Genomic DNA, 144,179 nt, shown 5'->3' with positions numbered 1-144,179 from the left:
AATGTCAACTCCATGACACCAGTGCATTTGTTTCTACTTTGCCCACTGATTCATCTCAAATATCCCAAACTGTGGCTGGCACATAATAGTCACTGAAAAAAATATTTGTGGGTGATTAAACCTGCTATAATCATCAGCAGTGTCTTTCACCACACTCTATTTTGCTTCTACTTAAGCCTTTCTTCATTTAAAAAAGGAAGAAGAAAAATGGAATTTTTGAATTATAAGATCTTGGAGCTCATTTCATCAACCTCTTTATTTGAAAACAGGGATCCAACTGAGGCCCAGAGAAAGGTTGAGGTTCTCTTGGCAAAAAAAGTTAGTGAATGAAAAAGATTCCACCACATTATGGGATTTCACAACCTTATATGTTCCTTTACATTATGTATGGGATGCTATTCCTTTAACCAAAACATGAGACGCTGAATTTCCATGACACTGCAGTCCTCGAAATAGGCTTGCTCACAGGGCATTCTTTCTTTAGCTACAACTTATTTTTCCTCTCAGGTCTTGTATGTCCTCTCGCATCAAATGAGGAGATCGGAGAAGTCCCTGTTTTCACACTGTTCTCTGTGGAACTGGGTGGTTCTGGGAAGGCTTTGTGGGGTGGCTCTAAGTCCACTTCCCAACCTTTTATTCCATTTGAAATAAAGCACTTCTTTCTTCAAAACTATTTTATATACCCAGATTTTACATAAGATTTGTTTAGAATTAAAAAAAATAAAAACAGTCTCTCTAGATACATAGCAATGTGACTAGAAGGTCTCAAGGCTACCTTCCCTCCAGTCCATTTGGACAGTAGAAAGAGTAAAGTCAATCTGTCCATAAGTCATTGGTTTCTGACTGTGACATTCACCAGCTTCTCCTCCACGAGGGGTAAGAGTCCCAACAAAGAAAGCAAGAGGGAGAGGAGGGCAGGGAGGAAGAAGACAAAAAGAAAGAACAAGAAGTAAGAGGAAGAAAGAACATAGTTCTGTAGTGCTTCCGACTTTCTTGGGTCATGTATTTCTGTACCTGTCATCTCATTCCATCTTCACAAAAATCCTGACACCTAAGCACCAAAGGTATTATTTTCATTTATCTTGAAGGGAAACTGAAACACTAGAAAAAATAAGATAACCAGTCACCTCACTAAGGTTGCTTCCTTAAGGCAGCTTTGTCTTCACATATTTAGAAAACAAGAATGATCCAATGGCTTATGTCTTTGAAGTCTCAAAATACAGTCAGTACTCCTTTCCCACAGATCACGACATGTGTCTGGAGTAGCCATCTATCTTCACAGAACTCTGTCACTGTGACCAATACCATGTGCATTTTTCCCCTCAGGGTCTGGGTAGTGAGGGCTCTGTTGCAGATATACTAGCTAGTCATGAGGCCAATAAACAGTTAATGTAGCAAGAGAGATCATACTTCACTCCTTTTGTGGCATGCAAATGAAGATAATTAGATATTCTGCAATTGCAAGACATGCCAAGTGTTTAGAGCACCGAGGTTCCTATTTCTGGTTTTGTGACATTCTAGGATTCTACCCCACTCCTACCCCCACCTTCCCCTAAGACCTCAAGATCTTTCCTAAAATTCTTAAAATGTCTTCAAATGCAAATGGTTTCAATTCACATTTCACATATATCTACATATATGTTAGTGTAAATGTAAATATTGATTTTACACATATGTCCATGTATGTCTATTTTTAAAGACATCTACCGAGGTCACATACCTCAGTCCTGTATAAAAACCAAATTCAGAGAGCCACCTGGGACATGGTGGGGAAGTTTTGGGGTCTCCCTAACTTCCCCCTCTTCTAATATAGTGCTCCCTCATTAATTATGGCTTATCCAGCCTCTCCCACCCTCAGCCCTAAGATGTGACGCTCCCCCCTTTTTTCTCCCCCAATTGATAGAAATAGTAGTAACACCTACACATTACCTGCCATGTATTAGGTACCATGTTGGGTATTTTATAGGCATTATCTCTTATAATCCTACCAAAAGTGAAAGGGTTACTACTATCTGCCTTTTATAAGGAGAAATTAAAGTTTAGAGGCTAAATAAATGTCTAAGGGCGCAGAAATACCAAGGGAGAGGATTGGTATTCAAACCTAGTTTTCCCCTAAAGCCCAGAATATTAACCACTGAAATGTGTGTCCTGTGTCCTGCTGTCTCAGGATCTTCCCACAGATGAATGTAATCTTAATTCATTTAACCAGTGTTTATTGAATGCCTCTTCTCTGTCAGACACACAGTCCAGCAGTGGATGAAACTGACAAAAGTCCCTGTGTTCACAGTCTAAGACCAACAATAAAGAAGATGAACAATCTGACACATCAATTCTTCATTCATAGATGAATATTGTCGAACCTATTACTGACCAGGAGATACTTGCTTTCCCACATAGCTCTCCTAAAAGTCCTCTGCCTGGTTAAAGAGAATGGCTTATAAATCGAGGAGGGAGGTAAGGTACTTTGGCAGACAAGCTGGAGGCTTCCAAGGGAGCTCTGGAAATCCAACTTCCCAGCAACCAGCTTCTTGCACAATTCCTGCCAAAAGTAGTGTTGCTACTTCAAAAGTTCAGAAATCACTCTTGAGTACTCAAGTCCAAGGAGTCCCAAGGGCTCAATGTTGAATGAGAACTTGGAAGTATTTGGGGGTGCACAGTTTTGATTAGGATAAAGATTATATAAATGGGGCATTGATGAATATCATCAAGACTTTCATGAGGAAAACAAGTGTGTGCAGATGAGACCAGCAGGAGGTAAAATCCAGTTACCACTAAGACCTGGGCACCTCCCAGGCTCTTCCCAAAAGTATGCAAAAGACCTGGGATGCAATGGAAATGCCTGACATTTTTGCCTTTGAGACACATTAAGACCATGGACACACCAAGCTTTTTAATTAAAATAAAATAAATAAAATAAAATAAAATACAAGATGAAATTTACTTTACCCCATCCCTTTCACTACTAATAGATGCTTTAAAAAATAAATTTATTTAAGGTTTGGGCGCCTGGGTGGCTCAGTTGGTTAAGCGACTGCCTTCGGCTCAGGTCATGATCCTGGAGTCGCGGGATCAAGTCCCACGTCGGGCTCCCTGCTCAGCAGGGAGTCTGCTTCTCTCTCTGACCCTCCCCCCTCTCATGCTCTCTCTCTATCTCATTCTCTCTCTCAAATAAATAAATAAAATCTTTAAAAAAAATTTATTTAAGGTTTTATGCTTTGATACTTATTTTAACATAATAAAGCAGATTCAAAAAGAGCGCTGTTCAGGTTCACCTGGGCAGTTATTTACCAAACACAGATATGAGGGCCCACCAGGATATACTCAACCAGTCGGGCACAGAGCATGCGTATTTTGTACCACCGATGGTGAACTGCTAGCATTCTCGTATATCGTAACACTTAATATTCCTTATGCGGTTCAAGATAAGAAAATACTTAATTTCTTATCCCAATAATATCTTCTAGTAAAGTGGGAGAAAAAATAAACTTCACATCTTGACCATATTCTTATTAAAATTCATATTCTTGATTCTGATTTCAATTGATAAAATATAATTCACCACAAGATATTAGTGCAAAAAGAAAGATGACAAAGAGCTACTTTATATATCTGTAAACACACCAATTCTTTCAGCCCCAATCCACTCCTATCCCAAGTGGAGTTTTAGGAGCCTCCTAGGCTGTGGTAGCAATTAGTGTCATTAACCAAATAACGCCCAGGTCTCTGCCGTCGGGAACACGTAGGCTTTCACTTCCCGGCCTACTGGGAAGTAAACTGTGGCCATGTGACTGACTTTGACCAATGAAATGGAAGTAGAAATGCTACTTCCAGGTAGAAGCTTTAAGAACTGGTATGATTCACCACCTTCCCAGCCTTGTGCTTCAGTGGTCCCGGAAGTAAATGTAGAGAAGGCACCTGATTCTCCAACTGACCACAATGAGCACTTCCCCACTGCTGGTCCAAGGCAGGCAACGTTAGATAAGTGAGACAGAATCATCGGATGGGTTAAGACACAATGTGAGCCGTTACCACGGCTCACCCTAGCCCATCCTGAGGAATTCAGCTCAGAAGTGCCACATACCCTCCAAGTCCAAGAGCCAACACATAAGAACACTTCTGACTTCTGATAAGATCAGTGCCAGCTCTATTCCTCCACTGTAGAGGTCGTTCAGGGTGGGAGATGGCACATAGACTCTGCGGCCCTCACAGTATTGATTCAGAAAGCTTGTTTTATGTCTTGCATTAATTCACCAGCTATGTGCTCCCGAACCCCACCTCATCCCTCTACCCATGAAACATCAATATTGTGGCAATTCACATTTGAGCATTTCTTTCTACATCACACAGTAACCAAATAATTATAATAGAGTTAATCTTGCATGCTGCCTCCTCCCCTTCTGATTATGGCAGAGAAATGGGAAAATGCAAGCAGAAGAAAAATGTAGGCAGCTGAGACTTTCTGTGAAGCTGAGCAAGTTGGCTTTAAAATCCATGGGTTTTAGGAACATAATTCCTGAACATAAATGTAAGCCTTCATTTCCACTGTTTATATATAGCTCAATAAAATTGAAGTGTGTCTTAGAGTTCACATTTAGCTCTCTTGTAACGGAAATACACAAAATATTAATCTACTGCCTGCCCCTTTCCTGCTTCTGGCTGAGAATTTCCCTGGGTGTTGCTTGTGATGAGCCTGCTGGCCATATCTATCAGACTCCGGAGAAGCAGCAGGTGGCTGAGCACTGACTTGAGAAAAGGAAATGTGCAACATGATATTAAATGGGACTTTTCTTGTGATCCTGGCTGAGACCCCAAAGGAAAGGACAGTATGGAAAGAATTGCCTCCTTTATTCTCAAGAGCAGCCAAACCATCTGTTTTAGTTTTTTATTCTTGTTGTAATAGATCACCACGAATTTAGCAGTTTGAAACAACACAGATTAATATCTCGTTGCTTTTTCATTCATAAGTCCAGGAAAGTTTGATGGGTTCTCTGCTTAGGGTTTCACAGGGTAAAATGAAGATGTCTGCAGAACTGGGTTTTTATCTGGAGGCTATGGGGGAGAATCTGCTCTCAGGTCATTGAGATGCAGAATTTAGTCCTTGCACTTGTTGAACAGAGGTCCCCATTTCTTTGCTGGCTGCCAGCTAAGGGTCATTCTGACTTCTAGAAGCCATCTTCATTCCCTGGCTTCTGGCTCCTTTTGTCTTCAAAATCAGCAGCAATTGGTTGAATTCTTCTTACACTTTGAATCTCTGTTGACCTCTTCTTCTACCTCATCTCTCCTGCCTTCTCTTCTTTTAAGGGGTGCATGTGACTAGATGGAACACACTGGAATAATCCAGGATTATGTCCTTTTCTTAAGGGACATAACCTTAATTACATCTACAAAGTCCTTTTAGATATCTACCATATATATTCACAGCTTCCAGGAATTAGGCCATGGACATCTTTGCTGGGCCATTCCATCACACAATCTGTCTTTGTTTGGGCTGGTATAACAAAGTACCATAGACCAAGTAGCTTATAAACAACAGAAACTTATTTATGACAGTTCTGGAGGCTGAAATCAGGGTGTTGGTATGGTTGGGATCTGGTAAAAGCCATCTTCCAGGTTGCAAATTGCTTACTTCACCTTGTATGCTTACCTGGGGGAAAGAAAGCCAGTGAGCTGTCTGGCCAATTTTTTTTAAGATATTAATCCCGTTCATGAGGGCTCTACCCTCATGAACTAATTACCTCCCAAAGGCCATACCTCCAGATACTATTCCATAAGGGATTAGATTTCAACACGTGAATTTGGGGGAGACACAAACATTTACCCCATAACACTATGTCTCACTAAGCTAAAGGGTGGTCAAACCCCAATTCTGTGGTCTCTTTACCAATCACCATCCATCAGCCTATAGATGGAAAGACTAGAAGCTTTTGGGGGAAGGTGGGGTTGGAGAGGGAGGGGGGGTTTACCTGAAGACATACAGGCTGGCACATGTCTCTAGAGAAGAGAAGCATTTTATTGTGTCAGGGAATGATATAGAGGGATGCTTACACTCACCCCAAGTCAAGAGAAGGGGCTTTGTGGCCTGGGGAATGATGAGAATCACTGGGAAAAATTAACCTGTGTTCCTAGAGCTTGAGGAAGCCAGAGACCATACCCCTGGGAACATCTGAAGGCAAGGGGCTACCAATGACCATGGAGCCATGAAGACAGGCTGTAGTGGGAGAGCTTGCACTCTTCATGTTGGGCAAATCATGGATGGTTTTCCAAGACCTTCCAGGCAAGCCTCCTCAGCAAAAAGAGGCTATCAGCCAGAGGGCAAGATGGGGTGTCATAAGGATGTAAGGAAGAAAACACAGTGGCCAAGCTGGTCGACAGTAGTGTGAAGGTTAATTTATGTATATCCCCTTGACTGGCTCCTAGAGTGCACAGATTAAGGTTTAATTTCGGTGTGTTTGTGAGGGTGTTTCTGGAAGAGATTAGAATTTGAATCAGTAGACTGAATGAAGTGCTTTGTTCTCCCCACTATGGGTGGGCATCATCGAATCCACTGAGGAAAAATGAACAGAGGAGGTATGAACTCTCTCTGATTCCTTATCCTGGGTCAGGGAAGGGAATCCACCATAAGTTGTTTGAAGTAGTGGTGAAAAATCATGAAGTTGTTCCCAGCTTGCTTACCAAGTCTACTCCGTTTGATAAACCATTTACATTTTATTTTCTTTATGAAATATGGAAACATGAAAATTCATATAAATATATTTAATCTTGTATTTGAACTTTAATTGGCATATAGTATGTTTATTTTATGGGCCAGACCTCTGGAAAATGAGGTACCAGAACACTTGAGTAATTCTAAGAAATTCTGGCATACTTCCCTACTTGCTACCTTATATGCTCACATATCAGAGTCTTTGCTTGACTCCAAGATTGAACTCTTGAAAAATATTGGCTGAAAGACATCTAGTATTCAGAAATGTTAGGATGTGTTCGAGACAGGAGCTCTAACTTATGCCTTCATTGGTTACCACCATCGAGTTTATTTTTATTTATCTTTTTGAAGATACTGAGAAAGGCAGCAATATTTGTGGAACTGTGAATTCTCTAAGTAGTACCTAATCTCTCTCATCCTTAACTTTATTTTTTAATCAATAAAATAGAGACATTAATGCTGAGCTTACAGGAACACTGTTAGTATTAAATGAAATAAATAACATCCATAAAGGTTTGAGCATAGTGCATGGTGAGTGCTCAAGAAATAACAGTTATTAACATATACAATTCTCTGCTTGGAAATAGATGTAGATATTTTTAGTGCTATAGTTGCAACGCAGGCAAATTGAAAGCTAATTCATTCCATAGACTTTTATTGAGCATCTAAATACCGGGAATACAAGGTTGAGGAGATATAGACTCTACCTCAGGACATAGAGATACCTAAATTTTTCTGAAGAAATAGGCATAGAATATATTTAATTCACTAGGGGAGACACATGTAAACTGGCAATCCAATGCAGTGTGACAGTTATCTTGCACAAATGTACAAACTACTCAGACCCATAGATAAGCAAATGACTATGCTGTGTGGGGCACTGGAAAGGCAGTAAAGAGGTTAAAAAACAACAACAACAACAACAACAACAAAGTATCCCAGAAGGAAAGTTCCACAGAGTCATGAACAATACTGATCAGGTGGTCACATGGGAGCCAAACAAACATCTGTGTTGTGACAGAGACAGTCACCATCCAAAAGGCTATAGTAGCATGTGGGGAATTGAAGGGGTGGACACGATCACATTTCTTCTTTTTTTTTTTTTTAAGATTTATTTATTTGAGAGAGAGGGGGGGGAGGGGGCAGGCGGGGGGGGGGTGCGGGGGCAGCCTCCATCTCACCAACCATGAGATCATGACCTGAATTGAAACCAAGAGTTGGAAGCTTAACCAACTGAGCCACCCAGGTGCCCCAGAATCAAACTTCTCTAAGTTTGAACTCTTGACCAAGCTAGAGAAAAATTTCTGATTAGATTAAGTTTGGATATCAAATCCCTACTTCTTTTTTCTCAAATCCCTACTTTAAATAGACTGAACACATTGAATCCCCCAAAAATGTTACTTAGACATGCTAAAACAACTCCTGCTACAGACACAGTGAATGTGTTGATCCTCCATATTTCCTCAGTGAGTAATCCCCTATGTTGTTTAATAGTAACCCATTAGGAATTAGCTCTTTGTGCAAAGTTGTTTTCCCTCCTTTAATTTCAGCTGCTAAATGGGAGAGATATTCATTTGAGGTGTTCCACCAGCAAAGGAGTCATTGACCTTTCATCTTCCCCAGAATTGGATGGCTTGTCCTTTGTCCCAAGGACTATTTGCTAATTGTACAGAGACTGGAAGAGAATCCTTTGTCCCCTTAGCTTAGTTTGTCATGTTTCCATTCAGCCAGAAACTATTCAAAATTCATCTACCATCACAGTCTTCTGCAATGCACTGGAGTCTTTCTGAAATGGGAATGATGCAGAAGAAGGGGAACAAACCCCAGTTTCAATAGCATGTGTTTTGTCTATAATATTTCAAAGAACCTCTTTGCATTATTTTTAAATTTTATCAGAAGGATAAAGATGCTATGTTACTTCCACTTAGGTGTATGCAACCCCCTTTAGAAGTGTAGTAATCTCCTTTTCAGAGATAATTATCCCTAAGGTAAGAATCCACTGTTCAGACAGTGGGACTGTTATTGTTTTAATCCTGTCTCACCTACCAGGTCCTAAGGGCACATGTTCAAGAACACGGAGCTATTAAAACACCCAACTACAAACTGAAAAATATTGGGGCGCCTGGGTGGCTCAGTCGTTAAGCATCTGCCTTCGGCTCAGGTCATGATCCCAGGGTCCTGGGATCGAGCCCCGCATCGGGCTCCCTGCTAGGCGGGAAGCCTGCTTCTCCCTCTCCCACTCCCCCTGCTAGTGTTCCCTCTCTCACTCTGTCTCTCTCTGTCAAATAAATAAATAGAATCTTAAAAAAAAAAAAACTGAAAAATATTATATACATTTCTGAATAAAGTTTTTGAAAGGAATTTAGTTTATCCATATATCTAGAATGTATCTCTGTAATCATATTTCTGTAACATAATATTTTTTCAAGTTTATGAAATTTTTTAAAAGATTTTATTTATTTATTTCACAGAGAGAGCAAGCCCATGCAGGGGGAGCAGCAGGCAGAGGGAGAGGGAGACAAGCAAACTCCTTGCTGAGCAGGGACCCTGATCATGACCTGAGCCGAAGGCAGACGCTTAACTAACTGAGCCACCCAGGTGCCCGTCAAGTTTATGAAATTTAAATTATAATTATAATTGCTTATATAACATCTATTCAATTAGAATTTGAAGAATTACAAAGACTTAGACATTTCTGTTGGTCTTTTTCCCCCTCGTAAAAATACTTTATTACTTATCCTTTAGGCTGGGGGCAGAATGTTTATGACTTTAGAAACATAGCTATGTGTCCACCAAGAAGAATGGAACTCCCAGTTTGCTCATGAGAGATAGACGGATAGCTGTATAGACAATCTTTCATCTATGTCCAATTTGAATTGATGCCTTACTTGAAAATTTCCAATCAGTTGGCCAGAGGTTACATGAAATTATTTTTATTTATTTAGTTCTATAATTTAGAATTTTCTTTCTTTCAATTTCCTTTCAGTTCTTTTGCAGTTTGAAATGGAAATGAACCATAATTTATTCCTTTATGTATCCAAGAGTCTTCATTAGTATCTATATGAGACATCCCATTAAACAAATCCTGACTGCCACTTAGTAGCACAAAGGTGTGATCTTGATCAATTTGCTTAACTCATTTGCTTCTCTTATCAGTAATATGGGACTAATCGCAGCTCCCCTGTGAGATGGTGATGACAAGTAATAAAAGGAATCCCATGTAAAGCACTTAGCCCAGCACCCAGCACACCATAAATAAAAATTAGCTTTTATTATGATCATTGTGGTGGTTTGATTGTTGTTGCTATTTTTATTGGTATTTATTCCTAATAATTATCCCTAATATGTTTCAAAGAGAAAGCCAGTTGTGGAAAGTGTGGAGAAGAGACACACTTCACTCTTAGCCAGGGTAAATTCATCCTTGGGCAACAGAATAGTATCCAGGAGTGTCTAATGTGTACACTCTAGATGTTCTCCTATTCATTTTTCCATTTACAGATGAAGACACTAAGCCTGAGGGAGGCAAGGAATATTGCTTAAGTCAACAAAATATTGAATGGAGGAGCAATAATTTGAACCACTGCCTCCAAAATCCCAACCTCTTTTCCATTAGAAGCAAATTCTGGTCAAGCTTTTACTTAAAAAAAATACAATAAAGAGTGGTTCAATTAAGTATGAGATTTTTAAAGTCTAGTTTGTGATGTAGCCAACATTTTCATGGTTGTAAATTGAAAGGAGGGACAGAGAAAAGGAATAACATGAAAGAGCAGGTTTTTATTGTATGTGTCCTACAATATCATATAAAATTAGGAAACAATATTATAGAAAAATGGAATATTGCCATAAAAATAAGTATAACACTAATGTTTATCCTTGTGCTAAAAGATAAAAATTAAGAAATATTTCTTCAGAATTCTGAAACCAACCATTTTTAAAATCATTTAAAATTACTACTAACATTCAGTCTATTTATAGTTTTTCAGTGGAAAATGGAACTGTGTTCTTGAAGCCTTTTAGCACTATTAGTTGCATGAATGGCTAACTATTCTCTTCTAGCCTCTTCATCAACGTGTAATGTCCCAAAAGAGTAAAATAAAAACAGACAAACTTATTTACATACAGGCAGTGGCATCAAAAGCAAAAAGAATAATGTCCAAATAACAGGAATAAAAATAAATAATGAATGTCAAACTAGCAAAAACAGAACCCAAACAGGAACTTCTAGGTGAGAATCATTGAGAAGATTATGAAGCAGCATATCTACACTTCTCCACTCTGACTGTGTGGGTTTTGCCACAAATTTTCAAGGCTGCCCATCCATCTGTTGCTCCAAACCATTCTTTCCCACTCCTCTCAGCTAAATATCCTCTAGGTGCCAGGAACATCTACAAATATTCAGTGCATATAGTCCCATCACTTTGTGCTAAGACCAAAGTGGGGGAATACTTTCAAGCCATCTCTTCCTTTTCTAAAAGACAGAGAGGATGGCAATTGAATTTGGTCTTGATGGACTGATGGTAGAGGGAAGAAATAATCTACCTTCTTATAGGAATTCCCTGATAATCTGTATGCCTTTGTTACTAAAATATAAAGAGATCTGTGACCATGGAAGGTTTGTGCTGTTGAGGCTGATGTTTTTTAAAGAGTTTCAAAGGATCCTTGGGTTGAGGGAAAGGAACTTTTAGTGGTTCAACTGCATAATTTGAGGTGTTCAGAGTTACAGACATTCTTCATTATGTGCCAAGGCACTGAGCCTAAGGACATGGCTGGAGACAGCTCTATACCCCTGGTTTTAGGATTTTATTGCTGAGACCTCCTAGACTGGACTGTTTAACCTCAGAATGTTTTTACTTGCCCTTCTCGATGTCCTAAATTGTGCCTCCACAAAAATCATCTATTGAAGTCCTTACCCCATAATGCAGAATTTGACTTTATGTGGACATAGTGCCTGTAAAAACATAATTAAATTAAAATGAGGTCATGGAGGGGTCCTAATCCAAGATAACAGACATCCTTATGAGAAGAGATGATTAAGACACAGATACAAACAGAAGAATCGCCATGGGAAGACACTGAGGAAAGATGACCATCCATAAGCCAAGGGAAGAGGCCTCAGAAGAAACCAACCTCCTACACCTTGACTCAGACTCCTAGCCTCCAGGACTATGAGAAAACACATTTCTATTATTTAAGCCATCCAGTCTGTGGTAGTTTGTAATGCCAATCCTCACAAACTAATACACTGGGCTTTTTTTAGCATTTCCAATAAAAGAATATTTTCTTAACCAAAACTGCTAAAGTTAACTTTATTGAATACTTACTATGTGATAAAAGCATCACACCGGTATCTCTGTACCTGTGTTGACATCTATAAAACAGAGATTTCAATCATACCTGCCTTGCTTCGGTGAGGATTGAATTCAATAATCTATTTTACCTCCTGGGCTGTCATCATCTTTAAATCTTCATAGTAGTCCTGCCGGAAATTTGTATCCCCATTTTACTACCCCATTTAGATATAATTCCAAGACCCAAATCCTACTGACACAACCAATGGGCAAACCAAAACTCGTACTTTCCCAAGAATTTAAATAATTAAGCAGCACCTCTGATAAAGAGGAGGGCACTGAGGCCTAGAGGCAGCCTGGGAACTGGGACATGAAGAGGTTAACGACATGCTCAGGGTTGCAGATGACTCAGCACATGGCTGGATGGGTAGCAGACAGAAGTTCTTACTCCAGAGGTCCTGCACCTAACAGTTACAGCTCACTGCTCCTTCCACTGTGCATGGAACCATCACCTCTGGTGAGCCTCAGCTATCAAGGAACCATCAGTGACACACAGGGCATGTTTTTAACATGAGTTTAAAACTTGAGCCTGGATTTCAACTCCTTGATTTAAGCCATTCCTATTTTTTGTAGTAGTGCTACTTGTCCTCTAATTTTCTTCCTAGTTACATATTTATCTACCGAATGGAGGAGTTTGACCTTCTCACTTTAGCCTCACATATTTCAAAATTTATTATCGCTGTAGCTAGCTGTTCTACCCCCATTTAACATGTGAGTTTGCGCATACTGGAATTAGAAAATGAGACAACACCTTCACTCCAGGAAAGCGCCGTTACGTTTCTATCTGCCATGAGACTGGAGGAGAGTCCTTCTTGATAGGCAGAGGAAATGATAGGCAGAGGAAGTCTCCTCTCTAACATTCAGTCCCTGCCCAGTTTAGAAGCTAAGCCCGTCCACAGAATGGTCTTTAAAAAAAAAAAGAAGAAGAAGAATTGTCCCAAAGAATAGTCAAACAAGGTGCAGGCCCCCAGGCTCTGAGTCACTCTGCCAGGCACAGGAGCACTCACCTCCACCTGTATGACCTTGGACACCAGTCTGACCCCATAAACTGTGCCCCAGTTCCTGTAGTGACAGTCTATCTCCTCCTGGTATTTGCCTTTGGGGGAGGGGGTGTATCTGGAAATACATATTTCCTCTCTCGCTTCTGTATTGCTTTACATTTTCCAGAACCAGTTATTTTAAAGTCATATTCAGTTAAGAAGCAGGACTAAAGAACACGCCTCCAGGGGCACCTGGGTGGCTCAGTCAGTTAAGCAGCTGCCTTCAGCTCAGGTCATGATTCCAGGGTCCTGGGATCGAGCTCCACATCGGGCTCCCTGCTCAGCAGGGAGACTGCTTCTCCCTCTGCCTGCTGCTCCCCCTGCTTGTGCCCTCTCTCTCTCTCTGTCAAATAAATAAATAAAATCTTTAAAAAAATTTTTTAAATATAAAGAACATGCCTCTGATCCATTTATTGAACACTGAGTTCTAGACTCCCTGAGGCAAAGCCTCTGAAGGGTACTATCAATGTTTCAGGAACTGGCATGAAGGTTTAGTTAGTTCACTAGTCCCCTGAATGGTAACACCATCGTGAAGTCAGGTATGAGCAGCCTGGGTCCTCTGGAATGTTCGACTGACATTAGCTCTAACCTCAAATTTGGTTCACGTCAGATGCAAGCAACATAAACGACAAAGCCAGTTTTTAATTCGTTGGGATAGAGTTTGACAGCTGAAATGAACTGAGAATCACAATGATAAGTGAAAAAATGTAAGTATCTATCTTAGTACATCAGGTTAAAAATAATTTTTCCATATTCCCCCTTAAAAATTAAAACCAAAGTGAACTTGGTCACGAATCTTTTAACTAATGAACTACTTTGCTAGCATAAAGTTTAGCCAGAAAGTGACAGACGACTCTTGTTTTTGTTTTTGTTTTTTAATTTTTGAGGGGATCTTATCTCCATGAAAAAAGAAAAAAAGCCCTTACTCTGAAGAGAAATGTTTTAATTGTGATAAAATCATACCTGGTTTGCTCTAAACTCGATACAACCTTGGCTGCGTAGTTAGTATTTTAAACAGGTTTTCTCCACAATTTTCTTGCCACAATAAAATATTAATTTCTTCCCTCAAACATTATTCCAATCAGCTTGGTTAATGTGATGAGGCGTGTATGGTCGGGTAACGCGCTCTATGTTATTAGCCACCAAATGCTCCACACGATGCAACACAGTCTTTCAGAAGCAAAGGGCACATTGAAATAAAATCACACTAAAAGTGTTCTTATATGTTTATACCTCACAATGGCAATCACTGCTACAGTGCAGGGCATTTCTTAGCAAGTACTGACTAGCTGAGGTTAATTGCCCAGAGTACAGTTGAAGGCCATGGATTCTTCCCAGCTACTCATTAATCCCCAGGAAATCTCCTGAACCCTGGTGGTTATTGTTCAATCCTTTATAGATGATTTTTTTTTTTAGTATTTGGAGTACTTGTTCTCTCTTGGAACACCTACAGCCGGCCAGATCGTGTTTGTATAAAGAAATATTCTTTTTCTTGAAAGTGGATTGAATTTCAGCTTTCCCATAAAGACCCCTTAAAGGCCAGTAGCTCAGAAAAAAGGCCACTTTAATTGCATTTTGGCTTCTCTCTTTTTCTAAGGGGGCAAGAGAATGGAGAAGCTGAGGAAAAGTAGGGGAGGGAAGGAGAATATGAGGAGGCAGAGGATCTCAGCCACCCCATGTCTTCCTTGCTCCCAGGAATCACCCTGTAAGGGGCATGCGAGAAGTGGGGCCACTGGTAAGCAAGGGGAAGGCCCAGTGGGAATGTGCACCCACTGCAAGGGGTGGTCAGCGCCATGAAGCAGGCAGAGTACCTGCAGTCAGATGCCCAGGCACCCCCCTCCCACAGCTACACAACCAGAGCTGGGGCTCAACTCTGGGTCCTGGCCACCTAGGGACAGGCTCACCTCAGCAAACAGATGGCAACTCTAATGATCTACTTCTGCCAAACTGAGTGACTTGAATCAACACAGTCCCGTGCATGCAGTTTTAATACTGTAAAATTTGAAGGGTAGAGACTACTTTGTCAATTTAGGGCATGAAATAAAATTGGAATTTGTGTCCTCTTTGCCTAGGAAAGATTTTATATTTCACCTCAGCATTTACTATCTTTCAAATCAGGTTCTGACAGTAAGAAGCTATGTAAATAACAGATTATTCTAAAACCACAAATTAATTATACTGGTCCAGTGTTAACTAAACATATTAGTAAGTGTGTGTGTGTGTGTGTGTGTGTGTGTGTGTGTGTGACAAAGAGAGAAAGGAGAAAAGAGAAAGAAAGAACCTTCTTTTGAAGTCAAAGTGATCTTTTTATTCTACATGTTACTATTCCTTTTTCCAAAATCATTTCTCTACCACTTATTTGTACCCCATAAGAAAAAAAATTGTCAAATTAAAATAGAGGATCTTCTGAATATAATATTGTTTAAAATAAGTGTATCACTATTCTGACTTAAAACTATTAGATTCTCTTTCTAGTCATTTAAAGTCAAAGATAAAAGACAGGCTACAGAGAAAAAACACACATTTTTGTTTACAAATTGGAAAAACCCCAACAATTAAAAGGCCGTGCCAAAGCACCAATAAACCTTCTGAAGTCTCTTTATAGAAAAATCTCCACTGCTTCTTCCTTTGAGTAGTCTCATAATCAAATATATGTCAATTGCATTATATCCATATACAGAAGATCCCTTACGTCTTGGGCTTCCCAGTATGGATTAATGAAACATTATTTTAAATCAGTCCAATGCAAGTCAATAAGCAGTGAATAAGCATCTGACAGGAACAGAGTCTGGCCCCTGTTTCTATGAGGAGCTTAAGGTATATTGTGACATGGTTTATGCAAAGGGAATGAGGGGAGTTGCCTATTTAAATGAGGTAGAGTCTACGGAAATTTCTATTAAACATTTTCTAATTTGACAATATCTACACAAGCAAAATTATAGTATTGGGCAAAGAAATTTCCATTATTCCTATACTTGGGCATTGACATAAACACTAATGATCTACTTCTGCCAAACAGAGTGACTTGAATCAACAGAGTCCCATGCATGCAGTTTTAATATTGTAAAATTTTGTTGCAACTTAGCAACTCGTTAAAATAGAAGTCATGTTGGGTCCAGCCTTTCAAGTGACTTGATAGTAGCATGACTTACGTCATAAAATGCTTCAAATAATTCCCAGAGCCGAAAAGGTGGGTTGAGGGGGCTCTTCTTGTACCATCAGCCTTTAAGACTTCTAATTCAGAAAGAAGCAAGTCGTTCAACTCATTTGCACTTCTCTTCCTCAAAAAGATTCTGGATCCCTAAGGGTGAAGAAAAAAGCCTGCTTGAGCAGGCTTTGAGCCTTGGGCACAGCCACCTTCTCCGTGAAAGCTACCGAGCTACTGGTACAGCAGAGCCTGTGGAAACCTGCAGAGTTGACCGGGACTCCCACAATAATTGTTTGGATAGTGGGTACATAGTTAATTATTAGATTTTTCTTCACCCTTTCAGAATTCATAAACTCTGCCTCAAGGTCAGGCATGGTTTTCAACAGGTCACTTATTCCTTCTTTTTTTTTTCCAGAGGGAGAGAAATAGCTATGTAGTTCTAGGGAAAAACCAACAGCCTGGTTTGAAGATCTGGTAAATGGCAAAAATGTTTGTTTTTCTTAAATATTTCATTCTTTTTTTTTTTTACCCTCTTTTTTCTAAAGCTGCATTCCGGGATTATTATAATATGCCAGGTATTCTACTAAACCTTACATATGTTATTTTTCTTTAATGTTTACAATAACCACATGAAGAAGACATTTCAATACCATTCTCATTTGACATCCTAGAAGTCAGAAAATTTCAAAACTTTTGCAGGGATCATGGAATTATTTAGACACAGAACTGAGATTTGAATTCAGGTCTGTCTTAACTCCAGACGTCTATCTAAATTGTTGTGTAATTTTGCACCTGAATGGTATTTTTGAGGTGGATTGACTCAGATAAAATGAGATTTGCATTTCCTTCCTTACTATCATGTTCAGTCGAAGGATGATTTTAAAAAACACTCTATCACCTTACACCTGTCAGAATGGCGATTATCAAGAAGACAAAAAATAGCAGGCATTGGCAAGGATGTGGAGAAAAGGGAACCCTTGTGCACTGTTAGTGGGAATGTAAATTGGTGCAGCCACTGTGGAAAATAGTATGGAGATTCCTCAAAAAATTAAAAATAAAACTACCACACAAATCCAGCAATTCCACTTCTAGGTATTTATCTGAAGAAAATGAACCCAGGATTGAGTCCCACATCGGGCTCCCTGCTCGGCAGGGAGTCTGCTTCTCCCTCTGCCCCTCACCCCACTTGTGTTCTCTCTCTTTCTTTCTCTCAAATAAATAAATAAAACACATCTTTTTTAAAAAAGAAAGAAAACACTAATTCAAAAAGACATACATACACACCCCTATGTTTATTGCAGCATTATTTACAACAGCCAAGATATGGAAGCAGCCCAAGTGCCCATCGATGGATGAATGAATAAAGAAAATGGGGGGGGAATATTATTCAGCCATAAAAAAGGATGAGATCTTGCCATTTGCAAGAACATGGAGGGAACTAAAGGGTATGCTAAATAACTCAGATAGAGAAAGACAAATACCATATGATTTCATTTACATGTAGAATCTAAAAAAAAACCCAAACAAGTGAACAAACAAATAGAAACAGACTCGTAAATATAGAGAATAAACTGGTGCTTTGTGGTTGCCAGCAGGGATGGGGATGGGGGGGATAGAGGAAATAGGTGAAGGGGATTAAGAGGTAACAATCTTCCAGTTATAAAATAAATAACACACAGGGATGTAAAGTACAGCATAGGGAATATAGGCAATAATACTACACCAACTCTATATGGTTAACTAGATTTATTGTGGTAGACTATTGTAACCATTTCCTAATGTATATATATCAAACCACTATGCCGTACACCTGAAACTAAAAATAAATAAATATTTTAAATAAATAAATAAGTCAACAACACTATACTAGATATTTCTTGCCTTGTCATTTTCTTTACTTTTGCCAAGAGTCTCATGAAATAAGAAGTTATATTTCAAAAGACACAACCAAAAACCTCAAATGACTATTTCTATCCCAATTCCATTTCACCTCAAGGGAATCCTGCATGATTAAGGAAGAAGGTGGCTACCCCCATTTTCACCCAGAGCTCTTCTAAACCACTAGAGCTTTGGAGTGACATGTTGATATTATGATGGCTTTCTGCTTACGCTGGTGTGGTACTAACATTTTTAACTAGAAAATTCACACGATCAATGTGGAAATGCCATAAAATAAGTAAATCCAACCCTTTAGGTCCTGTACACGTTCAACTGTCTACATCTTCGTAAATGAAGCCTTTGTCTCTTCTCTTCCCCAGGACCCCTCCAAAAAATTGTACAGATATCCTCACTGCCCTGCTTCCACCATACAAACATACAAACGCACACACAACTATCTCATTCTTAGGGGGAGAAATAATGAATAGGGTATTTGAATAAGCAGCTAATTAAATGCACTTAGCCTACATTGCTATCAGCTTTCTGTTCAACTTAATGTATATTCTTTTACATATGTAATCAGGGAGTACACCTCAGGCTGGCAACACCTCAGCCCAATAACCAAAGCAGCTCCTGGTTAATAAAGAAACAATATGCAAAATACATCTATATCCTGATGAATTTATATATAGATAGAAGTTCTTAGATAGTCTTTCTGTGGATTTCTGATTCAGTCACCATTCCCTCCACAAAAAAAGTAAAATATGCATGAATAGTTTCTTATACCAGATTATGCCATTTACTTAGAATCCAAACACTTACATTAATAAAATTTTATGTAATTTTTTTAAATGTTCATAAGAAAATGTAACAAAGCAGCATATATAAAAGAATAAAAAAATTCTTTTAAAAGGGTATCTTTAAAAAGTTCAAATATTACCATTAGAATGGCTGTTTCAGCCATCTGAATGTTTTCACAAGGAAAAAAGTAAAACCCTTTTTGTTTTACAGACATATTTCACATTGGTTACCAGATCACTATCAATCTGAACACAATTGTTGTTTTACCAACTTTCAATAAATATGAAATGATCCTTGAGGAATAAATGCATAATAAAAATCAAATTGGAGTTGCCTTATTTCCGAAATGCAAACTTATTAACCTGTGACCCATTTATATCACCACAATCTGAAGGGGAATTAGGTCATGAATGGATGTGGCTGAGAGAAGGAAGTTGGAGAAAAAGGATATGACATTTCTCAACTATGCCCAAGGTATTATGAAAATACATAATGCTGTGTGAGTTCTTTCCTAATAAAAGAGTGACCGGTACAAGTTAAATATATACACCAGTGTCAGTTTTAGAGGCCAGGCAAAATAGTCAGGGGGAAATTACCTTCTTAGATAAACAACACATCGCAGATTTATATTTATGTATTTTCGCTGGAGTTGATAAGCTAAGGTACATTACAAACATTCAGGGTACATGTAAAATCCTTTTAACATAGCATGCTGTGTGCCCAGGAAATAACAATGATGTGAAAGTCAAACTAAGGAAAAGGTATTGATATTTTTAAAGATTTATTTATTTTATTTTAGAGGTGGGGGATGGGCAGAGGGAGAGAGAAGGAATCCCAAGCAAACTCCAATCGAGTCAGATGCTTAACCAACTGAGCCACCCAGGTGCCCCAGGAAAAGGTATTGATATTGAAAAAAGTTTAAAAGTTCATAAACTTTCAGGGTGCCTGGGTGGCTCAGTCAGTTGAGTGTCTGCCTTGGGCTCAGGTCATGATCCCAGGGTCCTGGGATTAAGCCCCATGTGGGCTCCCTGCTCAGCGAGGAGTCTGCTTCTCCCTCTCCCTCTGCCCCTCCCCTAGCACTTGTGCTCTATCTCTCACACTCTCACTCTCTCTTTCTCAAATAAATAAGTAAAATCTTCTTTAAAAAGCTCATAAACTTTCTTTTATTTTATACTAGTGTAGTACTAATATTATAACTAAAAAATTGAAATTATGAATGTAGAAATGCTATAGTATAACAAAATCATCCCTTGCAGTTTTAAAGTGATCCAATATTTCTCTTAGCAACATAGCATTTAAAAAGTGCCAAGATTTATTGCTTTGGGACAAATATAACAGACCATAAATCAAGCTACCATAACAACTATAAAAACTTCTCTCGCAATTCTCCACCTCTAGGCTCACCTCTGCACAAGGAAGATCTGGTAAGCTTTCTCTTCAATAGACTATGTTTTGAAATATTTATCACACTTTGTGATAAGGTGGCTTAACCATCACAGTACAGTGTCTGGAGACTCCATTTGTCTTAATGTATAGTTAGGAGAACAAAGGAAACTTCGATTCACTAGGTTGGGATGAAATGTATCCATATCATAGCAATATCAGGATCTTTTAATTGTCTTTCCATAAGAAAAGATTAAAATGCCTTAGTTATGTGAGATTAAATGCTCATTCAGTAATTGCAGTGGACAGTATGCTTCCAGAGTGGGTGAATTAAATTAAAAGAAAGACAACTCTGGAAAATGTACTAGTGGTAGAATTAGAGAATGTTTCATCAGAACCCGGTGTCTCCACAGTAATGAATCTGCCAAAAGATAATAATATTTTAGTGAAAGGTGTGATTGGATAAGTCACATTATTTATTAACTGTTACCCTAAAATATCACTTTTGTCTTATTATTAAGAATGGTGAGAGGGCAGCAGGGATGCCTGACACAAGGCATTAAGAATGGATTGTGTCTATCAGGGCCGCTGGAGCACTGGGCGCTGTGCTCTGTGCTTGCTGGTGGCACTTGCTAACACCCCATGGCCGGGGCACTCACAGCAGGATGAATGGTCTCAGTCAGGTCCCTGAGAGCAGCCAGTCATTTACCTGGTCCTTTCCAATGGCCCTAAACAAGAGCGGATCTCTAATTTCTAAACTGGCTTTTCGGAAAATTTCAAACAGATCCACGTATTTGAGAAGACACCTGGTGCCCAGGAAGCTTGAGATTATAAAAAGCCATCTTTGGAGGTTATTGGCATTCTCTTGAGAAGGAAACTTTTTGTAGTCTGCTTAGTTAAACAACATGGATTCCCAAAAAGTGTGTGAGGTGAAGACTATGACGGTGAAAACAGACACCCCCAAAGAGCAAAGAATCGGCAACAGGCAGCTTGGAGCGAAGAAGGTCTGGAGGCTAGGGAAACCAACAGGCTATTGGTAGCTCGGATTTCTGAGGGCCTGGAATGAATGCCCCGAACATATTAATATAAAGTATAAACCATGCTGGCAAATAAATAGGCATTTAGATGGTCATCCAAAAAAAGGAGGAGGAGAAGCAGCAGGAGGAGGAGCAAGAAGAGGAGGAGGAAGAAGAAAGAAAAGCATGACATGGACTAGAAAAGAAAACTGAGCACCCCAGGATTCCCTTCCACGAAGTACTGGTAGATAGTCCTCCAAGGTGACTTCTTTCTCCAAGTCTCAGTGACGATGATGTTGATTGGGGAGAGATAGGTCCTCCTGTATGAGAAATGATCCAAAGTCTCAGTACATTTCTGTTTGTAGTCTTTATGAATCATGGAATCTCTGAAGTAAAAGAGATAGTAAGGGTCACCAGGCTTTGCCGTGGGGGCTTATAAATAAGGAACCGCTTCTCCAGGTACACAGCTCAGAAGCAGAAGCAGAGCTATCTTCCTCTGCTGGTGCCCATGATGGGCACAGATCACTTGCACACTCAGAATTTCCTCACTTCTCATCCAAAGACCTTGCAATGCAGCTCCAGCCCTTTTGGGTGAATCGACTGTATTTATTAATAGTATCTCAGCATTTTGGTTTTATTTTCATTACAGATCACAATTTACAAGACTCTCCCATAGCTCTGGTCATTAAATCCCTGCATATAGAAAATGCCAAATTCCATTACATAGAACTTTATTCTCATCAGACTGTGTTCATAGGATGTCACCGCTATGTCCAACATAGTGAAAAATTTAGTAAATTAACTGGTTACGGCATGTAAAACAAATCAAAGGATAGTCACCCTTCTTTCTAAAATATCCACACAATGACTTGGCCTTTTGTTGAGTTGCCTGATTTAGCTGTTTTGGAACACATCCTGAGTCAGTATCAAGGATTTGTAATATTTTCTGCATCAAAGATGCCATCTATTACATTAGCCATGTAATAAAATATATCAGACTCAATACATTACCCATATATAACACATCTTTCCTTAGAGTTTGTCTAGCAAAATTCCTTTACTAAGAAAGAATTTTTCCCCCAATTTTGTTTTTTAAAAGAGCAGCAATTTCAAGTGCTACAAAACAGTTAAAAGCAATAGGGACAAAAACAGCTATAATCAGCTACATAATATGGAGGGCCCAGTTCCAAATGAAATTGTGGGGCCCTCTTTCAAAATCAGAAAACAAGCTTCTCTTCTCTTCCACCATGTCTCCATTGAGCTGTCATGGTATTTTTTGATTGTTATTTAATGTTGTGATGCCTCTGGTATGATTATACTCCCCAGATGATGTGGGCAACTCTGGGTGAAGCTGGTGAACATAGGCTGGGTGTAGCAGAAGGCAAATTAGCACCTTCTGGCAAGGCAGGTGGCAAGTAGCAGTTACATACCTCATAGTCCCAGCAGACTTCACTTACAAAACCCAAACTCAAAGACAAAATATTAAGAAATTCGAGGCAGTGCTCACAGAGCATTAAACCCCTTCTCAGCTCTGTAGCCAGCCTTCACTGAGTATTAACCTTACTCATTTATTGACATGATTGTCATTGCAGTTAGTCTGATGGCCTACTTTGGGATAAATGCATACTATTAAACAGACTTTTGAAATATTGAAAGTAGTTAGTAGGAAATTCTATTTTACATTTCCTTGCTGTTCTAGAGTAATACTGTTCAACATAGTAGCCATTAGTCAAATGAGGCTATTTGGAGTCCTTGCAATGTGGTTAATCTGAATTGAGATGTTCTAAAAATATAGAAAACACACAGATTACTAAAAAATGCAAAATATCTCAAATCATTTTTTAAAATATTGATTAAATATTGAAATGATCTTGAGATATGGGTTAAATAAAACATATTATTAAAGTCAACTCCTTCTGTTTCTTTCTATTTTTTAAGTGGTTACTGAAAAATGTAAAGCCACATATATATGGCTCACATTGTATTTATTTATTTATTGCAGAGCAGACACATATCCTGGCATTATTGTCCCCAATTCACATCCCTGAAAATAGTACAATCTGTCCTCTCCTATGTCATTCTTTATTTTCCTTTGATTGTCTATGATTTTGTTCTTTGTTCCTGAAGGACTAAGTAAACATGTTTTGGAAATAATAGAAAGAAAATTAGACAGAAATCAGGGGCTCTGGAGTACTGCACTGAGATGAGCTTGCCTCCTCTTCTGTTGAAAGAAAGAAAGAAAGAAAGAAAGAAAGAAAGAAAGAAAGAAAGAAAGAAAGAAAGAAAGAAAGAAAGAAAGAAAGGAAGGAAGGAAGGAAGGAAGGAAGGAAGGAAAAAAGGAAGGAAGGAAGGAAGGAAGGAAGGAAGGAAGGAAGGAAGGAAGGAAAAGAAAAATGGAATCAAACCAGATCATCACCTGGGTCCCTTTCAGTCTTAACTCCCCAGTGTCATTACTACATGTAGCAAAGGGCATTTCTGTAATTGGGGAAGTTATGTAAAATTTTTACTAGAAGAATCTCCCCTATACATCACTCCCCAAGTGTTTTTAAAACTCTGAATTAGAATATGAATCAATATCACCTCTTCAATTAGCCATTAATTAGAAAGGGAGAAGTGTGGTTTTATAATGGAGAGATGGAGCAATCTGGGCAAGAGGTCAAGCCTGGTGGGCATTGTCAATCCTGAGGCAGCCTGACGTCATGAGGTCATGAGCATCCTGCATCTGCATACTGATGTGGTGCAGTAAATGCTTCCCAGAAGTACATGTATGGTGGTCTCTAATAATGATGAAAGAGTTAGATGGATCCAAAATGTGGGATGCCCTACAGGACATTTTAAAGCCTTCCATGTATTGAAGAACACAGAGTGGGGGGTAGGGATATGTTCTAGATGGGGAAGAATCAATACCACAATGAGATACCACCTCACACCAGTCAGAATGGCTAAAATTAACAAGTCAGGATATGACAGATGTTGGCGGGGATGCAGAGAAAGGGGAACCCTCCTACATGCTGGTGGGAATGCAAGCTGGTGCAGCCACTCTGGAAAACAGTATGGAGGTTCCTCAAAAAGTTGAAAACAGAGCTACCCTACAACCCAGCAATTGCACTACTGGGTATTTACCCCAAAGATACAAAAGTAAGGATCCGAAAGGGTACGTGCACCCCAATGTTTATAGCAGCAATGTCCACAATAGCCAAACTATGGAAAGAGCCAAGATGTCCATCGACAGATGAATGGATAAAGAAGATGTGGTATATATATACAATGGAATATTTTTTTTTTAAAGATTTTATTTGATTTATTTGACAGAGAGAGAGAGACAGCTAGAGAGGGAACACAAGCAGGGGGAGTGGGAGAGGGAGAAGCAGGCTCCTGGCCGAGCAGGGAGCCCGATGCGGGGCTCGATCCCAGGACCCTGGGATCATGACCTGAGCCGAATGCAGACGCTTAACAACTGAGCCACCCAGGTGCCCCTATACGATGGAATATTATGCAGCCATCAAGAGGAATGAGATCTTGCCATTTGCAACGACATGGATGGAACTGGAGGGTATTATGCTGAGCGAAATAAGTCAATCAGAGAAAGACATGTATCATACGACCTCACTGATATGAGGAATTCTTGATCTCAGGAAACAAACTGAGGGTTGCTGGAGTGGGGGATGGGGTGGGAGGGATGGGGTGGCTGGGTGATAGACATTGGGGAGGGTATGTGCTCTGGTAAGCACTGTGAATTATGCAAGACTGTTGAATCACAGATCTGTACCTCTGAAACAAATAATGCAATATATGTTAAGAAAAAAAAAAAGAAGAAGAAGAAGATAGCAGGAGGGGAAGAATGAAGGGAGGGAAATCGGAGGGGTAGACGAACCATGAAAGACAATGGACTCTGAAAAACAAACTGAGTGTTCTAGAGGGGAGGGGGGTGGGAGGATGGGTTAGCCTGGTGATGGGTATTGAGGAGGGCACATTCTGCATGGAGCACTGGGTGTTATGCACAAACAATGAATCATGGAACACTACATCAAAAACTAATGATGTAATGTATGGTGATTAACATAACAATAAAAATTTTTTTAAAAAGATTAAAGTGGTTGTTTCTTAAACTTATATTTATTTTAAATAGACAACATTCCTCTTAGGCACATTTGCCAAATGTTTGTCTTCAGGAATTTATCAAATATATCTTTTAGAGGTCAATTTGCCATAGGCAATTATTTTTTATTTTTGGCTTTGTATTTATTATCTCTACCCCTTGTTCCCCACCTTTTGTGCTCAGCTCACACTGTTTTGTCCCTCCTGAGACACCTTCTCATCCTGTGAGGTCCAGTTCAAATGACATATTCTCCATGAACTTCCTTCTTTTCCAAGCAGGCTGTGTTTTGCCTCCTTTTTTCCTACACACTATCTAGTTGAGTGCTGTCTTTTTTGTAGTAATCACCACATCTGCTTTACTTTCCATATTTTCTCACTTATATCAAGTCAGAGACCAAAATTTATCTATCTTCCTAAACACACATAAAACTACACACAGTAGTTGCTATTAACTATTTGCACTGAAATGTGTAAGATGCTTATAACATTATTAACTCTTCCTCAAAAAAATTTTTTTAAGCTTTTGAAAAATACATCAAGGTTCCCGCAACACCTATAGGAAAGGAGGCTTCTGGGGTGCCTGGGTGGCTCAGTTGGTTAAGCATCTGCCTTCAACTCAGGTCGTGATCCCAGGGTCCTGGGATTGAGCCCTGCATTGGGCTCCCTGCTCAGTGGGGAGTCTGCTTCTCTCTCTGCCCCACTCCCTCCACTCACGTTCTCTCTCTCTCTCAAATAAAAAATCTTAAAAAAAAAAAAGGAGGCTTCTGCTGTATAGAAACAATAAATGATTATTAGCTGGTAAAAACAACAACAACAACACGGGTAATAATACATCAAACCCATGGCCCCAAGAAGTTCCATCAGAGCACTAATTTATCAAATTGGGAAGTCTTAAACTTAGTTCCCCATTTGTTGGGGCATCTGAGCTGGCCCTCACCAATGCCTAAAAACCAACCACCCTGTCAGAGTGCCCTTACACTTGAGACTCTATCATGAACATGGACTTGGGGGGGGGGGTCCCTCCCTCCCTGCAGCTATAAAAAAGGAGGCCCCAACACCTCATGCACACTGAGTTCTCTGAAAGCAGACACCAAGATGGGGTTAGACTTGCAAGACATGTGCTGGGGAGAAAACACATGAGATAGAAATGCAGAAGGAGCAGGAGGAGGCTGGGTCACTAGCCGACCATATGTAGGTTTGACCATGCAGGAGAGCGAAGTGGGGAAGACAAGGAGGGAGGGCTTAGACTGCAGAGTGGCTAAGAAGGTTCAGCTAGCTCAGTGGGAATCCTTGAGCCAAAGTCAGTCATGAGAGGAGACCTGCATCTGATAAAGAGTATTTTTGCCATGTGTGGTCATTGGCGGGAGTCATGGCCCACACGATTTGGGCGCTGGGTGTCTGCCCCTGGTGCCCAGCTTGAGCTGGCCCACCTCAGGGAACCACCCTTTCCAAAGGCCTAGGTTGTAAGTGGCATTCTTCTCTTTAGCCTCCAGGAACACTAGCATCAGCTCTGTGAGGTGAACAGCACCAAATCCTGTGGGATTCAGATTCTCTCTGAAATACTGAAAACTCCCTTGGGGCTTGGTTCAAACCTCCTAAAGTTTACTACTGCTTTATGACAGTTTTAAAAATAAAATTTTGTATGTGGAACAGAAACTATCCTCTAAAGGGCTCAAAGCAATGGAAATTCCAAATAAGGAAGGCATAGGTCTCCTCTGTTTGTTGTTCCAGCTACCTCTGTATCTGTACATTAGTCAGAATTCAGAGAAACAGAACCAACAGTGTATGTGTATGTGTCTGTCTGTTTCTTTCTCTCTCCTCTCTCTCTTCCTGTCTCTGTCTCTCTCTCTGTCTCTCTCTCCATATATATGTTTGTATATCTTGAGGCGTTAGCTCACAGAATTGTGGAGGTTCAAGTCCAAAATCTGCAGGGTATCCTATCAGGCTAAAGACCCAGGGAGACTTGCAGTCCCAGTCCAAAGGCTGTCAGCTGTCAGAATTCTTTCTTGCAAAAGGAGGTCAGTCTTTGTCTTATTCAGGCCCACCCACATTATGGAGAATAATCTGCTTACTCAAAGCCCACCAATTTATATTTTTTTAAGATTTATTTATTTATTTGAGGGGGGGGTGGCTAGAGGGAGAGGGAGAGAGTCTTAAGCAGACTCTCTGCTGAGCTCGGAGCCTGATGGAGGGCTTGATCTCACAATCATGAGGTCATGACCTGAGTTGAAATCAAGAGTCAGACGTTTAACCAACTAAGCTTCCCAGGTGCTCCGAAATCCCACCAATTTAAATGTTAATCTCATTAAAAAAAAAAAAATCTTTCACAGAAACAACCAGAATATTTGACCAAATATCTGAACATGGTGGCTTAGCCAAGTTGACACATAAAATTAGCCTTTACAACCTCCAAATGGACTCATCACTTGAGACCCAGTTACTGAATACCCAGGCATAAGACAACATCCTTTTCAGAGAAAAGATAAAAGAGATTAAATAAACCTACAGATAAAAATGACTCCTCTAAGTCCCCAGGCCTGAAGAAGAGAAAGAAGTTGTTGTGGGATCATTCAGGAAAAATGATTTCTTCACATAATAAAAAATCATTTCAACATTTCAACTTTTCTCAAATTGGGCCTTGTGGATGACTAGATGAGAAAAACGAAAGATTTATAAACAAAATATTAAATAGACCCATGTATAATTGTGTAACATTGTGCACTGGTTAATTTTATGTGTCAACTTAATTACACAATAGCATCCAGCTGTTTGGTCAAACACCCGTCTAGATGATGCCGCAAAGGTACTTTTAGATATGATTGAAACTTAAATCAGTAGACTTTGAGTAAAGCACATCACCCTAAATAATGTGGAGTGCCCTCCTTGTGTAATCAGTTGAAGGTCTTCAGGAAAGACCGAGGTCTCCTTGGTAGCAGGAATCTGCCACCAGACTGCGAACTCAAGGCCACAGCACTGACTCCTCTGGGATTTGCAGTCTGCTGCCTGCCCTACACAGCTCAGACTTAGCAGTCCCCACAATCGCGTGAGCTGCTTCTGTTTCTCCAAAGGACCCCAATACAGTGAGGGAGGGGTTTGTGGCACAAATAGGCCCAGTATCTAAAATACTTCTCTTCCAGGCACCTGGGTGGCTCAGTCGGTTAAGCATCTGCCTTCAGCTCAGGTCATGATCCCACGGTCCTGGGATTGGGTCTCGCATCCCGCTCCCTGCTCAGTGGGGAGCCTGCTTCTCCTTCTGCCTCTGCCTCTCTGTCTCTCATGAATAAATAAATAAAATCTTTAAAAAAAAATACTTCTCTTCCAAAATAGGGGTGCTGATCTTTAAGCAATCCTTCTATGTGTTTTTTTAATGTGTACATGAATGCTTATTTAATTTTGTGTTATATAAGACATACTGACGCATCAAACTCACAATTGGCCGGTACAAAACTCTGGAAGGAGAAAGCTGTAAGAATGCCAGAGACTTGTTTACTGATGCACATAGTAGGCACGTTCTCAGTGACTAAAGCTTGCCAATTTATCATATATTCTCCTGCATCACAAGGAGATTGTTTTGTTGTCTCTACAATAGAACCAGAACTCCGTGAGTGATATGAAGAGGTTTCTATACTCTTCAATGCATCCAACAGGATGTGAGCTCTGCTTAAGAACAAAATGGTAGATGGACAATATTCCTTAGCTGATAACCAAAAAAGGAAAGACGTGTGATTGGCTTTCACCAACCACCCCACCCATGTCTCATACCCAGAAAGTTTTAAAGATTTTCAGAAAACCAATTTTACTAACTTCCTCGGTAACTAAATCTGGAATACGTAATAAAGAAACCCACCTGCATGCTAGAAATGATGTTCGCTTGATAGCACAGAATATTAAAGTGAATTTCTAACTCAGTTAACAATATGGTAAAACCAAATATATGCACATGCAAAATTATTAAAGATTTGTTTACATGGGACTCTGATATTTGCCATGAAAATTCCTACAATTAAAATTTGACTTAAAAAAAATAGGAGTTTTTTTCCCCCTTTCAAAATCAGTTTCAAGAAACCCCTGATAGAATCAGCTAATTAATTCTTGGCCTCTTTAACTAACACCACATTTGAAGTCACGTGCTATAAATCAGTTTCAGGTGAGATATTAAAATCAGATTATAACAGAAAAGCCTTGTAAATATTTGCCTCCAAATGAGTTTAAGAATAAATATATATTCAGTAATTCATCCATATTTAGCAGATATTAATAAGACAAAGCATAGTTTTAAATTCACTTATCATTTAATACAAAGGAGGAAATAGGAAAGGGCCTGATTAGCTTGTTTATTCTTGGGCTTGGTAATACCTTATTAAAATTTGAAGTTCAAAACTGATATAATCAGTCAAATGTCAGCAGAAATATTTATTCTGTAAATGAAGCTTTAGTTAATAGAACTTTAATTTGAAGTATTTTACATTTTCTTCTCCTCCATAAGGAAAAAGGAAAGTGGGGGTGGGGGAAAGTCTTGATAGGAATGTGAAATTAACGTGGAGGATTGAATTTTCCTTCTAGATCTGTGCTGACACTAGAGGTCAGCAACCTTCCAGAAATCATATATCAAATCATCATTTACTCACTGTAATTTACAATTTTGTGTGTGTGACAGAAGAACCACAAAATTTTAGGTTAGGAAGTGGTCTTACAATTGACCTAATTCGCTGTCTTTTCAGAGGTAAAGGGAGTGAGGTCTGGTGGGGTCCAGGGACTTGGCTGGTCTCAAGTTACACGGAGGTAGGACTGAACTCAGGACTCAGGACACTTTGAGCCCATCAATAGCACTCAGGGTTGGGGCAGCTGGTAGCCACCAAAACCCAGAGAAATTAGGTGCTGTGTCCTATAATTGTGGATAATTTTGTGAACTGATAATGTTGCAAGTCCCAGGGGAAAGAGAGAGGATAAGTTAGGCTTAGAGGAACCATGGTTCCTGGAGAAAAGACCAGGAAGAAAAAGCTAAGAAGTATGCAAACAGCTTAGGATGCCAATTTCAAAGGCTCAACTAGGTTTTTCTTGACCTACTCTCCACATGGGTCTTGGGCTTTGACACTTGCTTCATTTCTTGCCAAATTCCAGTGAAAATTCTCACAGAGAAAGCTGCTCAGATTTCTAATTAATCCAGGTCTTCAATGGGTTCACAGCACTCAAAACTACCTCTTGAGCCACCCTTGGCCTTGGGGCCTTCATGGCTTTGGGCCAAATAACTGTGACCCTCCGTCCCCTTCCTTGTGCTTCCCATTAGAAATTAACCTCAACGGGAGGAAGTGTGAAGGAGCGGCTAAGTGCTGGGCCTTTGGAGCGCAAGAGCCTTTTGGAATCCCCACCCTGGCAGTAGCTATGTAACTTGAGGCAAGTTACTTAGCTTCACTAAACCTTAATTTTCTCATCTTTAAAATAGATATTATGTTAGTACTGGCCTCACAGGTTTTTAAATGCACTGAGTAAAATACGCATATGGGCTTGTTTATAAGTGAGGGATATTTGACCTAAGCTATCTTATTAAAATAAAAATAAATGGGACAAGGATGGGAAGGAAATCTCTGAGCACGTAGCTGCCAAGTCCAGGGTCTGCCCCTCTCACTGCAGTGGGCCAGTCTCACCATGTCCCCCTACTGAGTCTAGGAGAGGAGAGTGTCTGTGCCTCAGCATCCCCGGATCAAGTCGTGAGGACTCCTCCAATCTGCCCTTCTTACTGCAGTCCCCTTCTCCCAGTCAGCAATGAGGGGAAGAGGTGAACGTCCTGACTGGTGCAGTTCTGTGCTTGGTACGTGGTCAAAAGCTCAATAAATGTCACCTATCCTTATTGTTGCTGTCATTGTTATTGTAAGTCACACTCATCTCTATCTTGCTTACTCACATGTGGGCTTTTTATTGACAAAAGATTGGAGGTTCATAGAAGTTAAGAAATCTGCCCCCATGACTTGGACTGAGGAGGATTCATCCTTATGCCATTCTCATTTTTCCCATTATCACCAGGCCCCACATCCTGGTTTATCAATATATAGGACACATCAGGAATGGCTCAAAAGGCTCCTCTGTGCTGGGAATGCAGGTGAACCTCAAGAAACCAAAATTAGTTATGACATTCAGACTGATGCTAGGTCAGCATAAAACCAAAATAATTGGTTGATAATTTGTTTAAGTATGGAAAGAAAAAAAAATTTTTTTTTTCCCCAAATGACCCCATTGTCTACAACACATCAAAGAACAGATTTGGATTTTATTAATAAATCCACACAATTTTGGTATTTTAGTACCATATGGGCATGACTTTAGTACAATGATTTCGAAGAAAATTTAACCTCCAAATCTATTCCAGTTCAGGTTCCTAAATATTTACTTATTCTAAAATAGGAAATGTTGAACTTCAGCCATAGGATGCATTCAAAGCTTCCCCTCCATCAGGTCTGGCAGACATATTACATTAGTGAGACAAAGACCCCTTGGTTTTGCTTACCTGGGAGAGGCTCAAACAGCTGTTCTGTTTGTTTTGCTTTGTTTTCTCCCTCTCCTGACCCTGTGTCTTTTGAAAATACAGAAGAAAGACTTAAGTTATGAGTCCTGAAATGTCAATTAGAAAATCAGATTAAGTGAATATCTAAAACAATCTAAATACTATAATATCAAAATTAAATATTCAGTGATGATTTTTTTTTAAGATTTTAATTATTTATTTGACAGAGAGATAGAGAGAGCGCACAAGTAGGCAGAGTGGCAGGCAGAGGGAGAGGGAGAAGCAGGCTCCCCACTGAGCAGGGAGCCCTATGTAGGACTCGATCCTAGGACCCTGGGATCATGACCTGAGCCGAAGGCAGCCGCTCAACCGACTGAGCCACGCAGGCGCCCCAGTGATGACGATTTTTGAAAGAAAAATAATTAATCACTGTCATAATAAATAAGTACAAGTGAGGAAACATAAGTACAAATTACTTTTGAATTTGAAAAGTAGATGAACTACAAGCTGGGAAACTCAAGTAATGAACTTCCACCCAAAATGATCCATTCACAATTCACATGTTTCAGTATAGAAATGGACTACTGTCATTCTCTGTCTCTCTCTTTTTTTAAGATTTTTTTTTTTATTTTAGAGAGAGAGAGAGAGAGCAGGGGGAGGGGCAGAGGGAGAGCGAGAGAAAGAATCCTCAAGCAGACTCCCCAATGAATGCAGAGGCCCACATTGGGCTCAATCCCAGGACCCTGAGGTCATGACCTGAGCCAAAATCAAGAGTCAGACGCTTGGAATATTATGCAGCCATCAAAAAGAATGAAATCTTGCCATTTGCAACAATGTGGATGGAACTGGAGGGTATTATGTTGAGTGAAATAAGTCAATCAGAGAAAGACATGTATCATATGATCTCACTGATATGAGGAATTCTTAATCTTAGGAAACAAACTGAGGGTTGCTGGAGTGGTGGGGGGTGGGAGGGATGGGGTGGCTGGGTGATAGACACTGGGGAGGGTATGTGCGATGGTGAGCGCTGTGAATTGTGTAAGACTGTTGAATCACAGATCTGTACCTCTGAAACAAATAATACATTATATGTTAAAAAAAAAAAGAAGAAGAAGAAGATAGCAGGAGGGGAAGAATGAAGGGGGGGAAATCGGAGGGGGAGATGAACTATGAGAGACTATGGACTCTGAAAAACAAACTGAGAGTTCTAGAGGGGAGGGGGGCGGGGGGATGGGTTAGCCTGGTGATGGGTATTAAAGAGGGCACGTTCTGCATGGAGCACTGGGTGTTATACACAAACAATGAATCATGGAACACTACATCAAAAACTAATGAGGTAATGTATGGTGATCAACATAACATAATAAAAAATAAATAAATAAATAAATAAATAAATAAATGAAGAGTCAGACGCTTAACCGACTGAGTCATCCAGGTGCCCCAGGCACTGTCTCTTATGTATCTTTCCATTTTTCTCTGAGACACACACCAGACCATAAGAAGATAAGCTTATTCAAATGAGATTGTTAGTCTTACTATGTATTACTCCTTCTCAACCAAAAATGTACAAATTGACTTCCATTTTGCTAAATTAATATACATTTCTCAGAGGTAAAATGTTTCTACAGATAGAAATTTTTTAAAATGGTTTTTATATCATAAACTCATCAACATTTATTTTTAATTTTTATTCTTTTTTCAGTAATACTGTCATTTACATTTTCTTAAATCTAAAGAAAAATTGTTTTAATAAAAACAACGTATTTGTTTGCTTTTGTAGTATTATTAATGAGAAAAACAAGAATTATTGTGAAGCAAATCTATTGTATCTTACAAATAAAGATAACTAACTCTTAAGTCCCATCATCTCTAAGTATTATATTAATATTAGTATCAGGTATTATTCTACCCCTCTATATCTGCGTCTGCACAAGTATGACAATTATTAATATCCACCAGTTTTTCTTTTCTTCAATTTGATTCAACAAACATTTTAAGAATGCCTATACCACAAAAAAATATGCTAGGTAATTCCATTAAGTTGATGACAAAGAGAAGTTGACGAGATTTTTGTTTTTAATATTTGTACTACTTTTTTGAAAATGTGCACATGCAAGTTCTTGATAAGACATTAATATCACAGTAAGGATAATGGGATAAAACCCATTTCATATCACTTTGAAGACTGGTGTTTGACCTATTAATAAGATTACAACTTCAGTTTTCAATATAGCTGTCTCTGATATTCACAAAACTTATCAAATTATTATGCTGAGTGGTCCTACATGAAGCAAGTGAGATCACACAATGTCACAGTGGAGTAAAGTGGATTGAAAGAGGGCATTATGGTGATCTTCAATGTGTGTCAGTGAGGAAAGTTCTCAGGGGATGGAAGAGAGTCAAACTTAGTGACACCTTGTCTCTTATATCACTAAATCCAACCAGTCATTTAAGATCTCACATTTGGGGGCACCTGGGTGGTTCAGTCGTTGAGCATCGGCCTTCGGCTCAGGTCATGGTCCCAGGGTCCTGGGATCGAGCACCGCATCGGGCTCCCTGCTCAGTGGGAAGCCTGCTTCTCCCTCTCCCACTCCCCCTGCTTGTGTTCCTGCTCTCGCTATGTCTCTCTCTGTCAAATAAATAAATAAAATCTTTAAAAAAAAAAAATCTCACATTTGATGTTTCTTGTATTACTCTTGCCCCACTGAACTTTCCTTCTCGAAATTCAAATAACACTCTTCCCCCTACCACTTGTCTTTAAATGTAATGCTACATGGAATTATATTTTCATTTGTATCTAGGGCAAAAGGGGGAGACATTTATCTTCTCCTGTCCTTGGACCGGGATTTACACCATCAGCTGCCTGGTTCTCTGTCTTTGAACTTGGACTAGAATTACACTACAAACTTTTATAGGTCTCCAGCTCACAGAAGGCAGATCATGGAACTTCTCAGCCTCTAAAACTGCATGAGTCAATTCCTTATACTAAATCTATCTATCATCTATCTATCTATCTATCCCTATCCTTATATCTCCTATTGGTTCTATTTCTCTAGCAAACCCTGGCTAATTCACTAGTCATCTTTTTTTCTTTTTTTTTTCCCCAACTTAATAAGAATGTTAGGTACATGTATTAGTCTGCTCAGGCGGCCATAACAAAATACCACAGACTGGGTGGCTTAACCAACAGACATTCATTTTCTCACTGTTCTAAAGCTAGCAGTCTATGATCAAAGTGCCGGCAAATTCAGTGTGGGGAGGGCCCTCCTCTCTTACTGTGTCCTCACGTGGCCTTCCCTCTGTGTGCATGTGGAGGGGCAAAGTTCTGATCTCTCTTCTTTTTCTTATACGGACACCACTCTTATTGGATTAAGGCCCCACTGTTATGACCTCATTAAACCTTAATTACCTTCCTAAAGGTTTCTCATACCATCACATTAGGGTTAGGGCTTCAACATATGAATTTGGGGGTAGGGAAGATACAATTCAGACCCTAAAAATACATGCCTGTTTCGTATGAAGACTCCATTTCCCAACCTCCTTTGAAACTAGGTTACTGAGTTCTCTTCAAAGAGATGGAAGTGTCATGAGAAAATTTCTGGGAACCAATTTAAGAAACAGTCCTTTGTTCCAGCTTCCTTATCCCTTCCTCCATCTCGAGCCTAGAACAGAGACTATGGGGACAAGGGTCACACCTTGGGAATGGCTGGAAAGAACGAGGGTCCCTGAAGGCGTTGTGGAGTGGAGTTTCTAACTCTGCCTAGTCTATCCCTGACTTTGGAAGTGTGAGAAATAAATGTCATTGAAGTCATTACTCTTTGCAGTGTTTCTGCTACTTGCAGCCAAATGTAATCCTAACTAATACACCATATTTACATAGATGGAGTTAAGTAGAGATGTCAGGTAACTATCAAATGCCTAGAATTTATACTTTAAAGTGGAAAGAAACTTTACAGTTTATTTAACGTAGGGGTTTCCAAACTATGTGTCCATTTGCTAAAACCAACATAGCGTTAACGATGAATTTTAACTCTCTTAAGAGCTACATGTCTCCAGCTTGCCTCAGGCTCAAGCCCCCCATCATTAACACCAAGCTTGCTTTACACATTTCATTACCTGCCTGGCTTCTTACATATTTGAAATTGCAATGACTGATTTATTCTAATCCAAATCCTTTATTTTACATATGAAGAAGCAGAGACCAAGAAAAGCAAAGTAACCAGAGATTACAGAAAAAGAAATATTAGCGTTCCAGGCTGCTGACTCCAGCCCAGGCCTCTTTCCATTGTTTGAGCACAAATAATCAATCCCGTTCGAATCTCCCTGGGAAGAAATGCCCATTGGGGGACCATTCTCTCTGCGTCCCAGCAGCTTCCCTGTGGGCCTAGTTCCTTCCCACCAGATCAGTTCCAGCAGGTGGGTCAGGGACAGGACACCTGGCCCTTCGGTAGGATTCCAAGAGGGTAGCTGAAGGCATATGCATGCCCGACCACCTGCAGCTTCCCTCCACGTACAGGCATTACTGGAGAGGCTTCATGTCTTTTTTTTTTTTTTTTTTGGTAGCTTTTTCAGCACTCAGTTTTTTTCACACAGATTGAGGGACCAGTGTATTACATTCTCAACTCTCTGTCATCTCCTATCACATTAATGTGATATCATTTTTGTCTATTAGAGTGCCATAACAAAAAAAAAAAAAAAAAAAGAGGTGTTAGAGCATGACAGCACTTGTCAGAGGGTTGCAAATACTCATCTGAAATATTGGATTAAACCAGTTTCGTGTGACATTAGTGGTGGCAACTTGTCCCTGTAGAGTAAGTTCATTTATTTGTACTATGTAAATGAAGGTGTCGCATGCAGGCTATCATTAAAGAAAATGTCCCGTCACAGAGTTATGGAATCAAACAATCAAAGCATTGAGAAGAGCTTAGAGGGCATGCTACAGCATTCCTCTGCTTGGGTGGCTTGCTAGCTCCTCCTTTTTCAGTGTTGACTTCACCAGTCACCTTGTCCATGAACACTTGCTAAGCTTCTCCAGCCAACTGGGTGAACACTGATATTACTTTGGTTACCTTTAGATAGAGCTTTAGAAATATCATCTAGCTGCATGTGTATTTCTAACATTTCCTTGACAATGGACTCCTTGAAAGAATAGGGATGATCTTGCCTGCATCCTCTTCAACATAGCATCCAGGATCAGGCTTTCCTCATACCAAAATCATAGTTCTTATTCACTGATGATCTAGTTCAATCTTTTTTTTTTTTTTTTTTAAACTGAAACCAGTCAGTGAAAAAAGAATTATTCAATGGGGACAAATTATTTTGTCACATTCTTCAAAGTACACACGTCTTTACTGTACAGAATAACAGTCTCATTCATGATTTATGAGGATATATGCAGACTCTAAATTAAAAAATTTTAAATTAGGCCTTCAAAATCTAAAAATGGGATGTGAAGTTATCAATCTGGAATTTGTAGACTTTAGCTTACAGCCACATGATATTACCAGGTGGTTGAACGCATAATGTTTACTTTCTTATGTCCCAACTATGATCTAAATCAGTGATGAAATGCTGGGAAGTATCTGCTCTTGCACCTAGTACTGGTGATCACCATGGTGGGGATGCTGCCAAGGCAACACCAGCCACAGGAAGGCACTAGGGCCTAAGTCACTTTCAAAGTGGACTGGGCCCTCAGTAGAATTACAACCAGCTTCTAATGTCGATAACTCTGCCAGCCTCTTTTCCTGGTCTCCATTTTCTCTAACGTGGGATGTGAAAAGTGTAAAAGAAGGAAATTTGAGGTCAGCTCCATGCTCTGGGGTTCAGTGAACAAAAATGACAAATTTAATAAATTCAAACAAATGTCATACAGTCTGATAAAGAAATAGAAACATTGCATTTCTTCAGAAGCTCCATTCTTCCCCCATCAAAGGAGACCACTACCCCAACTTGCATGGAAATCACGTCTTTTCACATGCACACCATGTGAGTGTGCATATTCCTAAATACTCAGTTCAGTTTCACCTGCTCTGGAACTTCTTTTGCTCAGCATTATGTTCGTGAAGTTCATCCATGTTTTGTTTTCAGCTGCAAGTTTGTTCATTTTCAATGATGTATATTAGGCCACTATGTGAATATACACTGGTTATCCATTTTACTGATGGTGGCAATGTAGGTTATTTTACTGTTCAATATTCATAATGCTGTTAAAAAACATTCTTGTATATACATATATAAGAATAGCAATTGTAAAATAGAACAATAAATTTCCACAAAAAATAAGTTGACTTTTATCACAATTGCTTGGCATCCTAGACCAGTTTGGAAACAGTGACATATTTATGAAATTGGGCCTTACAATTCACAAGCTTGATCTAGCCCTTCATTCATTTAGGTCTTCTTTGATGGCTTTTCATAAGATTTTATAGCTTTTTTTGTGTAGAGGTCTTGGACATCTCTCATTAGATGTATTTTTTGGGTATAATCATTATATTTTAATTTTCTCATGATCTGTTGTTGGCAAATAAAATTGCAATTTATTTATGAATATTTTGTATATTATATAAATACACTGTATATTCATATATTTGTATGTTTTATTTTTTTTATTTTATTTATTTATTTGAGAGAAAATGAGAGAGGGAATGAGCACAAGTGGAGGGGGGAAGAGGGGGAAGAGCAGAGGGACAAGTGGATCCCTTCCCACTGAGCATGGAGCCTGACACGGGGCTGGATCCCAGGACCCTGAAATCATGATCCGTGCTGAAGGCCGACGCTTAACTGCCTGAGCTACCCAGGCGCCCCTATTTGTATGTTTTATAGACTAAATGTTTATGTTCCCCTCAAATTCATGTGTTGAAGCCCTAACCTCCAATGTGTTGGTATTTGGAGGTGAAAACTTTGGGAGATAATTAGATTTAGACGAAGTCACGAGGGTGGGACCTTCGTGATGAGGTTAGTGCCCTTATAAGAAGAGCACTAAGAGGACTAGATTTCTCTCTCCCTTTCCCTCCTTCTCTCCTTCCTCTCTTTCTCTCTCTCTGTCTCTCAGTCTCTGTTCCTCTGTCTCTGTCTCTGTGTCTCTGTGTCTCTGTGAGCTCTCTCTATTTCTATGTCTCTGTCTCTCTTTCTCTGTATCTTTCTGTCTCTCCCTGTCTCCCTGTCTCTCTCTCTCTCTCTCTCTCTCTCTCTCTGTCTCTCTCTCTCTCATTCTGTCTCTCTGAGCTCACACACCAAAGAAAGAAAGGCCATGTGAACACAGGCAGAAGGTGGCTGTATACAAGTCAGGAAGAGAGCCCTTGCCAAGAACCAAGTCTCCTGGCACTTTGATCTTGAACGTCCCAGCCTCTAGAACTGTGAGAAATAAATGTCTGTTGTTTAATACCACCCTGTGGTATTTTGTTATAGCAGCTAGATTGACTCAGTTACACTGGTCAGGCTTCTTGGTGAACTTATTAAGTATAATTTATCTACAGATTCTTCTAAATTCCCTACATATGTAATCATACTTATTTCATATCATTGTGGCTTTTTTTAATGATTCCTTTCCAATTATTAGACTTATTTATTTTTCTTACGTGATTCTACTATTTGAGTACATCAAGTAAAAACTGAATGGAAATAGTGACAGCAAAACTCTTTTATTTTCTGATCTCAAAGAGAAAGCTTTCACATTTCATCCTAAATATGGTGTTTGCTGTAGGCTTTTTATAGATCCTTTTCAAGTTAAGGAAGTTTTATTCTATTGCCAGTTTGCTGAGTTTTCCTAAAATTATAAATGCATGTCAAATTTTATTTTAAAATGTCTGCATCTCTGCAGATGATCATATGATTTTTCTCCTTTATGCTGTTAATATGATGAATTACATTGATTGATTTTCAAATAGTAAATCAACTTCACATTCCTGTAATATACCCAATTTGTCATAATGTATTATCTCTTTTATAATTTGCAGGATTAGATTTGATATTATTCTGTTTAGAAGTTTTACATCTCTGAGTAAGAAAGACCTGTAATTTTCTTTTTTCATAGTGTCCTTGCCAAGTTTGATATCAAGGTTACATTGGCATCTTGAAATTAGCCCTGGAGTGTTCTCTCTTTTTTCCTCTATTCTCTGTAAGAATGTGTGAAATATTGGTAATATTTATTTCTCAAATGCTTGGTAAAATGCGCTTTTTTTTTTTTAAGTAGGCTCCACACCCACCCAGTGCACCCTGAAATCAAGACCAGAGCTGATGACAAGAGTCTGATGCTTAACCAACTGAGTCATCCAGGCACCACAGTAAAATGCATTCTTAAGCCATTTGGACCTGGAGTTTTATTTATGTGAAGGTTTATAATTACTCTTCAAATTCTTTTAAAGTGAAAGAATTATTAGGGTTTTAAATTTCTGCTTTAGTCATTTTGGTAACTTGTGCTTTCCTACAAATTTAACCACTTCATAAAAACTTTCAAATTTATTGAAAAAAATTTTTTTATGATATTCTGCTCTGATATTTTTAATGATAATAGGATTTTTACTGGAGGATCCTTTGGCATTCCTGTGTTTGTTAATTGTGACTTGCCACTTTGTTTCTAGATCTGCTTCACAGATATTTTTAAAGTTCTAAACGCTTTTCAATTAACTATTATTATATATTACTACTTCAATTAATTATGAATTATCCTATTTTTGCTTTCTTCTTTATATTTTCAGCTTGTTTCTTTCTCCCACTTTGAGTTTAATTTGTTATTCTTTTTCAAATGTTTGGCTTCAAAGTTTAGTTTGTATATTTTTCAACTTTCTTCTTCTCTAACTGCTATAAATTTCAAAGTGTGGCTTTAGTTATATCCCACAAGCTTGATACATAACAGTAATTCTCTCACTCATTACCTAATTTTAATTGTGATTCCTTTGCTTTGATACACAGATTATTTTGGTTTTTTACTTCCAACTTAGGAGAAGTTTGTGGGGCGTTTAATTGTTGTTGCTTTCTAGCTTAATGGTTGTGTGGTCAAAAATATATGCTGTATGAATTTCAATCCCTTTAAATCTCTGAGCTTTGCTATGGAAACTGAATTGTTGTTTAGAACATGTACTGCTCCTTCCTCTGATGCTCCTCTCTGCAGTAAAATTACCCACCTGCTCCAACTGATATCAGTTTGAAGCCATATAACCTGATCTGTCCAACTATATGTAAGTGGAAGTGATGGGAGATACTTCTGAGATCTCTTTCTCCTCTGCCAAGATAGACAGAGACAGCTGTGTCAGCCTGAGTCATATAATGAAGACATGGAGAAGAGCCAGAGGCATCTTCAATGATGTTTGGGGCCATTTGTGACTATAGCATAATCTAGAGTGGTAGGCCATGTGAGGAGAGCTTTCTATGACCTCTGCCTCCTGGAATGCATGCTCTTGTGTAATGCCTCACCTTGATAATTTAAGGACTTGTTTCCTGTAAACAGAATGCAGTAAAGGTGATGGGATGTCACTTCTGAGATTAGGTTACAAAAAAACAGTGGCCTCCGCCTTAGCTACCTTCTCCTATCCTCTGGTTCTCTCTCTGTCTCTTTCTGTCTCTCTTTTTATCTCTTTCCTTCTTACTCTCTATCATTAGCTGCTGCCATATAATGAGGACACCCAGGCAGCCTATGCAGAGATCCGCAAGGCAAAGAGCTGAGGCCTGCCAGCAACTCCATAAGTGAGTCTGGAAGCAGATCTGAGGTAGGCACACAAGTGAGCTAGGAAGTGGATTCTCTCTCTAGCCCCAGCTGAGACTTGAGATGATTGCAGCTCCAGGAAGTATCTTGACTACAGCCTCCTAAGATTCTCTGAGCCAGAACCATCCGCTTAGCTCTCCCTGAATCCCTGACCCACAGAAAATATGAAATAATAAATGTTTATTGATTTAAGACACTAAGTTTTGGGGTAATGTGTTATGTAGCAATAGCTAAATAATACATATTTTGGTATCTGGAAATGGGATGCTTCCATAAAAAAAAATACGTTAAAATGTGGGAATAGCTTTGGAACCAGACAGTTGGTGGAAGCTGGAAGGATTTTTAGGAACATGTTAGAGAAGCATAAATTTCCTTGAACAGACTGTTGGTAGCACCCTAGATTTTGAGGACACCATGAGTGAGGACTTACAAGGAAATATGACAAACATATTTTTAGAAACTGGAGGAAGGGAGATCCTAGTTATATAGTGGTGGAAAGGTTTGCAACATTATCACCTGCAGTAACATGGAAAGTAGAACATATGTCAAATGAACTAAGGAGATTTCCAAGCAAGTTGTTGAAGGTACCAAATGGCTTCTTTTTGCTGTTTGAATTCAAAAGGAGAGAGATAAATTGTGGGAAGGACTGTTAATCACAAAGGAGCCAGGATTTGAAATTTCTCAGATCTTTAAGATGGCAAGTGATGCTAGAGTTAAGAAATGGCTTGCGAGTAAAGTTCAAATCCAGGGCACTGTTGGCAAAATATTGTCTAGAGATGAAGCTGAGTGTGGTATCATAAAATCTTCTGGTAAGACCTCAGAAAGATCAAAGTTAATGCCCCAGGGTACTATTTGGTCACACAAAAGGCCTTTTAAAAAGATTTAAGGGGTACCTCATAGATCCTCTCAACTGAACAACAGAACCTCTAAAAAGCTTAAGGTCTTATCTGAAAGGGATTTGGAGGTGTGGTTTTTGTTTAACGGAGTGACCCACGAAGAGATTCTAAGGGGGCCCACAAAGTTTTTGAGAGATGTATGTTAGGGAGAAATGTGATTGGCTTGGATCATACAGTAGAGTCAGAGATGGTACAGAATAAAAAGACATTGCTCCCCACCCCCCAAATTCTATTGGCAGGAAGAAGGCTGAGAAACTACTCAGATGCAAACAAGTGCTACCATTCATGAAAAAGAAAAATGATTTCAAGGATGGAATCAAGAGCCATGAAGAATTTTTTCCAGGTTTGAGGCCTAATCAAGACACTTCCAATATTTTTCCCATCTAGATTTCAAAACTGCTATGGACCAACGATTTCTTTACAGCCTCAATTTTCCCCACTTTTAAACAAGAATATCTGTAGCAATTATCCTCTGCCTGTCTCACTACTGCATGTTTACTATATGGGAGGACAGATAACTTTTATGTGTGGTTTCATAGATTTGCAAATAGGGAGGAGCTCAACTTGAGGAGTTGTACATAAAGAACTAAATCTGAGGCACCTCACCTCACCACACCTGGACCTGATTCAGATAATGGCATTCTGAATTTTAAGCTGAGGTTATAACAGGGCAAGACTTTTGTGGGCTTGAGAGGGTGGGGATGTATTTAATAGGTTAGAGGGACAACGATAATTGGGGGCCAGAGGGAAGATATATTAGACATCCTATAAGACCTCCACTTCCTGGTAAGCATGCCCTTGTGTAATCCCTTCCCCTTGAGTGTGGGCTGGATTTAGTGACTTGCTCCCATTGCATAGAATGTGACAGAGCTGATGAGATGTCACTTCTGAAAGTACATTTCAGAAAAGATGGTGGCTTCTGTCTCGAGCATGCTCTCTCATTCTCTTGGTTGCTTGTTATGAGGATATGGGCTGCCATATATGAGATGTCCTATGGAGAGGCCCATATAGTAAAGTATTTCTATCTAACCAAAAGCGAGAGAAGACCTGAGGCCCACCAATAGCCAATGAGTGATGAAGTGGATCCTCCCCCAGTAAAGTCTTGATATGATTGCAGCCCTGGCTGATACCTTGCTTGCAACCTTATAAGAGACCTTGAGCCAAAAACCCCCAGCTAAGCTATTCCCTGATTCTTGACCCACAGAAACCATATAGTAATAAGTATTTATTATTTTAAGCCATTAAGTTTTAGTGCAATTTGTTATAGAACAGTAGATAACTAATACACCTAGGTCTATCTCAAGTTAAGTGATAATATTGTTTTATGACCTAGAGTATAGTCATTTTCATTAATGTTACATGCATGCTTAAAGCACACACAGACACACACACACACACACATATTGCAGTTATTGAATGGCTTTTGAATTGGTAAAAAAAAAAAAAAAAAACCTCTCAGTCATCCCTTTAAATTTTGCTCTGACCCATTTCCTCTTCCCTTTCCTATGGGATTCCAAATCCAACATTTATTAAAACTTCACAGTATAAACTCTGTCTCTTACCCTCCAATTTTTCTAAAATTTGTCTTTCTGTGGTTGGATCTGCATGATTTCCTGTAAGTTATGACCCAGTTCATTTCTTCTCTCTTTAGCTGTTGTCTAATCCCTTCATAAAACCATCCACCAAGTTTTAAATTTCTGTTATTTTATTCTTTAATTCCAGAATGCCCACTGGTCACTGACAACTCCAATATCCTGACCCCTGAATAGTCTGTTTTTTTTCCTTGGTTTCATATTCAGGTTGTCTTATATCTCCAAGTCTCAATCAGATAAATTAATCAAATTTTTACTATTTCCTGGGTATTGTAGCTGCAAAATTACATATAGAAAGAAGTGTAGGCTTTCATAGATGTTTCATGTTTGCTTTTTCCAGATACCTGGGATTCTTTCCAGTTTCAGTGGTTGGGATGCTGTCCTCATAAGGATATTTCCCCTCAATTATAACAATAGAGGGTCCAAACCCAAAGCTGAGGTAGTTCATTAGAGTGCTCCCTCTTCTAGCAGGTCCTGGATACCAATCTTGTTGTCTTAGTCCTAAGAGGTTGTCAAAAGCAATGCTCAGTCTCTCCTGATTTCAGCCTCCGCCTTATGAATCTTTACTTGTTCTTTGGAAAAAAGATGGCCAAAAGCCAATGTCAACGTTTTGGACCTCTTTCCTCCCTTTAATCCCAAATCACAATATAAATGAATACATCATTACCAAAACTAATAGGAAGCTCATTTGAATCACAGAGGCAAGGGGAAAGGAACTAACATTTGTGATAAATTACTAGATGCCTCATGTTCATTTTATGACATCTCATTTATTTATCACTTTTTAAAGTGACCTGTAAGGTAATCCTTTATCCCTATTTTTACATATGAAAAGCTGAGATTCATAGTGATAAATGAGTGGCCTAGGATTAGAGTCAGCCAATGGCAGAAACTAAATTTGTATACCAAGTTTGTCTGACTTAAAAGACCCAGTTTCTACTATGCTGTGATATTGTGAGTTATAAGAAATATATATTTGGTCTGGGGAGCCTGGGTGGCTCAGTCCATTAAGCGTTTGCCTTTGGCTCAGGTCATGGTCCTGTGGTCCCGGGGTCAAGCCCCTCATCAGGCTTCCTGCTAAGAGGGGAGTCTGCTTGTCTCTATCCCTCTGCCCTCCCCCCACCCGCCTCATGTTCTCTCTCTCTAATAGATAATCAGAACCTCTATTAAAAAAAGAAATATATATTTGGGTCATTCCGATGACCAAAATATATCTCATATATTTGGTCTTTGTCCATGGTTCCTGGCTCACAACCAAAACCCTTAGAATTTCCTGGGAGGTAAGAGTCCTAGGAGCATCTTTTGTTAGAATAATTAGTCTCTTGTCCTCAGTTCCTGAAATTGTTTCAGAGCCATAAAAGTGAAATGGGTGGGGGCGCCAGGGTGGCTCAGTTGGTTAAGCGACTGGGATCCAGCCCCACATCGGGCTCCTTGTTGAGCAGGGAGCCTGCTTCTCCCCTGCCTGCCACTCTCCCTGTTTGTGCTTGCTCTCCCCCTCTCTCTCCCTCTCTCTGTGTCAAATAAATAAAATCTTTAAAAAAAAAAAAGTGAAATGGGTGCCTTGTTATTCGTAACAAGCCCCTTTCTACCGTAACTGAGTTTATGTTAATAATGCCTTGGTAAGCACCAGAAGGATGGGGGCTGACCACCAGGGGAACCAACCATGAAGAGAGGTTGGACCTTTCAGTCCCACCCCCTAATTTCCGGGGAGTAGGAGGCACTGGAGGTTAATCGCTCACCAGTGGCAAATGATTTAATCAATCATACCAATGTAATGAAATCTCCATAAAAATCTCAAAGGAGGGGGCTTGGAGAGCTTCTGGGTTAGGGAGACAGAAAACTCCCTATCCCCTGTCACCTGCTACCCCAGGGGATGTTCCCCCTGCCGCTTCTGGTCAAATCAGCTTCCTGTCCAGATAGCCGCTGGAGAAGCCAGCCTCCATGGGTATCAGGCTTCCCCAGGGCAGGCGTGCCAGGGGGCTCCACGCACAGGCTCCTAGGGCTCTTGTCACCATGCTGGGCCTCAGAGTCCATGAGGACAAAAGCTCCTTTGCTTGGGACCTCACCCTATGCATCTTTTCATCTAACTGTTGACTTGCATCCTTTAATATTCTTTGCAATAAACCAGTGATCTCGTGAGTAAACCTGTTTGCTGAGTTCTGCGAGCTGCTCTAGCAAATTAATCAAACCCAAGAAGAGGGTCCGATTTATAACCAGTTGGTCGGAGTACAGGGGTGACAACCTGGACTTGACATTGGTATCTGAACTGGGGGGCAGTCTTATGGGACTGAACGCTTAGCCTGTGGAATCTGATGCTATCTCCAGGCAGAGAGTGTTAGAATTGAGGTGAGCTGTAGGACACCCAGCTGAAGTCCAGAGAATTGTTTGTTGGTGTGAAAACAACCACCCCCACACACATGTTGGAACTGGGTGCCGAACCTCTATACGTTCTTTATGCTGACCTCTCATTAGGCTTCCATTAGTGTTAGAAAGGAGAGATATTTTTAATATTTTAGATGCAAAGAACACAATAAGCCACAATCCATTCTGCTGGGACATACACTACTTACGTGTCTTAAAGTTTGCAACTTTAAAAATCATTTATTTCATAGCTCTACATCATATACTGTGCGAGTTATGCAGAGCCTCCAACAAGCTGAGACTTCTGCTTCTTAAGGCATATGATTTCATCATAAAGAGAAAGGCAAAGCCATAATTGTGGAATCTGGCCAAGAATAATCTCTGCTTGTGTTACTCAAAGACTGGTCTGCAGACAGCCTGGGCTGCTAGTTGTCTCCGGTCCCCTCTCTCTTTGAGCAGGGTCTACACTCATCTGGCAGATGCTGAGCTCATGCACTGAGTCACCTGTGGCACCATACATACTAGCCTGGCTCAGTAGGACACAGCAGGACAGGAGTCCATGAACCACGGGACATTTTTAGAAAGTGTCTTTCATAGGAAATAATTCGAGAAGTGCTGATCGTTTGCTAGTAGCACCAGCTCATTATGTGCTACTCCAGGTCGGTGCCCCTGCCTTCCTCTCTGACTAGAGTCACCCTAGCAGTGGCTGAGTCTTGGACTGGTTATTCCTGCTGCAAGCCTAGAGCCCTAGGAGCCTGTGCGTGGAGCCCCCTGGCACGCCTGCCCTGGGGAAGCCTGATACCCATGGAGGCTGGCTTCTCCAGCGGCTATCTGGACAGGAAGCTGATTTGACCAGAAGCGGCAGGGGGAACATCCCCTGGGGTAGCAGTAATAAATTGGAGATGAGAGACTAGAGAGAGCTGGGAGATAAATTTCTTTGCCTTCATCTCCCCAGGCAAGAAGCTGAGATTGTTACAAAATGAGGACCAGCTCATCAGTAAGTAGCACACATCCTCTGGTCTGTTTGCCCTCAGTCCCTCCTTTGTGTTTCTTTTTTCCCCTCACACCAGCTTCCCAGGGACCGCATACCCCAGTAAAGTATTAGCATGTAATTTTTTGTCTCAGGCTCTGTTTCTCCAGAAACTGGGCCAAGACATATATACTATGTAAAATAAACTCAAGAAACGCTTTTCTAATGCTTTATGATAATGGTTCTCAAAGTGTGGGCCTCAGACCAGCACCATTTGTGAAATTGTTAGAAATGCAAATTCTTGGGTCCCACATCAGAACGAATAAGTCAGAAACATTGGGGATGGGGCCCACCGATCTGTTTTAGCAAGCCTTACAGATGATTCTCATGCATGCAAGTTTAAGAACCACTGTTTCAAACCGGCACTTAGAACTGGAAAAAGTTTCTTCCTTTTTAAAGTGTAACAGTATGCTAGAAGCTTAGCTCAAGGATAGATCATTTCTTAGGTGATATTCATGATGTTAATTTGACAATATCATAATGCCATATAATCTAGTAACTAAAATGCAACATTTCTGTCATAGCACCAGCTCAATGGAAAAAAGAAATTCTGCCTATCAAATTTGTCACGACTTCTATTTTTTTTAATTCCCACTTTCTTTTATGTTGTCTCTTCACTTCATAACTTAGACCAGCACAAAGAAAACTCAGCCCTCTAGATCAATGCTCCTGCATTTTTAGAACAGGACCTCCCTTCAGTTGTGCAATTTAGTATACCTTCCATTGCATCATTCATTCCTTCTTGCTCTCCCCTCTGAGATAGCGATCTACTATAAGAACAACTTTGTTTTAAATAAAGCATATTAAAACTAATTTTTAGACTTTTGCAACATTCCTGGAGATCCATAGAGCCCCCTGGGCTGTTGACAACATAGAGAACCCCTGCTGTGGGAACAGGGTAGAATCACCTGGGGACTTTATAAACTTACTTGTGCATTGATCCCAGACCAAAGAAACTGATTTAATTGGTCTAGGGGTGGGACCTAGGTATTGTCTATTTCAAAAGCCCCGAGGGGGTATTCTAATATAAAAAAAGCTTTGAGGCCAATTCTTCTAACTTACAGTATACTTGCTTTTTGCTTCTTGACCCCATAAGCCCTGGGGCAAACACACTATTTTATGTGTTTCTTTCTGCCTTTCAAAGGCAGTTTAAGAGGACAGCCCCCCACTACCAATACGGCATAATCATCAGGAGGAGTTCTAGTAAAATTACATACTGGAAGTTGACGTCAATGGACAAATCAGAGTCCATTTAAAATTACTCTCAAACTGCACCTCCCACAGATAGAGGGTTTTGTTTAAAAAAAAAATCTTGTGGAATTTTTACTGCCCTGCTCCATGGTGGTGTCAGAGGAAACCTGTTCTCAAGAACCCCAACCCAGGGCCTGCAGCCTGGTGCTCTCCAAGGTAAACAGATGGCAGTGTGGGAGGGGTCTGCATGCTTGCCCTGAACAGGGTGTAGTCCAAGCCATAAAACTCCGGGTTCAGTCTCAGAGAGCTGGGGGCTAGCTCCTGGGAAGGTTTTGCAGACACAGGCACCCCTGAGCCGACACCCCATATTCCACACCCCAGCCTTCAGGCTTCTCCTGCCAGTGGGTTTGTGCTGAAATGTTTGTGTTTGATTCTCACCTTCTATTCCCTTAGTGAAAATCCTATTATCTCTAACATCTGTGTGTCAAGAAAAGACATGAATTTTGTGTAACAACAGAAGGATACCATACTTGTTTTTCCAGGTAGCCTTAGGCAAAACCATTTCATCTCGCTTTCTTCGTTTATAATATAAAGACTTAAACTTGGTGCAGAAAGAGGGTAGATACTTTCAGGTGGGAAACTTTTGAAAGAAGATCTAAATCCCTATAGCACAGAAGGAAGCTTATAATGATATATTTAAAAAACAAAAACAAAAAACAGCATGGGGTGGAAAAAAGGTACAAATTTGCCACTAAAATATTATTTGCAATTTATCATTTGTAGATAAATTCATAAAGTGAAAGAAAACCAGGAAGGTGACATACACTGCTTGTGTAAACCTTGAAATTGATTTCAGAGGCATCAGCGCTCACTACAAAAGAACTTCACAGTTTAATTAGGATGGCTCAAATCCAGCGTCTATATTTAGGATAAGCTGGAAATTACAGTGTAGAAATAAGAATCATCCAGCAACAGTCTAAATGGGGGGAGAAATCTATGGAAAAACCAACACAGCTTTTCTCAGTTAACCATAAATTTCTTAACTTTTGTTTTTCATTGGACACAAATTGAATAATCTATAAGGATTTTACCTGTTCAGCTGAGGAACGCATTTTTACTAAAATTCTCTAAATATGAACTTTTAAATCTGCACCTGCACATATTACCCCAATTCTCTTTAATACCTGTATGATCTGCTTAAGTACAGATAAATTTGGCATTTAACGTGTAACATATCAAAGGCATCTCATTAAAATTCTGAATGTATATAAACATATTTTATACCATTAATATTTTGGCTTCTTTTTTAAAGTGGTTGGCAGAGTTCTCATGGCACTATATCATTAATTCCTTAAATATTCCTGTTTTCTTCTCATCATTGGTATATCAGCAAATAAATTAGTTCAAACTCAAAATGTGACAGAAAGAACCATATGATTGATTTTTTTTATTATTATTATTATTTTTTTTTTACTTCAGGAAATGTTTGAACTGATTTTGTACAAGTTATATTGACTTAACATCCAATGATTTATTAGAGGAGCACATGATTATTTATAACCATAATTATGGTTTTTGGATGTCGAACAGGGCGTTTTTCTTCTTTTTCTTTCTCTTCTTTACAGTGACCTGGGTCTGGGTTTAAATACGCTCGTCAGTAATTTCACTAAAAGCAATTTAAATGCTCTGAATAATATACTCAAAATTGTTAAGAAAATAAATCGCTGTAGTGAGCTGACCTCATCAACAAGGATGCTCTAATGCACAATGACTATATAGCCAGGAAGATGCAGAAAGAAATTAGAATCACAGGAATAGAGTCTGAAATTCTTTCAAATTAAAGTTACGTGCCTTGGCTGAAGGTTTAATTTTAAATTACAAGGAAGAAAATACTCCAGGTAAAATAGCTCTTACTCGGGCGCCTGGGTGGCTCAGTTGGTTGGGCGACTGCCTTCGGCTCAGGTCATGATCCTGGAGTCCCGGGATCGAGTCCCACATCGGGCTCCCTGCTTGGCAGGGAGTCTGCTTCTCCCTCTGACCCTCCTCCCTCTCATGCTCTCTGTCTCTCATTCTCTCTCTCTCTCAAATAAATAAAAAAAATCTTTAAAAAAAAAAAATAGCTCTTACTCAATTGTAACTAAATAAATTGCAGATAGCTGGTTTAGAGCTTGAGTGTGTACTAGTCACATATTAGTGAATTACTTTCTCCTCATTTATTAATTTTGCAATAGTTCAAACACTGCCCTACTCTCATTCCAATGTCAGGCGTCTTATTCAATACAATCACTCAAATTTAAAAATGGCCTGAACCTCACCAAACTGCAACTCTGAAGACCCAGGGTAATGAAGTTGAGTTTGCTTGCTTTTATGTTATTATGAATTGATGGCAACTATTTGACAGGTACACCAATTAACTCATTTAATCCACAGTGTCACTTAGGGATAGTTGTTCACATTCTCCGGATGAATAAACTGAGGTTAAATATGATTCAGCAATTTGGTGCCAAAGCCTTCATGTTGAACTCACATCGAGGTCAACATTATTATCTCCTGTCCTGTGCCTGTCGCTGTTCTAGGACTCTGATGAAGCAATTCTGGAAAGAGATAGCTGATTGATCCAGGAGTTACCTGCTATTAGGATGAAAAAATGGGCACTTATTTCCCTGAAACTCTCTTAGTAATTGAAGGTGAAACCAACAAAGCTGATTGTCCTCATTTGTGAGGAAAGCAGAAAGGGGAGCTGGATAAGGGGGATCATGGCTGAAATAAACATCTTGGGCTGCCATGATTTTCTATCAAATTAGCTGAAATATCCTGAATGTTTCATTGCTTATTTTAACTCAAACTGAGAACCTTCAGCCTCCAACCAAAAAACTTCTCTATTAGACTTTTTAACTAACTTTGGAGGAGAGATGGTGATTTCTATGACACGGCAGGAAAACCAGACTGGTCAGATCTTGCCGGCCATCCTGACTGCAGGCACCGAGCTGACCCCAGGGACAGGGGCAGAGGACAAGATGAGCAGCCAGCTGGCTGGAAGCTATTCATTTTCATGTGTACATGCTGCTGTGGCTGGCTGGCATCAGGAAAATGCAAAGAACTCAAGGTAGAGGAGGGGCAAGGTCAGTGAAAACGTGGAGACTCACCGAGAAGGAAATGGGATGTCTAACACTGCCACCAGGTGGTCTTTCCTGGGAGAGGCTTATTACAATAAAAACAAAAACCTCGGAGGTTTTCTTGCTAATGACCAGAATCTAATCAAGTCTCAGATCTAACATCAGTTTTCATGTCAAATGGCACTGGGGGATTCAATCGGCCAAAACCAGAATGCATGAATCTTTAGGACAAATAACCCATTTTCTTGAACAAATTAATGGGAAGGAAAAAAAGAGGGAAAGGGAGGTCCTGGGAAGGCAGGAAGAGAGGGAAAACTACTGCAAAAGATACTGAAGAGATACACCAATAAAATGCACTCAGTGTGTGCATCTCATTTGGATCCTGATTCAAACAAATCAACTGTACATTTTTTTGAGTCAGGTGAAAAGATGTGGACATAGTCTGGATATCAGGTGATATTAAGGAATTAGTGTTAATTTTGCTGTTACTAGTATTGAGGTTTATTTTTAAAAGAGGGGTGTATTAGGCAATAGATAGTATCCATTGGTGAAATAATACAGTATCGAGATTGTTTAAAATATTTCCAAAAAAAAAAAAGTTGGGGCTGGGAACAGATGAAAGGAAATTGGAGGAATGTTGATTATCTGTGGAATCCAGGGAACAGACACGTGGGGGGTTGTTATATTGTTCTTTATACTTGTGTGTTTGAAATTATCTTTAATAAAAAGGGTTTTTCTCCCGGGGCGCCTGGGTGGCTCAGATGGTTAAGCGTCTGCCTTCGGCTCGGGTCATGATCCCGGGGTCCTGGGATCGAGTCCCGCATCGGGCTCCCTGCTAGGCGGGGAGCCTGCTTCTCCCTCTGCCTCTGCCTCTCTCTCTCTCTCTGACTCTCATGAATAAATAAATTTAAAAAAACATTATAAAAAAAAGGGGGTTTTCTCCCAAAATATGCTAATTTACAGAGAAAATTATTGATCATTCTAAATTAAATATAATGCCATATAAAAATATACAGTATTTTCATTCATACTGTGGCAAATTTTCTTGAGCTTATCACCATTCCCTTCACACACACATACACTAATGTTTCCCATGTTAGTTGCTACTCCATGTCACGCGTGTTGTTGTTAAATATTATACATCCAATCCTACAAAAGAAAGTTAGCTTTTGAATCAACAACTTAGGCAAAGCTTCCACAATTCCACTTTACAAATCTAACAGTATTGGGAGTCCATTTTGTCTTTTCTAGCCAAAGGCTTTTCTCAGTGAAACACTTTCAACTGCATAAGGTATATACTCCCCTCTTCACTCATGTCTGTGACATGAAAAGATAGAAAACAAGCAAACGAGATGTCCATTTCTCTTTTTAAAATTCTCATTCCTTGAACACATCTTCATATACTTCTGGAGGACTTGGGGAAAAGCACCTGTCTTTGGGGCGCCTGGGTGGCTCAGTCGGTAAAGCGTCTGCCTTGGGCTCAGGTCATGGTCCCAGGGTCCTGGGATCGAGCCCCACTTCGGGATCCCTGCTCGGCGGGAAGCCTGCTTCTCCCTCTCCCACTCCCCCTGCTTGTGTTTCCTCTCTTGCTGTGTCTCTCTCTCTCTGTCAAATAAATAAATAAAATCTTAAAAAAAAAAAAAAAGAAAAGCAACTGTCTTTGATAACAATAAAAGAGTATCTGAACTCTGAAAGTGAAATTAACATTTTGTAATTCACACTTTATTTTCTATTCAACTTTTTTGTTACACCCTTACAATAAACCCTTATTTACATGTCAGGAAATGAAACAAACCAAAGCATTCTCACCAGATTGGGTACTAGTTCTGGTTTGAATTTCATAAGAAAGAGAACTACAACCATAGTGCAATCACTGATTTACAAAAGACTGTAAATATGAAGGACAAAGAGAATTTTCCAAACAGAGGTAAAAAGGTATTTTTTTACACTGAACTTTTAAAATTCTACTAAAAAAAAAAAAAATACCTGCAAAAATTATTCTCTCCCTGCTTTATTTTGGGGGGGGGGGGGGGGGGGGAGGGGATCCATGCAATAGTAAGCCTCCTTGTTAAGAATGTTTCTAAACCAAAAAGACCACTTCAGGCAGTTAAAGGGTGATAAGAAATCATTGGTTATATTTCAGTGTTCCCCAAATTGCCATTTCCCTCAAACCAAGAGAGGGCTTGTTCCTGCATCCCAGCTGTCAGGAAGTCTTCTCTGATCACAGACTTATGCAGAGGGACTTGCCAGCCCCTCTCTCTGTCTCTCCTTGAAGTGTGAAGCTGATCTATTCTCGCCCAGAGGGCCAGGGCTCCGCACCACAGCCTGGGTGCAAACCCCAGCTTGGTCATCTACTAACTCGGTGAGCAGAGAAATTTCTTTTGTCTCCCCTTTCCTGCTGCTCTAAAATGGACATAAATCATACCACTGTTGTGAGGATCCAGGCGACTCCATACCGCTAAAGTGCTCAAGGAAAATAACAGCACGGACAGCTCAACCTGCCCACCCAGGGCCGGCCCTGCCAAGCGCATGCGCACAAAGCAGTGACTGTCAGGCTCTGCCTGGCGGCCATGCGCCTTCTACCTGCCCTGTTCCCACCGCGCCTTCTAGTCCCTCTGCGTAGAAAACTTCTGCCCGCTCTGTTTCTTTTCCTGGCTTCACCATCGGCCCCTGGGAAGCTTCCCCTCCTCCCCACTCCCCCACCTAGAATTAACCCCTGCTCCTGAGAAGGTGAAGTCGCCTTCAACATCTGACAATTCTTGAATTTTCGATTATGTATTGGCGGATGAGAATAGTTGATTGAAAACTAAACACCATGCAGGATTGACTGTAAGTTTCAGCAGGGAAGGAAACTGTCTGCCCTGTTTCACTGCCACACTAGCGTGCTTGGCACACAGTAGGTCCTGAATAAACATGTATAATAGGAATGTGCAGTCTCTGGAGAATATACCCAGTTTTACAGAAATCTACTGGGAGGAAGTGCCTTCTTTGATATTAGCAGCCAGTTGTAGATACTCACAGAGATGCAGAAAGATAAGGACAATACTGACTGCAATTTATTGACTGCTTATGATGTAGTTTGGTCATCTTAGGCTGCTTTTTCTAATCCTTAAAGCAACACCAAAGAATTAGGAATTAACAATTATTCCCAGTTTACAGATGAGACCATTGAAATACAGGGAAGTTAAATGAAGCTCCAAGGTCACACTGCTAGTGAGCAATGGAGCCAGTCATGGACAAACTTGGGCAAATCGGGGACAGCTCTCCTTACCATGATGCCTGGCTGCCCATCCAGTACCTACAACAATCTCCATCTACACCTCCATCTAGAGACATAAATCACAAGAGTCACATGGAGAAAAAGTTCACGTCTCCCAAACTATAACATAAGCACTTACTTTTGGGGGGTAATTCTTTCAGCTTGTAGAACAGGACTATATGTTAATAGGTCCTCGATAAAAAATTGTTAAATGATCAAATAGAAGGCTCTTACCTAACATGCTGCCGAACGGGTTCCTAAAATATCACTGCCAGATTTATATAATTACTAGGAAAGAGTTCATTAGTAAGCATGCTTATAGGAGTACTCTTTTAAGAATTCTCATGATTCCTTTAAGAATACTTATAAAAATTAGAGCTGTGCAACTTTGGGCAAGTTACTTCATTTCTCTGTGCCTCAGTTTCTGCCACTGAGAAATGGGATTAATAAGACTACCTGCTTTGTGTGGTTGTTGTGAAGGTTAAGTGAGAAAATCCATTAAATACATATGACCCTGAACAGCCATCACTCAATTCTGTACCATCATCTCTCGCACACTAATACTATATTGAACACTAGTATTCATACACTAGTCGCTCAGGGACTGGGATACTGACTGCAAGGGATGAAGAGGAAGAACCCTCTGGATTTCCTAATGAGCCCAGTCTTTGAATGTCACCTTTCAGAGCCATATTTTTTCTGCTCCCAGAACACAGGCAATTTTCCCACCCTGGTCCACCTATTGCTGCTTTCTTCCTCAGGAAAGAGGGGCTGTGTTCCATCAAGTGATCAGACCTGTTGTAGCCAAGAAAAACTGGAGGGGTCTCCGAAGAAGAGAAACAAAGCAGCATGAATGATGTACCTGTTAGACTGGAAAGCCTTCTAGTGACTGGACCTTAGGTAAGTGCCAGGGGAGTGGGGACCCCTCTCTTTCCCATCAGCTTCCACTCTCTTCCCCATCAGCTTCTGCACAGCCCCCCATCTCCCACCCCACTGCCATGGCCAAACTTTGCCCTGCAAGACCAGTGCAGAGATCCTCAGCCTGAGATGTCAGTCAGTAGCATGCAAGGCAGGCCCACGCAGAAGACAGCCAGGAGGAAGAAAAGACATTTGGCCCAAGGCACTGGCCTGGCTCCAGCATTGAGTGACTGTCCCATCTCCCAGTTAGGAGGGCCTGGTAAGCAAATCAGGCCTCCCGCCTGGTTGGAATCAGCTATCGACAGGCTCCTGGAATCTGTATGCAAATGTACCCATAATGCAACCTTAGTTATTTTCCAAAGCCATAATTTTGTTTTAAAAAAAAAAACCTCATGCAGGGATAGAAATATCTGAGACAAGGTGGCCTCTGCTGACCACCAGGTCACCATAGAGGTTCCTGGTCACAAACCACTATCCATTAATCACCCTGACAGGAGCAATTACAAAGCAGACGTTCTGCAAAGGGAATGTCGCATTTCCCTGCTACAAGTGAACTGATGAGGGAATGGATAATTGGAAGCATTTCTGGAAAAACAAATACTATAATCCCCTGTTCCCTTTAATTATAAATATAAGCAGGTATGTATTTTTTCCATTCATTCAATAAATATTTATAAGACATGGTATAGTAGGGGAGAAACATTTAAACAATAAGCACTTAGGAATAAGAGTAGCAGAGAAACATTTAAGCATAAGCATTTCAGAGAAAAACATTAAAAACAAACTCAAGACTTGGGTTCTGCTTCCAAGTGGCTTGCAGCTAATTGGGAAGACGCATTACATGCAAGCGAAAAGATAAATGGCCATCCAAACCCATATGTGATGAATGTTCAGTGAATGGTTTATACCAGCCGTGGTCTAAGAGCGTGGAGGAACGGGAGGTCCCTGAAGACCAGAGGAGTTTCAGGAAGGGGCCGGGACATCAGGGCTTTGCAAGGCTTGAGTGACAGAGAGAAGAGGAAATTCCATGTAGAAAGGAGTGAAATTTATTAGGAGAGTTGCCTGGTTTTAGAGGAGAAATTTCTCAGGGAATTGTGAGAAGTAACGTGAATTAGGTCGGTTGGAACTATATCACGAACAGACTGAATCTCCAACACTGTATCAGATTACGCTCTGTCATTTGCTAACAAGAGAGATTGATTCTGAGTGACTTGAATAAAAAGGAAAAGCAGACTATTTATTGGGGGATGTCAGGATTTCTTATGATGGAGTAGACATGCGTAGTCAAGGCTCAGGATGGGTACAACCAGGCTGCCTGGCAACCTCAGCATCGAGACTTTTTATCCTTTATGGGACTCAGTTTTCATACATCTGAACTCAAAGTCTCTCCATTTCAGATTTCAGATTCTTTGGAAATAAGATCTGTCTGCACACATTGGATCAGAAGCCCACATTCTTGTGCCAACAGCTGTGACCAAGGGGCAGTGCCAGTGACCCTTTTATATATCAGGACTGTCGAAGAAGGGGGCCAGGTCATGCTCCCGGCAACCAGCTAGAAGTGTTGATTGTAAGCGTGTACTAGATACCAGACACTTTGTTACGTAAGGTCATCATCTAATTATGAAACTCAGACCATTTTCTATGAAATGGGAAATCATGAAGATGTGCAGCAGAGAAGGAACAAAATACAAATATGGCTTTAAGAAGAGCATTCTATCAGGGAAGTGCACTTTGGATTTAAAGATAGAACTGACTTGAGGTCTGAGATGTGTGAGTGATTCCCAGCACACTCTGGAGTATATGTTGAAGCCCTGTCATCCTGGGCCCCACACTCTGTAATTCTGATGGCATGGATCAAGGATGGGGCCATTTGTGTTTGGAGGGAAGTTCATGAGCATACTCGGGAGCCAGGGGGGGAGGAAACTGGGCTAGTAATCCTGCCCACAAGCAATGGGAAAGCAGCAGGTGGAGGAGACGGGGTAGCATTCAAAAACGGCATTGCAGCTTCAGGAATCTATCAGGATCTGGCAGATGGTGACGAAGGAGAAGTTGAGGTGAACCCAAAAATTCAAAACTCAGGGAAAAGGACAGTACCATCAAACAGAATTTTAAAAGCAGAAAGGGGCCATGTAGATAATGATTCTGCATTCACGTCCTAGCAGGATATCTGAGCAGACAAAGTCGGGAGACATTGGGGCCCAAATGAGATAAGTGGGTTATCTTTCTGGAGGTTATAACTCATACATGGGTAATAACGTATGAATGGAATCTATTCAAAATGAAATTAAAATATTAAGATAATAACGAATTCTAAACAGCATTTCAATGACGCATCTGGATTCATATTTAACTAACCGTACTAGGTGTTTTCATGAATATTATTTTATTTAACCTTCACAATTACCCTGTCATGGTACTGAGCCTCAGAGCTCTAAATTATGTAAATTGTTTGAGGTAACATACTGTGGGGATGGAGAAGTGAGAATCTGGACACCGATTTTTGGGTTCCTGAGTTCTTTCCATGACATCAAGTTACACCTCCCCCCAGTGAAGAAACAAACAAAATTACCTATCCAGACAACCAGCAGATAGGACAAAAATTGATGTTATTGGCACTGTGAAATGTAGATATCTATCTTTTTAATATCCACATGGATAACTGTTCTGCTTCTTAAAACTTGAAAATCCATGTGAACTACAAAGCTCAGAGACAACAGTCCAGAAATAGTCATGGTGCTGCTGTCAGTGGGGGGGGGAGTGTTTTTAATCCCTCTGTCTTTGCTTTGTGGCCTGTGTGTGATTTCGGTTCAAAGCCTTTTTTTTTTTAAGTATTCTTTTTTCTTAACGGAAGGATAGTGGACATATAATATAATGTTAGTTTTGGGTGTACCGCATAGTCATTCGACAATTATATGCTTTACAAAAGGCTCACCAGGATAAGTATAGTTAGCATCTGTTGGTTCAAGGTCTTTTACTTGAGGCTCAGCTCACTGAAATGCAGTTCCTTGCCTTTTTCCTATTTTAATAATTCCACAGTGACACCTGCTGGGGAGAAAGAACTGCTCAACCCCGGGTCTCCCCACAGGAGAGCTCTGTGGGGCTGCGGAGGGTGCTGTGCACGGTGTGGAGCAATGGGCTGCTGGTTCTCCCCGCCTGTCCTTCTCCGCAGAGCTGGTTGTGTCCCACATGAGAGTGCAGCTCTTCCAAGATTAATACCCAGATTCTGGCTCCCCTCCAGCTGAGCCGGAGTTCTAGCCAGGTGCCCAAGCACCAAGACCGCCAAGGGACTGGCAAGTGAAGGGGACATCCTATATTCTATTCTAGCTCCTCTTCCTGCCTCTGCTTGTAGCCCTGAGATCCACCCCAGCACCCGGTCCTCGCCACTACTGTTTGTTTCTCTGTGGATCTCCGTGATACTGTTACTTAATAACAAAGCAAAATTGAAAAAAAGTCCCCTGGCATAACTGAGGAGACGCCTTCCCCAGAAAGTGCCAAAATGTTTTAGAAATAGAGGCAGACAACAGAATCGTCGCGTATTTTGCTAGGCAGGATAGTAATTTATGTAATGTATTTTTAACTGTGAGAAGTGATGGGGGAAACCACTTAAATATAATGTGAACTGAAGATTTGTCAGTTATGTAGTTCATGCGGTGGCAGATCTGGAAAATGTTATAAAAATTGAAGGATTACCAACAGCGAATGCCTAAAATCGGAGCTCTTATTTGAGTTCTGACTCCCCCTATCGCTGGGAATTTTCTGCTTTCTGGGAATATTTTGCTTTCTGTGAAAGGAATTGCAGTTATATGCTGTCTGTCAAATGTTCTTTTTTTAAATCGCCTTTCTTCATTCTTGTTTTTATCCCTCAGCTGTCTCGGCCTGTCTGTGATACTTAGATGGCCTGACCCTAGCTCAGTGCCCTGTTATCTCCGAGTCGCAACGTCACTGACCTGACCCCCACATACTCCCATATTTACTCTGGGTCCTGCCCTGTTTTGGGTGGGTGGGGCCTTTGGAACTCAATGGGGCATTCATCCTAATCTGGATCCTCTGCACAGAAGAGTTAATTGGAATAAATAGTCTTTCATTTCTCCTCGAAATATGTGCCCTATGTATTAAGACCACAACAATCAGCAAAATACACCCATCTTAAGCTGGGGTGAGCTCACACTTAGGCACACACCTCCTCCCAAAGTTATCCAAAGATACAATTCTATCTCATGGCAATCACCCCGAGTCCCCCAACCTTGAGATGTGCTCAAAAAAGCCCTTTGGATAGTTCTTGGCTTTTCAACACAGACTTCTTTATAGACGAAATGAGCCCTCTAGTGGCGATTTTTCAAGTTCCAGCCTCTCTTTTTAGGACTCTGAGGGTGCTGTTTCAGAATGTTTCTTCTTCTTTCGAAAGATGCACCAGAGCCAGTTCTCACGATGAACTGATGTAAATCTTGCTCCTTGTTACTGCGTTTCCCCCAACACAACTCTACATTCCTTTCCCCAGTTTGTACATCCCTGAGAATCTTTCTTTTATCTATTACAGTCTGGGCAGTTCTGGTCACTGACGGGCTGCCAGAGGATCAGTCTCACTAAAGCTTGTTAAATTGTGGCCACGAGGACCCTCCTTCCCACGTTCCTGTGGTAGAATTGCTGGCTTCAGAAGTTGTGTGCTGAGAATAATAGCGTCACACTGGCAATCTGTCCATGGGCGCACGAACACCTGTCTCTGAACAGAAATGTACTCAGACATGGGCCTTGACTTCACAGAGGATGTGAGTCACAGTTTGGCCACAAACTATAGCTACATTGCATTTGAGTTTCGTGGTGTTTCGGTATTTCTAAAAGTCATATAGGCTGCCATGTCGGTCACATCTAACACCCCCATTTCTGCCTTTATGGTGCTCCAAACAAACTGGAAAGACACATTTTGACAGTTTAGGACAGGGTGCTAGCAAGTGGTGAAGCCCTTCACGAGGGGTACGATGTGAAGTTGCTAAACGCAGAGAAATCAAAAATCAGCGCTAACTCAGATGTGCGCCGCAGTGGTTGTAAATTGCTCTGTCTCCTTCCAGTCTAAGTGTTTAAATCAACAGAGAAAATCCACATAGCCTTTTAAACAGCTTTGATGTTCTCTTGAAATCCTAATCAGTCAGAAAATGGTATGTATTTAGCACCCGCTGTCTACGCCCTATGAAACAAACACAGTGACAAGAGCAAAAAGAAGAATATCCTAGTGACCAAAGTATTCATGGTCAAGTGAGAAAGAGAGCAAAGCAAACAGATGAACATCGACTGAGAACCTGTTTACCAGAAACATAAAAACACAAGCACAATTACTACTGGTTACTCGATGCTGCGTGGGGTATTACTAATCATGAATGCCTGGGATGCCTGGGTGGCTCAGTCAGTTAAGCCTCTGCCTTCGGCTTGGGTCATGATCCCAGGGTGCTGGGATCGAGCCCCAAGTCGGGCTCCCTGCTCAGCCGGGAGTCTGCTTCTCCCTCTGCCTGGCTCTCTCTCTCTCTCTGACAAATAAATAAATTAAAACTTAAAAACAAAAACACTAATAATGAATGCCTGTTGTACTACCTTTGAGAAAAGAGTGGGTCCTTACCAGCTCTTGACTTTTCCCTTCCCTCCATTGTTTGCATCCACAGTGTATCTCAAATTCATCCTCTCACAGCCCTTCCTCTACCCATGGCTGGTTGCGGTCTCGTGGTCTCCGAACAGCTGCGAGACCTCCGTGGGCTGGGATCCCTTACAGTCATGTTGCCCAGGTGCGATCATCCACAAAGCCCCAGAAGGGCTTCTAAAATGTGCATCTGCCTCATCCCTGCTTTAAAAGTCATCACTGACTACCTGGTGACCTCTTCCACAGTTTCCAAAGTGTTTTCAGGATTTTGGTTCCTTGAGATGTTACTACTGACAAACGAGAAGGGGTTATCTACTTGGGGAATGGCAAATGTGCGCTGTGCATTACCAAGTGGGGCAGAGTGACAGTACGTGGGAGTTTCTACCCTGGAGTCCTCTGGAAAGGCTTCTTTTAATTCACCTGCAACTGAATGAAGCCCACCCCCCCCGCATATCCCAAACATGTCAGACATACTTACCACATGGCATAACAGTAATGTAGTTATGTGATTTTATACCTTGTTAAATGGCATAACACTAATGTAGTTATGTGATTTTATACCTTGTCTCTCTCAGGAGCCCCTGAGAGAAAGAATCAGGTCCAATCACGGTTGTCATCCACTGCGCCAGGCAGTGGAACTAAGAACAATAAATAAATAAATAAATAAATAAATAAATAACACCTTTCTTGAATCAAGAAAGTTAAACCCTAAGTTCACACTGCAGCTGTCAAAAGTGGTAACTGAGCTTCATAGATGTACAAAACCCAAATCATACTTGGGAAATGTAAACACAATGGCCATCTATGGAGGCAGATTGGATAATTAGGTTTATCAAGTCAAAATGTGTAAAAGGTGACTTGAAAATATTAATTAGTATTTCGTATTAATATTAATTTCACTGTGAAGTGAAATGTAGCCCACGAGCCCATGAAATTCTACTAGGAATTTTTTCCTACTGAAATATAAAGAGCCAGAACAATGCATTTTGTTCATTTTCACTTAATTTTACCCTGATAAAATGAAGGTGTAGGTTAAGACAGAGGACTGTCTCCTACCTTATACAGATTTGGTACAAAAGTGAGAGAGAGGATAACACTGGGGACAGGGTCAGCTTTATGGGCGAGTAGCAGTTGCAATCAGACCTGGCCCCACACTTGGACTGTGCTTGGATTAGTGCTCTGCTCTTGAAATTCTTAATAATTTTTCAACAAGGAGCTCCTCTTTTCCTTTTGCCCTGGGCCCCGCAGATTATGCATCCAACCCTGAGTGGGGAGCTCTCAGAAGCCACCTGTTGCCTCCTTCAACTGGCAACTTCCCTGGAAGCCCCCTGCCCAGAGAGACTATAATCAGCCAGCATCCTTGGGTTTCTAGAAAGCATGAGAGTGCAGCTAGAACCACATCCACAGGAGACACGAATAGGCAGCCCATCAGCCCCTTTTCTGTTACCCAGTGAAGTGTGCAGCTAACCAGCTGCTCTGCCACAGCTCATCACGGGTCTTTTGCTTCGGCCTCTGCCACAGCCTTAGAAACCACCTCCCACAGCGGGGACTGGTGGTCCATCAAGGTGGCATTACAGCGGCTCCAGAGTCCAACATGGCCATCTCACAGTATCACTACAGAAAAAAATTCTACAAGGCCTGCACTGGCTGTCAGTGGTAAGAGTCCTCGCATTTTCAAGAGCAGAATCTCCACCTTATTCACAGCAGCAAATCATTCCCCATCCAGAAGTTAGTCAACGCTTCACTATTTGCATTTTTCTGTTCTCTAATTCCAGTTAAGAACAAATCATTTCTCCTATTTGTCTTAATGAGCAACTTTATAATTCTTGACATTTTTGGAATTACAATTACAAAAAAAGAAATCCACAAACTTCACCTTCTTATGCCGAACATTTGCTTTTAAAACTGAATTGGGTTGGAACTAATGTTCTAAGAATCCTCAATTTTGTATGAAAAAATTAGAAACACCACAGGGTATCATAGAACTGGGAATGGAAAGTCCCTACGAAGACAATTAACAGTGGAGGTAAGTAGGGCAATAGCAGAGAGCTCTCCTCTGTGGTTGGCATTCGTGCACAGGGTAGGCAACATATTTCAACTAGATAGCAAGGCAATGCTAGGTTTATGTGTTGCACTCAAGAGAGGTCCTCTGTCTTTAATCTGAGCATGAAATTAAGTACATTTATAATAAGCACTGGATCTGAGAAGCTTGGAATAGCCATAATCCATCAGGATTCCTCAGTATAAAGCCAAGGACTGCACACCTTCTATCAGAGGCCAAACCTGACATGATTGACAGCTGAGTTATGTGTGAGGCAGAGGACCAGGCTGATAGAGCTGGGGTTCTCTTCCTGCATCTTACTCTAAATGGCCGTGACTTCCAGCGAGTCATTTCGCAGGTCTGGAACGAAGGTCCTCCTCTGTAAGGAGGGGGTGAACATGAGACCAGGGCTGTCACAGGAACACAGCCTCACATTGTGAGGGAGTGCCTCTGAACCCTTGGCTTTGTCCTTGTTATATACGGGACCTTAGGCAAGTTATGTAACCTCTCTAAATTTCCCTTTACTTCTCTGTAAAATAGAAAGACAAAAATCATAGCACTTACCTCATCAGATTTTGTAAAGATTAAATAGGATCATTATAGTGCTTAGCCCAGTGTCTGACACATAGTAAGCACACAACTTTCAGCATAAAGAGATACCGCTGTGCACATATTAGAATGGCCCACACCCAGAAAACTGACACCACCAAATTCCAGGGAGGATTAGAGAAACAGGAACTCTCATTCATTGCTGGTGGTACAGCAATGCGGAAAACAGTACAGCTGCTGTGGAAGACAGTTGGGACAGTTTGGAGAAGTTTCTTACAAAACTGAACATACTTTTACCATCTAATCCAGCAATCGTGCTCCTTGGTATTTACCCAAAGGAGCTGAAAATTTATGTCCACGCAAAAACTTGCACCCAGAAGTTTATAGCAGCTTTATTCATAATTGCCAAAACTTGGACCCAACAAAGGTGTCCTTCAGTAGGTGAATGGATAAAACAAACTGGGACACATCCACACAAGAGAATAATATTCAGTGCTAAAAAGAAACAAGCTATCAAGTCGTGAGAAGACATGAAGGAACCTCACATGCATGTGACTAAGTGAAAGTAGCCAATCTGAAAAGGCTACATATTGTATGGTTCTGCTTTAACTATTTTTATTATTATTATTTATTTATTTATTTATTTATTTGACAGAGAGAGACACACAGGGAGAGAGGGAACACAAGAAGGGGGAGTAGGAGAGGGAGAAGCAGGCTCCCCGCTGAGCAGAGAGCCTGATGCAGGGCTCGATCCCAGGACCCCGGGATCATGACCTGAGCCCAAGGCAGTTGCTTAACCCACTGAGCCACCCAGGCGCCACTGCTTTAATTTTTTAAAGATTTATTTATTTATTTGAGAGAGAGAGAGAAAGCATGTCCAAGCGGGGGGAGGGGCAAAGGGCAAGGGAGAGAGAATCTTCAAGCAGCCTCCCCGCTGAGTGCAGAGCCCACCACGGGGCTTGATCCCAAGACTCCGAGATCATGACCTGAGCCGAAATCAAGAGTTGGAGGACGCTTAACGGACTGAGCCACCTAGGCGCCGCTCACAATATGACATGCTGGAAAAGGCAAAACTATGGAGACAGTAAAAAGATTAGTAGTTGCCAAGGATAAAGAGGGAAGAAGCAATGCATAGGTGGAGCACAGAGGAATTTTAGGACAGTGAACTATTTTGTATGATACTGTAGGGTGGATACATATTATATATTTGTCCAAATCCACTGAATGTGTAATAGTAAGAGTGAACCCTAATGTAAACCATGGACCCTGGGTGATAATGACATGTCAGTGGAGGTTCATCAACTGCAACAAATGTACCACGCAGGTGGGGGATGCTGATAAGGGACAGGCTGTGTGTGTGTGTGTGTGTGTGTGTGTGTGTGTGTGTGGTGGGTGGGAAAACAGGGGGTATATGGGAAATCTCTGTATCTCCAGCTTAATATTACTGTGAACTTAAACTGCTCTAAAAAAAAATAAAATCTATTAAAAAATGTTTAGCTGGGGCTATTTTTATCAATGATCCTTTCTAACTTCAGATTCTGATGGTATATGTAGCCAATACATATTTGTTGAATAAAGCTAATGTTTACCCAGCATTTTGTTATCCTGGCCTCTGGTGGTGAATTTGCAGAGATGTCATAATTCTCACTATTGCATTTAGCATTTCCATAGCACTTTTCCCGGATTTTGGTTTTCCCTGAGCTGTTGTAATTATTGAGCCTTTCCCATCCCCCACCCTCCACAACTGCTTTGTGTGCAGCTGATTACTATTATTATCCTGGATTTCCAAAGAAGGAAACAGGCACAATGGGTCCTTATCTAGGAAGTGTTATTTGGACATAAATAACACTTCAGTGAAACAGGTGAGGCACAATTTGCATCTTGGCATTAAATTAGAAATTGACCCCAGGAATATTTTATTCCTGAAATAACCACCACCAAGTGGAAAAGCCAGAGTGATTAACTAATGTCCCTTGGCTTTTATAATAACTTGGTAATACATTCAGAGTTCGAGGCACCTGCTCATAGACTGGACTTCTCTGGACCTGCCAGGGCCCTAAGCCTCTTTTGCTGGGTGAACTGAGTATCAAGGCAGCTCAGGGTACTGAACTTCGGAGAACCCGGATCCTCTAAATCTGTATTGCTGTAACCATATAAAGCAAGTCTTTGAGCCTTCATCAGGGTTTTCTTTTGGCGGCGGGGGGTGTTTTTTAATTTATGGAGTAGTCTGACTTTTCTACCTCCCAGGACTAAGGAGAAAAAAAAGATATATGTGGCATATGTAGATAAAAAAGACAACTCTTAAGATGGTGACTGGATCAGCGCTTTCTTTGTCATGCATAAAGCTCATAAATGGATAATCCGTCAGCCTTAGAGTTGGGGCCTAGGCAAAGTGGGGTCAGGAGTAGACTCACAGACAGCTACAAACAGCCACAGTACTACCAGAGATGCATTTAGACCTATATTTAGACCATGATGATCACAACTCATAGGGCAAGAAAACTAAAAATGCAAGCCCCATCAAGGATTCGAAGCACTGAAATCTTGCTCAGTGCACATGCATACCATTCCAACTACATGTCTATTAAATTGTTAGCATAAGGCTGGCTAGGTTCCTTTGCCAACTCAGGCCCTGTTCACAAAAATGGAATAAGTTATATGTCATTGGCTTAGCAGACCCCACTTTCATTAAGGTTATCCTCACCGGTAATGGGGCAGATTAATATCCTGTGTCTCAATGATGCTCTGAGAAGGGTACAACATCTCTGTTCTTTCCCCAAATCCATAGCTCCAATCTGACAAAACATGAGACAAAACCAAAATGAGAGACACCTGACAAGGTGCTTGACCGGTACTCTTCAAAAGTGCCAAGGTCATGAAAGACAAGGAAATACTGAGGAAAGGTCACAGACTAGAGGAGACTAAGGAGACAGTGCAACCAAATTCAACTAATAGTCCTGGTTCAGACCCAGGACAGAAAAATACTGGCAGAGGGAAGACTGGCAATATCCAAAAAAGGTACATAGTTTTAGTTAGTGGTATCGTACCAAGGTTGACCTCTTAAAAGTTGTACTGTGGTTTCATGAGATGTTAACATTGGAGGAAGCTGGTGAAGGTGTGTGTGGGAGTTCTCTATCTTCCCAACTGCTCTGTAAGTTTAAATTTATTTCAGATTAAAACTTTTTTTTTAAAGCATGGTGCTTGTTTGTCCAGTTCCCGTGCACAATTCCAGGGAGATGCCCAAGCCAGGACTGGATGTAGTGAGGAAGAGAAATGATAGCTAAGCTGTTTAAATTGATGCAAGGTGTCAAAACTAAGATGGCTTATTTCTACAAAAAGTATGCCCGTAACTGATTTATACTAGACTGTGAATGAATAACAGAATTAGTTTGATGAGCTCCTACCAGCACTCTCTGATCCTTAGCCCACCACTGTTCCTCCAACCTTCCACCTGCCTAAGAAAGAGGAGCTCCTTTGTGAAAGCATCCCATGTTCCAATTCAACCACTGCAAAGGCACCAGCCTTTTTCTTCTTACATTGTTCTCTTGAAGTGTGCCATTAGGGGCTCAGAATAATAAAGACCGCTGTCATAATTAAGCTCTGGGATGTATTTCAAAGACTCAGACATTTGAAACGAGAAGGACCCAGCAGGTCATCCAAGCCCGTCTTCCTGCCAGTGCAGGATGGCTGTGTGCAATTTGGCAGATCTGTTATCAGGCTATACAAATTCTAAACTATTCAAAAAATTACCACATCGTATAAATTATGATAAAAAGTTTACCTTATTCCTGGGGGATTCTTGAGGGTAGGGGGGAGAAAAGTAAGTCATGAATAGCTCCCTAAAAACAATTACTGCTCTATTTAGAAAATACTTTCCAAGGTGAAAATGTGGTTATTTTCTGTTCAGTGTGACAGCCTATGCTTATTGTTATGCAAGAGTAGCCTCTCTGCATCTGACAATTCAGAATTTAGCACTGACCCCAGCTGTCCCTCAAATGATATTATAAATGTGGTGTGCAATAGTTCCAACTTCTGGCTTATATTTAAGTGCTAGACTTGAACACAGTTGTATATGATCATGTCTTTGGTTCTGACCTCCTTGTCCCAATGTCTACATTCCTTGAGAATGAATTCTAGAAAGAAACCCTCTAAAGACCTTCTGCACCTCATCAAGTTGGGTGAGGCCTTTTCCAATCAGAATCATGAATTGACCCGGTGATGCACGTTCTGACTTATAAATCCAGGAGAAAAAAGGCAACAAAAACTAAAATAATTATAAAAGAAGGAAGTATTTTCAATGCATGGAACTTGGAAGATTGAGGAGAATCATTCAAATGGAAGTGTTAATTCATAGCCCAGAAATACATCCTCAATATATGTTTTGATTATGTACAAAGTGGAAACTTGCCAGAATAAAGATGTAGGCAGATACAGTCCAGTGAAAAATGTGACCGCTGTATCTATCAAGACCAGATATTTGTCTGTCATTCTTCCATGTGGGGCATAGGGAAATTGGGGCATGCCAACATGAAATATGTCAACATTTTCCATTTTTCTTGAGTTTTCTCTACTTGGTATACACAATTCACCTTTGTATAATACATAAGAAAATGTAGTTCTGTGTCCTATGAGATAAAAGGAGCATTGTATCAAAAACTTTGCCTAGCCCTTCTTTATAAGCACCATATTGTTTGGGCACATCATGTCTATAAGTCATGGCAGAAACTTATGTTTAGAAGAATATCCAAAGAACCAGAAGTTCTACATTCGAAACCCTTCTTCACTTCTCCTTTTAACATGACTGCATAGAAAATGTATGCAGATAGGATCCTGTTGATAAGTGATTTGTGTTCCAAAAATTCATTTGTTGATTGGTTAAAACTTAGAATGCACTTTCCCAAAGCTCTAGTGTTGTAAACAATAGCTTACTTCACAGGGCAGCTCACAAAAGATCTTGAACTCATTATTAGAGCTGGTATCCTGGCCTTGACCACCTCTATGTACAGAAATGCTTAAAACTTAAGTGCTAAAAGCCCCATTAGTTTACACAGCATCGAGGCTTAATGCCAGCAATCCAGCGCTTTTGAATCTGGAGTTCCTAGGCTATAGGGTACGATTGGTCATTTGTATGAAATGGTTGTCAAAAAATTGATTGTTCATTAAGTCTGAGGATTGTGATGTTGAAAATAATGGGTAGAGGATCAGACACATGAAATTAGCAATAGCCATAAGACACCTACATCACTAATACAATGGGGGGGGCAGATTAGAAATCAAATATTCTATGAGATATAAACACTTAGATGGAACTGAGTAAATAGCAAACCCTCAGCTGCTACAGCTTTCTTGATTCCCTCAGTGGTAAACAAGCAATCAGTGGTAGACGAGCAATATGAACATAATTCCTGTTACCCTTCAACTGTTACTCTTACAAGTAAAATGGACATTGACCTACAGGATGAGAAAAATGTCTCTAAGTTTTCCTTTCCTGTTTTTGTTGGCTCTCTGGGTCACTGGAATAGGGGCACTCTCAGTCTAGTTTAAGTGGAGGAGGGGAGTGCTCAAGCAAAATGCATGGTGCAAGAAAGGAAAGTCTTACCAAAACAGCCAAGAACAGGACACATAACAAGCTAGGCTGCCTGGAGCCTAGAGCCTGGAGCAGGAAGGCAGGAGGCTCAGAGGGCCACAGCAGTAAAAGCCTCTAGATCTCATGGAAACCATCTGGTACTTTTTTTTTTAAGATTTTATTTACTCATTTGAGAGAAAGAGCATAAGCAGAGGGAGAGGGAGAAGCAGACTCCCCACTGAGCAGGGAGCCCAAGATGGGGCTCAATCTCAGGACCCCAAGATCATGACCCGAGCCGAAGGCAGACGCTTTACCATCTGAGCCACCCAGGCACCCTGGAAACCATCTGGTATTAATGAAACTCCTCTATGCTCTCCATGTGGATGACTTTCTGATCTGCTGGCAAAAATCTTCATATGCTTTCTAATGGTCTCTGTCCCCCTAAGCCTTCTGACTGAGTATGGCCCATCACTGTCTCCACTATTCCCATTAACAACTATTCAGGGGTGCCTGGGTGGCTCAGTCAGTGTCTGCCTTTGGCTCAGGTCATGATCCCAGGGTCCTGGGATCAAGTCCCGCATCAGGCTCCCTGCTCAGCGTGGAGTCTGCTTCTCCCTCTACCCTTCCCCCCCTGCTCGTGATCTCTCTCTCTCTCTCAAATAAATAAAATCTTAAACAAAACAAAACAACTGTTCATGTATCCTCCAGGCTTCTGCCTCTACCTCTTCTAAACACCTTTTGATATGTCCCAGTATAAAATTACTGGGAAGGCAACAGTTGGGAGATTAGAGAAAAGGGAAGAGGGAAGGGAGAGAAAGAAGAATCGAACTGACCAACTTTTTGCCCTGGGCTACAAGTCATTAGTCATGAGCAGATGGATAGGCTCTGGACTGGCTGTCCTTGGGCCAGGAGCCCCACCTTGACACAATTAGCTGTTCTGGTCCTGTGGCATAAACCAGGGACCTGCTTCCTAGAAAGTATAAGAGGAGCCAGCTCTGTGACCTTATTAGCACCTTTTTTATGAAGTGTGTTTCAACAAAGTGCTCCAAATAAATAAGAAATTCTTAATCCAGTGATGCTCAGTGTAGGTGAAGGAACTAGCACTACCTGGTGAGAAACTTCAGCTACCCCATAACCTCAGCCCTGCACTTCAACTTCTCCTGCTGGGAACTGAAGGAATAACCTGCTAATTAGTATACATTAAAAGAGTAAGACAGAACCCAGTATGTTTGTTAACTTCTGCTCTGTCCTAACTCTTTAAAGGAATGACTTTTATTTTTCTAAAGGACCATAAATGGGCCACAAAATATTTGCTTAATATAAATATTTACATGCTGCTTCAGTTTCACCTAAGTGATCAGTAAAAGTGACCTTGCTCTGGCCAAAATTTCACAACAGCTTGATCCATTCATTCACTTAGCCATTCAGCCATTGTTTATTGTTTATTGTTTATTGAGTACTGTGGACACTCTGTCAGGGAGGAGTTAGCAACATTCCTTACCTTGGTGATCACTCCCAGAATTAACTACCATGACCAACAGGTCACCTTGAGCCAGAACCAGGAGGGATGTCAAAATCATGACCAGTCTTCCTGATGGCTTTCTATTGCAAAGATAATATGTGACAATCTGAGAAATGAGCCGGCTGCCTTGTTTTTCCAGCTCTCTCAATGACTATTTATATTTCGCAGATAGAATAAAGAAGTAACACCTTTCCTAAGATTATGACATGTATCAGTCATGAGTAGAAGCAGTGTCCTCATCCCCAATTTCCCACAAACACTAGCAATCCTATTGGTTTGCTCCACCAAGGATAACTCTAGTCCATGTGACCTGAGACAAATGTGACCCTCTCTGATCATTCCTAGGGTAGGCATTTTGATTTCTCTGGTTAACAGCTGTACAGAGCCTTATCTCTTAACCAAGTCACATTCCAAAACATTTTTATTTTTCTAATCCTAAAACCACAAGTCACTGTTATCCAGTGTATGTACTAGTCAAATCATTTTGGAAGTTGCTTGTTTGTCTTTCTTGAATATTATGTGAAATATAAATGTTGTATGATAATGAAGGTGAAGCTTGAATCTGCTCTTCTAATACTGAACACTCAGCCAAACTTCCAAATCTTATCTGAGGCTGCTTAGGCAGGGACAAAATGGTTTCTTTTCACGAAACAATCTTCCAAGATCAATGATGCACAAAGTACTTCGGTTCGAAAAGAAAAGAGAGGAAAGCAAAGAAAAAGGCAGCTCAGGCTAGAGGGCCTTGAAGCTGGGGAATTTTTTGAAGTTGTTCACAAATGCGGTATCTACCCTTGACAGGTCATTTCATTCCAATTAGCACTTTGTATTCTCCACGTTTAGAAGCTCTTAGGCAAATGTAGAAGGGAGGAAAAGCTCACATATCTGATAATACAGTATATCAGACTGACAACCTAACTGATTTTCCCCCGTGGTGCAAGTAAGACACCGTTCCAAAAAGAAGTAACGCAAAAGAAAGAAAAAATGATCCTAGAGATCACGCCTTCACATTTAATTTCAGAGAAGAAGACCTGAAGTTGATTTCTGTTTAGATCAGTTGTGTACCAGTTGGAACATGGGTGCCTAGCACTGCAGTGCAGTAATATGATCTGTGCTTTAAATAGCTGCCAAATAGCCATGTGGTGGCTGGCAGCATGCTACGTGTTGCAAGGAGAGCGATCTGTTTCAAAGTGAAGCCACGTAACAAGGGCACAAGTAAAGCCGATGTGCAGGAGAGCCGTTTTTCATTATCTTTCTGTGTTTTCCTTTTATAGATATTTAAATGTATTCCCCATTTTAAAGGGGCACTAATTCAATTTGGACTTTTTTGGGGGAGTGTGGGTGGAGAGAGGTTGGCCAACCACATATGGAAACCCACCCAAGTGATTTCTGAGCTAACTTCTCTTCTCTGATGGTCTGTTTTCTCTAAAGGGAACATATTATTACAATTGTCACCCCTTCCCCCAAGTTTTTCTGGCTCTCATCACACTCCTGGGAAATCTTATACAAGGAGAGGCAGTGGGAAGGAAGATGTTCATAAGATGAATATATAGGAATAAGGTGGGGGGAAGGGTCCTGGAAAAATTGTATCCACTGACCCTTGAAAAGTGAAGCTAAGAAATCCTGGATCAGAAATTAGAGAAACATGGTAACTCAAAACTATGATAACAACAACACTATCAAGAGTAGATAACATTTATTTAGCACCTACTCTGGTTCAGGCACTGTTCTAAACACCTTACACAAACATTTTACTGTCCTTACTTTGTGGGTAAGGAGACTGAGGCATAGAGAAGTCTATAATTGCTCAAGATCATGCTACTCAGAGTGGAACTCGGATTCCAGCCCTGGCCATCTTTCTCTGTCTCTCCAGAGACTTCTTGCTCACCTGGAAGGCCTCCATCCCTGCTCCCCTAATTGGCGTTGAGTGGGAACTCTGTTAAAATTCCAGCTGCAGACTGGACATTGCCCTGGGGGCTTTGCCCAATTATATTGTTTGGAGAAAAGTAAAGAGGCTCAGTAACTTGCCTGAGGGTACACAGGTAGGTTTTAGACTCAGAATTCCATGGTCTTTCCTCTATCACATAGCTGGGTGTTTTCTCCAACACTGTGAGTGATAGCTTTCAGTAATAAAACCAGGAAGCCATTTCTGCAAGGCAGTATCAGCTTTCCACATAGCGGTCTTTCTATTTTGCCCCCAGAATGTCATAAGCCATTAAAGTGGCTTCAGACTCCTATTGCCTCATACCAGATTGTAGGTCACTGAGGTCATCGAGCATGTCACAGGGACCCTGACATACTGTAACCATCCCATTTAATGCTTGAAGCCCAAGGACTACAACAAAGTGAGTGGTCAGTGGAGGATTTTAAAGTAGCTCACTTTGTGCGATTTGGTTTATCATTCATGCAACTAATCCAACACATACCCATTCACAGAAATCTTTCTGTTTTTATTCAAATATGTTCAAAAACATTTTCCAACTGCTATTAGGGAGAAGCCAATTGGTATTACAGAAAGAACATGGAGATTCAAACACCTAAAAACACATCTCCGGCCCTTCCTAGCTGTGGAGCGTTGGGCAAGTTGCATACCCTTTCTGTTACCATTCCTTCAACTCCCCAGGGGAATGACATCACAGACAACGTACAAAAAGCTACTGGCACATAAGAAATGCTCAAAAATCAGAGTAATCATCATTGTTAATCTTGTCTTGATTTTCATTCAGTGGAAATTTAGAGAGCACTCGTTATTTTCCTAATATGATTTTCAATTGTCCACAATTATTTAACTCATGATAACCCAGGTGGATGGTCCCTACTATTCTTCCTTTTTTAAACTGTGTCCACATAGACAACAAGCAAAGTGACTCCAAAAACACTGACTGGGTTGGCATGATTTTGAGTTGCACTGGCTTGGCTGTAATTGAAAGAGTGTAGTAATCTTTGAAATATTTAAAGACACAAACATGTTCAAGCTATAGTATTAAGTAAAAAACTAAGTTTACAGAACTTTATTCTGTATGACCCTCTTCTGGCTACCTATTATAACCATATATACCACTTGACTCTTCTGGTGGAATTATGGGTGAAATTTGTGTCTTTCTTTCTGCTTATTTACACTTTCTGAATTACCTAATGAATATGTATTACTTTTGTAAAGGAAAACAGCTTGGAGAATTAAAGGATTTCTTTAACGACTTTTTTTTCCTGTCCTATTGTGTCTGAATAGGCAGTAACAGACCTCGGAAACTGTTTTTCTGAAAGCTTGATAGGTGGTGAAAATGTAGGCTTTGGGGTTCACCGTTTTATGATTCAGATGACATTATAAAACAACCAGATTCGTTTGGAAAATCTTGCTATCTATAAAAAATAATGTGGACAGATAAAAGTACTGGAAATCATGAACTATATTGATATTACTGTTGATCAATCAAAAACAACATCTACTAGCGTAAGATGGAGCCCCTCTTCCTGGGTGCTTGAGATGTTTTAGTGCTTGTACTAGTGGTCAGTGAGGCCAATTACAAAAGAGTAGAAACTCTTCTATACTCTCCTTTCCTCTAATTTTACTACCAATGAATTAAGGAACGCAAGAATTTCTTAGAATCCAAACGGAGTCAATTTTAAAAATCTTCATTCTGAACATTTTATCAACCTTCCTTCATATACCATACTTTTCCTTTTTATCTTAGAGTATTGTCCCAGATCAGAAATGGACAACCTAAAACAAATAATGTGGAATCCAGATCCAGGGTTCTAATGCAATATCCAGTATGTGTGTTGATTATTCTTAAAGCAGGAGGCTGAGGATTTCCCATCGTGCCAGCAGACGGCTTTCTGACAGTCACCAGGGTTTTTCTGGATTGGAATAAAACTAAGGCCATCAGATATAAACAAGAAATCTCCTTCTCAAATACTTATCTAGGGAAGCAAGTCAGGAAGCACCTAACTTCACTAGCGTGATGAAATCTTCTGGATAGGCAGCAACATCCTGACATACTGATTCTGCTGTCATTTTCTATTCCTACTCAAAATATTAACAGATCTATCTTTCAACTGTGTTGACTCCCTCAGGTCTTATTCATATGCTTGGCTGATAAGCAATGAAGAGTATTACATTTGACCTATACAAGGTGATTTGCTCAACTTTCTGTAACCCTGACACCTAACATTGGGACTAGTACATGGTAAACGTACAGTCGGACTTTTGTTTGTGTTTGTGGGGGTTTTTTGCCAAGTGTAATGGAGTGAGTGCATTCTCCATCCTGGGTGTCTTCAAATACATGACCTCCTTTAAAGGGAGGCAGGTACACTGTCCCCCCACACATACATCAGCATGCCTCATGACCCCACTCTCATCATGGTCCTTTCCCACATCATCACCCTCTACGTTGGACAGAATGATTTGCAAAATAGCCAAACTGGCTCTCATTTTCCCAGGTCTTAAGAATGCTTCCTCTGGACCTCACACTCCCTTCTCCCCAAGTTCATAACCCTTTGCTCTCCTTCAGGACAGTCTTCTAGAAGTTGCCCAGCATGTGTTCACATTCTCACCTCCCATCAGCTCCTCACACCAATCAGATCCAGCTTCTGTCCCCACCACTATGCCAAGACTTCTGTCATCATTGTCAAAAACAACCTCCAAGCTTCCATAGCCAGAGGTCCCCTTTCTTTCCCTGTCTCAGCCATCTTCTCAGCGGTGTTGGTAAAGTTCAAAACTCAGTCCCTTCTCAAAACATTCTCCCCCCACCAGGTATTCCCCCACCACATTTCCTATTAATGCTTCCATGTCTCTTTCTGGCCTCTCTTCAGGCTCCACCTTCTCTTCACCCTATAAATGTTGGGTTCTCCAGTGCAAAGAGTTCTTTCTCTTGCTCGGCATCTGCCCTCGTCTCCTCATCTTTCCCCTGGCTTTAAATGTGGTGACTCCCAAATGTGAGGCTCCAGCTCAGATTGCTCCTCTGAGCTCCTGACTGCCATATACTAGTGTTTCAACTTGGATATTTCACAGACACCTCAAACATTACATCGTCAAAATGGCCCATGGGTTCTATTCCTTTCTCCTTCATACATATTCCCCCCTGACTTTCCTGTTCCAGACTTCTCCATCTACCCATTGCCTTAGGTCAGAAATCAGAGTGATTTCTGGCTTGTCCCTCTCTTCATCCCATATCCACTCCACCAGCAAGTTCTTTCAATTTTCTGCTTCAAAATATACTATAACAGCCACAGGGGGAGTAAATGATTGGGACTTTACTTCTCCAACTTCATAACGGAACTCTCCCCTGCAATGTCCAGCCACACGAGCCAGCTTGCTGTTCTTAGAACACGTCAAGCTCTTTCCACGCTCAGACCTTATGCCACTAGTCCCCCTCCCTGAAAACTTCTCAGGCCACCATTCACCCAGACGGCCCCTTCCTATCTTAGATGTATCGGAATACTCGGTGTTCTCTCCAATTCAGAATTCTCTTCTGACAAAGAACCTCCCTGACTACAATCATGGTTTTATGTCATTATGTCCTATGTATTTTTCATTAGAGGACTTATCACAATTTATAAATCATAGTGGGTTATTTTTTGTTCATTTGCTTGTTGTCTATATTGTTTCCTTGAATCCTAGCTTGAAGAATGAAAATACCACATCTGTCTTGTTTAGTAATATACACCCAATATTCAGCACCATTTGTGACACGTAGTATGCACACAATTATTATTTGCTGAGTAAACTAGTAAATATTTTAGATGAATATACAGAGCCAAAGTAAGGTGGAATAACTTGTCAAATTTTAAGTTTAAAATCCAGGGATTGGATTGCAGGTCTTCAGATGTAGATTTAAAAACCTTTCCCACCACACCAGAGGATCCTCCCTATAAGTGACCCAAATAAGGCATTCATGAGGAATCCAGTTGGCTTAATCTTCTGCAGGAGGATTCAAAAAATTCAACCAAGGCATGCTGCTTTAGAAAGGAATTCTTTTATCTGGCAAAATTTATTACTATTAAGTAAATATTAATTAACAACTAGATATCAGTTGTTAGAAGGTGTTCAAAGACAGGGTCATTGCCATTAGGCATGCATAGGGTCAGACACAACCAATCCACGTGCATCATCACATATGCCCCGGATCCAAGGAAGAGAGGCTGTGATAGCATTCACTGAGTCTTCCCTGGATTCCTCACTCACCACTGGGATAGGCTTGCAATAGCATAAAGACAAAATATGTCCTCCCCTTCAGCAAGCCTTAAGAGCTCAGGAATGCCTGAGACAGACAGATATTTGTGATATGCACATACAATATAAAATAAATATAGGTATTTATTATATATAAACATATATATTATATATACAAAATATTTTTATAAACACACATGTATTATATACATATATGTGTGTGTGTGTGTGCATACTCAGGCCTGTCTATTGACAAATATATGTGCATTGTTATCCAAATCCATATATACACATGCATACATGCCACACACATACATAAACATAAACATACATAGGTCTGTGGGTAGTACAACACACACAGAGGTTAATCCAACTTTCTGTCTGACATTTCTCCAAGCATTTACACATACCCATAAAATTCTTGAGAAAAAAAGTCTTGTATTTTGGGAGAGTAAAGACGATATATCAATACTGCAGATAGTGTCTATATAAAGCACACCAAAATATGGGGCAACAAGCATTATTTTTTATATATCATTCTTCTCAAAGCTGTATTGACCAAATACCTATTTGTTTAGCTAGTTTTCAATGACAATCCAATCTGTAAGCACTGGTAAATTTTTTAACAGTGGCAGTTCCTGTTTAGAATAAATGGAAAAAGAAATGCTAAGAAAAATAAAGCCAATTGCCACATAAAGGGGGAACTATTTACATTTTTAGTCAATTATGTCACAATAACTTCTTGACTCCCAGAAGAATGGGAATATTAAAATTTTTGTGGCCTGTGTACTTATTTTATCCCAGTGAGACTTCTCTCCCCTAAATTATCTACATAATACTCAGCATCAGTACAGGATGCCAATTACTCCAACCACACTTATTTCATAAAGCCAATTTAGACTATCTCTGTCATTTGTGTAAACCAGAAAAATCATTACTTGAATTCAAAATCATTCTAATTTATTTGCTTATAGAGGCCTTACAAATAGAACAGAATGGTTAGACATAGCATATGATTCTCTATATCCAAAGGCATTTCATTTTATAAAGCTCAACCAGCCAATTGCCCTTTCAATTGTTTGCAATCACAGCAACACACTAGCGGGAAACACGACCCTTCAGAAGCCAGAGTGGGACCCTTAGTACTCCCCCACTGTCATTTCATACTTGTTCTCTCCAGTACCTCCCACCCCTACAGACTGGTCCAGGCTGATTTTAATGTTCCTGGAGACAGAGGTCCTAGCACTTGCCTCAGAAACTCTGAGCTCTAGTTGGATGTTTGTTCTTTCTTTCCTCTTACCCTGCTAACCAGGTTAGATGTTCCTGTGCTTGCTTTATGCTCATTATAATATATATGATGTTTAATATTTCCCCACCCTCCTTGGCTTTTAACATCTAATATACCATCTTCCTAAGTTTTTGCTGGAATTTTTGTACCTACACTCGGTCATCACTGAGGAAATGTCTCTATGTATTTAATGCTTTCAGACAATCAGCAAAAATGTAGTTTCTATTTCATCTCTGCTGTATGAGCCCCCCCTCATTCCTGGTGGCATCCCACCAAAATCAAATTGGGGACTCATCCTCTAAATATATTTCTTTCCATATAATCCCAGCACTATGGGTCTTTCCCCACAATGCCACCCCCATGAAGATGTATGTACAGCCTATTTTTACCAGCATCCCCTATCTGTCTAATCCTTAATGACATTCTAAGCCTCTTTGTAAGCCTAATTTGGTTTCTTTCATGAAAATATAAGTCAAATTATGTGTTGAACTGAATTGACCATCATCAATTGAGTAAAACAGTTAAAGTAGTACTCAGGGACATAAGCTCTATTACTGTCCCCTGAAACTGATTTTTTAATTTTTGTTTATCTCTTTATCTCTTTCTATCCAAATTTATAATCATGAGTAGACACACACATACACACACACACACACGTACATATGTACATATGAGTTGATGATAGATACATAGACAAGAACCAAATACTGACACCTCATCCATCATATGCCTTTATAGGTGGATTTAATATTCAAATTCAATAAATACATTTCATACATTAGTCATAAAAGTGACTAAATGGCCAGTAATAGCATACTAGTAGAATTTTTTTTTTTTTTTAGAAATTTTTTTTTAAGTCCTACCTTCAACTCCTAAATTGAACACTATTATTCAGCTTCTCTGTATGGTTTTTCCAGCTAGTCCCAGTGTAATGTTACCTGCTGCCCAACTGACTGAACCCCTAAACAAATACAGTATGGAAAGATCACAGCTTTCCCCAAAGTCCAAGGGCATGACTCACCGCCCTTTTCACTCTTTCCAGAATATCACCAAAAAGGTATCTTATTTGTTACATTGAAACTTTATGATGCAAAATCAACACTCTTAAAAAAGGTTTTAACACAGTATTTGGAAGCGTCTGAAAATTAGTCAATACATAGAATAGAGACACACATACTATCCTAAATCAGACATAAGGCTGTTACAAGAATATACTGCATATTTCTGCTATTTTCAAGTATATTACTTATTGACACAGCACATACAACTCACCTTCCTTCCTTCCACGGATTGCTGGTAAGTAGATCAGGAAATGCATCTGAATTAATGTGATTGATGCATTACAACTATGAAATACTTCCAAAGTATGTATCTGTGTAAAAGTGTCATACACATCAGATATTCAGCCAATTGCCTTATGATAAATATATGGTAGCCGCATAAGTGTATTAGAAAATGAGGATAACCATCTGAAATTTATAAATATTCAAACCTTTACTGAAAGCAGCTTGTATGTGAAATTTAAATGACATATAATACACCAGAAAAAAGGCTCCATTCCAAAGTTCTACAAAAAGGAATTGTATTTACAGATGACATGAACTAATCAAATACAGCTAGCATCGTCTGGAAAACTTAATGGCATGCCATAACTTAATATCACAGTAAATATGCATAACAGAACCCATAATTATTTTTCTAATAATCAAGCCAAAAGCAAAGAAGTAAATGGAGCAATATAAAAATGAAAACAGAAAAAGACAAAGGCAAGTACCACAAAAAACATTTATAACTCAGATGGCTTGAGAAACCAGTTAAACCCCTGAAGCTTTTGTTTTTTTGTCTTATATTTTTGTGTTTTGTTTTTATCACATGCTAGTCCTCTCTGTCCCTAGACACTAAAATGCCCTCATGATTCTGCAGAAACCTCAGAGCATGGCCATTCCTCCAGAAATCCCTCCCACTGAAAAAGGTTAATGGAAAGTACAGATGTGTGGAGAAGACAGGCAATCTCTCCATCAGGGGAATGGCTGAATGGAAAGCAATAGCCCCTCTGTCCCCCAGCATCTCTTAATTTGCCTCTGAGTCCTGCCTTAGGTAATCACAACAGCTGCAGAGCAAAACACTGTGCCCAGAACAAAGCTCGCATACCATGAGGGCTCTCTGTTCCCTCACCAACACCAAACTGCTCCTTGGTGGAGGTTTCCAAAATGCAAATGCAACGTGGGCTTCTCAGATGGATTTGATTTCAATCAAAATTAGTGCCAAACAAACATCTTTGATATGCAAAATGTCTGCATGTCTACACTAGCAAATAAGAAAGAATTATCCACCAACCAGCACCAAGTTTTCTTCCAAGACGTTAAAGTAATTAGCATATCTGTAAATGTTAAAATACCTGTTGTAAAGATGAAGAAACTGAGAGTCAATAATTAAGGGAATCAAATGATCAAAAGAACTACAACCCATAAAACCTTGGGAAAAGTTAATATTTCATAGTCTTTAATAAAGCAAGGCTATTATTTCATATGGAAATATTTTGAAAGTTTATAGCTAGTGCATATTAAAAGCACATTTCATCAACAAATTTTCACATGCTGAACATATTAGCATATAATTTTAAGGAGGAATTTTAAAATATCAAACAGAACTAAGTACTAAGCTAAGGTACCTGGTTTTTACATATTTTCAACCATATTACATATAATTAATCCACTGAGCTCCTAAAAATCCAGTCTGCATTATATGTAATTTGGTGTACAGATTTGCCACTTTTAAATATAGTTTAAGGTTATGTAAGATGCACAATTAAGGGAATAGAATTAAGTGACCAAACTCCTGTTGGTAAGAGAGTGGAGTAAGTACGCGTCCTCAGTCAGGTTGTGGTCCATTTGAACTGATGGGTTTGCCTGGCTCTTGCCACAAGCACACTGTTATTTATTTTTAAGTCATAAATAATTATCTTACAGGAGTCAGTAATGTGTATGTGGAGATGCACGTGTGTGGAGAAGAAATGGGGTAAGTTCTCTGACAACATTTGTTTTCTGTTTAATTATTCTCCAAAGATTTTTTTTTTTTTAATAGCAGCAGAAGTGAATGCCAAGAAGGAAGTTTAAATCAAAGCTTCACTATCAGGCCTTTGTAACCTACGTGAGCTCTAACAGTTGCAATGAGAGGGAAGCCCATGTTACTGCTCCTTAGAGACCTAGGTTCTTGATAGCACCTACAGAGGATGGAAACGTGGATGTCTGGAAAGATTCTAAGACCTTCCTACTAGCAGAAATCACAAGTAAAATGTAAAAGCAAAATTCAAATACTAACTAAAAAGCTCATCTAATAATTCTACACTGGGATCACCAAAACAAAATGAAAAAAAAAAAAATCCTGTTTTAAAACCTCTCAAGAAAACGCTGGTGGCAACCGTTTGATTAGTGACGTATCTGTATATGCCGCCCAATAACTAGAAACAGTAATCCAGCTAATAAAGAAAAAAATATCCCCGCCGGGGCCAGGAAAAATGACCAGCCATACAGAACAGAAGGGGTGAACTCCAAGCAGTCTCTCATTTTCATGTTTTTGTAGCCTTCCATGTCAGCCACTGCCTGGACCCAGATGACATACAGCATCACCACCAGGGAAAACAGGATGCCTGAGAAGAACAAAACAAAAGACCTTTAGTCTTTCTGAAGATGTTTTCCCAAGAACACTAACCAATCATTTGCCTGATGATATGTCTCTAAAAATACCATTCTAGCCAAATCACCTACTTTGTGTCGTACCCTTTATTATATGTTTTATATGCATACTGCTTATCTTTAATTTTCAAAGCATTGAAATGGCAACATAAGAACAATGGCAACAGCTGACATGCATTTATTGAGTACTTACTGTATGCCAGGCTCTGTATTAGGTGTTTATGTACATAAGAGCCAAAGATCCTGCCTAGTGGAATTTCTCCTAACATTTCCCATCTGTACTATATGCCTGGTTTGGGGTGAGCACTGTAATACATTATTTATTTCAATCTGTACAATGAATTGATAAAATAGGTACTATTGACCCTCGGTTTTAAGTATATGCAAACACAACCAGTAGCTTTCAGAGCCGCTTTTTAGCTCAGGTCTTTCCAACTATTATTATATTATTATAATACAGCTAACTAATGCTGTGGGTAATTTTGTCAATGAAAACAGAAGCCAAAGTAAGTATCAGACAAAAACAGAGATGAAAGCACTGAACTAATGTAAAGAACAGACATGATTCTTTCAAATTGAAATACAGATGCTGAAGATTGATTATAGCATAAAGGTAACATTGCCTGGAAAGAATGAGAAAAAAATTAATGAAAAAATTCTGTGGAATGTAAAACCACAGGTCTAAGACCAAGAGCCTTATTAGACAAGAGAAAGGAACAGAAGTAGAATGGAGGGATGCAGGGAGGGAGCAATATGACCGAAGAGCTTCACGAATGCTAAAACTTGAGAATACTGCAAAGCATATACTTTTCCACGTGGCTGTCACTGAAATAACAGAAGGGAGCAGCCCCACTGTGCTGAGCTGCAAACCCAGGAGAGTCAGCCAAGCTGATACACGGGTGAGTGAGTGACAAGTCCCACACACAAACCACACAGCCTGAGGGATTCAAATTTGTCCCTGAGCAAAATATACTTGAGGTCATTTGCTAGTTGTCCAAAAGTTCAATCCAAACATGTCAAGGACCTATTATAGTCTTTGAATTAATGAACGAAACCATCAGGCATAAAATCTCCATATTCTAATTGCGAGCCAGTCTGAAAGGTAAACATAACCCTGTGACTAGGAGCAGAGATGGAGGCATATTGGCAGGACAGAGTAGCTTTTAAGAGCCTAGCCATTAATCACCCTTCTCCAGTTAATTGTGCTCCTACAGTATTTAGGATGTCTTCTCTCTCTTGGGCCATCCATTTCGTAAAGAATCCTGAGAAGTACACACAAAAGAAGACGGGCTTATAAATATGCCAAGGTGAGTCTTAAACTTTCTCATAATTGTGATACAAACACAGAGCAATGAAGAATCAACGTAGATGCTTCACTAATAAGAAACATCCTTCACACTGTGGTCTGTAATGTAAATGCAAATACTGGAGCACAGAAGAGTGCAATTTAACCACTGAACAACAGCTATGTCAGAGAGAAATAGTAAAGTCATAGCCGGCAAGCAAACTCCTTGCAAAGCCGTACCTCAGATGCTGACAACAATATGGCAATGCCATGTGTTGTTGAGCAACTCTGTGCATTTCAATACATTTTTCTGCAAATATATAGACACTGCTCTCCCCTAATGTAAAGTTTTGGCTTAGTTATTTGCATACTATTTGCCTTATGCAAACAGACTGCAAACCTTTGTTATTATTTGTTGATATGCTTCTTATCTCTCTTGCATCATGTGACTCTCTTGTGCTTTCCGATAGTTTTATAAAAACAGAAAATTGCCTTTGTGAAAAACCAGTAGCCTTATGCATATTTTCTCTCAAAAGTTGCAAAATCCATTACTGAATTTAGAGTATTTAAAAAAAAAAATGTATTGCGGGGCACCTGGGTGGCTCAGTCCTTAAGCGTCTGCCTTCGGCTCAGGTCATGATCCCAGGATCCTGGGATCGAGCCCCGCATCGGGCTCCCTGCTCGGCAGGAAGCCTGCTTCTCGCTCTCCCACTCCCCCTGCTTGTGTTCCTGCTCTCGCTATCTCTCTCTCTCTGTCAAATAAATAAATAAAATCTTTAAAAAAAAAAATGTATTGCAAGTAACCATATGGATGATTCTTAATAAGGAAGAATTAACTTATATTTTAAAATTGCCGTTATTTAGGGGCGCCTGGCTGGCTCAGTCTTTAAGCGTCTGCCCTTGGCTCAGGTCATGATCCCAGGGTCCTTGGATCAAGCCCCACATCAGGCTCCTTGCTCCCTGACTGCTTCTCCCTCTCCCACTCCCCCTGCTTGTGTTCCTTCTCTCGCTGTGTCTCTCTCTGTCAAATAAATAAATAAAATCTTTAAGAAAATAAATAAATAAAATAAAATAAAATTGCCATTATTTGAAGAGCATTTACATCCTGAAAGCAATAAAAATAGGCGTTTCTATCACTACAATCTTTAACTTGTTCACTAATTGAAGATACTGTCATTTAATTCATATCATACCAGTTTATAATTACATCTTCCCATGGGGTAAAAGAGTGTTTCCCTACCTATTAAATTGCCAGTGTTTTATACCAGTGTGTATATGTGTGCATGTGCGCACTCACATGCAAAGAGACAAACAGAAAGTAAATGGACTAAGACATTGGTAAGTATTTACACCAAAGGCCAATGGTTTAGCTGACATGGCAGCAAGAATTTATGATGGGGGGTTTACATAATGCATCTGGCCAACAGAAGAGTCAGGAGACTATTACATAGAGGTAGACTGATCAAACAAATAAATATATTGAGGTTAACTGGAGTCATGTTCTTCACTGCCTGAAAAGGGAGTTACAAATTTGAAAAGGGGGAAAGCTAAAACAAAGTCTATGGTGTTTGTTTGGAATTAAATGTATCAGTGTGAATTTATGGTTCTAGATAGACAGATAGATAGATATAGAAGTAAAAGTGTGTGTGTGTGTTAAGATACACCCGTGTGTATACACCTACATATATTTCCTGGCTCTGTGTCCTGGGAGGATCTGGGAGCAATAACACCCCAGTAGCATGGAGCACACCAAGTGTCCAGATCTTGGCTTCTAAATATCAGGAACCAGGCATCTCAAAGAAATAGGTGAATCCAGGCTGGGACAGAAAGTACAAGATAAGCCTGGAATGTCAGATATGCTCTCAGAATGGTGGGAGTGTTTCAGAAGCTAGCTCGAGAGGTTCCCCCTAGCCAGCTCTGAGGCAATCAGACTATCAGACCAATAATGGTAATGGCACATGATACCTCACCGAATAAAAGAGAAATCCATGAGCCCACAGTGATATAAATAAATGAATGAATACATTAGGCAGGGAGAAGGGAAAGCTTTTCCTTAGAGAATGCTAACTTATAAATGTAGAAGGAATAGTTCAATTAGAAATCACCATTTGGCAATCATTGAAGTAATAATTCAGGCAAGGAAAAAAAATGGATGCTAAAACTAGTAAATGAAATTTAGATGAGAAATAAATATTTACACAGGCTCAAAGTCTCTTCCCACAAAACACTTACCAATTGTAAAGGGGAAAACAGTCATTTCATACTGAAGAAACCTGGCAAATAGCACCTTACTCAAATGATCAGAGTGCATATCACCGGTGGCATGGCATACTGATATCACTAACCACCTTGTAAGATACAATGAGAACAACACAGCATCACTGCTATGATAGCCAAAAATGAAGAGCCTAAATCCAATCAGAAGGAAACAGCAGACACACCAACTCAGGAACATTCTAGAAAATCACAGGCCTCGACTCTTGTAGAGTCGAGGTCATGAAGGTCTAAGTAGGACTTATTCTGGTCTGACGGAGATTCAGATAACATTACTACTAAATGCAAAGCCTGTTCCAGGACTGGAGCCTTTTGCTAGAAAAGACATTGAGACAGTTAGTGAAAGGTGAATGGAGTCTCTGGGTGAAGGGATTTTTCAACTTCTATATAAATATGAAAATATTTCAAAACAAAAGACAAAATGAATGAATTAAAAAACACAAAAAAGCATGGTGGGAATCTGTGGTTATGTGCACTAGAAAGGACATATGCTGGCGGGCATGGGAGGACAGTATGTGTGTTCATACACCCAGAAAGACACATTTTCTTTTGGTGGGCAATTGTGATGATTAATGAACAGTAATATTGCTGGTTTGGTTCACCTACCGAGTGGAGAGTATCATTTGGGGGAACACTGATGGAAAAATACTATGTTAAAATCTTAATTATTATCCCTTGATTTCTTAAAGGACTCTCATTCATGAAAACATAAGTAATAACTGTCCTTGAGTAACAAGTGAGTTACATGTCAAACCCACTTGCCACTGTGATTTTAGCAGGAATAGAAAATATTGCTAATATTCAGGTAATAATTTATTTTTAAATTAAGTTATATTTAAATATGGTCATATTTTGAAAGCATAATTTATTTCCAATTAAATTTAAAATACCTAATTGAAGACCAAAAAAATCCATAAAACAGCTCACTGGAGGCATAAAGTAAGGTAGCAAATCCCAAGAAGATTTGTGATAATAAAACCATGGACAAATAATTAAGTCACAAGAAGAATGCATTGGTTCTCTTACTAATTAGCAGTGTGGGGAAGAGCCACTCATGATTTTACAACTCTTACGAAGTTGACAACTTTTCCTTCTAAATATCATGAATTCAATTTGGAAAGCATTTTCTCTGAAACAAAGGTCACGTAGTCACAAAGGGCCATTAGGAATGCAATTGCTAATGATAAACAATATGGAAATGTTCACAATGTGGAAAAAAAATACAAAAGAATTTCACCAACACCAAGTCACAGACTGAAAGTAAAACTGCATGTCCTCAATATTTTATGGAAGCAAGTATGGAAAAATAAACCAGATTTAAAAACACATTCCTAATAAAATAAAATAAATAAAAAACACATTCCTAGAGAAAAGTTAGCCACAGAAATGGAAACTCTTCAAAAAGGCAAATGTCAAACGTCTATATTCTTGCCTAGAAATACATATACCTGTATTAAAAAACAAAAGCCTTTTGGAGTTACTGAAAAACTATAAACTTGATATTTAACTGCTTAGATATAACTGAACTGCCTTTGAAATGTGTTTTAACAACTTCAATCATGGGCAGCTATTGGTTACTTGGGGAAGAATCATAAATCCAAGATGATTCCATTGGCCTCTTTTAGTCAGGCTTGCACACAAATTCAGTGACAACTCATTTCAGCTTTCTACAGGCACAGGAAAGGCCACGAATTCCATAGTCAAAAAAATGCATTATGAATGAAGTTAAAGTGAACAGTGAACAGTGAATTAGAATCAGAAAAATATTGCCTTTTCTCTAACTGGAGGCTGCATGTACTCTAGAGACAGGGCAATATTCAGCAAGAGCATCTAGAGAAACAGAGCTAGAATGTCAGCTTCATAAAATCTTAGGGATGATAGCATCAGCTTACTCCTTCTGTCTATTTTCAGAGGATGAAATGAGGTCTGCAGTCACAAGGTCAAAGTAGCCTGTGGCATAACTCAAACGGACACCCTGATAGCAGATATAACACATTAGGATGAAGACATTCACAGACACCCTACAGTGGGGAAAAATTCCAAGGAGGTGGTAGGCAGTGAGATTACTTTTCCAGGTGGAGCTCCCAGGAAGGTACAGAGAGGGTTCATGCTAACTATAGAAATGAAAAAACCTGGAGTGTGGGTAAGGGTACAAAGGACAGCCGCGTTAATGGAATGGTGAACCTGGATCTGACATGCCCAGAAAAAAAAAAACAAAAAGGAAACTTGATAAGCTATGTATTTACTATCATTTTCTAAAAGGAAACATAGCAATTCATCAAGAAATACATAATGAATGCCTTCTCAGACCTGCAGAGGAGCACCGAGCAGCATAAGTGACCATGTCCCCACAAGGGGCTTTGGCAGAAGATCTGTAAACAGTCTTCATATAAACATTTCTGAAATTAGTCCATACTAATATTTGAAGGTATTATATTAAGCTCCAATAGTTTGAAGGTTGTTCTAATGGGTAAAAAGCATTACAGATTCATTGTTTCTCTTTCTCATTTTTTTTTAAAAGGTTTTATTTATTTATTTATTTGACAGAGAGAGACACAGGGAGAGAGGGAACACAAGCAGGGGGAGTGGGAAAGGGAGAAGCAGGCTTCCCACAGAGCAGGGAGCCCGATGCGGGGCTCGATCCCAGGACCCTGGGACCATGACCTGAGCTGAAGGCAGACACTTATTGACTGAGCCACCCAGGCGCCCCTCTCATTTTTTTAACTGAGGTATAATTTACATACAGCAAAATGTATGAGTTTTAAGTGTATGGTTTGATGAGTTTTGATAAATGTAAACATCAGTGTATCCACAATCCATTAAAAATAGAAAATATCCATCCCTGTCACTCCAGAGAGGTTCTTCAGGCCTCCTCACACCCCTCCCCCAAAGCATCTATCACTATAGCAGAGCTTTGCCCTTAGAACCTTGTAGAAATGAAATCATGACCGTGTGCAGTCTTTTGTCTCTGGCTGTTCATACTCAACATGATGACAGAGAATTCACCCAGGTTGTTCATGTGTTAGTAGTCCCTCTTTTTTACTGCTGAGCACTATTCCCATTGTATGAACAGACCACAATTTGTTCATCCACTTATCTCTTGATGATCATCTGGGTTCTTTCTAGGTTTTGGCTATAATGAATTAAGCCACAATGAATATTTTGGTTTGTGATGTTCTAACTCAAACATAGAGTCTTGAAATGACCGATACATTTCCTTAGACAAATGGTTTTAAAAAAGGAAATAGGCAACAGTATCTCTTTTTAAAATTTTATTTTATTATGTTAATCACCATACATTACATCATTAGTTTTTGATGTAGTGTTCCATGATTCATTGTTTGTGTATAACACCCAGTGCTCCATTCAGTACCTGCCCTCTTTAATACCCACCACCAGGCTAACCCATCCCCCCGCCCCCCTCCCCTCCAGAACCCTCAGTTTGTTTCTCAGAGTCCATAGTCTCTCATGGTTCATCTCCCCCTCCAATTCCTCCCCTTCATTTTTGCCTTCCTACTATCTTCTTTTTTTCTTTTTTAACATATAATGTATTATTTGTTTCAGAGGTACAGATCTGTGATTCAACAGTCTTGAACAATTCACAGCGCTCACCATAGCACATACACTCCCCAGTGTCTATCACCCAGCCACCCCATCCCTCCCACCCCCCACCACTCCAGCAACCCTAGTTTGTTTCCTGAGATTAAGAATTCCTCATATCAGTGAGATGAGATACATGTCTTTCTCTGATTGACTTATTTCACTTAGCATAATACCCTCTAGTTCTATCCACGTCATTGCAAATGGCAAGATTTCGTTTTTTGATGGCTGCATAATATTCCAGTGTGTGTGTGTGTGTGTGTGTGTGTGTGTGTACCGCATCTTCTTTATCCATTCATCTGTTGATGGACATCTTGGCTCTTTCCATAGTTTGGCTATTGTGGACATTGCTGCTATAAACACTGGGGTGCACATATGCTCTCGGATCACTCCATTTGTATCTTTGGGGTAAATACCCAGTAGTGCAATTGCTGGGTCATAGGGTAGCTTTATTTTCAATTTTTTGAGGAATCTCCATACTGTTTTCCAGAGTGGCTGCACCAGCTTGCATTCCCACCAACAGTGTAGGAGGGTTCCCTCTTCTCCGCATCCCCGCCAACATCTGTCATTTCCTGGGACTTGTTAATTTTAGCCATTCTGACTGGTGTGAGGAGGTATCTCATTGAGGTTTTGATTTGGATTTCCCTGATGCCAAGCGATGTTGAACACTTTTTCATGTGTCGCATCAGTATCTTTTTATGAAACACGATCTTATGCCAAACTGCTAAAAGAGATGCTGGGCTTCCAGATGCTGTGGCAGTGACCTGCAGTGCACCTGCTCAGACTCTCCCCCACCCCCCTTAAGAATACAGTCTTCCTTTCTCTTCCTCAAGCATCAGTTTTGTCAACAAAACTTTTGACAGCTCTTCAATTGTGTTCACTGTGCAATTAAACTCTCCAAATGCTTGGAGCACAGGGATGTTTTGTGACTGGTTTCTGAGTCAGAGTTTTGTTTTTTGTTTTAAACTGCATTTATGTATCATTTGAAATACACAAAATATGATGTATAAATGAATGTTATGAAGCTTCATTATAAAATGAACCCCTGTGAACTGGTCCCCAAAGTAGGAATCAGAATGCCACCCTGCATCTTTGTTTTCTGAGACTTCTTTGGAAAGACAGTTGTCCCTCAGGTATGTAGGTAGCATCTCTAGCCTTTAATTTAGAGGATATAAAAGCACAACCAAGGAGAAAGAGCTAGACCCTTTCTGAGAATGGGCAAGGGTTTAACCTCTTGGGATAGAATAACAGTGCTCCTTCATGATAAGCAGTATGCGTTTGAGGCCCAAATCCATAAAAGATTTTGGATAATGTCTGCAAATGACTTTATATATAGGGTCATTACATTTATGTATGTGTTTTAAAAACATAGAGTATTAACTTTTAAAATGTAAGCTCTTAGTGCCACAGTATTTGCAAATGAGTTTGGCATGTGTTAACTTTTAATACAGTAGGAATCTTAAAAATTGCAGTGTTTGAGACCTTTCTCAAATTTTAAGAAACCTTATGTGTCAGGCTAAAGGAGGAAACATGGCCATCAGTGTAGGCTATTCTCACAGATCCACTCCAGAATCCAAAATGCATACTTATTTTTCTAAACATTACGTGGGGAAAGGAAAATTTGCTAATTCTACATTTTCTCAAAAGTAAGACTTACTGCACCATAACATACCTTCAAAGTAGTTATGTATCTGTTAGTTCATTCACTAAAAAGTTAGTTTTTTTGGGAAATACACTAGAAGTTCTTAAAAATAATTGTACTTTTGTAATAGTCCTTCTTTACATTAAAATGCTATTCCTTTCTCCTTCAGTTACATTATGCTCATTTTTACATGTCATTTTCAGAAATTTTAAAACTGCTAATGCATAATGATCAACCATAAACAATTTTCACTCTTCATTTTCTCAGACTCACTTTCCACTGATTTTTCTCCAATTTCCTGAGATAGCCCGAATATCTTATATAGTTATAATTTCATGCCTGTATCTTTTCATTACATCTATCTGATTTCCAAATATTCATAACTGCCCACACTTCACCACACTACTGTCCAAATATATTAACTGCTTCTTCCCTTTCATTTTCTGGCCTCATGTTTTTATTTAGTCAACCAAACCTATATAATGTCTATTGGATTTCTCAAATATTTATTACTTTCTTAGGTTGGCATAATCTTGGTAGGCATTAAACATCCTGCCTATCCCATACCTGTACTCCCTTGAGAAACAGTTATTGACAGAGAATGATCATGAGGGTTTATCCATCTGTACAAGTCATTAGGGACTGCATCTGGAAAGCGGATTTTCATTTAACACCAAGGAAGTGTTTACTCACAGTAGATGAGTTTCACGAAGCAGGAGGTGGTTGAAGCACACAGGCCTGGCTTCTGACTGCCCTGGTTTAAATCTTACCTCAAAGGTGTACTGGCTGGAAGGCTTTACACTTGACTAGCTGAGTAACCTTGAACAAGTTCTGTACTTCTCTGTGTCTCAGCATCTTTGTTGGTAAAATAGAGGTCATGCAGGTGCCTACTGCAGAGAGCAGTCATAAGGAATTAATGGGGATAACGCACTTAACAAGGTTCCTGGAACAGGGCAAGCACATAATAAGCATCGGCTAGTTTTGTTATTATCATTATTTTTATTGAGCTTTGGCATGAACTACTGCTAATGGCTAGCGAATATTATTCTCTGAAATCTTTTAAAGCATCAGAGCTTCTCATATGACTAGGCTATTTTAGGGCTAGTCAAGAGGCAAGGGGAGAAACCGCTACAGTGCCTTCCAGTTCCGAGATTCCATGAGAAGTGAGGGAGATTGTCTGCCCATGTCTTACTAGAATCTTCCACCAGGTGGCACCAGTCACTCCACAGGCCCATCGCTGAACATTTCAGAAACGGTAACAGGTGAATCCAGACTTGTGCTCACTTATATATATTATGGACATTTTCTGTCTTAAGTGTCCAGTGAGCAAACTACCTGTCCTTCCCCCAACAACCTTTTAGTTACAGGAAGTAAAAATTCTTTCTGGGACAGACTTAGCATATGTCAATCTGGTCATTCAGGGGAGTCTATTACTAATGTGTTTCTCTTTTGTACAAGTAAGTATAATGGGTGGGGGGAAAAGCCTCAGAAAATGCATAAAAATTTCAGTTAAAAAAGCAGTATGCCTTATTCATTCACTACTAGTTATTTCTGAGCAAATTGACTATTTGGGGGAAGGGTGTGAAATAAAACAGAATATTTGCAAAGAAATTAAATGCCTTCTGGAACTAAGTTAATAGTAGATGTTAATGATACACATACTTTAAAGAAGGAGAGTGAAGCAGATGGAAATTCATTCTGCCTTTCCACCATACTAAAACCTAACCCCAAACCAGAGATGCCATTTATAAAGTGGAAAGAATCTTGTCACCCTACACATATGAAAACTCCCTTTCAGTGTGGAGGTTAATTATATCCCATAATAAAATATCATGCGAGTAAAAGCATTAATTTGCCAGGACCTATAGATCTAGTTCTCAGAAGAACCACACAGATACATTTGTAAAAGGGGGTGGGGGCCATTTATTCACGTTTCCAGTTCAAGGTTTTCTAGAAAGCCCCACTAAAGCTATTACTGAGCTGACCTCTCATAACCTAGATTCATCCGGGCAGGGGCTGGACCATCACCCAGAATGTTTCCAATGAGAACACATATGCACACCAAGCCCAGGTAGGGGTAGAGACTCAGGAGCACAACAGCTCTCTCCAGAGAAACCACTCTGTGTCTCTTCACCTGGCTGGGGTGTTGGAGGCTCACAGGACTGGGTCTCACTTGTCCCTTCTGAATTCTTCCTCTGGGGACCTTTCTCTTCACCGGAGCATCATACATCTATCATACTGGTGCCCCATTCCACACTGAGTGGGGATAAGTCTGATCCTAACAGCCTGTTATGCACATTCTAACTGATAAGCAATGTGGGGAAAAATACTTTGAAGAACTGAGAAAGAAAAGTTATAGGCTTTAAAGTATTTTTGTAAATAAAAATTCTTCAGAGCTCTTTCCTCTTTAATATTGACCAATGTTGACTGATTCTAGCACTTGACATTTTGATGAAATGACATATGGAGGAAACTAAAATTCCACATCAGAATTTGAAGAGAGGCCTTCGACATTATTATAGTATCAATATCCAAAACAATACTTTTCCTGAACAAATTCCCAAATATGACAACTGAAGGCACAAAGCCAGGGTACAAAGCAAGTACTTCTAGAAACATAAGGGTGACTGGTTCTTCCAGAACTACTCAGAAAGCAGATCTAGTGTACAAAGCTTCTGGACTGAGCAAAAGAGAAATCCAAACTGCTGTTTTGTGTTTCATAAAAATCAGAGACAGTCACTACATCAAAAACTAATGATGTAATGTATGGTGATTAACATAACATAATAAAATTTAAAAACAAAAATCAGAGACAGGAATTCTACTACAACAAGCACATCTGGCTAATGTATCAGTAACCTACAGTTCTCATGAGTCACCCTTTTGTTTCCATGCATACCTCCAACAGAACAGACCTGTGAATAAAAATGTGAAGTCCTAGACTTTGGTGAAATATTCTGTTCCCCACTAGGAGGTCATGCTTGTGATTTTCTCCTGAAAGCCTCCTTCTGGTGCACTAAGAAAGACACAGAAGCTTTAGAAAAGCCATTCTGGCAAGAATTCACTGGCCTTCCAGGCCTGTTCTGCTAACACAGAGGACCCTTTGCTTGTCCAGGGTAAGTGGCTGTTTATAGTCTGGATCTCTCACGATATAGACATGGAGACAGCAGGTGCAAGCAGGGAGATGCATGTGCCTGTAAGTTTAGAATGCCTGCCTCTAGGCTGTCAGCAATTCTTCCCTAATCCCTTCCTGCTCATGGTCTTCTGTTTCCTCCACATACTCTTCTCTCGCTTTGCTTTATCTGGAGGAAGACATAAGGAGCAAGGTATGACACTGAGTGCTTCCTGGAAGCCACGTGTTCAGTCTCAGCCAAAAAAAAAAAAAAAAAAGGAACATCTGAAATATGTCCCTTGGCTTTTGTGACTGATTTTTTCTAGGATTTAGGGGAAAAAGTATCTTGCAGTTTGGCATCCATCACATCTACCTTATTTCATATAGAAATAAATGTGGTTTGCTGATGAGCTACTACAAATTCTTGCTCTTTTGAAAGAAAAAGGAAAACAAACCACAAGTCCAATTTAATTCTGATTCAGTAGTTTATATATTTTGTACTCAGAATTTTATATTCCCTTCATATCCTCTCACCTTTCCTATGTCACTTTTTAAAGAAGGTTCACATCACTACGCTTCTAGAAAGCATTGTCCTCCAGATCCAAAGGGAACAGGGATGAGCTGTGGAAGGATGTGCTTCCAGCAGTTTGTCCCACATGGCAGAGGATTTATAAAATTCATCCCAACTCACTCAGCTTATATCCCTGGTTACCAGTAATGGCTTGAGCAACAGCTGTCTGGGCAAGGAGCATCCTCTGTGGTCACAGAATGGGCAGGAGTCAAATCACTACTTTGCCCCCAAAGGACTAATTGTTCCAAAGGACCAATTACACTGCAAAGGTACCCTTGGCTCCCATTAATACCTCCTGGGTCTAGAATAAAGGCTGCTATATTCCTCTATCTTACAAGATGTCCATGTAGTCTCACCAATGTGAGGGTCCCACAAAGCATTTAGCTGAGATCCAGAAACTTTTCAGGCACCTCTACACAAGAGGGACTCTGTCGAGCTCTACATTCAGCAGAAAAATGTAAACCCATTTTGTCACTCAGGAAAAAATGATTTCATTTACAAAAGAAAAACCTTTGTACCATAATATCCTGGTAAAATACCAATTTTAAGTTTTATGGCTTATTACCCAGTGATGTCAGTATCCCAGAATTTCCAGATCACGTCATTATTCTTTCCTGTACGTTTAGAAGTCTTACTCATGCACAGCAATTCCTGTCTTGACGTCGCTTTGCCCAGGTACTAGGAAGTTTCAGCTATATAATAATTTCCTCCATATACTTTAAATGTTTTGTAATGCTATGCCTACCCATTTTAACTTCTGCATCTTTCCTGTCATCTTTAATATCGCAGGGATAGGAGAAGACAAGCGTCAGCCCCTTTGGATCTGAAAGTTCTCTGGAAGTCCACATTAAAACGAATTTCAGCATTTGTTTAGGCTTTGTAGAGTGTGTGACAAGAACTCATTGCAACAGGGTCGGCGTTATAACATTCTGACAATTACCATACTCATGTATGTACTGTACGAGTACATACCAAATGCTTGTTCCAGAACTGAACCTCCTCAGGGAACACGCGGCCTAGCCTGCCTGAAAAGGAATTTGCCCAGCTGTGAGGAGTGGCAACATACGCCCTCCACACTTTGCTCTGAGCCTGTTGACAGAGCAAGAGGAATACCATGGGCCCCGCCCCTTACTCACAGGGACAACTGTGACATCAGCATGACTCAGCCATGCATGGAATGCTCAAAAACAGTCTTCCTGCTAATGCCAAAGAGTCTTTGTGCGTGCACATACCCAGCACTGGCCATTTGGAATTTGGCTATTCCCCGTTCTAAGGCCATCTGTCCAAAGAAAGAGAGAGGGTACAATCTTGTTTGTGGCATTGATAAAGCTGCCACAGCAACCCCAGGCCCAAGCTGCACCTGTTCCTAGCCAACCGGCAGAGCACAGAGCGTTGGCACAGGGCAGCACGGGAGGCTCGGTGAGGCAGGGAACGACGAGGCAAGCCGTAAGAAACAAAGAGATTCTAGAACACTAGGCCCATAGAATGAGATCTCCTCATTTTGAAAATATAAAATCTAACCAAAGAAAGCATTATAAATTCAATTCAGTTTAACTCATAGAGGACTATATGTGTGGTTCCATATTAAATGTGGCACACAAAAATTTGGCTGGCCGAAAAACCTAGTGTTTGCTACATATTTGCCAAGTGTTCATACAGCATAGCATGTAAGTTTCCACCTTCGACTCTGAGAGGCTAAGTTGCCTATTAACATTACCTGAGAATTTTGGTAATAAACATTGAAGAGATTTTAAAAATTCTATCGAGAAGTACTGAAGATGAAGGATGATTTATTGGCCCTATAACTGCCTTACAGAATTGTGTTTCACTGTGGAAATTGACACTAGACTGTAAACTTCAGTTATTCCTGAGAACATCACTTTTTCTGCCCAAGCTAATTTTGTCTCATCCAACAGAATCTCTCTCTGTGTTCTGCGGGAACAAATGGTCCTACACAAACAATAAAGAATTCTGCCATGAAGGAAATTAAAAGTCAAGTTTGAAAGGAAGTGTCCTCGTAATTGTCCAGTTTGGTTGTTTGCAGAATGGGTCCCAGAATACCATGGACACCGCTCAGTTCCCAGGGGACTTTAATCTGAGCAAGGGGAACCCCAGCCCCATTCCCACACACAGCAAAGATTCATCACAAAAAGAAAACCCACTGGTCACCGGCATATGAGTACATACCAAATGCTTTTACCCTCCTACAGAGTTCTCAGCCAAATGTAATTCTTTGGATATACTACCTTCTTGCACAATTTAAAAATGACCAACTTTTTTTTTTTTTTCAAAAGCACGAGACATACACACAGACACACAATTCTTTGATCAGACTAAACCAAGGATCAGAGCGTTTCTGAGTTTAAAACAACCATGCTGTCCATATGTGTACTAAACTCATGCTATTACAGTTGACACTTGAACACTGTGGGGTTAGGAGTGCTGACCTTTGTGCAATTGAAAATCTGCCTATAAATTTTAACTCCCCCAAAACTGAACCGCAGTTGAAAATTTGCCTATAACTTTTTTTTTGCCTGTAACTTTTGACACCACAAAAACTTAACTGTAGTTGAAAATTTGCCTGTAGCTTTGACTCCCCTAAGATTTCATGACAGCCTACTGTTGACCAGAAAAGTCTTTCTGAAAACATAATCAATTAACATATACTTTGTATATGTATTATACACTGTATTCTTACAATAAAGTAAGCTAAGAAAAGAAACATAAGAAAAACATAAAGAAAAAATAGATTTACAGGACTGTACTGTAAATTTACAGGACGGTACTATAAAAACATAAAAAAGAAAAAACGGATTTACAGGACTGTACTGTATTTATCAAAAAAAAAAAAAAAGTCCATGTATAAATAAATGGACCCACACAGTTCAAACCCATATTGTTCCAGGGTTAACTATACATATTTCCTTTATTGGAAAAGACTTAAAAAGAAAGGTAAGCAATGAGAAGAAACAAATATTTATATGCTCTAGTAGACAGCTGTTATTTCTGGGAAGACCATGGAAAAATATGCACCTTCACAAGACCTTGGAACAAAGCAAAGGTAGAATGTGGTTTGGAGAAGGTAAAAACATTCGGCTCAGAAAATGCTCAGTTTTATGGCATATAAGGGATTTGGTCTTATGGAATTATGAATTAAAGAAGAGAGATTATAAATTGAGATTAAAGTGAAAGAAGCCTGACACAAAAGGCCACACACTGTGTGAATCCACTGATAAGAAATATCCAAAATAGGCAAACCCACAGAGATAGAAAGTAGACGAGTGTTAACTCAGGGTCAGGGGGAGGGAAGGAGGGGAGACAATAAGGTCTCTTTGTGAGGTGATAAAAATATTCTGGAATTAGGGGCGCCTGGGTGGCTCAGTCAATTAAGTGTCTGCCTTTGGCTCGGGTCATGATCCCAGGATCCGGGGATGGAGCCCACGTGGGGCTCCCTGCTCAGTGGGGAGCCTGCTTCTCCCTCTCCCTCTGCCTGTCGCTCACTCTGCTTGGGCTCTCTCTCTCTCTCAAATAATTAAATAAAATCTTTAAAAAAAATATTCTGGAATCAGAGAGTGGTAATATTTGCACAACTCTGGAAATGTACTAAAAAGAACTGCACTGCGTGTTATACACAAACAATGAATCACGGAACGCTACATCAAAAAATAATGATGTAATGTACAGTGATTAACATAACATAATAAACAAAATCTTTAAAAAAAAAAACCACTGCATTATATACTTTAAAATGGTGAATTTTGTAGGTAAATCCAGGCCCTTGAAAACAAGGTCCTTGAAAAAACCAGTGAGGAAAGAATTGAATAAAAGACAAAAGAATGACAGAATAGGTTAAACAGGACTCTTATTCACAGGATGGGTTTTGGTTTTGGTGGGTTGTTTCTTTTTCTTTTTTCTTTTTTGAACTCTTCGAACGGAGGATCCATATCTGATTATTCTTTTTATTCCCTCTACAGAATTAAGCACAATATTATGTAATAAGTGTGCTTAAAGGAACTGTTAATTGGTCATTGATTAAATGATGATGGACAACATCAGGAGCTGTCTCTGCAATGATTTAGAGATGACAAAACTATCCATTCTGTTTCTTTACTATCACTACCATTTCATACAGAAACACTTTGTCCTTCTGATTTGATGTTACGATATAGCATATAGCCATGTACAATTTGGTCTTGGTCATAGTGATGTTTGTCTCATTTTCTAGAACTGTTATCTTTACAAATCACCTGTGCTTACATGTTTTCAGATTAATGTTCTGGATTTTATTTTCCAATTAAATGAAAAACACTTGATATTCCTAAGACACACCTAGTCAATTATTTTTCTATTTATACTAAGATCACTGTAAAGGCATTAAAAAGACTAGTTGGAAAGCTGACTAAAACAAACGCAGGTTTCGCCAAAGAGAGAATGTGTTTCTATAACGCAAATGAACCACAATTAAGAAAAGTGAGTGGTGACATTGTAGAAAGAGATGTTTTTTACCTGTGATAAATAAAACACGCCAGTTTGTAATATCATCTTGAGGCTATGTCTTTAAGAGTGCACAGAAAAGTTCACCCATATCCTGATGTTACAGAGAGACATGCTATGAACCCATTTTACAGATAGAAAATAAATAGGTTAAAAGAGGCTAAAGAACAGAGCTTTCCCTTCTAGTGCCTTCTTCATACAACGTGGATACAGTGAGCAAATGCTGTGGAGCACGTGGAAAACGCAAAGTCCCTGGAGAAGGGTCTGCGTATAATGGGCACTCAAGCAAAACTGCATATGAATATCATTATATTACTACTACTAGAGGCCTGAAACCTGAAACTAGAAAAGGAAAATATGAGGCTGTCGAGAAAAACCATGACTGGAAATCACACCCTTTGCCTTGCACATACCTCCAGCAATGTACCCGCCTCCACCAGCTTTATAGAGAACGTGGCTCGCGAAGGGGGCTGCACAGATGATCAGAAAGCTCGCAGTCACCACGGCGACGACCCCCAGAAGCATCAGGACTGCCCAGAAACCACGGTAAACTGGGGACCCCACGGGGAAAAGGAGAAAAGAAAACCACATTTAGATTGTGAATCCCACTTAGATTGTACCACACAGTCAGTTTCTTTCCTCTTTATTGTTCTGATTTCAGTCATGGCACAGCTAGGCAGAGTCCCAAGCCATGGGTCCTGAATGACAATCCAAAGGAAACCTTACTAGATAATTTTGTACTTAGTGATGTCAACCTTCAACTAACTCACGCTTGTTATTTGCACCACACACATGCTCAGTACACTCTCGGAGCTCATTTTCCTGACTGTGTTTTCCATTTTAGAAGTGGGGATGTTCTAGTTTTGGAAAGCGTTCCCTTGAGTAAGTACCTAGTTGGGTCACAGCTAGGTGTTTCATACCAAACATACAAAGACATGAAAAGGCATTCACATTTACAAACATTGCTTCTTACTATCACTGTCATCCCCTAGAAGCTAATAATCACCCCAATCCCCTAACAAAAAAGTATACTTCTATTTAGATTGCGACTCTATTGGAAAATAGTCTTCAGGTAAGAAAAATGGCAAACAAAACCAAAATTAAAGGTTTGTATAGACTGAGATTTTAAATCAGATATATTTAAGGCATACTACTTTCTACCAATATTTTTCTTAGAAAGACTCGAAATGAGAAGTTAGAGTAGTCTCTTATGCATAGACCAGCATAGCTGAATTAATGGATGCAGCTGGTGATAAATGGATTGTGGGTTTGGTGATACATAGTAATCAAATAAAGAGGAATTCTAATGATCATTTTTGAGCGGGATAATTACTGATCTATTAAACAAATTCATCATTTCCCAAGGGCTAAAACACTAACATAAGTTCCTTTTGGTATAAATGAAGGAAAGCCCCATAAAACACATTAGTCAAATTACATTTTTTAATGAAAACATAGAACTTTATATAAGAAAGCAAAAAAAATGATTTTTTTCCACAAGCCCACCTGGCAAAGAAAAAACTGTGTCCATCAGCTGGAATCTTAGAGCAAGGATTATAGGAAGGTGGAAATTTGTGAGGAGGAGGCATTGCATTTAAATTGGAAATGAAGGCTGGAAAATGTGTGGACACATGTAAAAGACAGGAGTAAAAGGCCAGCTTGTACCCCACATCCCATGCTGTTCGCCTGACAGTGGTTTCCAGGTTTGGGGTGTTAGGAATATTCTGTGGCTGCATTCAGGCTCCACAGGGAGCCAAGCAGTGGAGAAGTACTGACCATTTTTGAGTGTGGGAAGAGTAGCAAACAGTGAGCCAAACACATGCCATCCAGGTCATACAAGAATTTGCTGGAGAATTGGCAAGCTTCACATTTTACATTTTCATTCACACACACACACAAAGATTTCCTTCACATTGGTGAGCCTCACATTTTACACTTGCATTCCCTTCATTCACTTGTCTATCATGTGGTAGGTTCTGTGGCAAGTACTAGGGGTGAAAACATGATTAAGATGCAGTCCACAGAAAAAGGAGCCCATTCTGTGGCTCCCCTCACTTCAACTAAAACGTGGACACGCTTGGCAAACAACTATCTGAGGAGTCTGAAAAGTAAATAGCAAGTGCATTAAGGAGAGAAGTCAAACCCCAAGGAAAGATAAAACTGGCTACAAAGAGTTTTCTGAGTTTTGCCTTTTTTTCTCCTCCTAGATTTGGCCTGAAGGCAAGCCAAATTGGGAATTTTATAAAAGGTACAAACAGCAAAACAAAAAAACAACAAAAACCAAAACAAAAAACCCAGAGTTAAGATCATCATTCTGGACAGATCAGCAGGAAAAGTTGTCCCTCTAAGCCAGAGTCTAGGCAAAGTCCCCCTGATGAATTTTCTCTTTTTATTCTCCCAGTCCTGCCTCAAGGCCTCAAAAGTAGATCTGCACTGCTACCCCAGGGGAGGCATGGACACCTAAGATCCCAAAAGACAATTCAACCTTTTGGCTATTTGAAGCAGAAAAATGGGGTGCCTGGGTGGTTCAATGGATTGAGTGACCGACTCTTGGTTTTGGCTCAGGTCCTGGGATGGAGCCCCACATCGAGCCCCCCTGCATTAGGCTCTGTGCTCAGCAGGGAATCTGCTTGAAGATTCTCTTCCTCTGCCTCCCCTCCTACCCACGTTTTTTCTCTCTCTCTCTCTCTCTCTCTCTCTCAAATAAAAAAATAAATCTTTAAAAAAAAATAGAAGCAGAAAAAGGGACACCCAGTTTGCAAAGAGTCAAGGAACCACTGCTCTGGGGGTTTTCCTCTTCTTTCACTGCTTTGTACTGTGGTACAATTGCATGAAACTGGGCCATGGCCCAGGAGGCCCACGCTGAGAAACTAATCTTTCCAGCCAGACAAACTGGAAAAGTGGGCCCTGGAAGCCTGAGGATGTGGAAAAAACCCCACAGATGAGCAAGAACCAGAGAAGAGAATCTCTAATTCTGTGTTTGAAACTACACAAGTGATGAGCTCACCCCCCAAGTTGTACATGCACAGAAAATGCCCAAAGAAGTACAACAAAGGCTTTGAGAACTGAATTACAGTATAAATATCACCCAAGTACCAGAGCAAGCCCTGAGTGATATACATGCCCCAGCAGACCCAAACAGCATCTCAAAGGCTTTGAAAACTGAACTAACCTTGAAGGACATATCATGCAGGTGGATTGCTTGTTCAAAGAACAAATCAATATTCTCCACAGAAGTTTCACAGTGTGCAAGGTCTAACGACGTAATATTCAAAATGTCCAGGCTATAATCCAAAATTACATGATATACTAACAACCATGAAAATCTGACCAATTCTCAAAGGAATGAGCAATCAGCAGTTGCCAAGACGGTTCAAATGTGTGAATTATCACACAGACTTTAAAGCAGACACTAGAACCATTTTCTATGAACTAAGGTGAACACTCTTGAAATGAAAGACAGAAATTATTGAAAGAGAAATAGAGTCTATAAAAAAAAGAACTAAATTGCAGTGAAAAATATAACATCTGAAACTTAAAATCCATAAAATGAGCTCAATAGCAGAATGGAGATGAGAAAGAGCAAGTGAACTTGAGGAGAGAGCAGTAGAAATTATCCAGTCTGGGGCACCTGGGTGGCTCCAGTCGGTTAAGCATCTGCCTTCAGCTCAGGTCATGTTCACAGGGTCCTGGGATCAAGTCCCGCATCGGGCTCCCTGCTCCGCAAGAGGCCTGCTTCTCCCTCTCCCACTCCCCCTGCTTGTGTTCCCTCTCTTGCTGTGTCTCTCTCTGTCAAATAAGTAAATCTTAAAAAAAAAAAAAATTATCCAATCTGAACAGAAAGAAAAGAAATTGAAATAAAAAATGACTAGAGTCAGGGGTGCCTGGGTGGCTCAGTCGGTTAAGCGTCTGCCTTTGGCTTAGGTCATGATCCTAGGGTCCTGGGATCGAGTCCCGCATAGGGCTCCCTGCTCAGTGGGGAGTCTGCTTCTCCCTCGCCTCTGCCTCTCCCTTTGCTTATGCACTCTCTCTCTCTTTCTTTCACTCACTCTCTCTCTCAAATAAATAACTAAAATGTTTTAAAAAATGGCTAGAGTCTCAGAGACTTGAGAGAAAACATCAAAAGATGTCACAATTGTGTCACTGGAGTCCCTAAGGCAGAGGCAGACCATATTGGTGCCGAATGAACATTCATAGAAATAATGCCTGAAAAATTCCCAGATTTGGTGAAAGATAAATTTATAGATACAAGAAACTCGACAAACTCCAAAGAACAAAAACTGGAAAAAAAAATCAGCCTAGACACATAATAATAAAATTACTGAAAACCTTAGATAAAGTTTTGAAAGTAGTCACAGGCAGGTAAGGGGGAAAACATATTGAATACAGGGGAACAACAATCCCAAGGACCACATTTTCTCATCAGATATGATGGAGGCCAGGAGAGAGTAGAATAACATCTTTAAGGCAATGAAAGAAAAGAACTATCAATCTCAAATTCTTCTTCTAGTGAAAATATCTCTGAGGAATAAAGATGGAAAAAAAAGCCATTTCTCAAGGAGCAAGAAAGAATTTATCAAAGCAGATTTGTTCAATAAAGACATAGGAAAAGGAATTTCTTTAGGTTGAAAGAAATGACACCAGGGTTCACTTGAAACTTGAGGAATAAAGGAAGAGAAACGGAAAAGGTGAATATCTGCATAAATATTACCTAGTATTTTTCTCATCCTAATTTCTTTAAAATATTCTTGACCGTTGAAATACAAAAATATATTGTCAGCACAATACGGTATAGACATGCAGATTTTAGAATCAGAGTAACCTCAGTTATTTACCGCTTACATGTGATGTTACCTTGGACCAGTTACTTAAGCTTCCCGAACATCTATCTCTTCTGTAAAATACAGATGTTTGTATCCATCCTTTAGAGTTATTGGAAGAATTATTAATAATGTATGTGAAGTGTGTGACATAAAATAAAAAATCAATGAATGGCATTTATTTTGTGGTTGCTTTTATCTACATTATTATTTAAATTGCATGAACACTACACAGCAGGTGGTACTGTGTTCAGTAATAGAAAAGTGAATTACTTCCCTCAGAGAGCCTTGCCTGCTGCTTTTATGTACCATTGACGTTTGGAAATTCCTTTAGATTCCTGCACACAGTGCAGTAGAGAAGTTGTGTTTGACATACTGTCTTCCATGGGAAGTTTCCTTGTCCACTAACCTCTAAGAAAGTGTTGGCCATGTTTTAGAACATGTGACTCTACTCCTAAATACCCAAAATACAAACAAATGGGCTCAGACACCTAACACAAAGACAGCTCTAACACGGTGACCTCTGATCCATGTCTTATGACCTACGTTTTGTAAAGATGAGTTGGGCTAATCATTGTGATCCCTGGAGAACTGGAAAACTGGAAACATGAGGTGATTGGTAGCAAGGTTGAAGTTAAAAAGAAGCACTGGTCGCTGGGTCCAGAAGAGCCATATGCAGACAAGAGGGCAGCATTATGAAGCAGGCCACAGAGAGGACAGAAACAGCAGGACACGCCTCTCCACAGAGAAAAGTAGACGGATTGAAAGAAGGAGAGAAAGCACCTGGTGAGGGAGAGAGAGAAAGAGAGAAAACAGAAATGTGGATGGATGCTCCTCAGAGCTGCTGTTGTTCCTGACAGCTGCCAGTTCCTGTCCTGTCCTTTGCTCTAACAAAATAGCCTGACTTTCGATTCTGAGTCCCTGGAAAAGGTAAGAGCAACAGATCTGCATTTAAGGGAAGGGAGAACCTCGCTGCCTGAGAGTTGTGACCATACAGAAATTGCTTCCAAGAGAGACTCCTTATTGCAGGTACTGTGTGCTTTATTTTTCTGCATGTGCTTCAGCATTCAAAAGTGCATAGCTTCAAGCCTATTTCAAAATTTTGTGGAACTTCCTGTTCCTTAGCTAATTATATTACCTAGTTTGCATATGTGGCACACTTTGATTCCAGAATTAAAATGTTCACTCGTAATTCAGAATCGTCCTGTGAAATTGGGTAGAGTTCTTTCACTGTTTGAAGTAAAACTGAGGCAATCAGAGAATCTTCAACATAAAGTTAATGAAGTATATGTGTTTTGAGAGTCAAACATGATACTGGGGTCCTTCCACGAATTGTGTGTCTCTGACAGACCATAGTTTTCTAAGATGGAAAACAATACCCTTCACATAAGCTTATAGAAAGAATTGAGAAAATACAAGGAAAGTAGCTGCATACAGTAAGTACTCACATATATTTGCTCTTACTATTATTAATTTGTACTCACTCTGTAATAAAATGTCCTTGTCAACAATGTAGTTAACACATAAAAGATATCTATTAATCTCATGGATCTAGGATGGGGACGAGTTTCAGTTCTAATATATCTACACCTTTGAAATTTTGGCAGGGAGGATGTTTGTGTTTGGTTAGTGGTTTGTACTGTTTAAGACCCCTACATCGTGAATGTATCTCAGAGAACACTTCATTCATTTTCTTGTTCCTTATAGCAGCCACAAAAACTGTGAAGTTTTGTCTTTGAAACCTTTGGACTGTGCCAAGTGAAAACATCTCTAAAAATCCATTTGTAGGGCGCCTGGGTGGCTCAGATCGTTAAGCGTCTGCCTTCGGCTCAGGTCATGATCCCAGGGTCCTGGGATCGAGTCCCGCATCGGGCTCTCTGCTCCTTGGGAGCCTGCTTCTCCCTCTGCCTCTCTCTCTCTGTCTCTCATGAATAAATAAATAAAATCTTAAAAAAAAAATTTTTTTTAAATAAAAAAAATAAAAATCCATTTGTACCACTAAGTACAATTCAATTAACTTAAACAATATTGGATTTCTATTAATTCCTTCTAGAACAGGAAGCAAGATTTACAATGTAAATAGATTTACCTATAATCTATATCATCACAATTTGGATTAATTAAAAGAAAGCATCATCTGAATCTGTGAAAGGCCAGAATTAACGAATACTTTCAAAGCAATGAAGTTCTGTTGATTCTAAATAAATTGGTGAATTGACCTAACAAAGTGCTCCTTGCTCGGGTGTTGTAATGAGGATGAGTAGTAATTACTCTAACAACAGATGTTATAGAAATGCTTCTTCTAGAGTATCCAGTTTATTTTCCTAAATAGATTAAGCTTTTACCCTTACAGTATTTCTTTCACTACCAACTAACTTCATCCTTGTAGATCTAGATTAAAAATCATCAGCCCAGGGTATCCTGAAATGTCCTCTCGGTATATTCCGTATATGTCACTTCACATTTTTATAATATTTTCACTAATATACAGTATTTTTCTAGTTTTCATTTGAGGACTATCCTTCTGCTTTTTCATGAAGCAAAGAAACGTCAAGTCATTAGAGGTTGTCTAGTTTGTTAAATAAGAGTGTATATGGAATGCAAAACTCTGTCCACAATGTGTTTTACTCATAAAAAGTATCTAACATAAAGAATATTAATGGCACTGCAAATTCAAATTTCAGGTTGAAACATACATCAAAAGGAGCTCATATCTTGGATATACCTAAAAGATCAAATTCCAAAGTGCAGGGAGACATCTATTAAGCATCCTTCAGGGAGGAAACATAAAAATCATCCCAAACTGTAGGACAATGACGGCCATGACATAAAGCAGACTATTAATTGTGTACATCAATATGTGTGCATAGGTATGCATGTGTGTGTGTGTGTGAGTGCACGCATGCACATTTTTGCATGTGTGTAGATTACCATGGAGCACAAACGGGAAGCTAATGGCAGAATTATTATCTGTTCTGAAATCCATCTATAAGGTTAGAAAATAAAACCCTACGGTATTTCTTTTTCCACTAAGAATGTAATAAACATGCCCTAAAACTCATTAATTTTGATGATGCGTAGAAGCAGCCTGAAGTTTTAACTCTGGATTATTTTATAAGAAGTTCCATTCCCAGCCATTCACACCCATCCAGCAATTCAAGCCAGTGTCTCCCAAGGGACCGCAAAGAGAGACCCTGCCAGGCTTGCTTGGCGAATAGGTGTGTGGTTGACAACCATAAGTCACTTAACTTAGAAAACATACTTCAGTGGCTCTCTAGGCACCAAAGACTGCAAGAGTTAGACATAATCCTTGTCCTCACAAGTTCAGTCCAGTGAGGGAAAAAGAAGTAAGTTTAACACTGGGTGATAGGTGCCCCAGCAAAGGTATGCACAGCACATCACAGAGCCGGATGGATGACTGTCTTGAGAAGCCACTATTTCAGGGCTGAATGGTCATGAGTAAAGCCCTACAGTTCTGATTATAGTTGAACTGGCAGAAGGCAGGAGGAAGGTCAACCCAGTCAGAGTAGGAAAGAGTTCCATGGATTGGGAAATAGAAAACAGCTCCCTGCAGCTGCCTCCCATGTGGATGAAGGCACCAGGAAAGGCGGGACAGAAAGGTAGTCATGGCCTCATGTGCCACTCAGAAAGAGTTAGTCTTTATCATACTGGTCCTAGGGAGCCCCTGAAGGTCAGTTATCAGCAATTATAGCCACATTTGTATCCGAATACCACTCCTGTCACTGTCCAGAGAATAAACTGGCAGGAAAAAGAACAGAACATGGAAAACTAGTCAGGTAGTTATTCTAGTTACCCAAGTGGGCCCTAAGGCCGGGAAGTCGGGATAGAGATGAAATCAACTTTAGTGATAAGCTCTTGTTACAGAAGGTGAGAAACCAGCAAGAATAAAACCTGTTTTCATGGATTTTTTCATTTGTATGCCAGAACAGTTTGTTCTGTTAAGATATTGACAAATCTCCTCTTGATTTTGTAATATTATAATGTACACAACCTACCTTCGTACAGAGTATAGAGGGAAAAAGTCAACCCAAATGATCACAATTCCAAATTCGTAGTGTTTTGATAAATTATTTTATTATGTATATAAAAATGTAAATATTGTATTTGCAGTTTAAAGATAAACTTAAGTGTTATTCATTTTTCAAAACTTGCTATCTTGCCTCAGACACCTCACAAAGCTAGTTCATAAAGCTAATCCTATGTTTCGACACATCCTCGAGCACACAGTGTGAAGTGCTATAAAATGTTTTATAAGAAGCCAAAACAAAACACGCCACCCCCCTCCACCATCCTCAGCAGCAAATGAGAACCTCCAGCATATGTTGCCGTAGCTTTAGGCAAGACGCTTCTGTTACACAGGCCAGCAAGCCTGTCCTGCATCTCTATACACTACTTGTCTTGGCAGCGTTGGCCAGGTCTAAAAATACAGTCATGCCTTCACCAAAGCAGAAGGACAGGCTGTACAGTGTGTCCGCGTCTGAGCTCCACAACTGTGGACGTGCCAAGCCAAGTCACGTGCTCTCCATGGTCCATTGATTTTCTTTTCTTTTTTTTTTTTCCGAACAAAAAGAACATTGAAAGGCCTGATGGAATTTATTTACCTCCCTACTGCAAATGCGGGCAGTGAAGGAATAGCTGAGAGTAAGGAGTGTCTTGGGTAGGTGGGGCAGAGGCTTCACCTCCCATGCTGGCTGTGACCTTGGCGAAGTCCCTGCAGCAGGAGAAGTGTGGGTTTCTTCACATGGTTTCAAGATCTTTCCAGACTTCAGAGTGCATCCATGGTCACTATCTCGTTTCTCCTCCTAACGATCTTGGGGGGTAAGGGGGGAGGCTTGCTGGCTGCAGGACCTTGCAGTATTAGAGGCAGAAGGGGTGGTGGCCATGGTAACAAGGGCATTCATACAGTGCAGCCTGATCATAGGAGCAGCTGGCTGGCTCAAGGTCACAGGAGCGAGGAACTAGAGGCACTCCGAAGTGAGGTGAAGGGGACCAGAATGTGTCACCCCAAAATATGCCACTTTGGGTAAGATTATTTTGAGCTAGAAGCAAATGAGAATTAGTGAATGCAGAAAGAAACCTGTGGGGAGTTTTCCTTTTCTTACTAAAAGCAGAAACTCTTGAGAAATGAGGACTGCCACAAATCCACTCTTCCGGGGGGAGTTTGATGGCCACAAAGAAGAGAGCAAGTCGGGACCAAGGTGGGTCTGTGAACAAATCTACCAAAGTACCCTATTGCCCCCTACGTCCCCCATATATTTCCTAGTCACTTTCCCAGTTTGCCACCCCGAGCCAAAACCCCTTTCTCTTCTGTCTTGTCACATCACCACATTCATCGTTATTTGTCAAAAAGGCGTATAAGCTCTCAGGCCTATCTGCTTCTTTGGCTCTTCATTTTTCTATGAAGGCCTCCATGTACCTTCATACTAATAAACCTTCTCTCATCTTCCTCTGTCTTTTTATAGTCTATTTTGCAGGGTCACAGTCACTGAACCTAAGGGGATAGAATAAAGTGTTTTCCTTCCCTACAGAAGTATTGTATACAAAGACGCTCAGATCCTAATACAGGGGATCAGATTAGCCTCCAGCTCCAAGGTCTTCTTCTGACCCCTGCTGTCTCAGAGGGCCTAGACTGGCAGCCTCCATCCCTGCCTGAGCATCAGAGCTGCCTGGAGGATTTTAACATCATACCCAAGCCAAGATTCTAACCATCTAGGTGAGAATCTCTCAGGGTGGGCTCATGCAATCGTATTTTTTAAAGCCCCCTAGGAGAAAGGAATGTGCAGCCAGGTTGAGGACCGCTGGACTCTTGGGTCTTTCTGGAGCTGTCAACTTGACTGTGAAGGTGCTGTACGCCATGCAGTGGCTCAGCCTTTCCACAGTTTCTTTCCTCTGTCATCACCGCAATCCCTACTCTGTAGTTTACCCATAAGGCTGGAGAGGCTAAGGAAAGTTCCAAAAATTAAATAGCCAGTAAATGACAAGGTCAAGATTTGAACTCAGGGCTGTCTGAGCTCAGTCTCAGACACCATTAGTTTCTGTATTCATTGTGGGTTTTTTTTTGTTGTTGTTGTTGTTTCCAAATAAACTGCCATTCCTGCATCGAAGCCCTCCAGGCTCAAATCCCTCCCACTCTGGTTCCTCTCACCCGATCCTCCAGAAATGCTGAAATTTTACCAAAGTTTCCTGGGGGGAAATGCTCTTATGCCTCTAGGCTTTGGCAGTCCTGTTTCCCCTCACTAGAATGAATAAGGCTTCCTACTTGTCACTTGAGATCCAGTCAACCCCTTTCTTCCTTGAAGGGACATAGTGGAGTTACCTCCTCATCTCCACCAAAAGGCAGGAGAGCGTAGAACCACTAGCAGTGTAGCTAGACTCGAGAGGTGGAATACCCTATACTGGGTGTGTGACCTTGAGCAAGTTATTAGCCTCTCCATGCCTTAGTTTCCTTCCCCAACAGATGATAATAACAATACCTATCTTATGGTGGAGGAAAAGCAGGTGTGTGCAAGGAGCTTAGTGTGAAGGCGCAGAGAGAAGCTTTGGTGGCAGGGGAAGTGGCTAGAGAAAGAAAATAGGCAGATCACAATGGTCCATGTATGATACAGTCATTTTCCAGTGGAACATTTTTGGCCCATGTTATGTGAAACTTCCCCTACAAATGATATGAAAAATCACTGATAAAGTTAAATCAAATAGGCTTTTTGTCCACATGAAGCTTCTATCTATCAATAATCCAACCACTGGCAAGAGATTTGCAGTCTGGTTTGTGGGGGCAGTGTTTTCAGTGAGAAAGACAGACAAAGAGAAAAAGAGAAAAACACATACTCCATTTTCTTTCTTACAGAAATTTGTATTTTCCTGATTTTTTTTTTCCCCTGAAGGAGTAAAATACTATGATAAAGCCACCAAAAAAATCTGATGATACTTCATGGAAACCACCCTGCACTGTGGGGAAAATGAAATGGACAAGGAAACCTTATGGAGGAATTAGAATAAAAAAGAAATGAAGCTACAAAGTTTCTAGGAAGAAAATAAAGGTATTGAGATGAGAGCAATCACCAGCTGCTGGGGTGAAAGGGATTTGCAGGCAAGTAGTGGCCTGTCCCTGCTAGCAAATGTCTGGGAAAAATACGTGGCCAGCTGAGGAGAAGGACATGCGTAGTCTGGGATGGGAACCATGCATGCAAGGAGCGCTAGCTGGCACAGCCAGTGAAGAGGAGAGTCGCGTGGGGACAGACGAGATAGCTGGGACACAGCTGGCCTCTCCGGCAGAGCAAAGCCTCATTTTACTCCAGAACAAACGTTCACACTTTGCTTGTTCATGAACAGACTGCCAGTCATATTTCCTCCACTTAGCAGGAAACATGGCCTTTGGTGTTCAAAGTCGACATTCACCAAGTATAGTACATAGAACCCTCCTGGGCATCTTTCCCTCACTTGGCCTCTTCTAGCAGTCAATCTGAAGGAATGTGGCAGAAATGCCTACTGGCAGCCTTGAGTTCTCACCGACCTACCAACTATTTGCTGTGTGTTCCTTAGAAGCGAGTCACTTAACCAGCCTCCCTAATTTGCTGTTTGATTCTTGAAAAAAGGCAGCAGTCTTAGAAGCCACTTCCAGCTCTTCTGGTTAGAGTCCTGGCAAGTAGATGGTCAATATTTCCCTTTGATAATGAACTGCACAGATTGAACTTCCAAGTCTCCGCTTGAAAGGACCACATTCCAAAACTGCCCATTTTAAGCAGAAAATCATTGAAAAGATCAAACATAGCATCCCCATAGCTACTCTGTACATGATCTAGTGGAGGATTTGGTTTTATTTATTTATTTGCAGTGATAGGATCCATCTTTGGAAAACTTCCCTCTCTAGCTACTCGACATAGCAAACTGTTACACCAAATACCCTCCATATTGCATAACAACAGCTGTTGCTCTGGAAACAAGTTAACACTTTGTTTTCCATAAAATGTATCACTTCACTTAAGGATACGAAATCAATGCTTCTGGATGTGAAGAATAGCCTTGGCCATTCATAAGCCTGATGCAATGAATTTGGTACTAGGGGAAACACTCCAAAGATCAATCATATTTTTTAAATAAATACATTTAAAAGTCACTTTGATTTTACTTCTATACCCCTAAACTTGTTTGTAAAGAGTAATAAGTAGTAAAAGAAAAACTAACATTGACTTGCCATACCGAAACTAAAAAGTGAAATGAAATAATAGAACTTACCAATTCTTCTCTAATTAACCAATGGATTTTGTTTTAAAGTATATATTGAAACATAATTTCCCCTACAATATTATCAAGAAGGTGGTTATGGAAATGCAGGCAGCTCACCGCAGAGCATGATCTTTGGATCGAGAAACCTAAACACTCTCAGTTTCCTTGGCTTTGAAATGGCAGAAATAAATCCTACTTCATAGTGCTGTCACCAGATCTAAGGGAGCAATATATGTAATGTCAAGTAGGGTGGGCTAGCACAAAGATGGCACATAGTAGGGGCTCCATATATGCTCCCCTCAATCCATTTAACTTGTAATAAGAAATGAAGTAAGGCATTCTTTTGTGATATCAGTGATTTTTAATAAGATAAATAAAATGTTGGGGCACCTGGGTGGCTCAGTCTTTTAAGCATCTGACTCTTGATTTCGGCTCAGGTCATGATCTCAGGATTGTGAGATCTAGCCCCGCATTGGGCTCCACCCAATGTGGAGCTTGCTTAAGATACTCTCTCTCCCTCTCCCTCTGCCTCTCCCACCTTTCTCTCCCTCTCTAAAAAAAAAAAAAAAAAAAAAAAGTAAAATGTTTCTTTTTTATATACCTGTTAATAGATTAGTAGGTTTAAATAAACAGAAAAAAGAAATAAGGATAGAAACAAATAGCTTTGAAGAAATTGTGATGGTGTCCCTAAGAAATTTATGGCTCCAGTTACTGATACATTTACTGGTTCTAATTCCTCATGCCAGCAGTGGAATTTATCAAGCAATATTTGTGCTTATCATTTATATATTATGACTTACAGATGGAAGAAAGAAAAAAGGGAGTGCAAAAAATGTAATCTGTTTAAAGAGAAATAAGAGTAGTGAGTCTTCGAAGAAGGAAACCCAGCTTGGAAAATGGGAGGTAAAGTTGCTGGGGGCAGACCATTCAGCCCAAGGGTCAGACCACACGCCATACCTTACTCTGCCTCTTGGCAGCACTTGACCAAACTTACCACTCTCTCCTCTGAGAAGAACTTAACCATAGAGCATCCTTGGGCTCAGTCCATGGACTGACCTCCTCACTCCCCAAATGGTCTCGCCTTGTCCCATAGCTTTAAATATATCTCCACACAATGACTCCTGAAGGTGCAATGCCTGCCCAGACCTCCACCTTTAACACTAGATTCTGTGATCCAAGAGCCTACAAAACATCTGCACTGGGCAGCCTCAACTTGACATGTCCAAAACCCACCAAATCTTCCTCTTAAAAACCAGCTCTACCTCAGCCTTCTGCATCTCTAATAATAGCAGCAGCATCCCTCCAGTTTGTAAAGACAAAAAAGGGTCACCATTGACCTTGCTCTTTCCCATCACACCCCACACCCAATCCATTAGCAAATCTGGTCAGTTTTTCCTTCAGTATATAATCAGATTCAGTGAACTTCTGCTTTCTTCAAACACAACTAAAATCTCTGGAGATTATCTATGAAACAAACAGAAGCAGCTTCGGAAAGATAAATAGAAGAGGCAGACCAACTAGGGAGCTTGGAGCCCAAGTAATGGCACAGTGGAGAGTCCCCTGAGTTTTCTTTTTGCCTCATTCATCTTATACTTGATGCTAGAGATTAAATAACCAGAAAATGGCAACAAACACAGGTCAATCTAGACAAAGTGCCAGGAAAGGAACAGTCCATCATGACAGAAAACTTTTAGACAAACACCACAGAAGAGTTCAACAAAGTCCGAGTGAGGAGCCTAGATTCCATTCACCAGACTCCATGGACCACTCCAGCACCCATGCTGGGTGCTGTCTGGGAAGAAAGGGAGGTAAGACTTTCATCACCACCAGATGGTACCATTCAGCCCCCATCCTGTGGCGTCCATGGAGCTGGAAAAGCCAGTAACCTGGAAATGACAACAATCACAGATAAGAAAAGCCCCCAAAACAATGGTTCATCTAAAGGACAAGGTGAGGGGCTGCCTAGAAACTTTTAGGAAATATGCACTACTACACTAGTAAAACACCACAGAGTAAGACTTTTGCTCTCAACTCTACTCTCATCAGCAAGGACCAAGAAGGGAGTCCAGAATTTGACCCTTGGCAGGCTATAACAAGGTGCCCCAAGCCCTCCCCCCTTACAAACACACACACACACACACACACACACACACACAAACACATACACACAAGGATGAAGGATGTGTTGGAAAAGGCTAAAAAAGTAATCAGAACTTTCATCTTTGCAAGGATAATGAGGTGACCAATAACAGTGACAGGAGAGACCATGTGTGGAGCCTGGACTTTCACCCCTCTAAGGTAAAAATGAGACATTTCTTCCACCTACAGTGCTATCAGAGGAGGCCTAGTAGAGAGTCAGGACCTAAACCAACACCCAGTAGTAAGGAGAACCCCCCTGCATACTCCTCATGTCAGTGGAAGTCATGGAAGAGGCTGTAATGATTCAATCCTACCCCTTCTGGCCAGGATTACATCGATGGAAGCATAGTGTAAAGCCAGAACTCTCACTGCTGCCCAGCAGGACCACAGCCTCTCCTCATGTCAACACATACTAAGTGGGGAACCTGGAAATCCACTCCTACCTGATTTTTATTGAGGCAGTACCCACACCTTCTCCTGCAGAAGCAGTGTGAAAAAGCCAACCAAAACAGAAGATCCAGAGTGTCATAACACAATAACCCCAAATTTCAGATTTTAATTGAAAAACAAATGACTAGTCATACTGAGAACCAGGAAAATCTCAACTTCAATGAAGAAGATCACTCAGTAGATCCAGCAATGGCACCACTAGGTATTTATCCAAAGGATACAAACATAGTGATTCGAAGGGGCACCTGCACCCCAATGTTTATAGCAGCAATGTCCACAATAGCCAGAGGTCCATTGACAAATGAATGGATAAAGAAAATGTGGTGTGTATACACACACACACACAAAATAGAATATTACTCAGTCATCAAAAAAAAATGAAATCTTAACCATTTGCAATGATGTGGATGGAGCTAGAGGGTATTATGCTAAGTGAAATAAGTCAATCAGAGAAAGACAACTATCCTATGATTTCACTCATATGTGGAATTTAAGAAACAGAACAGATGAACATAGGGGAATGGAGGGGAAAAAATATAAGATAAAATCAGAGAGGGAGACAAACCATAAGAGACCCTTAACTATAGGAAAGAAACTGAGGGTTGCTGGAGGGGAGGTGGGTGGGGGGATGGGTGACAGGCATTAAGAACTTGATGTAATGAGGACTGGGTGTGATATGCAACTGATGAATCACTAAACTCTACCTCTGAAACTAATAATACACTGCATGTTAATTAATTGATTTTTATATAAAATAAATTTTTTTTAAAAGATCACTCAGTAGATGCCAACAGAGTTAATATTAGCTAACAAAGATTTTTAATGAGCCATGATAAAAATGTCCCAAAGAGAAATATGGACATGCTTGAATTAAATTGAAGAGAAAAAAAATCTTGGCAAAGAAATAGAAGAGCCAAAAGAAATTTTTAAGAATGAAAATATATAATAGCCAAAAATAAAAACTCAATGGATGGTCTGGAAAGTGGAATGAAGTAGAAAAAGGAGATATATTCAAAAACACTAAAGACAAATCAAAATGGATTGGAATTCTAAGAAAATTCAAGCGGCCCATAGTAAGGCAGGAAAAAGAAAACAGAAATAAAAAATAGAACAAAGAGAAAATAAACATTTAAATGGCAGGGTTAATCCCTAACATATCAATAATGGCATTAAATACAAATACTATAAATACACTAATTAAAGGACAGCTTTGCCTTAATGTATATGTGCCTAACAAGAGAGTGTAAAACTACTTGAGGCAGAAACTGATAGAACTGAAAAGAGAAAAACTCCACTATTACAGTTGGAGACTTTAACTCCTCTCTATAAGAAATGGATAGATCCAGCAGGTAGAAAATCAGTAAGGTCATATCTGGGCTCAGCAACACCATCAATTAACTGGATATAATTGACATCTATCTACAGACTACTTCACCAAACAACAGCAGAATACACAGTTTTCTCAAGCTCATATGGAACAGTCACTAATATAGACCACATTCGGGACCATAAAGTACACTTCAACAAATTTAAAATAGGGATCAAACAATGTCTGCTTTCAGACAACAACAGAGTTAAATTAGAAATCAATAACAGAAAGATAACTGGAAAATCCCAAAATACGTGGAGATTTAAAAACACACTTTTAAAGAACACAGGGATCAAAGAAGAAATCTCAGGAGAAATTTAAAATATTTTAAACTAAATGAAATGAAAACACAACTTACCAAAATATGTGGAATCCAGGAAAAGCAGTGTCTAATGGTAAATTTACTAAATGCATATATTAGAAAAGAAGAAATGTCTAACATCAATTACCTGAGTTTAACCTTAAGAAACTAGAAAAATGTTGAGTGAATTAAATCCAAAGGAAGCAGAAGCAAAGAAATAATATGAATTAGAATAAAAATCAATGAATTTGAAAACAGAAAATCAACAAAACCAAAAGATTGTCTTTGAAATGATCAACAAAATTGATAAGCCTCTAACCAAGCTATCTAAGGAAAAAAAAAGAGGACACAAATTACTAATATCAGAAATGAAAGAGGGAACATCACTACATTTTTGCATGTATATTAAAAGGGCAATAAAAGATAGCTAGATTTATCATGGTGATCACTCCATAATATTGAATCACTAAGTTGTACACCTGAAATTAATATAACATTGTATGTCAAATATACTGCAATAAAAAAATCAATAAGCAGCCAAAACTGGGATAATAAAGGAATACTATGAAATATTCTATGCCTACAAATTTGATAATGTTGATGAAATGGACTAATTCCTTGAAAGACACAATCTGCCAAAACTCAAAGAATAAAGGCCAGTATCTATTAAAGAAATGGTATTTACAATTAATAATCTTCCTAAACAGAAAGCACCAGGCCCAGATGGGTTCACTGATGAATTCTACCAAATACTTAAGGAAAAATTCTAACAATTCTCTACAATATCTCAGAGGATAGAAACAGAGGTAATACCTCCAAAATCATTCTAAGAGACCGACATTACTCTAACACCAAAATCAGACAAGAAAACTAAAGACCAATATCTCTCATGAACACAGATGCAAAAATCATCAACAAAATATTAGCTAATTGAATCCAACAATGTGTATAAAGAATTATGCACCATGATCCAGTGGGATTTATTCTAGATATGCAAGGCTGATTCAACATTTAAAAAAGCAATTAATAAAATCCATCACATCAGCAAGTTAATAAAGAAAAAAATCACATGATCATATCAATAGATGCAGAAAAAAGCATTTGACAAAATCCAATACCAATTCATGATTAAAAAAAAAAAAGACAATCTCAAGAAACTAGGAATAGGGCACCTTGCGTGGCTCAGTCAGTTAAGCATCTGCCTTCAGCTCAGGTCATGATCCCAGGGTCCTGGGATTGAGTCCCACATCGGGCTCCCTGCTCAGCGGGGAGTCTACTCTCTCTGCCCCTCCCCCCCGACTCATGCTCTCTCTCTCTCTCAAAAATAAATAAAATCTTAAAAAAAAAAAAAGAAACTAGGAATAGAGGGGAAATTCCTTAAATTGATAACGCATATGTACAAAAATCCTACAGCTAATGTTTAATAGTGAGAAACTTGCTATTCCACTAATACTCAAGGATGTCCCCTCTCACCACTCCTTTCCAACATCACACTAGAAGTCCTTGCTAATGCAATGAGAATAGAAAATAAAATAAAAGGTATATAGATTGGGAAGGAAGAAAGAAAACTATCATTGTTCATTGATGACATGATCATCTATATAGAAAATCTAAAAGATTCTAAAAAAAAAAAAAAACCTCAGGTACTAATAATAGCAAGGTTATAGGAAGTTTCGTACAAAAAGTCAACTGATTTCTTATATACCAGTAATGAACAAATAAAATTTGAAATTAAAACCAAAACACCATTTATGTTAACACCTCTAAAATTAAATAGTTAGATATAAATTGAACAAAATATGTACAAGATCTATATGAGGAAAACCAAAAAATGCTGATGAACAAAATCAAAGTACAAAATAAATGGAGAGATGTTCCATGTTCATTGGTAGGAAGACTCAGTATAGTCAAGATGTCACTTCTTCCTAACTTGATCTATAGATTCTATGCAATCCCAATAAAAATCCCAGCAAATTATTCAGTGGATATCAAGAAACTGATTCTAAAGTTTATATAGAGAGGCAAAAGACCCAGAATAGCCAGCGCAATATTGAAGCAGAGCAAGTTTGGAGGACTGACACTATTTGACTTCAAGATTTACTATGAAGCTATAGTAACCAAGACAGTGTGATACTGACAAAATAATTGACATATATAGATCAATGGAACATAATATACAGCCCAGAAACAGATGCATATAAATATAGCCAACTGATCTTTGACAAAGGAGCAAAGACTATAAAACAGAGCAAGGAAAATGCTACTGAAACAACTGGACATCTGCATGCAATAAAATGAATATAGATACAGAACTTACACCTTTCATGAAAATTAACTCAGAATGGATCATATACCTAAAAGTAAAACACTAAAACTATAAAACTCCTGGAAGATAATATAGGAGAAACCCTAGATGTCCTTAGGTATAGCGATGACTTTTTAGATACAACACAAAGGCACAATCCAAATAATTGATAAACTCAACTTCATTAAAATTAAAAATTCTTTCACAAAAAAATGTTAAGAGAATGAGAAGATAAGTCACAGAGTGGGAGAAAATATTTGCAAAAGACACATCCAATAAAGGACTGTGATTAATATATAAAGAACTCTTAAAAATAAGAAGACAAAAAAATCCAATTAAAAAGTAGACAAAGATCTTAACAGAAACAAAGAAGATATAAGGATGGCAAATAAACTTATGAAAAGATGCAACACATTATTTGGGATCAGGGATGTGCAAATTAAAGCAATGAGATACCACTACACACCTATTAAAATTGCCAAAGTCCAGAACATTGACAACATTAAATTCTAGAGGATTAGAGCAGTAAGAAATCTTAACACTAGTGAGAATGCAAAATGGTTCAGCCACTGTGCAGGAGGGTTTAGCAGTATTTTATAAAATGAAAGAAACCCTTGCCATTCTATCCAGCAATCATCCTCCTTGGTATTCACCCAAAGGATTTGAAAAGTTGTGTCCACATAAAAACCTGAACGCAGATGATTATAGCAGCTTTACTCATAATGGCTCAAACCTGGAAGCAACCAAATTGTCCTTCAATATGTAAATGGATAAATAAACTGTGGTACAACCAACCAATGGAATATTATTCAGTGCTAACAAGAAGTGAACTACCAGGCCACGAAAAGACATGGAAAAAAATTTAAATGCGTATTACTAAGTGAAAGAAACCAATCTGAAAAGGCAGCATGCTGTATGATTCCTACAATATGACATTCTAGAAAAGGTAAAACCATGAAGACAGTAAAAAGATCAGTGGTTGCCAGGTGTTGGGGTGCAGCAGAGGTGAAAAGGCAGAGCACAGAGGATTTTTTTTAAAGATTTTATTTATTTATTTGAGAAAGAGAGAGCAAGCATGAGAGGGGGCAAGAGACAGAGGGAGAAGTAGACTCCCTGCTGAGCAGAGAGCCTGATGTGGGGCTCGATCCCAGGACCCTGAGATCATGAACTGAGCCCAAGGCAGATGCTTAACTGACTGAGCCACCCAGGTACCCCAGCACAGAGGATTTTTAGGGCAGTGAAATTATGTTCTATGATAATGTAATGATGCATACAATACCTGTCATTATACATTTGTCTAAACCCATAAAACATACAATGTCAAGAGTAAGCCCTAAGGTAAGTTATGGACTTTTGGTAATTATGAGGTGTCAATGTAGCTTCATCAGTTGAAACAAATATACCACTCTCGTGGGGGATGTTGATAATAGGGACAGCCTGCATGTGTTGGAACAGTGGGTATATAAAAAAATCTCTGTACTGTCTCTCAATTTTGCTGTGAATCTAAAATTGCTCTAAAAAATTGTCTTTAAATAGAAAAGAGATAGCTTAGCAGACTTGATTAAAAAAAATCTTGCAACTATATGCTCTCTTTAACTCACTTCAAATATAATAATTGAGAAATATTGAAAATAAAAAAGTGAAAAAATATATACCACATAAATATCAATTCAAAGAATGAAGGAGTGGCCATATTAATATTAGATAAAATAGATTTTAGAATAAAGAAAATTACTGGCAACATTAAATAATGATAAAAGGATGATTCTACCAAAAAGACATAACAACGTTAAATGTGCATGCAACTGACAAAAAGCAGCAAAATATGTGAAGCAAAAACTGATAGAAATGAAAAGAGAAGCAGATAAACCTACAATTATAGCTGGGGACATCTATATCCCCTCTCACCAATTATTAGAACACCTAGACAAGAAATCAGCCAGAATACAGAAGAACTCAATAATGCCACCAACCAATAGCCTCTGACTTTCACAGCACATTCCATTCAACAACAATACATTTTTTCAAATGTCATGGAATACACAGAAAAATAGGCCATATCCTAGGTCACAAACCTTATTAAATTTAAAAGAATTTAAATGTACAGAGTATGGTCTTTGATCACAAGGGAATCAAACTAAATATTAATAACAGAAAGATTGAAGGAAAATCTTCAAATTCTTGGAAACTAAACAATACACTTCTAAATAATCTATGAGTCAAACAATCAGTCTCAAGAGAAATTAAACAACACACTGAGTTGAATGAAAATAAAAATAAAACGTATCAAAAGTGTGGGAAGCAGTGGCACCTGGGTGGTACAGTCTGTTAAGCATCCAACTCTTGGTTTCTGCTCAAGTCATGATCTCAGGGTGGTGAGATCAATCCCCACATCAGGCTCCATGCTCAGTGAGGAGTATGCTTAAGTTTCTCTCTCCTTTTCCCTCTGCTCCTCCCTCCCCCCGCAAAATGAAACAATAAATCTTTAAAAAAAAAAAGTGTGGGAAACAGCAAAAGCAGTGCTGAGAGTGAAATCTATACCCATAAGTGCTTATATTAAAAAAGAGGATAAAATATCAATAGTCTAATCTTTCATCTCACGAAAGTATAAAAAGAAGAGCAAGACAAATCTAAAGCAATAATAAAGAAGGAAATAAGAAAGGGCATAGGCCAACTCTGGAAAACAGTATGGAGGTTCCTCAAAAAGTTGAAAATAGAGCTACCAGATGATCCAGCAATTACACTACTGGGTATCTACCCCAAAGATACAAAAGTAGGGATCCGAAAGGGTACATGCACCCCGATGTTTATAGCAGCAATGTCCACAATAGCCAAACTGTGGAAAGAGCCAAGATGTCCATCGACAGATGAATGGATAAAGAAGATGTGGTATATATATACAATGGAATATCATGCAGCCATCAAAAGGAATGAGATCTTGCCATTTGCAACGACGTGGATGGAACTGGAGGGTATTATGCTGAGCGAAATAAGTCAAACAGAGAAAGACATGTATCATATGACCTCACTGATATGAGGAATTCTTAATCTCAGGAAACAAACTGAGGGTTGCTGGAGTGGGGTGTGGGGTGGGAGGGATGGGGTGACTGGGTGATAGACACTGGGGAGGGTATGTGCTCTGGTAAGTGTTGTGAATTGTGCGAGACTGTTGAATCTCAGATCTGTACCTCTGAAACAAATAATGCAATATATGTTAAGGAAAAAAAAAAAAAAAAAGAAGAAGGTAGCAGGAGGGGAAGAATGAAGGGAGGGAAATCGGAGGGGTAGACGAACCATGAGAGACGATGGACTCTGAAAAACAAACTGAGGGTTCTAGAGGGGAGGGGGGTGGGAGGATGGGTTAGCCTGGTGGTGGGTATTGAGGAGGGCACGTTCTGCATGGAGCACTGGGTGTTATGCACAAACAATGAATCATGGAACACTACATCTAAAACTAATGATGTAATGTATGGGGATTAACATAACAATAAAAAAATTTTTTTAAAAAAGGGCATAGGTCAATGAAATTTAAAACAGAATACTAATAGAAAAAAAAATGAAAAAAAAGCAGGACTTTGAAAAGTTCAACAAAATTAACAATCTTCTAACAATACTGACAAAATAAAAATAAGACACAAATTTCCAATATCAGGAATGAAACATGGGACATCACCATAGATACTGCATACATAAAAAATAAAAAGGGAATATTTTGAACTATACATGTAAATTTTACAACTTAGATGAAATGAACCAATTCCTAGAAAAACACAAACTATCAAATCACTTGTTAAATACATAATCTGAATAGCCCTGTAACTATTGAGGAAATTGAATTTATAATTTTAAATTCCCTGAAAGTTAAATCTCCTGACCCAGATGATTTCATTAGTAAATTCTATCAAACATACACATTTAAAGAGAATTAACACCAATTCTCCACAATCTCTTCTTGAATACAGAAAAAGAGAAGACACTTCCTAATTTACTTTATGAAATCATTATTACAGATACTTAACCTAGATAAGCAGTAAAAAAAACTACAGACCAATATCCTTCATAAATACAGATGCAAAAATCCTTAATAAAATATTAACATAGAATTCAGCAATGTATAAAAAGAATTATTTATCATGAACATATGGGGTTTATTCCTATGACAAGAGGCTGGTTCAGTATTTGAAAACCAATAAATGTAATATATGATATTAATATGATAAAGAAGAATAGTATTGTGATCATATCAATTGATGCAGAAGAAAACATTTAACAAAATTCAACACCCATTTATGACAAAAAACTCTCAGGAAATAAGGAGTAGAGGGGAACATCCTCAAGTTAATAAAGAACATCTGCACAAAAAAATCTATAGGAACATCATACTTAAGGGAAAAATACTGAATTGTTTCTCCTGAAGACTAGAAATGAGGCAAGACTGTCTGCTCTCACTGCTGCTATTCACCATGATACTGGAAGTTACAGTCTATGCAATAAGGCAAGAAAAGGAAATAAAAGGCATATAAAAAAGCAAGGAAGAAATAAGACTGTCCATATATGCCAACGACATGACTCTTTATGTAGAAAATCCCAAATAATCTACAAAAAATAAAAAATAAAACAAAACAAAACCTCCTAAAACTACTAAGTAAATTCAGCAAAGAAGGTCTCAGAATACAATGTAAACATTAAAAAATCAATTAGATTTCTATTATCAATAAACACATAGAAACCACAATTTAAAATACATTAGCAGTTATAATTGCTCAAAAAATTGAAATACTTAGATGTAAATCTAATAGTGCACATTCAGGATTTGTAAGCTGAAAACTATAAAATGCTGGTGAAAGAAATTAAAGAAGATCTAAATAGAGGGAAAGATATATTGCATTCACAGATTGGATGACTCAACATAATAAAGACACAACATAATAAAATTAATTCTTCCCAAGTTGATATAGGCAATTCTAACATCCAAGAAAGATTTTTTCATAGATAAAGAAAAAACTATCCTAAATTTCATAATGAAATGCAAAGGATCTAGAATAGCTAAAATAATTTTGAAAAAGAACCTAGTACGATGAATCATTCCCACTCTAACTTCAAGATATAGCTAAAGTAATCAGGATGGTGTGGCAATGGCAGAGAGACAGACATATAGATCAACAGAACTGGACACATAGTCCAGAAATAGTCCCACACAAGTATAACCAATTATATTTGAACATGTGTACAAAGGCAATTCAATGAGGGAAAGACAGTCTTTCCAACAAATGGTGCTAAAGCAGTGGAACACACATTTGAAAAATTGTAAATCATACACCTTACACAAAAGTAACTCAAACTGGATCATAGATTCAAATGTAAAACATAAAACTAAAAACTTTTAGAAGAAAAGAGGTGAAAATCTTCAGAACCTGGGGCTTGGTAAAAAGTTCTCATATATGACACCAGAAGTATGATCCATAAAAGAAAAACTCCATAAATTGAACTTCATCAAATTTGCAACTTTTACTCTGTGAAAGACCTTGTTAAGGTGATGAAAAGATAAGGTACAGATTGGGAAGAAATGTTTGGAAAACACACATTCAGTAAAAGACTCATCTAGAATATATAAAGAACTTTCAAAATTCACAGTAATAATCATTTGATTAGAAAATGTGTTGATAATTATTGTGCTCACTTTGGCAGCACATATACTAGAAAATATGTTGATAGTTATTGTAAATGTTTGGAAATTTCTACAATGAAATACTTTTTAAAAACTATGAAAAGGGGGCATCTGGGTGGATCAGTCATTAAGCATCTGCCTTCAGGTCAGGTCATGATCCCAGGGTCCTGGGATCGAGCCCCGCATCGGGCTCCCCGCTCCGCGGGAAGCCTGCTTCTCCCTCTCCCACTCCCCCTGTCTGTGTTCCCTCTCTCGCTGTGTCTCTCTCTGTTAAATAAATAAATAAATAATCTTTAAAAAAAAAAACTACAAAAAGGGAAAACTGATATTTTAAGGTACATAGCAGTCTGGACTAAGAGTTTTGTTTTGTTGTGTTGTGTTACTGGTATTGTCCACTTAATAGATTTCCTTACTGGTTGTTAAATAATTTTAAAAGGACCGTGCCAGATTCAGACAAATCTTTATTTCCTAATATCTTTGTGTTAGCCATCTGGAATATAGCAAACCTCCTAACTGGTCCACCTGATTCCACATTTGACTTTCCCCAGTCCATTAACAATACAATAACTGGAGAAATTCTTTTATAACACAAATCAGGTCAAAACCATTCATTAACCCCCTTTTCCTCTCATTCAGAACATGAGCCAAGGTCCTTACACTGGCCCAACCTCCCCCTACACCCTCCACCTCCCTCACCATCTCCTCTACTCTACTCCCTCCATCTCTTCCTGCTTTGCTGACTACTTTTGTGTTCTTTGCACACATCAGGCATGTTCTAGCCTCTGGACTTTACATCTCATGTTCCCTCTACCTTGAACACTCTTCTGGACATCACATGGCTCACTCCCTCACTTTCTACAAGTCTCCACTCCATATCATTTTCTCAGAGCCAAGCTTCCCTCTGACCACATTACAGAGTTCTTATTACCCTCACTTCTGTCAGCCCCTTGTCTCCAGCCTCTTTCCATGTTTTGTTTTTCCAGGGCACTGTCATCTTCCAATATGCTATATAATTGACTTATTTTATCTTACCTTATGTGTCTCCCCTCTCCAGAATGTCAGCCCTACAGGGACACAGATTTCCATCTGTTTTGTACCCTGCTGCTCCCCAGAACCCAGAACAGTGCCTGGTACATAGTATGTGCTCAATAAATATCTGTTGAATGAATTTTAATCAAAATTACTAGATAAACAGTGGCAAAGCTTGGCTGATACAGATGTTAATATTAACTATCTTGTACCAGGATGATGGTGATCATGATAATGATAATGATAATGAACACTACTTTTGAAGTCCTTATTCTTTACTAGAAAATCTATCAAGTGCTTGATGTGACTGCACACACACATACACACACACGTACACACTTCAGAGAGCAGGAAGCATTTCACTGGGGAGAAGCTACGATGAATTCACATGTCCTCATGAGGACTTATTTCCAGTGCTCTAAATTGGTATATTGCCATAAAAATAGCTGACATTTATTGAACACCAACTACAGGGCAACTACTCTGCTAAGCATTTGTATTATTATCTCCTCATTTTAACAACTGTGTGAGTTAATACTATACTAATCTCCCCTTTACCAACAAGTACAGTGAGCTTTGTGGCGGTAAGGAAGCCAGAGCCAGGAAGCACTGGTTCCAGGTAGTGAACACAGACATACTGGCTGAAAGTTCAGCTTGTAAGTCCCATAGAACCCTTACCACAAGCCAGCCCCTGTGCTAAGTTCTCTCTGTACAGCATCCATCTAGTCCTCAAAACAGGGATCAAGGAACCATGGCAAGTTAGCTGGATGACACAGCCCCATTCAATCAGGGCTAGCAAACTCATAACCTCTGTAGTCACCTTATTTAATATTGAGATTGCCTCCACACACACACACTATCCCCTTTTATTTCCCTCCAACTACTTGACTGACTTATTTTGTCTATCATCCGCCCCCCCCCTACAATGAAAGCTTCATAAGGGCAAGAATTTAGGGCTGACACTAAAGCACCCAGGACAGTGCCCAGGATACAGTAGTTCTTTGACATTTTTTTTCCATTGGATTGAGTAAATATCTTTCCTAAGAACAGACCCACAACTTGGAGCAGAAGCAGTAATATATAAAGATGAGAGAGACCCAGATCAGCTCCTTGCTCCTTTTTTTGTCTGCATATTCTGCATGGAAGAAGGAAATAACCATTATTTATGTGCTTTTGAGCCCTGGAGACTTGGAGTTGGGCACAGAATGTACACAGTATGAGTATAATTCTGAAGAAGAGCTTGGGTCCTCAGAAGTGTTAGCAATGCATATCTAGAGTGTCCCAGTAGTTCTCATCAGAGGTGATTTTGTGCCCACCCAGCCCAGAAAATTTGGCTATGTTAAGAGACATTTTTGATTAGCACAACTGAGGGGGTGCTAATGGCATCTAGTGGGTAAAGGCCAGGGGTACTGCTAAACATCCTCCAATGCACGAGACAGTTCCACAACAAAGAATTATCTGGCCCCAAATGTCAATACTGCTAAGGCTGAGATAGCCTGGCACCAAGAGTTTCTCTATGATTGGAGGAGATTTCTACTTCTGAGTGTGACTGACATTTTAAGAGATATCACCAGAAGTCTCTGTAGAGTCTGGAGCCTGTCCTCTGTGAAGGGAAGCCAAGCCACAAACACACAGTCTTGTTTACAGAAGGTAATCTCCCCCATTAGTGCAGGGATGTTACATAAGCTGTCAATCAATCCTTAGATGCACATGAATAAATTGTAGGGAACACAAAATAACACCCTCTAAAACAGTGATTTTTAATTACAGCCTTGATATTGGGCCCTGGAACTGGAAAGCCAACTGTATCCTCATGAGCTACAGCTTTGGAAGGCTGAGTGAGCGGCCCTATGAGTGCCCTCCAACATGAATGCAATAGAGCCTTCCCTGGGTAACAGATAAAAAGTTAGCCAGAAATCAGAAACTGCGGGCACCCTGTAATATCACACTGTTTCTGTCGCCATGGCTGTGTAATCCCAAATGTCTGAATGAATAGTAGGATATTGAGGGGATGTTAAGGTATCTCTCAATATCTAGGTACTTGACATTTATGACCAAAAAAAAAAAGGAACTGTATTTTCCATCATATTTTGCAGTGTAGGTTTTTTACTATACAACTAAAGCAGAACAGAAGGAAGTTTGGTAAATTTAAGACAACGTCCAGATTCACCATATTTGAACATGAGAAAATTGGTAAATAAGACCCAGCTACACCAGCATTATTGATCAGGAAGCAGGAGGTCATCCCAATGAAATTAGATACCTAGGACATGTTGATATGTCTTCTTAGTTATTTAAGTATTTACGTTAACTTTAGACTCAAATCCTAATTCATTTCTGTGCTATTTAAAATTGTCAAATATAAGGGTATTTATATTTTATTTTGCCTTTTATAGTAAAGCAAGATGGTGTCCTTGTGTGTGTGTGTGTGTGTGTGTGTGTGTGTGATTGTTTTTATAAGGACTTTGTGTTCTCTGTAAATCCTGTGCTCTTTTGGTAGCTACTCCAAGTTCAAGTGCTGGCTAATCACAAAGGTCTCAACTTCCTTGCTGCCCATTTCCTAAACATCCCATATGAGGGTTCACACCCCCATCAGTCTGTTGCTCTGCCCGCTTTATGAGCATTTCTGCTTTCTGACCTCTCCTTTTGGGAGAGGAGAAGGAGGAGGAAGCCTGGGGTAGGGCTATCCTCAGGAGACAGAATCTGCAGGAAAACAGAATGGTTCCCTGGGGGAGGAAGGGCATTGCCAGGAAAAGAGGGCAGGGCCCTCAGGTCTAATCAAAGGAAGAGGCAGTAAGCAGGAGTAGGGTACAGAGCAGTGGGCCTACAAGTCTCAGGCCAAACCAGCAGGGCATGTGGGTTTAGGTTTAGAAAGAGAAGCCTCTGTAGCTGAGTCTTCGGTGGGTACAGCCATCAGTGGCCACTAGAACTCTTGCATTATCCCATCTTTCCAATTGCTTTGTGCCCCTCTCATTCCCACTCACTCTGCATTTGTCACTGAGGGCTACCACCTCCTTCCCAAGAATCTCCCCACCACCAAACCCTCTGACTGAGCAGACAGCCTGCTCATCAGCTTGCTTCTCAAGGCTTCTTTTTCTTTCGCCTTTGTGGACTGTCTTTGCTTCTTTCCTTCTCCCCCTAAGTATAATTGATATTTTACCACCTCCTTTTCTATGACTTTTTTCTTAAAGATTATATCTGATATCAAAAACCACCTCTGTAATTCCTCATCAGTATCTGCTGTTCTAATTAATGTCTTTTAGGGAAGTCAGTTTTGCACAGCAAGCTACATGCTGAATTATTTCGCAATGGTGTTTTAGCATCAACCCAACTATAAAATGTTGAAATCCAAACTAAATCCCCATCCTCCACTTTCAAATGTCACCCCCTCCTCCTAGTGCTCATATTTCTGTCCTCCTTACCAAATGTTCTTAACTGAAATAATTCACAGTTCATTACTGGTTGGCAAGCAATGTGGTACAATGGCATGATACAACAAAGAAAACCTATTCCTACCTTCTGATTCACCATTCACACTTCTGTAAATATAATCCAAAGAGTTAATGCAAATTATGAAACATGTTACATGCCTAAAATTATTTTTATTTTTAAAGTTTTTTATCGTTTATTTTTTTCACAAGATTAGTTTTAATGTGGAGGTAGCAACTAACATATTTAAAATTTAAGAAATCATTAGGTAAAAACGTGGAGAAATGCCTGCTAACTTAGAAAAGATACATGTTTATAATAATTAAAACGATGTACAATATGCATATAAAAGGATTGGCAAGAAATACCCTAAAATAGTATTTATCATTGGGATGGAGGTGATTATCTTACACTTTCTTGCACATTGTTTAAATTATGAAGAATTATGCCTTCTTCAAAAGGGAATTTCTTCATCATCCTTGATTCCTCCAGCTTTCTTTTGTTTGGCTACCAAGTTTTACACATTAACTCTTTTTTTAAATTTTTTTTAAAGATTTTATTTATTTCTTTGAGAGAAAGAGCACAAGCAGGGGAAGCAGCAGGCAGAGGGAGAGGGAGAAGCAGGCTCCCCCCTGAGCAAGGAGCCCTGATGCAGGGCTCTATCCCACGACCCTGGGATCATGACCTGAGCCAAAGGCAGCCGCTTAACCAACTGAGCCACCCAGGCATTCCTACACATTAACACTTTAAATATCATCTCTTTCCTTTATTCCCTTTTCATCCTTGCTGCCCCGCCCTCAAACTCTGAGGACTTGTTGATCTTTTAAGGGATCAGCACTCAATCCCAGCCCTTCTCCCTTCTCCTCCTCTGACTAGAGAGCCAGCAACTCCAGGTCCCAGCCTACAGTGGCCACATGACACTGTCTTGATGACTACAGCATTGGCAGAAATCTACTGGAGAATTCTAGGGACACTCTGCTCTTCTGAAGAGGGAAGAGAATGGCGGCAACTGTGCACCTCCCAAGGATGGTGGGAAGAAAGCCTGAAAGCTCCTGGGGCCCTGACGGCATCGTTGTGGCCACTGCTTCTGACCTTGCTGTGGAAGGAAAACTGCCCTTATTTTTTAGCTCATTAGTTTTCTGTCACTTACAACCTAACACATGGCTGACTAATGTGCCTACCTGCCTCCTTCCTGTTCTAGTCTTCCATAATCTGCTTTACCCTACAATTTTGCATTAAGGGTGAAGAAAGAGAAGATCAGAAAATAATACGAAATAAATAAACATTGACAATAAAAGCAAAGGACTGCTGACATGTGAAAGTAGTGTTGAAGACCTAAGAATTATTTTTAAAAGTATGAAAAACAATTTAAGAGTAATCTAAGTCCACTTAGTAAAGGTTTGAAAAATTCCTACACGCACCAACAGTTCCTTAGTGCATCAGTATTAGTACCACAACATAGGGTAACAAGGAAGCTCTCCCAAAGTATTCATTTAGCACTCAGTCTATAGTGGGTACACCAGTGAGCCAAACACGCAAGACATCACTGTCATGGAGCTTAGAGTTGAACTGGGAAGGAAATTCATAATTACACAAGTAAACAAAATCTGTGCTATGGATAGTCAAATTAAAGAATGGCTCAGTCAGTACAGCATGCAACTCTTGATCTCAGGGTTGTGAGTTCTAGCCCCACGTTGGGCATGGAGCATACTCAGAAAAAAAGAAAAAAATGGTCTTGATAAAGGAGAACCTGGTCTAGCCCATGTACTAGTGGAGCAGAGGGCTGGCAAGGAAGTCTTCCTTAGAAAACTGAAGTATGTACTAGCTTGGAGGATGAGCCTGCTTGTTAGAGAAATGAAGGGAGGAGATTTACTAATCTCTAGTAAAGATTAGATGGCCTCACTAACTAGGAAACATGCACTTTCAATCAGGTAAAACTCTTCTAACGAAGGGAGAAGGGGGAAGAAGGAAAAGCATTTGGAGAGGAGGGACGCCATGTACAAAGGCCCTAAAGAATGAGGGCAAACACTGATTCTGAGAAACTCAAGGAAGGTCATGTGTGTGTTTGTTCCAACTCACCAAGAAAAGGAGAAATTATGTTCAATATATTCTGCTTAAGAGGAAAGCCAAGGAGTTTTTGCACTAAGTCATTCCATAGAGATATGTAAGCATTTACTAAGTACCATGCACTATACTAGGTCCTGGTTCTGGGATATAAATATGAGTAAGATATATTCTGTGCCTTTAGGGAGTTCCAACAAATAAAGAAACTAAGGTAAACAATTACAGTTACTTAAAATGAGCACTTTTATATAGGTGTGGCCAAAGGCTATGGGGACACCAACAAAATGACTAATTCACTCAGGGGCTCAATTATCTAGAAAATTAATCTATGTTCTGTACATCATTCCAAATGATACGGAATACACGAACTGTGATTGAGTTTAATCATGAAACAAACCAGAAAATCTAAATTCTGACAGATATCAAAAGGTAATGGAATTGTTTAAAGGACTTCGAAGTACACAATCCTACTTTAACAACCTCTCTAGGCTTGGGCAACCATTCAAATAACTAGATTTGAGCATAACCAAATTTTAGAATATGTATTTGAGGCAAAAATAAATAAAGGAAACACTAAATTAGACCTTATCAGGATCAGATAGAAAAGTAGAAAAAGCCAACATAATGTTAGAATTTTTCTTTTGCTGAGATCCAATGAAAAGACTTATACTTAAAAAGATTTAATGGCAAACACTAAAATTTGCCTTTTCATTCACTGTAGTTTATAAGATTATCAATAAAGAAAATCCAGAGACTTGGGCCTTTGCATTAGTTCTGCCAATGATCAGCTGTGTGAAAACAGTGCCACGTGGTTTCTCTGAGTCTCAGTCTCCATGTGATGAAATAGAATAATTTCATCAGTAGCATCCAATGATTGCAAAATAGTCTTTCCAGAAAAATTAAATACCACTATATTATTTTCACTGATTTCAATACTGGCTAACTGCAACTGTAAAAACTCAAGAGAATACAAAGCCGTTTTACCAATTATTTGCCAGGCTGGAATGCACCAGATTTTACAAACAATACTTTGAATTTAGCCAAGATAAATTAGCAAATGTATAATGCCTGATCATTATAAGGCTACATGAAGCCAAAGAGTGGCTATGGAGTCTAGTAAAGATTAGATGGCCTCACTAACTAGGAAACATGCACTTTCAATCAGGTAAAACTCTTCTAACGATATCTATGGCCCTTCTCTTGGATAAAGGAAACCATAAGAAAAAATCACCCAATACAATGTTAGATATCACTGTACATTATTATGAAGGTAAATGAAATATGTATATGCTATTTCTGTTGTAGGACATACTTCTTCCTGTCTCAGTTATTTTTGCTAAAGTGTTTGATAAAGTTGCTTAAAGTGAATAGGGAGTTACAATATGTGAGCCAAAGAGGAGTCTGATAATTTAAAACAAAAAAAATTGGAATATGGTTTTGTCATCGGATCCAAAAAATGACACAGTAATTATATGCAGTGCTACATAATAATTCTAAGCATAATTGCAGTATAATTTTTGTGACATGCATTTACTATCCATCTCCATCATAATTATTATGTTTAGATCATGTCACCTTGTTTTTCAGGTTCTCTTCTATTTCCTTGAGGTGCAGACTTTTCAAATATGTAGATTCATTTTAAAATATATATTGTCCACGATACCTATCTCATCATAGGACCTGAACATATGAGTATCAGCAACAATCCTAATTATCTATGCAAATACCTGATGCTGTGGAAAGTCAACCCTGTACCATTTCTTAGTCCATTTTACAAAAATAAGAATGTCAGGGGAATACTTTTTTTGCAACTTTTTGTAATACAAAATGATTTCTCCTACTCTTTGCTATGCCATCTCTTCTCTTATCAGTGAGAAGGTCCATGTCACACAGGATACAAAGGGCTTTGACAAATGGGAACTGCCTTGTGCAGTTTTCAATGGGAAAGAGCATCCACACTGCACATTCTCAAGGCCAAAAGCCATAGCCATTTGAAGCACAAGCGACTTTGATGCACAGGCATGGCTGTGTGTCAGCTCACCTATTTTCCTATCCAGACCCCACATCCACTCCATAAAATGTGTTAATCATGTGATATAAGCAGATGTTATATCCTTCAGCAAACTTAAAATTATAAGGTATAGAAATACATATTTTTATAAAAAAATGAAAAAATTATGCATGCTGTAAAGATTTGTTAAGATTTTTGATGGTTAATCTTATGCATTAATTTGGTTAGACTACCCATAATGGGGGTGGGCCTCATCCAATCAGTTGAAGGCCTTAGAACAAAGACTGAGATTTCCTAAAGAAGACATTCTACCAGCGTTTCCAGCCTTCAGAGTCAAGACTGCAATAGCAACTCTGATCCAGTCTGCAGGCTTGTCCTACAGATTGTAGACTTGCCAGCCTCCACAATGCATAAGCCGATTCCTTAAAATCTCTCCATCAATCCAATAAATCAATCATTTTCACTCCCCAACCCCCACCCCCACCTGTATACCTCTTACTGGTTCTCTGGAGAATACTGACTAATACAAGTTTATTCAGAACATTAAATACATTACCTATTATCTTTGAAAAAACAAGTATTTTTGTCCCTGTTTATGACGTTGGCAAATTCTGAACCAACTCTTAATGTTAAGATTATGATAAACACCCTTTATTAAAAACTTCATGAAACCAGCTGAGAATAAAGCTGACACATTGAGTTCAGATACTTTCCATAAAACTAGATTTAAGCATATATTATGTATTTTCTGTACAAACTAAGTCTGTGTACTTTCCCTAGAACAAACAGTATGAAAATATAAAAGAAACTAGGTAATCATGACTCTCGGTTAATAATATTTGACTATTCTTCTTCTATGAGTTATCACATATAACAAAGTTCAGTCATTTTGTAGGAAAACAGTAGTATAATCATATTTGTATGTGCAACAGCTGCAAAAACAATGTTGTAAAGGTAGGGTGTATATTACAATTATTTTTCATTGTAAGACTAGTTTCAGGTCAGTTAAACCCATAAGAAGCAGTTGTTCCTAATAAACATCATTATTTCCACATCAGAAAACACACGTAAAAAAATATCTTTATAAGTAGCAAGTAAATTAAAATGGCTTTCCTTTTTTTTTTTTAAAAGATTTTATTTATTTATTTGACACACAGAGAGAGACAGCGAGAGCAGGAACACAAGCAAGGGGAGTGGGAGAGGGAGAAGCAGGCTTCCCACCGAGCAGGGAGCCCAATGCGGGGCTCGATCCCAGGACCCTGAGATCATGCCCTGAGCCGAAGGCAGACGCTTAATGACTGAGCCACCTAGGAGCCCCTCAATGGTTTTACTTTTAAACCTAAATTATATTCAATCAGAATTATAAATGGTGTATTAAAAATGGTATCCTATTATTTTATATATAACAGATTGATACCAGAGAAAATGTTGAAATGATACATGTTAAATTATTTTTTTCAGAAAAACAAGTCCCTCTCAGAGGCATTCTATGGACAGAGGTACTTACTAATAGCAGAATCATAGGAAGTTGAGTTGTGCTCTCCCCTCATGAAGGGATATGGTGACAGGTAAGCATGTGCGCAGTTCTTGGATGGTGGCTGATTGGCTAGAAAGGAGACCAAACAAAGGTAGTTATTATTGAGAGAATGAGGTGAAGACTCATTCCTAACAGAAGAGAAATGTGGGATCTGGATCACACAAGCTAAACAAACAGCAGGTTAGATCAATAGGTTCAAAGAACTGTTGAATGAAGGGGAAAAACATCAAGCAGCTCAGGGGACCTGGAAAGTGGATTCATCCAAAACACCTAGCTCATTACATAGTTCAGTGCAGAGAATGCCCCTAATATCACCTTAAAATTAAAGGCACTACACTTCATTTATTTTCACAACCATATCCTCCAGTTTCTAACATGATGCCTAGTGCATAGTTAAGTATTCAAAAAGTAATTGTTTTAAAAATCTAATAAACTTAGATTTAACCTTGATCAGTTCTGATTAATATAAAAAGTATCCTATATTCTATTTTTAGGGAACAAATTGGAAATGATAGGTCATACAAGTTAATAATTCAAATGCATTTTTAGTATTTGGAGAAAATACAAGAAAAAACTTTTATGTTGTTTGAAAACTTGAAGATTTCACTGTGTACCTTTTAAGGAGGAGTAAAATTCTTCCTTTCTCTAAGTCCTTGGCAAAGTCTTCCTCTTTCACAGTCTGACTTACTCTATCAAAGTCTAAATACTTTTTATTGGCAGATTGCATGCTTTTTCTCTTCCCCAAAATGACTGTGAGAAACCTGTCCACTATTTCTTGCAAAATTTCATTTCATCATTACTTGGTTACTTTCACACATGCCAACTTGCTGTCAGCTTGCTTGTCTTCTAAGATCTCATATTTTTATTATATATTCTTTATTATATGAGTAAATGCCAGATTTTGATATATCACAGGAGTATGTGATAAGGAGACTAATAATTTCAACCTACAATAACCTTCAGGGTAATAAGCAGTTCTTTTATTGTCGAATGCAATAAGATAAAAGCTAGTGATTTTCAATGAATTGATTTTCAAAGATTAATATAATATAGGAAATACAGTGAAAAGAATGCCTCATATTTTTAAGAGGTTATTCTACTTCAAAAGAGAACTTTCAAGTTTCTATAAGAGAATGCAAACATCAAAAGCCAGGCATTTCTTGATATTGCCTACAAATATGGTTAAAGCCCAAAGAGAGTGAGCTTTCATCCACTGTTGCTGGTAATTAAGTTTCATTATAAAAAAGAAAAGAATTTTTAACTTTAAAGCCATGAATATAAAATAACACATCTCTATTTCTAAATTTTTAAATTTGAGATTTCAAGGGTTGATAGCCAAAAAAAAAGAAAAAAATTATTTGCAACACAGCAGTAATAGACACTTGAGAAAAATATTATAGGTAATATCAAGGATTTTTGTTGTTGTTGTTAGTGTATTTTAAATAAGAGCAAGAAAACAGCATATAATTCAGTTTTGCCATAAATATTCAGACTCCTACTTTAAGTTAGAAAATAAAATAATTATTCCTATAGCCATTTCTACTTACTGAAAAAGAATCACTTCATGAGTCTTTTGAAGATGTCCTATCAAGATTCTACAGTTAAGAATCGAAGCTGTTCATTCTTATTTTAATGACAAAGGGGAAAATAAAGCTAAATTGCACTTACTGTACCAGAACTTCCAGATACTGGAATCATTCTCTTCCGCAATCCCATTAAACCAACATCTCCAGAAGAATCCTTCATGGTGGAAAGTGACGTTCTCTATCTGCACAGAACACAAATGAAGTAACTTGCTGTCAACACAAAGTACATACCTAAATTATCACATCCAGGAAAATGTTAAAGCAATGTATTTTATCCCAAATAATAATGGTCAGTAGCTTTCTACCTATTTCTTCTGTGAAGAAATAGGCACTCCACTACTATTCTCTGATTTCAAGAGGATACATAAGGCTATCTTCATCCCTACCAAATACATCAGTGTTTGGAAGAAGAAACGCACATTCTGTTCACCTGAACACTTCCCCACTTCAGTTGCAAGAAGCCAATAATCTGATCCAAAAGCCACCAAAAAGAGTAAAACCCCCAAAGCACCGAAGAGAGCCCCAAAGAAGATGGCAATATTTAGTCTCATTTTCAAGTCACTAGTTTCTCTTTAAATAAAATAAGAAATTAAAAAAAAAATGGCAGACACCTAGCTTCTCAATTTAAAAAAAAGAAGAAGAAGAAGAAAGATTTTTTGAGTAAGCAGGATCTTCTTGAGAAGCCTCTCCTAGCTCATGTTGTGGTGGCTTCTCACTTACACCCAGTGGGTGGATTTGTGTTCCCTTTGCTCTCCCCTGGAGGGACTCCAGCCCAGCAGCTGAGAACGGCCAGCTATTTTAGGATACTGATTGAGGAGCTGTCTCTCTCCCATGGGAATCAAAAAATAGCTGACCTTCCCTTGACTGTAGAGAGGAGTATCAGGAGCTGGCTAGAATGACCATTATTGCTGTTGGGTAATCCACAGAAGTGGAAAGAAGATGGGAGTGGTATGAAGTCATTGGCAGTACTGGCCCAACGTCTTAAGTGTCTGAACAAGCTCCTCTTAGTCTAGAATGACCATTACAACCCCAAAGCCAGATACATAAGACTCTCTTTGAAGACAGATAAATAACAGCTATAAGAAACCACAAAGAGTTCTCTTGAATACAACTGAAGTTATAATTAATTTCTTAATTCCTTTTGGATATTTTTGGGATACAAAATAATCTGTGGGTCAAGTGGTCTAATGTAACACATAACACAAAGTAGAGTCCAGGTTTATAAACTAGACATTCAGATGTATACTTAAAAGATCAAGAATAAAGTAACAAACTAGTTAAAGTATGAAAAATACCTTCATGCTACATATGCCATTTACATAAAAACAGCCCTTTCTACAGCAGCTCCCAGATCTTGTACAAGTTACTCCAGATAACCATCCCCAAAGTGGACAGGTTAAAAAACATCTCAAAATATGTCATTTTATGGATTAAGATGAAAGAATCTAGTCTACTCTTTCTTTTGTTCCCTTCATTTTAAATAGCCAACTTCCTCATGAGTCATACTTGATTCTTACACAAACCACCTAATGAATCGACACTTTCTTCATGCCTTGTCTTCTGCAGTTGTTTTCTTTTCATGTCTGAATATGTCAGAGAGTATTTTTAAGTATTTGTGTAATATTTTAAAATTTGTACTATCTCTATGGCTACTGTTTTTTTTAAATATATATTTTCAACAATAATATGAGTTACTGCATCTTCTGAAGAGGCATCAGCTCTACCAGCTTCCTTCACTTCTTCTGCTTGGTATCAGACAGATCCTAAAATACAGATTCAGTGAGGGCAAGAAATGACTCTTCAGTAAGGATGTAAGGCCTTGGCCAGTTCTAGCTACACACAGTTGGAGGTGTCTGAAGGTCATGGATGGAATTCTAGGTCACAGAATTGGTGTCTGTGAGGCTTAAAAGGAATTTGACAGTCCACCTGAGCTGTACTAATGCTCAAATCTCTTTTGTAAGACCCCCACGGCATCGAGCCATGCCATTTCTAGCCTGCTATATTGAAGGACATCATTAATGTCCATACAATCCTGCCTTAATTTCTGCCAAGAGTTGCTTCCCTGAAGTTTCCAAGATTAATCCTATTCAGTCCTCTGAGATTGCACAGCACAAGTGTGCAATCCTGTTAGGCAACAGAATTTTCTGATATTTTGAATAAGCAGTCATTTTGTGCCTCCTCAAACCACAATTGCCACTGGACCCTGAAATGTAGGTCTTCTCTTTTCTAAGCTAAGCTTCCTATTCCTTTAAACATCCCTTAGACTGGCACAACTCCAAATCTCCCTGCTGTTCTGGTTCTTTGCTGTAATTTTCAAGTATTTGATTGAAGTGGGGCTAGTAAAATATTCGGGGTAGAGTCTAACACCTTATTACCACCACCTTTCTGATTTGGAGGCTGTGATAAGCAGAGTAATGGTCTCCCAAAGATGTCCACACCCTAGTCCTAACTGCAATCACATAATCTGTGAATAGGTTACTCTTTATGGCAATATCTTGGATGATACAGGTAGGTCCAATCTAACCACATGAATCTTTAAAAGAAGAGAATCTCTTCTAACAGAGTGGTCAGAGAAAGAAATGTGACAAGAAAAAGGGTCAGAGAGTTGCTGGTTTGAAGGGGCCACAAGCCAAGTAATGTGGGTGGTTTCTAGTTCCTGGAAGAGGAAAGAACACAGATTCTCCTGAAAGCCTCCCTGAGGAAGAACATAGCTTTACCAACACTTTGATTTTGGGGATTGCTGACTTCTGGAAATGTAATGACAGTAAATTTGTATTGTGTTAAGCCACTAACTTTTTATCAATTTGTTATAGCAATAATGAGAAACTAATAGAGATGCTATTCCATAATTAATGCAATATCAGATCAAATGAAGGGTTTTTTTTGGGGGTGGAGTGTTGAGGAAGGAAATACATCTTGAAGAAGTACTTATTGAGAACTTGTGAGGGTCCAGGCATTTTGCCAGATAATAAGGTTACAGTACACAGGCCCTGACTTAGAGGAGTTCATGCCCTAGTGGGAAAAAATGATTCATTAGAATGAAGCACATAGAGGTTGTAATAATGAGCTTCTGGACAACCTAGACACATTCTCCTGCTCCCTACCCACCCCTCTCCAGCATTGGTGTGGTTGTGTAGTTGTAGGTACCAACATTGTTCTTTGGAAAGAAGGAGAAATTTTTTCAGGAAGGTTTTATTTTATTTATATCACAAAAGTTTATAGTAAAGATCTACGCATTAACACTAAATCTTTAACATACACATTCACAAACATACAGACATACAAGCAATTAAATTTTTAAAATAAGCAGAAAGGAGTGTAGGACTTTGTTATTTTTATAATTCATCTCAATTTTGGTCTTTGTCACACACAAAATTCACCTTTCTGGACTAGGTCCATCAATAAATAACATTTTCTTAGCATTTATGGTTTATCCAAAAATGTATAAGCATCATTATAAAATGTGTGTTTATTAAATCAATTATTAGTAACCAAACTAATTATTTCCACCATTCATTTGTACACATCTATTTGATATCACAGAGTACTTCTGACATCATGAAACTGAACTTCTTTAGCTCCATTATCCCCAGTGCTTGTCACAGTGCCTGACACAAAACAAGCACTAAAATAAAATAAAAATCAATTTGTATTAGGACTCTTGGCTGACATGCAAATACATGATCTTCTGAGCTATCCAACTGGCAATCCATCCCAGAAGAAATGGCCCTGATCTGGCATGGCCTGTTCTTTGTGAAACTTGGAAGACAGATGCTCACAAACCACCTTTTTGAGACTCTCCATCAGACTCTGAGAAATGAAATGGGACTTACCATCCAGGGGTCAAAATGTGCCTCTCTTCTTTAGAAAATCAGACCATTCGCCTGTCATTTGCAACTCCTCTAATTTTGCACGATTCCTAAAATATTTCTAACAGCTATTCAGCATCTCTTCCTCGGGTTCTCTCGGCAGCCTGAACAATTACCCACGCACCAGGAAGATGGCTAAAAAGCTGCTGGGTTCTCATCATCTCTACGGATTTGGGCAAAAGGTCTTTTTCCCTTCACACTCCTTTCTAGTGAAAGGCCAGGAGATGAGGAGAGACACACTCATGCATCAACCCTAACTCATAATAATCCTATAATAAAACAACTTCATTGCCTATCCTTTATGTGAATAGCGAATCTATTTTTATGTTGATATGATTATCACACTGAATCTGCAAGGCCACAAGCATAAGTATGGTGTTTCAGGTTCGATCCCCTGAGAGAGCTTAATTATCAAAAATATGAACTTAGGTGAATAATAAAGCTGATATTCATGGGCATCTACCATGTGGCAGACACAAACCTAAGCATATTAAATAACTTGAATACAAGTCAGTCTTCAGTAGACAAAATATGAAACAACCACTTTCTCTGTGGGCATTCACTCTCTTGGGCAGGGATCTTAGCATCTAAAAGTCTTTTTTTTTTTTTTAAAGATTTATTTATTTATTTGAGAGAGCGAGAATGAGAGAGAGAGAGAGTACATGAGAGGGGGGAGGGTTAGAGGGAGAAGCAGGCTCCTCGCCGAGCAGGCAGCCCGATGCGGGACTCGATCCCGGGACTCCAGGATCACGACCTGAGCCGAAGGCAGTCGCTTAACCAACTGAGCCACCCAGGTGCCCCTCTAAAAGTCTTCTTGATGGTAGGAATTAAAGATGCTATTGCTCACATGAAGACGGCCAGAGGTAAGCCAAGAGAAATCTGCATGGGGTCTCACTGCCAAAGGCAATTCACAATAATTAATGGGTTTTATGTTTATACCCTAAACATTATCCCATAGCTTTGTTACAACTTTCAATTGTTCTCTGTGTCCCCAAGACTAAATGAGGAGGCAAGGTGGCTGAGGGCAGACTTGGGACTGGTCCTCCAGAATACAATGAACCTGGGCACAAGGACAGGATCTGCAGGTACCAGCTCCCTTCCCCAAGTTCTCCCCCATTTTTAGAATGAAGATTTCACTGAATTAAGAAGAGTAAGAATTTTCTTTCATAGACAGTGATCTTGTGCAAATCATTCAAATCTCTGAACTTCTTATATGGAAAATAAGAACAATACTTGAGAGGATAATGGGGGTGTTAGGTAAGAGGATGTGTGTCAGGGTGCCTGGGTGGCTCAGGTCATGATCCCGGGGTCCTGGGATTGAGCCCCACATTGGGCTCCCTGCCCAGCGGGGCGCCTGCTTCTCCCTCTCCCTCTGCCACTCCCCCTTGCTTGTGCTCTCTTGCTTTCTCTAAAATAAATAAATAAAATCTTAAAAAAAAAAAAAGGACGTGTGTCAAATGAGTTGGTGCATCACACATATTAGGTTTCTCTTCTACCTTGCCGTTAGCTGAAGATCAGTTTTTGATGAAAAAATTAACAATCATAATATTAAATAAAATTCCCTGTGCTAGCATTCCAGATAGGACTCAGGTTTATTTCAACAGACTAACCTCTCACCAAGTGCCCCCAGTGCTCCCCACATCCACACATATCATCCTCCTTCCTAGGCCACCAGCAGCATTTCCCCCAATGCTTTCCTATTTTGCCCCCTTCTGATTAGAAGGCTCTTCTCTTCCATCTGTCTGATGAACTCTTCCTTAATCCACTCAACAAATAGGTACCAAGTCACTACCATGTGCTACATGTTCTTCTAAGTGTTGAGTACCAGCAGCACTCCCCAAGGAGACTATATTATACAACCTATAACACTTTCCCATATTTGTTTAATTACACTCTTGCTCTTCTATAGACACTTTTTGAATCCCTGTGTCTTGGGAAAACTTGGATCAAGAAATGTATGCTCGATAAACAAATTAATAATATATAAACAAATAAATGAAAGCTCCACATTAAACTTGCCCCATTATTCTTCAAAATGTTACCAAGAATGTTGGTCCCTGCATCTACAGTGTCTTCTCATGAAGACCAGGAGGAAATTTCTGAATGCTAAAAGAAGTTGTGTTTCCACAGACCAATATTATTTTTAATCTTATAGACACTATAAATCTTTATTCATTTATAGTGTCTATAAGATTAAAAATTTATTCATTTATTCATTCATTTACCCAGAATGGTAACAGTGAATCAACTGTGCTCTCTAACTTCAATGAGCTTATATTCTCATGGCACTAAGACTGCTTTTCATCTAACCTGGGTACCTGGAAGGCTCAGAGGCAAAATGTACAAAGGTGATGTCCCAGCTTCCCACCCCTTCCCCTCCCTTCCTTCCTTAGTTTTCTTCCTGTGTGACCCTGATTTTCTCTCCAACACGTACTTGTTTAACCTGTTATTTTATATATGTTTATGTAAGCTGCCTCAAGTACTTTTGAGAACAACATAAAGACTTAACAATGAAGCAAACAAACATGGACACTTTCTGAAATCAGATATTAGAAGGCACAATGCACCCAGCTAAGAAAGCTGGTCTGGTTTTGTTGTTCCATTCTGAAAGCTCTATGAACTCTTTGGTCATCCCTGCCATTTTCCTCTCATCCTGATCATTTGTACTATCATAATTTCATTTGGAGATCCTCCTTATTTCCTGGAAATAACTTCCCTTTTAGAGTCTTTTGTCACTTAGAGAAATTGTGACAAAAATATTTTTATTTTTTTAATTAAAAAAAAGCTTAAAAATCAATCTTCTAAAACCTAGAATATATGAAGATCATTAGCACCACATTACCACCAAGATACTGTGGTAAATTTCCTTCATGTTTTCTACAAGTTAAATAAAACTTGACAACCAAAGGCTTGATGACCATAAACCATGGAAGGCTTTGATTATTTTGATACAGTGTCTTTTTTTTTAGTTAACTGTGTTTTTTAATTGGTAAATACACTGAAACTTAGCAGAAATCCCAAGTCATGTTTAATTTATGAGTGATAATGAGCAAAACATTCATTTTTCCAAGGTCATAATTTCTAATCCTGATATTGTAATAGTCTTAATTATCTCAAAATATCTAATTAAATTAAACATTCTCAAAACGAAATTAATTCTGATTCACTTAAGTTTAAAAAGATTCAAGAATGACAATACCCAGGACCTAACAATACTGAACAAATTTGTAAACAAACACAGGCATATGTCAGAGATACTGTAAGTTTAGTTCCAGAGCACAGCAATGAAGCAAACAAATATCACAATAAAGCAAGCCAAATGAACTTTTCGGTTTCCCAATGCATATAAAAGTTATGAGCTTATATTTGCACAGCACTGAGAGTGCTTCTCTTTTACACTATACTGTAGCCTTTAAGCGTGCAAGAGCACCATGTCTAAAAATGCAATGCATATACCTTAATTAAAAAATGTGAATCATTATCTGAGCTTTCAGTGACTGGTTATCTTTTTAGTGGTTGGAGGGTCTTGCCTCCATGTTGATAGCTGCAGACTGATCAGGGCGGTGTTTGCTAAAGGCAATTTCCTAAAATAAGATAACAATGAAGTTTGGAAAATGAATTGATTCTTCCTCTCACAAATGATTTCTCTGTAGCAAGTGATGCCGTTTGATAGTATTTTACCCACTGTAGAACTTCTTTCAAAATTGGAGTCCATCTTCTCCAACTGAGTCTGTTGCTTTATCAACTAAGTTTATGTCATATTCTAAATCCTTTGCTGTCATTTCAACAATCTTCACAGCATCTTCACCAGGAGTAGATTCCATCTCAAAAAACCACTTTCTTTGCTCATTCATAAGAAGCAACTCCTCATCCATCAAAGTTTTATCATAAGACTACAGCAATTCAAGTATAATAATAATGAAAAACTTCGAAATATTGTGAGAATT

At 39.5% G+C, this 144,179-nt stretch overlaps 1 protein-coding gene across 1 annotated transcript; it reads right to left on the bottom strand.

Annotated features, from left to right (window-relative positions):
• Nucleotides 1-82,166: 82,166 nt before the first annotated feature.
• TMEM182 (transmembrane protein 182) lies at nucleotides 82,167-136,914 on the bottom strand. Its single transcript, XM_021680283.1, has 5 exons — nucleotides 136,783-136,914; nucleotides 136,446-136,545; nucleotides 134,748-134,846; nucleotides 99,825-99,962; nucleotides 82,167-82,387 (listed from the first exon to the last, which is right to left on the bottom strand). Exons 1-5 carry the CDS (start codon nucleotides 136,912-136,914, stop codon nucleotides 82,167-82,169), a joined length of 690 nt encoding a protein of 229 aa, XP_021535958.1.
• Nucleotides 136,915-144,179: the final 7,265 nt, after the last annotated feature.

Source organism: Neomonachus schauinslandi, chromosome 10 (assembly GCF_002201575.2).
Source record: "Neomonachus schauinslandi chromosome 10, ASM220157v2, whole genome shotgun sequence".
NCBI lineage: Eukaryota > Metazoa > Chordata > Mammalia > Carnivora > Phocidae > Neomonachus > Neomonachus schauinslandi.
This window is presented reverse-complemented; position numbering and strand designations above follow the sequence as displayed.

Excerpts from the sequence above, each read along its gene's own strand:
- TMEM182 (XM_021680283.1), bottom strand. The coding sequence starts at position 136,914 with ATGAGACTAAATATTGCCATCTTCTTTGGGGCTCTCTTCGGTGCTTTG. Across the intron at positions 136,546-136,782 it reads AGTGTTCAGGTGAACAGAAT|ATAGAGAACGTCACTTTCCA; the intron begins GTGCGTTTCTTC and ends TGTTCTGTGCAG. Across the intron at positions 99,963-134,747 it reads TTCCTATGATTCTGCTATTA|TTTACCGTGGTTTCTGGGCA; the intron begins GTAAGTACCTCT and ends TGGGGTCCCCAG.